This window comes from Perna viridis, chromosome 2, assembly GCF_037379345.1.
Source record: "Perna viridis isolate PV_CMFRI_1.1 ecotype Kerala chromosome 2, ASM3737934v1, whole genome shotgun sequence".
Classification (NCBI taxonomy): Eukaryota; Metazoa; Mollusca; class Bivalvia; order Mytilida; family Mytilidae; genus Perna; species Perna viridis.
Window position 1 is genome coordinate 67,619,125 of NC_142446.1, and position 137,704 is coordinate 67,756,828.

Here is a 137,704-nt window from a genome sequence, read left to right on the forward strand (position 1 = left end):
AGTACCATTAAAGTTTTGTTTTTTGAAATGGCATTGCAGGTACCATAGATGTTTACCTACATAATAAATCAAGGATGTCAATACATTTACACTGTATGCAATCTAAGTTGGATATTCAAATCCGTTCTATATTGATATTCAATATATAACCCGGAATGTCAAACGAACAGAAAAAAAGAAAACGTTTGATTTTCATTTGATATTCATTTAGAGTTTCTTAGAATTATCCAGAAATTATTTTTTTTACCGTTTTATATTAAGTTTGATATTTTAAATGTCGAATATCGAACGTCGAATATCAAACGTCATAAACGTACTTGATTTCGGTATCTTAATACTGTAATTGTACCTTACCGGTGCAAATGGTCCATGTTCCTAGTTTTTGTGGAGGCCGAGTTGCTCATTTACTTTTGTTACTTTGTATATATTAATTTAGTTACTTTATGTTCTTTGTTGTGTTTGTCTGTTTTCCAAGTCTGGTCTTTGTCCCTGGATTGCATTCTTTTGATTTCCGCCAGAATCTTGGTTCACTTGATTACTCTTCGATATAAAAAAAAACGAAAAAAAAAAAAAACAGTAGGGTTTAAAATACAAAATGTTAGTCACTTTTGGTATTCATACAATGAAAACCATCCGGTAATGTATTTAAGCTTATATAGTTGGCAGTTTTGAAATTTGAATTGCCCTTCAATAAATTTCTTCGAGTTATCTCACTTTAAACAAAACAGAAACCACATCTATTTTTCTTCTGATTTTAATCCAGTTTATATAAACTATATTGCTATTTTATATTTAATATGACTAACCCAATGATATAAGGACATAACGGATTAAAGGAACAAATTTGTACGAGGTATATTGTTTTGGTTAGAGATCAATGTTTACAAATACAAGAAAAAAAATGCTTTATTTACCAATTAAGGTGGCTTTATAGTCAGAGCAATTACAAACAATCATTCATAACATAAAAAAGAACACATTAATAAACAGAAATTAACTGGTTGGGTTCATTGACATTTTATTTGTTACATATAATATGCATACATATACAACACAGGGATTGAACTGAGGAGTTACATAAATATTAATATGAAATTGCCAGGGGCACACCACGTTCTCATTATAGAGGAGACAACCATATCAGTTTAATAATGAAATATCTATTTTATTAAAGACAGCATTCAGACGGTTTATTAAGTTTATGGATGCCATCAGTGTCTTCATTACTTAAGTACCATATAAATGTATTCTGTATTGAAAGAGTAATAACATTTTTTTTTATAATTCTAATCTAAAATATTTAGAAGAGGATTTCTCTCCAGTTCTAGAGATTTACATTTGAGGAGAAAATATATGTCATCCTCCACCTCTTCATTGTATAAGTTACATATTCTCTTTTCGGCTTTCAATCCGATATACCGACCCTCTTCAATATTCAGATGATGTGTACCAATGCAATATCTTGTAAACAACTGTTGCTGGCGTTTGTTTCCAATATCATAATACTTTCAAATTTGAAGTACGTTATTTATTATTTTAATGAGGATTGTTTCTATTATCATTATTTATAGTATTATACCGCATATTAGCATGCTCCCAGTTTTTAGCGGAGTTGGAGTTGCTAATTTGCTTTTTTTTTTACTTTGGATGTATTGTTTGGTTACTTGTTGTTCTTTGTTGTGTGTGTCTGTTTTCCATGTTTGGTCTTTGTCTCTGGATTGCTTTCTGTTGTTTTCCGCTTGAACATTGGTTCCCTTGATAACTCTAAGACAATCATGGCTGCAAATTAGAAGCTTACAGAAGATATGTTTACCACTTGTAATATTGGTGCAATTGTAAAAAGTCAGTTTGGAACCTCTAGTCACTATCCGAAAGAATTGCTCCTTGTTAAGTTATTTTGATTGCGATAGGGACATGTCGGGTCACTTAAATTCCATGAAGCTTGTTCCTGGACAAAATCAGAATAAATGTGACACGCAAACAGAGGGCCAACTAATCGCTAGACGAGCCGGCTTGTTCGAAAAATTAACCATTTGTCCCAAGCTCAGATATAACTTTGGGATCTTTTGGAGGTCAAGGACAACATGCCAGCTTCCAGGTTATAAGGGTAAACGGAAACCCACTAGAACAGTCATCAGTGCAATGACTTGTGGAATTTGGTGCATAAAGACACAGATTGTTCAAGGAGGGTCAGGTATGAAGTTCCAGAAGTCATAGTTGAGAAACATAAAAAGAATGAAATGTCAAAATTTTGTCAATGATCTTTGTCCTTTGCTACTGCATAATTATAATTATATTAGGCCAAAACAAAATATCCTAGGATAGATTCTCATCCCCTCCCCACCCAATTATATTACCCTGCCCCTAAAAATAACTTTGTTTTTTTTTTGCCATATTTAGGTCAAATTCTTTCAAATTAAAAGCATTTTCAGTGGTCTGGTCGATAAAGATTTTCTTTCAAACGGGCCGTTTTTAGCATTTATTACAAGTACATGAATTTATGATTTTAATGGACCGTTTATAACATTCTAATTTAAATCCTGTTACAAATGTATTGTTCTTAATGGGCCATCTCTAGCTTCAATGGGCATATGATCCCTGCCTTTTTCAATCACTGCATTTGTCTCTAAAATTCATAACAAAATTACAAAAATAACATATATGCCGCCACCTCTAGTAATTTTGAAAAATGTTGGATGAGTAAATATAATGTTTTATTATGGCCTTATAGTGTTACAAATTTTACATTGTTTTGATGTTGCCAGAATAGGGCCTGCTTCAATTGAAAATTGTTGGTTCTCTGATTTTTTTCAATTCTTCGTTGCAGTATGCAAGACTTTACCTTTGTAGTATGATTTCGGCTCCTACTATTGAAATTCAAGCAATGGATTACATTTGCCATGTATTTGAGTGGGGTGATGCCCATCATTATTAAATCAAACTAAATTTGGCAGGGTAAGTTCGATCTTAAAACAGGTCAAATATTCTCATAATGAAATACATGCAATATTTGCCATATGACATTATTATTACAATCTGCTTTGCAGGGATATACCGAAAGTAAGACAAATAGCTGTATTTCAAATATTAGAATAGATGAAAACGAAATCGTTGATATATTAAAGATTTTAAAACCCAAACAAAGCACCGAGAAAAGATGACTTCAAGGTGGTTTTGCCAGACATTTATGTGTATTAGACTGAGTTAGACAGTATCACAGACAGTTTTATTTGTGAGGTACATTTTTTTATTTTAATACTACTGATCATAAAATTCTTATTAATTGATATATCTATTACTCGATGCTTGATCATAAAAATATAATAGTTTCACCAGATTTGGTGGTTATTGAGATATCAATTTGCAACTGGTTAATTATTAATTCACCTTAAACAAAAGTAGACTTATAATATGTACATTTACTTAGTACCAAAATTTTTGCAGCGGCGTAAGAAATATGGCTACACACAAGTCACTTCTTAAATGCAAATATGTTTGCAAAAGCTCAATGATTTCTGTCTTAACATAACACCACGATGCAAGGTATATATTTATTTTTTTTTCAGGATATTCTAGAATGTTCCTCAGAGTGTACCACAGCAGCCTACTTTATAGCTGATCTGATCAGAAAGAAAGAATATCGTTTAGCTAGATCCTTTAATCTCAGTTTCCGCTATATAGATGACGTATTATCTTTAAACAATCCTAATTTCGGGGATTTGATACATTGCATCTAACTCAAAGATCTTGATTAAAGGATACTACAGACACTGTGAGGTCAGCCTCATATCTTGACCTACACTTAGAGATCGATGGTAAAGGAAAACTATTGACCAAACTTTACGACAAACGTGACGACTTTCATTCAGAACTGTCAACTTTTCTTTCACCTGTGGCAGCATCCCTTCAGCACCTGCGTATGGAGTATTCATATCACAAGTCATACGTTATGACAGAGCTTGTCGAAACTACGTTGACTTTTTTGTATCGCGCTAGACTTCTAACAAATAGACTTCTGGAACAGGGTTACGTTGCTGAAAACTGATTTGTTCAGCATGTCATAGTTTTTCTTTCCTCTTTCGTCTACCCCGGACTTTTTATGAACAAATCGGCGAGTGTTTCTAGAAAAGCAGAGGACACTTACCCTACCGGTGCACCTGGTCCATGCTCCCAGTTTTTAGTGAAGTCCCAGTTGCTCATTTGCTTTTTTTACTTCGTAAGTATGATTTTAGTTACTTTATGGTCTTTGTTGTGTATTTCTGTTTTCCATGTCTGGTCTTTATCCCTGGATTACATTACCTTGGTTCCCTTGATAACTTTTTCACTGGAGTCTACGTTGCCTATTTACTTTTGTTACTTTGTATTATTTTGGTTATTTATGTTCTTTGTTATGAATGTTTGATTTCCATTTCTGGTCTTTCTCCCAGGATTACATTGTTTTGATTTTCCAATTGAAATTATATACTCTATTACTCTTCTACCCGTTGAGTCATCGGAACAACATAGTGTATCATTGTAGAAGTTATTTCTAGATACTTTGTTCCTTGTATTCTAGTATTCCTGTGGCATTTGATTGTTCCTTCACAAAGTTCAAGACAAACGAATACAGTCTTATGTATTATGTTAATGTGCCATGTGAACGTCATTGCTTTTTATCTTGGCATTTGAACGAAGGCCATGTTTTCTCATATATTTTATAGTATTTTTTATCTAACCTTTTGGATCTGTTTTTATTGGCACTTTTTTTTAATAAATTTGGTGTGCTTATCTGTTGCCTTTTGGATTTTAAACAAGCTTACAGAAAAAAGCGAGTAATCTTTCGGGGTAGTTAAAACTTGTTGTCTTTTGTCCTCTATTTTATGGTGATTGTACTCTATATCGATCTAAAGAGTTAAATCCACACTTCTTGTCAAAGTTTGAAAACCTATAGGATTTTGAAGTAATTGAAAAAAAAATGCTGTCTGACCCTTGCAGTTCATTTTAAAAGAGTAATCAAGGGAACAAAGATTCTAGCGGAAATAAAAAGAAATGCAATCCAAGGATAAAGACAAGACTGGAAAGGAAAAACAGACAGACATAAAAAAAAAATAACAAAAATGAAATAACAAAAAAATAATACGCACAAAGTAAATAAACAACTCATATGATCTGACTCTACTAAACAAACCGGGAGCAGGGACCAGGTGTACCGATGGGGTAATCATCCTCTACCTTTCTAAGAACAGCCGCTGAGTTGCTCATAAAATGTCAAGTCCGGGGACAGTGACAAAATCGGCTCTCATGGTACAGATAGATACACTTCAACGATCCACGAGTTTCTAAATTTTATAGTGATGACTTTGATCTTGAAGCAACATAATGTATGAATTCTAATATGCAGGTGCTTAGGGAATGTTGCAACAGATGAAAAAAAAAGTTGACAATACATTATGAGATGTCATCGCTTTTGTCGTATAGTTTGATTATGCGTTTTCTCTTTCCATCGATCTATAAATGTAGGCAAGATAAGAGATAATATTGTTTGCAGTGTCATTAATCTCAAGCTCTAGGTGGATGTGATGTATATGTCCCGAAACTAGGACAATACGTCATCTATAGAGCGAAAACTGAGATAAATGGATCTCGTTAAACGATGTTTAATCTTTTGGATCAAATCAAATATATATATAAAGTCAGCCTCATAGGAGTGAAGAACGCGGAGGACTATTTGTTACTAGTGGAATGCCGATCGTCTGTTGAAAGACACGTTCACAACCCTGGATCCAAATATTTTATCGATAAAAAAATACAACGCTTTGACAACATATGATTTGTAATCGTTTTGTACAATATATGGAAACTCTCTACTAATTATTCCATATTTATATCAAGGTGTTCCGTCTCCTTTGGAGTAACAAAGATGTAAAATAACCGGGGAGCACGGGATTTCGACTGTGTATGGGGCTGAAGTATTAACATACATTTAATAAAAAAAACTGATTTGAAATAAGATGTATCAAGGCATATCTACAAAGCTGTCTTAAAGGCAAATACTAAATATTTGTACGAACTGAATCTTCTACAAATGTTCATTTTAAGTATTTCATAGTATATCTTCTTCAACATGTAACTTCAAGTATAAAATTCTGAGAAAAATGCAGGCTCATGTTTTATTCGCTTAGTGAGGAAACGCAATAATTAAAAGGGAAGTTATTTTAAATAATTAAAAAAAAAAAAGAAAACTGAGATAATATTCAAAGTACACAAATATTTAAAACGTTTCAAGTGTTGAGTGTTCTTTTACAAGATCTTGAAACGCAACCTCAACAAGATGCAGGTAAATACATATCAGTATTTGGGAACTATTGTGTCTTGTGGTGCAGTTCTTGGCTGTACTGTGTTTTCAGTCCTATGAAAAGAAACTCAGAATTAATAAGACAGTCAAAGGTAAAGGCGAAAAAACATAATCCTGATTAAACCTTATAGGTCTTTTTAAGAGACAAGACATTTTTGAACATTGAATATTTACTAAATACTGTGTTGCAGAAAAAATCGTGGAATGACCATATTAAGCTCCAACTTACTTGCAACAGTTTTGACACATTGCTGATACACATCCAATGAACATCACTAAACCGAAGAATCCACCTATTGCTATTCCAACTATTTTACTACAATGGATAATCAAAAATAGAATTATACTTTTGTATTGGATGCCTTTGAAAAACAAAATACATGAATTCAATATGTTCAATTGAGTCCGGATTGTCCATACCTATTTCATGTCTCTGAGTGTTTGTCATTTTGTCATTTGATTTGTATGCTTTTTTTTTTGTGTGTGTGGATGCTTTTGGTTTTGTTTTGTTCGTTAATCATTGATATTTGAAACAAGCTTTAGATAAGGTTACATTTGATCTGACTATATGACTACTATAACATGGGCGATCCTATCCATACCGTTTGTTTCTTATACAGTTTACCATATAATGTACGTGTCAATTAGCAATCGTACTAGCTTGACAAATTAAACACAGTCAACATTACCGTTAATGTTTTTCATGAACTTTGATCGAACCTTTTTTCTTTCGTAAAGAGTATCTGATCATAAAAGGGTTAGTTGATTATGAAATGATATTACTTAAGGGAACTAAGACTTGAGTAAAAAGGAGGATTGTGAAATATAAAATTGGGAAGAACAGAAGCATTGCAGTTCATTCCAAAATAACTGAAACATTTCAAGGTTTAGATACTCATAGACGAAGGGGACTTTAAATGATAAGAGTTAATTTGACCACATTGTGGGCCAGTGATTTATTTCGTAATATATATAATACAAGATGCGTCGAAAGATATATTTGAATCAGCTTTTGAATAAACTAATTACTATTATCTAAAAATTAAAGGTTGCACTCTAATTTTCAACTCCATGAGAATTAATCCTCAAAGTAAACGCTTTGGATTCTTTAAGGAATGTTTTTTTTAGTTTTATTTACGTGCATTATAAAAATTTCTGATATTTCGGACAGACCAATAAATAAAATATTCCTTAGAAGAAGATCACTGTTACTGTTTAAAACGTAAAAACCACATAAATTAAATTTTAACACTCTCGTTAGAATTTGACTAAAATTCTTAATTAGGCAAAATGTAAAAATGCATGTTGTGTACATATAATATGGACAAATTCGCGAATGGATAGGCGGTTAGATGGGCAGACTGACACTATTTTTGGTTTGTATGTAAAATAAAACTACAGTTATTATATCATACCCCACACCTAGCCCAGAAGAAATACTGTTAGTATATTCATTATATTCAACATATCTCATGCATTTATCCGATGAATGGCAGACATATCCGTCAGGGCAACATCCTCCATAAAAATCATTGCAACAAAAGTAGTCAGGTTTGCAGTCAGTTTTTGAATAGCACGATGCAGATACTGTAAATGTACAAACAAATTGAAAATAAATTCAATACGTCTTACGTCGAACGTTGTTTGAAACAAAACTGTTGGATCAAAATTAAAATTCACCAAGAAACAAATAACACAAGCGCATTCTTCCATGGGTGTAAACGATTAAGTATTCTGACCAAAACATGCATGACCGCAAACAATTCTAATTACTGTTTAACAATAAAAGTATCATTACAAGTAAAGCAAAATAGCATAAATCGCAGATGTCATGACGATGTTTGCAAAATTAAAAGAATACAAGAATAAATCAGTAGGAACAACTCAACCAAAATAACCAAAATTAATTCTTGTTGTTATTGCTTTTTATTAAATTTATCGAAGTCAATGGCTTTTTTAAAAGTCCAATCTGTTAATCTATAACTAAGTTTCCCATCTTTTTAAACTTCGGTTTTCCCACATAGAAATAAAACTTCACCCTATCTTTGTCCTTTGTTATGATTAAATTTATTTATTTTTACTTTCAGGCTAGAGTAAATCGCCTCTGTATGGAAATATGAATCGATCGAAAGAGGACTCTCATCAGTTAGTGTTTTCTCTTGTTTTACAGTATCAGGCAAAAATGGCCCTTTTGGTTTAATGTTGTCAGTTTATAAACAAAGTGATACGAGGCTTTGTAGGACTTTGAGCAAAGAGTAATCAAGAGAACCAAGGTTATAGCGGTAATCAAAAGAATGTAATCCAGGGACAAAGACCAGACATGGAAAACAGACATACACAACAAAGAACATAAAGTAACTAAAATCATACATACAAAGTAAAAAAAGTAAATGAGCAATCCGGACTCCACTAAAAACTGGGAGCATGGACCAGGTGCACCGGTAGGGTAAGCGTCCTCTGCTTTTCTAGAAACACCCGCCGAGTTGCTCATAAAAAGTCTAGTCCGGGGTAGACAAACGAGGAAAGGAAAACTATGACCCGTTGAATAAATCTGTTTTCATGGTGCTGATGGATACACCATAACGATCCACGAGTTCATGATGACGACCATAAAACTTCTGTAGTGATGACTTTAAACTTGTAGCAACATAACCCTGTTCCAGAAGCCTATTTGTTAGAGTTCTAGCGCGATATAAAAAGTCTGCGTAGTTTCGGCAAGCTCTGACATAACGTATTAGTTGTGATATGAGCACTCCATACGCAGGAGCTGAAAGGATGTTGCCACAGATCAAAGGAAAGTTGACAATTCAGAATGAAAAGTCATCACGTTTGTCGTAAAGTTTGGTCAATAGTTTTCCTTTACTATCGATTTCTAAGTGTAGGCCAAAATATGAGGCTGGCTTCACAGTGTCTGTAGTATCCTTTATCTAAAGTTCTTTTGGTACTGATTTAATATGCTGAAAGAGTAATCAAGGGAACCAAGATAATAGCGGTAATCAAAAGAATGTAATCCAGGGACAAAGACCAGACATGGAAAACAGACATACACAATAAAGAACATAAAGTAACTAAAATCATACATAAAAAGTAACAAAAGCAAATGAGCAACTCGGACTCCACTAAAAACTGGGAGCATGGACCAGATGCACCGGTAGGGTAAGCGTCCTCTGCTTTTCTACACCCGCCGAGTTGCTCATAAAAAGTCAAGTCCGGGGTAGACAAACGAGGAAAGGAAAACTATGACCCGTTGAATAAATCTGTTTTCATGGTGCTGATGGATACACCATAACGATCCACGAGTTCATGATGACGACCATAAAACTTCTGTAGTGATGATTTTAATCTTGTAGCAACATAACCCTGTTCCAGAAGCCTATTTGTTAGAGTTCTAGCGCGATACAAAAAGTCCGCGTAGTTTTGACAAGCTCTGACATAACGTATGAGTTGTGATATGAGCACTCCATACGCAAGTGATGAAGGGATGTTGCCACAGATGAAAGGAAAGTTGACAATTCAGAATGAAAAATCATTACGTTTGTCGTGAAGTTTGGTCAATAGTTTTCCTTTAAAATCGATCTCTAAGTGTAGGTCACGATGTGAGGCTGACTTAACAGTGTCTGTAGTATCCTTTATCTCAAGGTATTTGGGGTAGATGCGATTTATCAAATCCCCGAAAGTAGGATTGTTTAACAATAATACGTCCTCTATATAGCGGAAACTGAATTTAAAAGATCTAGCTAAATGATGTTCTTTCTTTCGGATCAGATCAGCTATAAAGTCAGCCTCATACGAGAGAGATAGGTCAGCAAGTTAAGGAGCACAATTTGTACCCATTGGAATGCAGATCGTTTGTTGAAAAACGCGTCCCCCACACTGGACAAATATGTTGTCCATAAAAATTTCAAAAATTTGGAAAACATCTTCTGTATATTTGGAAGACTATTTGAGAAATCTCTTATAAGAACTATATATTTGTACCTAGTTGTTCCATTTTTTTTTTTTTAGAAAAACGATATATAATGCTTTTTTTGAGTCAGGAATTTAACTAAGTATGGGAAATATAAGTATAAAGTGTTGAAAATTCATAGGTTTTAATGCTATTATATTCTGATAATAACCTTAGCTTTTTGTTTAACACTTCCTCATTTGTTGTTTAATTTTCCAAATATGATTTATGCATATTGATTTTGGTATATTGCATACGTTTCAAAAAATTGTAAAAAAGTGTCAAATATCATGCCATATAGTATCCGGAACAAATATTTATAAAAATTGATTAGATCATTCCTGCACTTAACTTGAAGATAAATTTAGAGAAATTAAATTATATATATCGGTTATACGGCAGTGTCTAAGTTTGAATATTGCTCACCTTTTTCCTACAAGGTAAACCAGTACTTAAGTTCGCCCATTCGTTTTGAAAATGTTTTCCCGTAGCATTAGCTTGCTCAGACTGATAACATACTTTCAATTTGATGTCATCATATTTGTAGTATTACTAGACAACGCTGTAAGGAATACAGGTCTGGCCCTGGGAATACCTCACTGTAGTTATGTTGTTGCATATGTCTTATATTTTTTTCAATACTATCGTCTATCATTCTGAATACAATTTTGTTAAGGACAAAAAAAATTAGAAATGACTGCCAAACTGTTTAAATTTAAAGTTATAAACACTTTCAGAAGAATTATGACTCCAGTATGAACTTTTACTACTACATGAACATGTTGAAATATATAAAATAACCCACTAAGTTTTTTATCTAGAAAAAACACAATTTTACTTGTAAAATTTCATTTATCATATCAACCTAGCTAATATTACTTATTCTGTTTTATCATTATCTGTTCTCGAAAAAAGATGTTTGAATAAATAATCTTCAAAGCTATTAATTTGTCAGAAGGTAACTAAGCATTGGTACTTGCAAGTGTTGCTACCTGTCGTTGAAATATTTTAAATTATTGTCACAGACGGCTATCTGACGAAATAAATGGATTGTCACTATGAGCTACAAATATGTCTACATATATATTAAATTTAAGATTGTTTCTAAGGTGTTAAACATAGACCCTTGGAAAGACCCCTTACCTGCATAAATAACGAGCATCAAAGCAAGTTATCTATGGTGGTCCAAAAAAGTTATGCATTAGATTATTTATATTGTTTATTCAATGGTTAAAGGAACAATTTGTGACCTTGATTATAGACCATTGCCAATTGTTTTAAATGTGGTACTTTTTAAAGAATTGCGTTCAAAATCAAACTGACAATATAAACACAAGTTACAAATCATCATAGCAAAAATATAGCAACAAATAAAATATAAAACGAAACACAGAAAAGCAAAACAAAACACATAGCGACATTAATCAATAATATATTGGGGCTGTTACAATACTCTTTAATTAGGTTTTCATTTTTTAAATAAAACACAACAGTTAAGAGGTTGTGTCGTAGAGAAATCAAAACAAAAACAAACAAATCAAAATAACGAAAACAAAACAAAGTACAATAAAAAAACGAAAACATGACAAAATCAAACAAACAAACAAACAAACAAACAAACAAACAAAACTTAGCAGAACAAAACAGGAATGAACATGTCCAAACAGAAAAGGAACAAATGACTAGTTTTGTGTGCATTAATATAGTTGATTTAGCCAAACAAAATAATAATAAGAAATGTTCAATCAAGGTAACACAAATTCGAGCAGAAATCAAAAGTATATATTCGAAGTATAAAGACTAGACAGGAACAATAAACAACACAGAACAAAGAACAGGAAATAACCAAAATAACACGTAAAAGAAATTAAAGTAAATGAGCTACCTGGATTCTACTTACATTTGGGAGTATGAATAGGGTGCATCGGTAAGTTTCCTCTGCTTTTTCTAAACACAGACGATAAAATATCATATCCATGATAGACGAAGAGAAAAGGAAAACTATGCCACGGTTAACAAATCAGGGTATCATGATGCTGCTGGAAACACTATTATGATCAACGACAAAACGTCATCTATATAGTGAAAACTGCTTTCAAAAGACCAGGGTAAATAATGTTCGTTCCTTCTTTTGAATAAGATCAGCCATAAAGTACCTCATACGAGTGAAGGATATGTCAGAGAGTTGGTTCCAATTAGAATGCCGACCGTCTGTTGAAGATCACGTTTACCACAATAAACCAATATGTTGTCGATATAAAAATCTAGTCATTTTTACACAATCTTCGGTACATCTAGGAGACGATATAGAATCGTTTTTCACAAATGTGAAGGCTCTTTACCAAGTACTACATATTTATATCTAGGTATTTCGTCTCTTTTGGCGTAACAACGATGTATAATGTTAGAATTTCAACTGTGTATGGGGAATAGTATTACAAAGGGTTAAAGCCATCGTTATTTATGCTTTTATATTCTGATAAAGATAATCTAGCATTATCGGTTTCCAGCAGATTTTACAGGATCAACATTGACATAATACCCCTTCAGGAGTAACAAGTGTCAAGGTTAGACCATTTTTGAAAGCTATAAAGTTATAAAAGTTAAAATTTTTGGAAGAGGTTAAGTGGTACATTTTGCAGATCCAGCTATCAAATTTGTTTGTATTGATTCTGTAAAGGTTTGTGAATCCAACGAGATACATATATCAGGCCCCGTGAATGGTTTTAGTTGTATTTCTGGTTCTTGACAAGTTCATGTATTATAGTGATGACTGCTATATATTTCACAATTACTTGTAGGTTCATCGCAAGAAATGATATATAAGTGATATCACGGTGTTAATACCGCATAAACAGAATGCTCACTGTACCGATGTGAATTGCTGATTGCCCCTCAATTATTATTATTATCTATTAAAAATTTATTTGCGTTACTTTAAGCGTCGTCTGTTCCTGATTTTAAAACCCGACAGCCCCGGGATATTAAAGAACGATGAGTTCTGAAAGGGGTGCGATACGGGGTATGCGATACAGAGTAAATGATAATGGTTGTGATACATACCGACAAAAAGAACCAACATTGGGATATACAAGATACTAAATATGTGATATATGGATGAAGTAAATGAAATATAATTAATTCAATTAATATATTATTTCGTGGAATTTGATAAATTCTGCAAACAGGAAATCGTTTTTTTTCTCTATCCAAACCATTTTTGAGATTCATGATCGATGAACACTAACAGATCAGTCAGCGATCTGTAAAAAAAAACAATGACCAGTTAATATTCAGTACGTGTTCCTGATTGAATCGTACATTTTACCAGTTTGTAGAATGATTTGTTTCGTTGTTTTGTTTAAACAATTAAAATATAAACTTTTAAATAAAGCATTTTACATTTCGTTCCTGTATAAGCTTTTGTAAATAAAATGTAAAAATTGAACTCAATATTGTAGTGTAGACTGAAATTAACAATAATTCAAATTATATAAATTCCAATGAAAAAAAAAATGAAATGAACCGATTATTCAGTCATGTTACTGAATAATGTTTTTATCTTTTTCTCTCTCTCTCGACAAGACATCCATGTCTTTTAATTTTTAATATTAAACCGTCGTTTTGGTAAGGGTATGGCGAGGACTCCCCTTAATTACATTGTTTTGTCTGTTGTATGGCTGGAGGGAAATCTCAATACAACACATCGTGAAAGCAAAATTTGACCTTCTTATGTAAAGAAACGTCTTAAATATCAATACACATTTTTGTCTGGACCCGTGACATCGTGTTACGATCTTTTGGCATTGTTTCTTGATTTTTTCCTGGCTATTGATCAAGTTTAGTGCAGTCGTCGCGCGTAATTCAAATTTTGAAATTCGTATTGTCATTTTGCTTCAACTTAGTGACGCCTGCCACGCCAGAAAAATATTTACAGCTATAAGTTAGTTACCGTCTATCGATGCCACAAACAGCTGTGCAAATCGGTTCAGGGACTGTTTTAAACATCAAATTACGACGACGTAAGAATAAGAACGATCAAAATATATCTTTTTGGAGACAACAAACGAATGAGGTGATTGGCTATGCATCAACTTTTGCAAGTCTAAATATTCTACAGTCTTACGTTGTAAGGAGAACTTTAGAAATGTCTGATATGTCTTATAGGCTAAACTTCCTTATGAATTAGGCCTGGTAATATACATGAACGTATTTAGTTCAGCAAAATTATAAAGAAATCATTTGTATCATATTTGTTTTGGTTGAACAATTAAAACGAGCAAGTTCTTTTCAAACCTGTAACAGTGTATCTTTAAGTGAAATTGCATACACAAGTGGGCATCTGAGACATGAGTTTCAGATATTATATCATGGGTATTGAAACAGATTTTAGTCAACAAAAATATTAAAACAGTAGTTCGAACTAACAACAAATTGAAATCAGTAAGAACGAGTCAAGGTCAAAGAGGTGTACATGCAACTTTAAGAACTATGATTTCGATGTAAGTCATCGTATATCATGGTGAGTTCATAATCACTATAAAGACTTATTTACACAATGTCTCGATGTAAAACTATCTTCTAAAGTATGCATTGATAATTAAAATAACATAGATATCAATGTTGTTTTAAATTAAGAAATAACGTAAATGCGACAAACAAGAAATCTCGTAACAATGTGTATTATATATTATGCTTTTGTTTTTGTTTTTTTTTTTTTTGTTATCTTGTATCTTTGCTTTCATGGTATTCGGTTTTTAGTTTGTTTGTTTGTTTGTTGTTTTTATCAAATTTGTTATCTAAGTAAATGCGCTTTTATAAATATCTTTATTTTTTGGCAAAAAGTCAGTTAACACCACCCGTATTTAATCAATAAAGAACCATTTTTGCCCGAATTAAAAAATTTTGATGAGTACGTTGGATTTATGTATTTAAGGTTTAAAGAATAAACAGAATTCGTGCAACAATTTTCTCACACACTTATTGTCAACTTTTCTTCGATAACTATCCATTTCATCAATCAGTCAACGATCAAGCCTGAAGTAAACCCGTTCAAAGTATGTGATATAGCTTAATTTTGAATTAACAATTATTTCCTAAAGATAACTCCAAATCGTTTATAACTGATTGATCTCATAAATACTCACAACTGGTAAAAGCTATTTGAAATATGATCCATGATAAGACTTCCATTTCTTTTCCTATAAGTTCATCTATGTTTAATTTGAAAATACCTTACAGCCGAAATACGCCCTATAATTATCTAGTCTTCACAAATTTTCGGCAAGTGATCAGTAATCAGACAAAAATCGTTTAAATGGACTACACAATATATTTTTAGACATAATCGATTATCAAGCCCACTAAACAATTGAATATGTTTGGATTTCAATCGTATATGCATTCCTGGGTCTGTGATTTTTATTTACTTATCAAATTGTAGGTACCATCTAACAAGATGTTCCAACGTTTCCTGCTTTTATTTACTATTCCCTATGACACAAGTACAACACCAGAGACAAAAACCAACAACTAGAAGAAGCATAAAAAGGCCAGACTTGATTAATGTAAATATAACTTTTTTTCACTAGATTTTTATCTTCTTACAGTTTATTATTTTTCCTAATTGTCATTGCACTGTTCAAAAGGCATAGTTCAAACGCAAATCAAATTAAAGTGAATTTACCCCATTCAAATTTGTCAATTTATTATATACTTGAATATACATTTTGATTTTATTTATATATTAAGGACTGTCACGGTTATATCAAATCAGATATAAATAAAATACTCAAAGAGAACGGAGACATTAGCAACAATCAACATATAGAAATTAAAAAAAAACACGGCTAAAAACAATACTCGAAGGAATTAGACCTGTTAATGTGATGTCTAGTATCCAAAACAAGTACAGTCGAACTTCACTCGCTCGAACGCAGATGTCTCTAACACTCAGAATTTCTCGGACATGATAAAAAAAATCGAAACTGTTTCCTATATAATCAATAGAAATAACCTTGGATTCCTCGAACTTCGATTTCTCAAACACTCGAACTGACTATTTGGTCCAATTGGTAATAAATCTTAGAGAATAACCCTCACTTACTCAAACGTGTGAGCATTGTGTCAGCTTTGGTAATAAAAGGTGTGAAACACTGGAACACTATCATTAATCCAAATGTCATTTAACATAATTACAGGTTATACTAAGTCCTCACTAATTAAGTAGATTTTACAACTGGTAAAAGTTATTTGAAATATAATCCAAGATAAGACTTCCATTTCTTTTCCTTATTAGTTCATCTTTCATGTTTAATTTGGAAATACCTTATAGTCGAAATACGCCCTATAGTCATACAACATAGGGTTGATTGGCATAATAAAGACTCAAAGAAAATTGCTTGTGGATGAAAACAAATTATTGACCAAGGAACTTGAACTCTGAATGTTTTTTTAAAGCAAACACAGCATTTTTAATGTCCACAAATCAACATAACCTGCCGAAAAAGAATGAAAAATGTCAAAGAACTAATGAAAACTTCATAGAAAGTAAGCAATAAAGTTGAACTCGGACCGACAACGAAAGGAATCCTGAAAATACGACCATCATTTCCCAAACTCCCGATAACACGAACACATTTTAATGGTCCAGTGGATGTCGAGCTACCGAAGTTTGACTGTAGTACAGTTATATCAAAAATAGTCTAATTGATTTTTTTCTGTGTAATTAAACAAAATTATTATCTTTTATTTCTTTTAGAAATTTTAATTTTTTATAAGTCTTATAGGCTGTTACGACGACAACTACATATTATTTTTTTCCTTTGTGTATAAGTTAAGTGCATATAAATCAATTTATTATATAACATAAAAGAAAGTTGTTTAAACACCTTTTTCTGACATTGATTTTACATGTAAGGTTATCAAACAGTTCCTTAACTTACCAACAATTTATGAACAAAAATCAATGGGGGAAGCCAAACAAGTTCTACTCACAGTACGCTAAGATGAGAAACGAAATTGTTGTTTACTTCAGGGCCACATTTCATTCATATTTTGGCTACTGTGATCTTGTTACGCGTTGGCTGACTGATTTGTATTTATGTGTAGTAAAAGAATGGTTTTTTACACGTCAGTATTGTACCCATAGAGCCTGCAGTTGAGGTTGGTATATTATATGAACACACGAAGGAAGATATCGCGCGAGACTAGTGTGATATTCATTTTTGAGAGTGGTGATCTAGCATACCACCCACAACTGTAGCAGAATGCGTTACATTATACTGAATTTCATTAAATGCGTGTTTAGATAATTACAATGAACGATTTGGTTCAAACTGTTAAAACAATTTTACGCCTCTTTTCACACTTATTGTGGCTTCTTTGTGCCATTATTAATCAAAATTACTGATAATTTCTTCATCGACATTTTGTTTTTAATTTTTGACAAATTACATGTATCGTCTGATGTTTTTGTTTCAGAGCTTGTTCTAACTACGCAGACTTTTTGTATCGCGCTAGTCTTCTTACAATTAGGCCTCTGGAACAGAGTTATGTTGAGCTACAAGATTGACGTCATCACTACAGAAGTTTTATGGTTCATATTTTCTTTACCTCTTTCGTCCACCCGGGACTTGACTTTTTATGAGCAACTCGGCGGGTGTGTCTAGAAAAGCAGAGGACGCTTATCTTACCAGTGCACCTGTACTATGCATTTTAAGTGGAATGCGAGTTACTCAATCACTTATATTACTTTGTTTGTATTATTTTTGTTTTTTTTTTTATGTTCTTTGTTGTGTGTGTCTATTTTCCATGTCTGGTCATATGTCCCTGAATTACATTTTATTGTTGTCCGGAATCTAGGTTCCTTTGATTACTCTTTGAAAAATCATAAGTTTTAATGTTGTTGTATTCTAGTAATAATCTTGAATTGAGGATTTTCTGAAGATCTTTGGAATTTTGTAGGATCCACATTGAATTAATACCACAGCGGTAGTAACAAGTGTTCTGTGTAGCGCTGCTTGTTTGGATTCTTGTTATTTACAATCATCGTCTTTTGTAGAGAGACTAAAAGATGACAGCACAGTTTTATAATTTTTCACTATCTCTTCCTTGTAGAGTATGGTAGCACTATAATTTTTATAATTGCTATTATTTTCTACGTCTACTGTGATAATAAACATTAGATGTAATACGTTTTGCTGACAAAAACAATGTTGTATTGGACTTTGTCTGCTTGTACGACAACATATTTACATGTATGTATAATTGACAATGTTTTTGCTACATCAGGATCTTTGAAAACTGATGTAGGTTTTACACTCATTGACCTAATTACAAATTAGTTTTAAAGGTACAATTCGAATTTTTGGAGCGTGGTTCACGGTATTTTGGACATTTAGAAAGGAACTTACGGGGAGATTCCCTTTCGATAATGTTTAAATATCCCGCAATGACGTGACCGGAGATGCCATATTTAAATGGAGAGTTTTTGCAAGGATAACTTTGAAGTCCGCATTCTCAAAGTCCTGCATTAGGTTTTTATAATTGAAAAATTTGGATTGAATAGATGAAATATAGTAATATGAAATAATTGAAATTGATCTGTCTTCGAAATACACAAACATAATTTCGATATGCAAGGAGTAACCTCTCATCAGCAGCATTAAAATCAAATATGTAGGAAAATATCATAGTGTAGTTTGATTATAGCAGGGGAAAACAGTTCTAGCTTTGACAAAAACAAATTGAACTTAATTGTTATGGTACATAAAATAGTTAAGTACCCAAAAGTAAAGTTACCTTTCACTGTGATCAGCAGTTTCCATGTAAACAGGTAAAATAATAAATAAAATTGTTTGCTATAGTCATATCGGAAAAATACAAATTTTGTTTTAACTCTCACAAGACAAAGTGATATTAAAACTTCAGATTTGACATAAAAACTTATTTAAGTGATTGATCACCAAAACATCTAGCAAAAGTAAAAAAAAAACATAAAAAACAGAGACAACAGACTATTAGCTTGATTTTAGTGCTTAAAAGATTTCGATCTATATCATTCTGAATCTGACGGAAAACGTAATATGCGCTAGTTAGACTTAGCTATTTATTAGATCATTACGTTAGTAAGTTCAGATATGTTAACTAATGAAAAGCAATCATGCAGAAAGCATCTTCTTTATGCGGTATTTTTTCATTGCATTGGAATTATTCGTATATATAGAGTTATCTTTGGCAAAAAAATATTACTAGAATAGGTATATTAAAAGATACATCTGTGAGGCAAATGCATGATGCTGTATTTTCCTTGTAAAGGTAAAGAATGAGGGGACAAAGCTTATAGTACAATGTACGAAAAATATTTCAAGAATGATGACTGTATTGACCACGCACAAAATGTAACTAAGACAAAAAAATAATGTGTACTTAGATGCTCGTTTTATATTGTTCAGTCATATTTTGATCATCTCAACAATTAATAATGTTCATTAAAAACTTAATTTGTCTAACTAAACAATGTGTTGTTGTAGACATTCTGAAAACCTTAAACCATAGTTAGTGTTGACTTTGACATAAAATATCTAATTCAACATTTTTGCATCGAAGTGGACAAAATATAGCTACATAAAATGTTTTAGATAGAACCATATTGTCTACCTTAACGTAACAAACTGTTGACGTTTACATTTTTTTGTCTAAATCAACCTAAAAACCGTTTACGTATACATTGTATGACAAACTCGACCAGGAAAGTGTTGACATGACCAATTATTGTCTAATTAAACAAAATAATTGTTTAGGTCGACAGTGAAGGCTGGCGCAACATTTTGATGGTTGCGGTAGACAATATGTATTTCTCATAGACAGATCAGACATTTCTTGAGACACATAGTGTCTGTATCAGTCATGAAATGACCGAATTACCATATCAGTCATTATTTTTGTCTAGCAGTGAGAGTAACCTTTAGAACTAAAATTCTACCGGAAACCAAATAAATGTAATCCAGGGATAAGCTGAGACAAGGAAAACAGACACATACACAACAAAGAACATGAAACAACTAAAGCAACACGTAAAAAGAAACAGAAGTAAATGGGCAACTCGGACTCCACTAAAAAACTTGGAGCATAAACCAGGGGCACCGGTATGGTAAGCGTCCTCTGCTTTTCTAGAAACACCCCCAGTGTTGCTCATAGTCCAGGGTAGAATGAAGGGGGGAACTATGACACGATGAACAAATCGGTTCTCATTTCAGTTTAGTTTATGGGTGAATATCAACGCATCGAAAGAATATGGACTTTCTGAAGTACAGTGACTGAAACCGCTTTATTTCAAATTCAGGAATGGATAATGTACCGTAGCATTTATTTCATGAACACTGACAAACACTTATCGTCTAGGAAGTTTGACATTGCATGTGGCAATGAGCTACGTGATTACACAAACGGCGATTGTGAATTTCCTGAGCTTGACGCAGAAAAAAAAATACAAAGAGATTTTATAACACACACATATATACCATTCCTATTAATATTGCGTATTCGGGTATGCTGTACATGTGTCTCAAGGAGTAACTTACGTATCATCAGCGGCATCAGAATAAAACTGCATTCACAGTCTCAGTGTTTTAGCGGGTTTTTTTTATTTTATATTACTGAGAATGTTGATGAGTAGTCTAAGATATAAATCGAACAGAATTTATCTGAATCACGTAAAAAAACAATGTCTGCTGAAAAAATGTGGATTTAGATTATGTCGCTTTTTATGTTCAATACTTACATTTTAGTTCTTTACTGTGTTATGCAAGTGGAATATAGGGGTGTACATACAACTCTAGCCAAAGAGAGAGAGAGAGTCCACTCGAACTATTGTGAGAATATGTTTAGTGTTAGATTTTCGGTTATGGTACATGTATATTAACATGAACTATAGGCAGACTGCCTTTTATTTGTACAAGAAAATACAAGATTTTTAAATATTGGTTTACATTGCTAAATACCTAAGAAAGCTGTATAAAATTGTTATATACTTGTATTATATGTTAATAAATAAGTAATTTCATATTGGCCCTGTTATAGGTTTGAGGTCTATCACATTGGTCACTATTTTATCTTGCAAATGGCATCTATACTTATCTTGTTTGTATTATTTAACCGCTCTACTAACCCTCCCAAGCACAATCCACCACACTTCAAAACCACGATAACTTTATTGTTGATCTTATCGGGAATGACATGATCAAATATGAATAATGAATTGCCATAATACTTCTTGGTGATTTTAATGGCTGAGTGTGCTGTGAAAAACGGTTTTATCAAGACAATAATATTAAAGCTGCATTAGCTGTCAAATTCGTAAATTTTTTTTCTGTTGAAATATACCTTAACTTTGAATTATTTCTACTAATTCGTACTTTTCCTGTATAATTTCATTTGATATCCACACATAAAATGCATTAAAATACATGAAATGGTTGTCTATATATTCATTTTCTTGCAAGACAAAATATCGACTTAGATAACTTCGTATGCATGTGACTTCTGGTGACATAAATCCGCGCATGTACTGTAAGGGTCGCTTCTTTAGTAACAAATCTGGTTGCAAAGCAAAAGTAAGGAAGACCGACGGACTCAAGCCGTAAAAGAAAAAAGTTCGAATATAACGCAAGGATCCCTTTGAAATTTACGTATTGTGATATAATGTGGCTCAATTATGGTCATTATTCATTTGTAAACTAATGAAGGAAGAGATGAAATGAAATGAAAACAAAACACGTGCTTACCTGTGTATCCCTTATTGTTCTTTTTTTTATCATGGTTAAAGTATTTTTAATTCACGTGTATGTCCTGTCGGCAATCTTCGGGAGTAGTGGCGAAAAATAATTCGATCAGAGCTATCGATCTTTTCTGATAAAAAAACGTTTTTCTCACAATATTCTGTAGGTATTATCGACATTGGCTGCTTCAATTGCAATACTACAAACTTATTTCATTGAATCAGCGAAATTCAGTAGAATCAAAACTGAACAAATTTGACAGCTAATGCAGCTTTAATCAATCATGTGACAGTTATATAGCTATCAGTGCGTTCGTCAAAGAATAGTTTTAAGGTCAAAAGATAATTGATACAAGGCAGTACCACTGATACGTGTATTGGAAACCAACTAAGAATTCTATATAAATTGCAGCATTTGCAGGTCTGACTTTATTCAGGACGTGTAGCCCTTCATAAACTACGCCTTGACCTTGACCATTGATCTCAGGGTCAAATGATTAATTGATTTTAAAAGCCATTTTTTGCCTGGGTCATAACTTTTTTTTATCTTTTGACACAGGCATAGGCTTGTCATATTTGGTATGTCGATAGATCATATTAAGATGATCTGTCGCATACCAAAGTTGGTAACCTTTGACCATTGACCTCAAGGTCAGATAACTGATTTTTAAGCCAATTTCTTGTCCGGACAATATCCTTTTAGTTTTGCATACTTGGTATGTCAATAGATCATATGAAGATAATATGTTGCATACTTAAGTTGTTGACCTTTGACCTTGACCATTGACCTCAATGTCAAATAATTGATTGTTTAAGCCAATTTCTTGTCCGGGTCATAACTTTTTTTCACATAGTCTTGTGATTTGGTATGCAAGTAGATCATATTATGTGGGCACTGTACTAAATTTGGTGACTTTGACCTTTGACCTCAAGGTCAAATAATAGAATTATAAGACAAATTCTTGTTCGGCTCATAATTTTTCGTTTTTTTTACAAGGGCTTTTGTTATTTGGTAAGTAGGTAAATGTAACAAAGTTGGTTGTCTCCGACCTCATGGTTGAAAAATTTATTTTTTAAAGCCAATTTCTTGCCTGTGCTTTAACTTTTTCATCTTTTGACATAGGTCTTTGGTGTCTAGTTTTAGATTATATCATGTAAGGATAATGTGTCGCTTGTTTGATTTTTAATTTTAGAAGGTGTCATTGTTTCTAACGTTTTATTTAAATGGCATAAAATTTCATGATAAGAATATCTACAACAAAATAACGGGTGTCAAAAGAGTAAGAAGGGGAATATTTTTTTCTTAATCAGCTTAAGAGGGGGTATACATTTTTCTGTATGCATTGGCCAGAGATAAGGAGCCTCCCCCATCCGATAATCGGTAAAATGATAAGTCCCTTATGCGAAAAAAATTCAAATTCTAAATTGCCTTTTGAACACAGAGCTGTAGTTTTTTTGTACTTTGTATAAATACGTGCTGGTTGCAAAGTTCAGAATTCTTCATATTTACTATATTGGATGCATGGAATTTGGAATATATCGCTTCATGCAGTTTTCCAATGCTATCTTAATGCTGCTGGAAATATTTTACTATTAAGGATGCGTATATATTATCTTGACAATAAACCATGATCGGCATTTCCAGGGACGGGTGGATGACCTAGGCGACGATAAAAACTTTTCAAAAAGTTACATTGTGTATGTTAAAACAAAGGGGTGGGTTCAAAACCTATAGCTGGATCCACTGGACCCACCATTTGCCTTTATCATGCATTTATCGTATATGTCCCCTCCTAAATTTACTTCAATAAATTACAGGGTCCGTTGTTTGTATATACTAATGTTGTCATATACTTTCATAATATTTCATAACGTCTATCAAGCCCTTGTGTGCGTCTCATATTCGGAATATGTTCATGTCTGTACCGTCATTTGATTAATTTCTTACATTCTTTTCTCAACTTCCGGATGGCAGCTTTGTTGAAGAAAAGGGCTGTTGCTGAATTTAGCCAAGTTATACAAGTAAGAAGGCTGTTTTCTGTACATCAATATCTGTTAGGGATCAATTAATTTGTCTGCCAAGAATCCTTGTATACAAGGATTGTTAAGAATCCTTGTATACAAGGATTGTTAACAATCCTTGTATAAAAAATTGGTACAAAGATTGTGTATAACTATAAGGATTGTAAAAAAAGGGTTGTTAATGTTTCCTTGTATGTATTATTACATGTACATATACACATGTCAGAGTTGAAAATTATAGCCCACCTGACAGCCCGAGACTGCCTGTTTTACAATCCGGTGGTCAAATATTAAATTTCAACAGCCTGGTGATCAGGCTATTTTTACAGATGATTGGGATTACGCTTTTCTGTTTTTGTAACGAGTTCTCAGTATAACCTCATTCATAACTGTTCTGATCTCTGCAAGGAGTATGATAAACCCTTGTATTTGTCAAATCAAATCCCTTTGGCTGATTTTTTATTTAATCAATCAATAGCGATTGTGACGCTTATAAAACAAAAATATTGACAGAAAGGGAAAAAATGAATTTGTTTTGTTGTTAAATTAGTAAAAGTTGTATCTTCACATGTATATGAACCTACAACATGTACGTTGGTATGTCATTTCTACCGGAATTAGAACCTTTCTACAGTTCTACCGTGGGAACAGAAAATATACCGCTTTCTGAACTGTAAAAAAATATCTAGAAACACCGGTATTCAAACCCCAAAATTTGTGTTTCAATCTCATTCCTTTGATTATTTAATGAGGCATAAATTTGACAAAAGGTGTTAATTGCTGTCTAAACAGGTAAGGAAATGTTTTATGACAAGTAAATATTCTCTGTGGAGCAATCAGCTGATCAGTGTTATTGATGATGATTGGCAATTAGTAAAAATGGATCCCGATTGAACACATCCACATTTCATGTACAACCAACCATTTCCTATAGATTAATTTAATTTGTTAATTACTGTCAATTTTACAGTAGAGCCTCGTGTGTAAACAAATTTTAAAATTACCATTCTTGATTCAAAATGTCAGTTATCTCCGATCCCTTATAATTCTTATTTTACATTTTCTGTAATTTCAACAGTACAGTATATTTCCCAGGTTTCGTTTGCAATAAGTAAAGAAAATGATACTCCTGTAGAATTGTGATGGTTTTGGAGATTTTGTATCAGCATTATTGAATATTTGCTACATTTCCCCAAATATTTAACCTCATGGTATGCAGTTAATGAAAAAAATAGGCTTTCACTTCAATTTCCATTGGACATGGTATAGCCGTAATATCGTGAAAATATATTGCTAACAAATATGGTACATTATTTTGAAAATAACTTGTGACAAGAGAATCAATACTCAGCATAGATTATGACAAAACAAACTTCTAGTATGAGGTTGTCCATAAACATTACACAAAATTTACTTGTTTTGCTAGAAGAAAAAAAAACACTGATTAAAAACCTCCAGTTTTCAAACCAAATCTCCAACTGAAAAATGACTAATCTCCAGTTTTGAAGGAACCACTTTATCACATGTAACAGTCTTTACGACAATATTTTTTACTTCCCTCCCCAAAAAAGCGACCTTGATCCGAAGGAAAAGAATAAATTGTATGATCAGTCTTAGCCAAAACGATTAATTGTTCCAAGCTTTAAAAAGAGTTTTGAATGGTTAATTTGCGACGACTTGCATGGAAAGTTATATTTTCAACTATGCCATTCAGCTGTCTAGAAAAGTCTGAGGATAATTATCGACAGTGACTGAGTTTAAGTGAAGTAACAATAAATGAAATCGAAGTTTAATTTTTATTTACTTAAAGCACAACTTTTCAGATTGCATGCTGAATTAAGTTGTAGACCAAAAATCCACCCCCTAAAAATGAAATGCTCTTTAAAGTCACCTGTAGTGTCTCAATTATATATGCACTTGTTGCGGTGTGTTTTCGTCAAGTGACAAACCATAAGTCATACATAATACATTAGAATCTGAAAAGGAATTTTATTGCCTAAATTTTCAGGGCTGGTAAATTTTAATCACGATAGGTAACTTTTTGATGTAGCCAGCCCTCGGGTCTGGTAGATATTTTCTGTGAGTTTCCTACCCTGCACATGACATGATGTTGAATAAAACACTCTAGCTTAACAGCACTTAACTTGGAATTGTATTTGGTATCCAGTCTTCTATACATATAGGAACTTTGTTTCAAGTTTCATAGTTTCACACTAACAAATGTAAGTGCTTGTTGCACATATAGTTTATGTGCTTTTAAGCTAAATTCATAATTTCTTTTGCAAATGCATGCATGTACAGTGTACATACATCTGTAATATTTTCACTAGGTATGGGTATTGTTGTTTTAGGAAGAACCCAGGCCTGTCAAAAAGTTAAAGCTCATACAAAAACCCCTTCCGCAAGAAGTACATTTAGATCTAACCAGTGCGGCTTCATCTCAAGAAGCTCTTAGTAGCTTGCTACAGTTTGAGAGGAGGATTTCACAAGTTGGAGAAAATGCTGTAACTATTGTTAGACAGCTAATAGATCATTATCACAGGGAGAAGGAATCACTAGTGAGATGGAAAATTGCTAATGTCCTGGGTTTATTGTCCAAACATCCACAATGTGCTGCTGATGCTGTAGTTGAAGAAATATTGTCACTACTTAAAACTGAAAGTATGTGTGTTTATATAGGTAGATGTAAATAATCATGCAATATTTTTATCAGTATTTGAGTATGCCTTAGCAGAATGCTCTTGATCTACTATTTTGCTTGAATGGTTGGTGATGTTATAGATATAAATTTCTGCAATTTAAATTCAAGACCTAATCTAGAGGGAGAAATGAGCAAAAACTTCTCCTTGTTTGTGCACCACTTCTCCAATCTTTGAAAGGGTGAAGTTTTTGTAATATATTACAGAGACAAAAATGTCAATATTGTTATAGAGTAATCAAGGGAACCAGGATTCTAGTTGAAATCAAATTGTGCAATTAAATATATTTTTTGAAAGAAACGAAAAACAAAAAACACCAAAAGACACATTGACCTCCTACTAATTATAAATTTTATCAATGACCATTTTTACTGTTGCCCTAAGTACTGTGAAAACTGATAATACAGCTTAACATCTTTGTATTAGCATGCTGGTTTATCACATACAAGATTGGGTATATTATCAGTCAGTACTGGTCATGCATCAGAAGCTCAAGAAAATTAACTCCTCTGCCAGATATCATTCCAAAATCTCTCAGGCCTGTTAAGCCATATTTGGGCATCAAATTGAAATAATTAAAATAGGAAATGGATACTATTCTTAGTAAAAGTATGTATATATATTACTTATATACATTTATAACATGACTGAAGTGAGAATTTTGGGTAACCAGATTAGGTTTCTTTAATACTAGAATAGATTTTTCTCTTTTACAACTACGTTTTCATGCTATGCTAAAAAAATGTTTAATTTTTAGAGTCTCACAAAGTGATTGGACAGTTGATTCTAAGTCTACAGACAGTTGGGTTATCTGCCCCTGATAATAAGGAACTCCATTCAAAAATAGTACAGATTATCAGAGAGGTACATTTTATGTATGATGTAGGGTAATAACAAAGTTAGTAAACTGATAAAATCTAAGTAATAGTCAAACAGAAAGTATACAACTGTATTGTTTTGAAATTACCAATATATCATTTTTTGTAATCACACACAAATTATTTTGTCTTTTGAGTTTGCTCATTTTGCTATAAATAAATAGTTTCTCTCTTTTCCAGTTTTATATCTATTCAGATTGCATAAAGTAAGATAAAGGTGTCAGCATTTGTTTTAATCTATTTTTATTTTTATCTTGACAAAAACAGCAGGATTGGAATTGAATACTCACCTTGTCTGTCTGTTAATATATTGTATCTTGTCAGCCAAACTCTTAAACAATTCAGTGGACTTTGATGAAACTTTTTACAAATATACAGACTCTCATGTTGATGTGTTGAAATAAGATAATCAGTTCTGCTAACAGAGGAAACTTACTCACACATGTTGATAATATTCATCTACCTTTGTAGTAAATTACACTTTTGATCAACACACAGATTATAAACTTAATGTAATAAATCTAGGTTCAGTGTGTTTTTTGTACTATACATACAGGGGTGGCCATTTGAATAGGAAGAGACCTTGGTCAAACATTCTACTGTAGTCTTGGAATGCATAAAATATCTGCCACAAGATGTTAAACCACAATCTATCAATTAAATAATCACTCTCTGCCTTATTTTCTTTGCAGCATTCTAAAGATGTCAACCATGTGGTGAGATGCAGCTGTTTACAAGCTGTTGGATCTCTAGGATCACCTGATATTTTTTCTAAAGATAGTGACCAATCAGAAGACAATGTTACAGTTCAGGCTTTTATTCTCTCCTTCACAGAAGATCAGGATCCAAGAGTTAGGTCCAGTGCTTTCAGGGCTGTGGTAGGTGTAATAAGATACAATGCTTGTGATAACTCCTGAATAATTTTGGAAGCTATTGGATTTTAACCTCTGTAAATTCTTTAGACATTGCTAGGCTAGTCACTTATTTTTTTTTTGTAAAATGTTAATATACCTGTAAGAAGTAAGTGGTTTTTATGTGTTTGATTCATTGGCATTACTTTTACTTATAAGGAACTTATATTAATGAAAAAAAATCCCAGATTTGTCTGTTTCTGAATGATGTAAGGCAATCTAACTTGTTTTTTATCCCATGTATTTTGAAATTTTATTACGAAGGATTTTTTTAATAATTTAGTAAGGTTGCTATTTTTTTACTTTTGGATATAAATCAAAGTTTGTGAGACCAGCCACCTGTGGTATTAAATTCATGTATAGAAAAAAGAACATATGTTGAACACAACAAATGCCCCAGTATATAACCTATAAATAGTAAATACTTAGGATCACTAAAAGGTCTTCCAACAAGTGTAAACACACCTTAAAGTAAGCTATTGACGGGCCTGAAAGGCTATGAAAACCTTTTGAGGACTCCTTTAAATCCAAAAATTTATTTTGAAGTCTAGTTACAAACAATATGTCTTTGGTTTTATATGAGATATAACAAAAAATGGTCTCGTCACACATTTGATATTTTCTTTATTTTTGGCAACAATTTCTTATATTTTTAGCAACAGCTTCACCAGAGAGGTCAGACAATTGACCTTTCAGTGTATCAGTCTGCTTGTAATGCCTTGACAGATGACTATGAAGACGTTAGGACAGCTGCTGTAAAGTTGGTGTGGATTCTTAGTCATCTGTATCCTGAAAGGTACAGTACAATTCCGGGAGAATGTGTAAATTCCACTCTGTGCAGTGGTAGACAATAATCATGATGTTTAAAATCATCTGTACTTTACAGGAAATATTTGTTTACATTTAGTGGGAAATTAAAAAAAATGTAGCTTGCAATTCCAACTGTGGTCAATTCACAAAATACACATGTTTGAATGTTCAGGTTTTTACCAACAGCCATTTGTTAATATAAACAGCGGCTTTGTTATTTTTCCATTTCCAATGGGCCAACTTCTGGAAACAATATAAATGTTAATACTGCAAATGTTTTATAATGTGGTACCATCCATTATTATTGATGGATAGGAATATATCAATTGCTCACTCATAGTTTTAGATGAAGATTACATATATATAAATGTATGTGTAATAAAATGATTGATTTATGTTTCTATATTAGTTGTTGTTTTTTTTTGACAGTTTAATCCCAGTTCCAAAATCAGATGACAAGAATCGCCTGGTGGATGATGGTTTTGCTAAGATTTGTGATATGATGAATGACATCTCAGTTAAAGTCAGAGTAGAGGCAGCAACATTGCTGGTATGTACTGTCATAGTAGGTCAAAGTTCAAGGACATATAACTGTAAAGGCTTGGATCTGCAGGGGATTTTCTTTATTAGTTCATAGAACAAACCAAGCAAGGTAAAACAATGCAGTGTGTGACCAAAATCCAAAATAATAAAAACCATAAGAGGTCACTTAAAAGTCCTCAACAAGAGCAAAAAGTCACTTTTTAGCCAGCTCTGAAAGGCCCCAACAGCAAAAATAAAAAAAATCTAAATAATGCTTAGAGGGTTGTGTTCTCCCATTAAAAATTGCAATAAATACAGAATAATCTTCAGATTTACATATTTTTCAAAGGAATAACATATAAATTGATGTCATTGGTTGTTAATGAACACTCATTAAATTTAATCAACAATCAACAAACATTTTTTAGGGATCTTTACATCAAGTCAGCCCACAGTTTCTTGAACAAACACTGGATAAAAAGTTGATGTCAAATATGAGGGTATGTATATATATACTGTAAAAATGGTCATTTGTTTGGAATTAAATATTTGGCAGTGTTAGCAGACATTATTTTTTTAAAAATGGAATTCTGCTTATTTTATGTAGGATTGTGCTGGTACAACTCTTGTTTTTAAAGCGTTTTCAATACTTCCAGTTACAGATTTCTGTTTTTGTCAGTCAAGTGAAATTATATATAATTGATAATGCAAAAATGTGTTTAGGGATTTTAAAAAATTTTTGGGTACAATATTTGTTTTTATGGAAGAAAGTTTTTAATAAGCAGTGGAATTTTTCTCACCGAAGATGGTGTATCATATGCTTATTTCTGTTTCAATGATAAGGAAAAGAAGAGTGCCCATGAGAGAGCAAAGGACCAATATGCCTCTGGTGAATGGTCTTCAGGACAAAAATGGGCTGATGATGCCCCAAAAGATGAAGTGAATCCTGAATCAGTTACTCTTATGAACATGGGAGCTTGTGGAGCATTTGTTCATGGAACTGAAGATGAATTTTTAGGTAATGTTTGATATCCAGAGACAAAATATAGCTCAGAATATCTTATTTGGTCAAACCTGCCTAAATTACTTCACGTTTTAAGCAGTATTACAAATGTATATCTAAATATAGTATTTAGATATTCTGGTAAAGATAATTCTAGGTAAAGTGAATACACATATGTAAAAGAAGACTTTTTTTATGCAATAATAACAGATGGTTTTAAAATTGTTCTATTATTTAGCAGTAATAAAGTTAATTTTCAGGCTTTTGAAGAATTTAGTCTTTGTGGTTTTTAGCTTTCCTAGTTTTGTTGGTCTTTTTTTATTTTTGCAACACAATATTAATTCAAACAACATACCTTTAAAAAAAAACCTGTCGAAACCAAACTCTGTTTGGTTGACCAAGGATCAAAACACTTTAAAATTGATGTAAAGGAACTTTAAAAGGTGTTAGATTTTGAAAATTTAAACCAACTAAATCTGCTTTATAAGAACACTGAAAATGTGCAAAAAATCTTGGATTATGTACTACAATTTGTAGAATTAGAATTACCGGTAAATGAAAAATAAATTTAATTTGATGAAGCTGTACTTTTTTGCACTTTAGAGGTTAGAAATGCAGCTTTAGATTCCCTATGTGAGTTAGCAGCCCAGTCTCGTGAGTTTGCCATTTTGTCACAGGACAGTATTATTGACATGTTTAATGATGAGATAGAAAGTGTCCGACTAAATGCTATTAACAGTTTACGTAAACTCAGTAATCATGTAACTGTACGAGAAGATCAGCTGGAGATAATACTTGGAGTTCTACAGGTAAATTAAAGAAAGTAATGCATTCTTTATTCATATCAAAATGCTTGGGAATGCTAAGGGCTTTATTCCAGCCTATGGAAGGGTTTTTGAGTGACTCTGCTCTTACAATGCTATTGAGAATTTCACGCTGAACTAAAGGCATTATACATGTACTAAACATAATTATCATTTCTTGCAATATATTGACATAGATTAAATACTTAGCAATTACTGCTGTAGAATTTGCCTTTGGTAATTTTCCTCATTTGAAAGCTAGGATTTTTCACCTGAAGCTATAATTATCAATTGAATTGTTGTATATAAATCTTCATCATAAGTAACCTTTTCCTGGCAAAAACATGGCAAATCTGAAATAAAGTAGTAACAGGTTGATTGGTCGTAAGATTTGGGTTACTTGCCTTTATATTGCATAGCGGATTAGAACTAGTTCATAAACTGCACTCTAGTTTGTGACCAAACAGGAAAGTATGTATAGGAAAAAAGTGTTTAAAAATTTCTCAGTGTGAATGGGTTAAAAATAATTTCAGTGGTAGATCTGGGATTTGATGCTAGAGGAAAAAAAATTCTTAATTACTATGTATTATATCTACAAAATAAAAAAAATGTTGTTGATACATGTATTGCATTGTATTGATAACTAAATGTGGTACTAGAATTGATTTAGCTTTTCCATTTTTTTCCCTTTTCAAACCCTGCTAGGAGGCGCCCTTGCCAAGTCTTAGCATAAAATCATTCATAAATACTAGTAAAAAAATAGTATTAAGGATTCAAAAGGAATAATTGCTTTTAAATTATACTAACATTGCATGCTTTTGCTGATTAATTTTAAAACTGTATGTTATGATATTTTTAGGATTTCTCACCAGTATCACGAGAAGCATTGAGAGACATGTTATGTGAGGTTAAAGTCTCCACCAAAGAAAGTCTCAATGCTTGTATTATAGGGTTACTGGATAACCTCAGGAGATATCCTCAAGATAAACAATCAATTTGGAAGTAGGTTTTGGTATTTAATTAAATCTTTTTGTGTGCCTCCATAAACGACTTTCGCATTCACTTCCATACCTGAAAGAGTAATCAAGGGAACCAAGGTTATAGCGGTAATCAAAAGAATGTAATCCAGGGACAAAGACCAGACATGGAAAACAGACATTCACAACAAAGAACATAAAGTAACTAAAATCATACATACAAAGTAACAAAAGTAAATGAGCAACTCGGACTCCACTAAAAACTGGAAGCATGGACCAGGTGCACCGGTAGGGTAAAAGTTCTTCATTTATATCAAGGTCTAATGGAGTCAACAGACATAAAATCAGAGACTTTGCAATATTAATAGAAAGCAAGGAAACAAAAACTTCAGTCGATCATTATGAAGAATTTTTAAATGACACATATATTAAAAGAGTATTTCAGTTACTTCCATCGTTGGACATATATTTCCATATTACTTATGTGGAATTGGCAAGATTTGCATATTTAAGGTTATTCAAGGTTAATAAGTTCAGTTTTTTTATGACAGTTAAAGAAGCAAATGAAAGTCTGGATTGGAAATTTGATGACAAGTTTGTGTAACCATTACAGATTGTATTGATTCTCTTCACTGTCCATTTTTCTGTTGATAATAGATGTATGAAGTTCTTGGGGAAGAGACATCCTCATTTGACATTACCACTGGTTCCCGTTCTACTGTGCCTTCACCCCTACTTTGATACACCAGAACCAGATATGGATGATCCAGCTTGTATCCTTTAAAAGTATCTCTGATGACTTGTGTAATGCTTGCAAAAATTTAATTTGATTGGAATCAGATTTTCGTTACCCCTCCCCTCATTTCAGTTTGTCTGCTAAAAAAAAAACGGGGGAGTGGCTCAGATGTCTTTTGTATATAAATATGCAAAGGAGTCTTCCTATTTGAAAAACTTATATTTTCATTAAATATTAAGGTCAGAATCCTGTATTAGTGAATACATTCATACATTCCTTTGTGAAATCTTCACAGTCATATTTATTTTTTGCTACAAATCCTTAAGACCGAACAAATTCTTAAATAACAAAAATAAGTTATGAGAGAATTGCGTATATGACAAAACCTCAACAAAAGTTTATGCTTCATCAACAATATAATAAAAGTTAATGCTTCATCAAACACAAAATGAAGGATAATGCTGACAATGCTTGGTCAAAAACACTAACTACTGTATAGTTGGTCAATTTAGTGGGGTGCTTATGTTGGTGTATTTTAGTGCTCTGTCTGAAAATGCCAAATCAAATTGTGCCAAATACAGGTTTTGTGCTTAAGTACTTAGTGCATGACTTATCATCTGTTGAAGTTAGGAATGCCAAAATTGTTTGTATACCTTTTTGCCTCAAAATCATCAAATTTTATGCCTGCCAAAATGGCCTGCTTTATGGTCTAAGGCACTTACTGACAGGTCTCACTATGAACAAACAATATGTTGTCAACTTAAGACTGGAGACAAAAACAAACAAAACAGAAGAATCTAACAATCATCAAAGGAACACGTCATACATTTTTTTTTATATTTAAAAATAACTGTTTGTTCATGAAATAACCAAATTTATTTATTTATCAGCTTTAATCTGCCAATACCACTACTTTTAATGGATCAATTTTAATGTGGAACTGAACTACATGTATTACTCCCAATAATTAAACTTAATTGTAATAAGATATAAGTGTATTGTTAATGGTGTTTAATGCTGCTGCCAGTTGTCCTACGATGATGACCATGTTTGAGGATTATACCTGGCAACATTACACTTACCTACGGGAAAGTTTACCTGACTTGGTTCCTGAATTACAGGTAAGTTTGTCTGGCAACATTACACTTACCTACGAGAAAGATTGGCTGATTTAGTACCTGAATTACAGGTAAGTTTGTCCAGCAATATTACACTTATCTGCAGGAAAGTTTACCTGATTTAGTTCCTGAATTACAAGTAAGTTTGTCTGGAAACATTACACTTATCTACAGGAAAGTTTACCTGATTTGGTTCTTGAATTACAGGTAAGTTTATCTTGCAACATTACAGTAACCTACAGGTAAGTTAACCTTGCAACATTATAATTACCTACAGCAAATTTTGCCTGGACTGGCACCTTAATTAGAGTTAAGTTTACCAGGTAACAATATTCTAACCTTCAGGAAAGTTTGCCTGATGTGGTACCTGAATTACAGGTAAGTTTACCCGGCAACATTACACTCATTTTCAGGAAAGTTTGCTTGATCTTGCACATAGCTACAATAATGATACCTGAATAACATGTATGTTTCCCCGTCATTTTTACACTAACCTTCAAAAATTTTTCGCTAAATTCGTACCCAATTTCCAGGTAAGTTTACTAGGCAACATTACACTTATCTACAGGGCATTTTGCATTATCTATGTATATTTATTTTATATTAGTCCTGATTTGAGAGATTTTGAACTGATATAGTTTCCATTACTAAATTTGGAGTTATAGATATTAATGAAAGTACCTCAAAATGAAAGAAGATATTAGAAAAAATGACAGAGTTTACAATAGTATATTTATAGGAAAAATAAAAAAAATTGACACAATGTGATTTATTTAAGAACTGTTCTATTTTGGTCAGAAACAATGTCAGAAGTTAGAGACTAGTCCTTGTAGTAGTGCCTCCAGCTTTATACAACAAATCTCTCACCAAGTAGAGAATATCTGCTCCATGGAGAATCACACAGCACAACAGATGTTACAGGTTATTGTAAAGTAGGTAGATTTTATTGATTCCTTATTTCAATATATTTCTATATGTTTGTCTTATCATTGTATTGACAAGTATCGTTGCATAGCAGCTTTTAGATGTATTCCATGCGGCACAAGAAATGCAAACCATTTTTTGTGATTACTTATTTTGGTTTGTTTAATAAAGACCAAATGTTAGCAATGTCCTAATGTCACTGGCAGATCCAGAGAATGAGCTAAGGGGGCCTACTAGGGGCCTGAAAAAAATTCTTGATACACATTGTAATGCACGCATTTACACAAAAAAATGAGCTATTGTCATATTTGCAGTTTGATAAGGGGGAAAGGGGTCTGGGTCCCCTATGGATCCACCTATGATTGTACATGCTCTGAAACAAGAATGGATTAAAATCATTCTGTCATAAGTGAAGTATTTTGGAAATGACATGTGTAGTAAAGAAGTGATTGTTTGACCATAAAATGCACATAAACAGCATGTTATTATGTACATTATCAACTTAGTCAATTGTTAGTACAAACAGGTCTGTCCCTCATAAGCAAAGCCTAAAACCATATTAATCTTGTACATTAAGTTTCAACTAAATAAATTGAGAATTCTGCTAACTGCTCAATAATATAATTTCATGTAGAGAAAATCAGGTTATAGTGTGGTAAATGTTGGTCGAGTGGTGGTTGGGGAAATTATTTTTCTAACACTTTTCTCAGTAACTACTAATAGCAACCCCTTGATATTTGGTATCCAGCATTAAGTGTGGGTCCTATACGGTGGGATCCAATTTTAGGCCCGTCGAACATCTACTTCCTGACAAAAATTCAACAAAAGTTGGACCATTTGTTAAAGGAGAGGAAATGATTTGCAGTAAAAGAGTCAATGACATCAATTTATGAATGTTAATTTAGGAAAAACACTAGACTTTAAGTACTTTTTTTCAGAGACCTTCAGAACATATCATCACTAGACAATAAAAATGCAGCTTCAGCAGAATGTATAGGAAACTTTCTACAGGGTCAGCTGCTTTTAACACAGGTATTGATACCTAACACTAATAGTATGTTAGTCCAAAGTAATAACCAAAAAAATTGTTTTGGGTTGCATCATTACTGAAAAAAAGTTCAGTTGGTCCAATTTTTTATTTCCTTATTGTTTTACTTTATTAGTCCCCTACTGGTGACTTTCCACAAAGTGGACTTAGGTTTGCCTTCTGTCCTTCCATCTGTCTGTCTGTCTGTCTGGCTGATCAGTTTTCCACACTTTTTTTTATCATGATTGCATACAGTGGAATCTCGGATTAGTCAAAATCTTGGATAACTTGAACTAATTACAAAGTCCCAGCAAAACTCCCCTTACTCCAATACAATTTTACCTTGGATGACTCGAACTCGGATGAATGGAAACCTCAGATAATTTGAGGTAATCAGTCAGTCCCCTCGATAGGACTGCGAGGTTAATTAATATTACCCTGATGTCTCGAAGTCAACTAATTAGTTGAAAACTGATTGCTTTGTTACAAAACATGATCGTAGTGTGTTTTAACAGCGATTAGCGTGGTTTTTTAAATTAATTTGTTGACACTTTTTGTGGCTTTATTTGTGTATTTAATTATTTTCAAATCGCGTATGTAGTGAAAAGAAACGAATTTTATTAATTACACGTCGAAATTCACACTAACATTGATATCGGATATTTTGATATTTTGATATAATTTTTAAAAAAAAATACAGAAGAATTATAATGGTATGTGACTATTTAATGAAACATAAACAGACAAAAGAAAGTGTATTTCAACAACTACTTTCGTTTCGCTAGTGAATTTGAAATTTTATCGTAATAATGTAAAGCACACGGTTCGACAATATTCCTGATTGTGAGTCAAACAGCATGTGATGAACTTTGACATTTTCAATGTAGAAAAAATAAATAGGAAAATTTCACTAAAACTTTTGGTGCCGTTCAGTATTTCAAACATGATATACAACATACAAGAAAAAATGTCTTCCAATATGAAACACACGACATTACGAAACACGGTGTAAAGTGAAGTACATGTACATGTACAAGCACAACAAATGATGTAAATGCAGAAACAATCATTGACCAAACTACTAGTATTTCCGGTTTATCCTCAACCTCGGATTACTTGAACCTTGGATAACTCCAACATTTTTGCAAGATCCATTCGACTTTGACTTAACGAGATTGGACTATATTCATTTGAGTTCAGATATTGTTCTTGTCTGTTGAATTTTTTCTGAGTTATGGCCCTTAGACTTTGAAAGTTAATGCAGATTTGAAATTTTTAACAAATTCTGTATAAAGTTTGTATTCTGTTTTCTTCAGCAGAAATTTCATCAAGTATCTTCTGTCATTTTATGACCACAGTAAAGTCAGAAAACAACTTTTGTTAGTCTCGTTCTATATTTGTTACCATATGATGTCTATATAGGCTCACTAATATTGTTCACAATGATCTACTTCAACAACGTTTTGACATTTTCTAACCGTTTTTTTTTTTCATTTTGAGTTTGATTCCATTGTTGAGATCATGTAAAATTATTAACTTGTAATACCACTATAACTTGATGAATTAGACTTTTGGTTGCAATATAAACTTCCGGTATGTGATTCCTGTATAAATGGGGTCATACCTGGCTCGACAACACCGTCCGACTTCTGGTCAGGTCAGGGGTGGGGAAAAAATTGATGTATCGTCCAACTTGAAGGCAAAAATTATTTCTCAGCAAAACAGTTGTTCACAATAGTTCTTTGTTTATGAACTAAAGTACAGATTTCAATGCAAACTTATCTAGCCTTCTTGACCATGTGGTATATTACTTTTAACAATGTATTACATAAAGCTTTAAAACTGAATTTTTAACACTGTAGTACCCTTTTTCACGTGAAGTTTTAATACTGTTAAAATTGTTACAGCTAATGACCAAACAGAAAGCTTCCAGTAGTAACATCACAGATAACCATACACTGAGCGCTATTGATAAGGTAATATGAATATAAATAATAGAAGTTTTCAGTGTAGGAGAAATCCTAAACATTTTTGATGCTGAAATGTACAGAGACGTGATATTTTTCAGATTAAAAATTTTAAATGTGATTTTTCAAATTTTGCCATTAGGTTTCTTTTTTAACTGTATATTTACTTCAAATTTTGTCAATATCTGATTTTTGTTTTGGCTTCTAAAATCATGTCTGTATACATGGGGCAGATGAAAGTTTTAGGTTGGAGGATTTGTAAAAAAAACTACAGCCAATGAGGGGCATACTTGTTTTCGACACTTAATCAAAAAACAAAATCAGGATAGGGGTCATGCTGGGCTTCGCCAATGTCACAATTTGCAATTTTTTATTTCATCTGGCGACAAAAATAGCCAGTTGGCGATTTTCTTGGCGCCTAGGTTTTGTATATTAAAATTGACAGGAAGTTTATCAGCTACAGATATTCTCTCTAAATTTGTGTTGACGACTGGACTGACAATATCCTCATGGGAGGTGTCAATCAAATGTAAATATACTATTGAGCCAGTCAAAAGTCTCATCATCTGGTCAAAGGTAAACACAATTAAGGCCATGTGCACATGGCTACACACAAGTTTCACAGCCTTATTTAACCATGTAATACATTCAGAAACAGACTTACCTAATAACAGAATAAATTAAATTCAATTAACGATGATTATCCCATCAGGAACTGTCTAAATACTTCGAAATGAAAGAATTGATAAAAGAAAATAGATGACATTTGTTTACACTTTTGCCATGTGACTTTTTAGCGGGAAAATCGGTAAACAAATAGAATGGGGATTCCCAAAATCTAATTAAGGAAATCCTATTCAGATATTAAGATAATTAAGCAGGGACACAATTAATGGTTCATGGTACAAACTGTAGTTTGATAGAAATTTTATCACTTGAAAAAAAGAATCAAGTTTGTTAAAAACAATAAAAAAAAGTAAATTATACTGTATTAGAAAAATTAGACCATAAAGGACAAAGGTGAACATGTTTTAAAATCAGGGATTGTATGAGAATAGTAATATAGTCTTTGATAGAAGTAAAATACCTGTTTCTGGAGTAGTAATATTTTATGCATATGAAAGTACATGCATCAAGAGTGAATCTTGGGTACATGTATGTCATGAATGGAGAGGTTATTTTGATGAATTGACAAAGATAATTCATCAGTGACTTTAATACTGTCTTTTTTTTTAAAAAGTATAATTTTTTTTGGCACCCTTTGGCTCTAATTTCTGAAAACTGGCTACAAAAAATGGCAGCTGGCGATTTTTCTGGCGACAGAATTTGGAAGCTAGAGCAGCAGGATTTTACATACTTCTTGTCAGCTCCATCTTGTTGCAGCTTAAAGACTTATCAAACATTTTGATAGTTGATAAGTGACAACTTAATTTACATACTGCACATGTACAGAACCAAATGAAGGAATTAGTACATGCATTCAATATAAATATGAAGACATTTTATTTTTAATTATTATTGTTAAGTTAAAAACGTTTTATTATACCACTGCTCAAGAAGACGGTTATATATTGGAATCACTTCATCAGTCTGTCATTCCGTCAACTAGTCCGTCCAAATTTTGTTGCAGTTATCTCAGCTCCCAATGGATAATTTATTTCAAATTTGTCATGCAGCTTTTTATAAATAGGGTGATTTTGAGTGCTGTTCTATTTCAGCTTCCCGTACCAGTGTGGGTATATCTAACATGACAATGTGTACACCTTCATGTTCTGAATTTATTGTATTTTTCAATTGTAGTATCTGATCATTTCACGAAATACCGTAGTTGCATAAAGCTAAAATCCAAATTTGTTTTATCACTAAGTTACATTCTTCATCAAATAGAACATAAACATGAATACTTTGTTTTAGATTTTGGAGTTGACAAAGAAATGTCAGTATACATACTTAGGTCTTAGCGTAACAGAAATCGGTCTGATAAAACAAACAGAACTAAAGGCTGTCACTTTAAAAGTCCTGATACAGCTGAAAACCAAACAGTCATTAGAAACTCAACAGGATATCAGAAAGTACTACCTCAAGTTTATCAAAGATCTCAAAAGGTTTGATTTAATATCTTTAAAAGGAAATTCAGAATCTAACACTGCCGAGACAGCAAAACATAGAAGTCTTATCCATGGCTGTCTAAAATTTCATAGTCTCACAATTTTTAGCGGTATTTTAGTCTTTTTCTCACTTTTTCATTTTGTGATTAGTACTCTAATTCACAACACCCTGCTTGCCGAAATTCCTTTGATTTACAAGACAAGATTAATCATTTTATTGTGACATCAAGTGACAACTTTGAAAACATGTAAAAAAAAATGTCCTAAAAACTTTTTTAATGGAATCATCAATTCCATAATAATGCATGTCCAGTTACAGTACCTGAACTGATCTGTGCAACAAAAATTGTTATCTGTCATCGATCTCTAATCAGTTTCCAAACAATCATCCGGCAAACTGATTCATTAAACAGGTGATCACATCATGTGACCACAGAGCGTTCAATTTTACACATATTTACATAACACAATAGATTTAAACATCAATTTATACTTTTATTTTACATTTGTTTAATTTTTTACATCATTTTACATAACAAAACTGGGATCAGATCAGCCAACGGTCATTGGTTATCGATCCGTCAGCAATCAATCAGTCAGCAGTCATCGATCCCTCAAGTCGTGCAGATTGTTCAAGGACTATAAAACAAAACTATTCAATGTCAATAATTCTCTTTATCTGTTTGTAGCTACATGTCATCGAGTAGTCAATGTCATCCTGATGCTTTTTCATCTTACATGTTCTCAAACATTGATGACCTTGACACCAATGGTATCCCAGAATTCATCATAAGTCTCCAACATGGAGTCTCCATGATCAAGGCATCAGCTTTCCCTATTGCTAATCGAATCAGAAAGATCACTGCAATAATTAACGAGCCTACCGGGCCTACAGACAAGCCATTGAAATTCACAGCAGGACTAACATTGGGAGTTCCAGTAGATATAATGTTTGAAAATGTTCAGTGTACCAGAAATATTAGAATTAAGGTATATTCAATAAAAAAAAGTAGATTTATGAACTACATGTAGTTCTGTACAATAGAACTGTCTGTTCAACTTAGGGACAAAAAAATGCTTTTCAAGACAAGTAGATGGAAAGTATATAAATATACTTGACCTGACACTAGTCTGGAAAACTCTAGTTTTGAAAAAACATTGAAATTTATTTTTTCTCTTTAAATGGATTGAAAGACAAAAAACACCAAATGGAGTAACTTGTCGTACATAAGAAACTTTATTTTGCAATGTTTATTTGTAAGCCGCTAAATGTTTTTGTTTTTTTTCTTGCTCTGAAAATTAAATGAATTTATTTTTAAACAATGTGATCCTATTAATTTTTAAATACTTTGAAATTCCTTGAATAAAAAAATAGTTTTTGTCATATTTAAGTTACAATTTTTGTAGCTCCAAAGAACATGTGCATAGTAAAAACAACTTCTTTTTCAAGATTATGTGATTTTACATTTCTTATCAGATGTTTAAAAAAAAAAAAACATGTAAGGCAGTAAGATTATTGTGTATTTGTTTTGTGTTGATGTGTTTACACATTTTGTCAACATGATTTTGCAGATAAAATATGCAGATCAGACTGTTCAACTGTTTACACCCAAACCAAGTGATTTTCACAAACTAGGTCCACTACGACACAGATTGGTATCTCATGTTATACTATCTCATTCTTATTGGACAGGTAATTATTTATACATGTAATCCCTTCACCAACAATGTAGTCCTTTGACCTGTAACACTGCATATACTGTAATTTTAGGAATTTCATGCAAAGAGAAGCAGCTCATATCCCAGACAGATTCTGCTGCCAATTTCCTCCGCAGACCTATGACCGCTTTCTGATTTACTATGTATCACTGCTTTACAGGATGTGAAAATTATAGGGCATAAGCACTACTCATTACAAATCCATAAAGTTCTGTTCTCAACCCCACCCTCTTTTTTGCAAATAGTACAGTTAATCAGAAACAAGTGTGGCAGAGGAGATAAGCTTCGAAATACCCAATATACCCTCTGGATGGGAGATTGATTAGCTGCCTCCTCTTGAGTAGGAAGAGTTGTAAGTTTTATTTTCTTTGAAAATAAATCAATTTTAACCTTAGTAAATATCTGAAATGAATTAAATAACAAATAAATGTACTAAAAAAATAACCAAGTTGTTGCTAAAGTTCAAATAGACTGCTTATAATTCATTCTTACTTAATAATGCAGTGAACCAGTCTTTCTGTTTTTTTTGAGTTACTCCCCTTTGCATAGAATGTCTAAGAACCAGTAACTGGAAAGATTGTTACAAAGGAATTTAGAAACACTTACATTCACTAATCCATCAGTGGCTAATTATCTTAATAAGAACAATATAGAATCATTTTTTGAAAAAAAAAAACATTGTGTACTGTCAGATCATTTAAATATTTCTAGTAAAGTAGCAATGAGCTATGAAACTTGACAAAGTTGAAACTACTTTTCAGTACAACTGAGGAATGGCTGCAGTTCTTACTTAAAAAGTTTGTTTTTCTTTCCTTTTTTTTCATGGTTGCATCTGGAAGTTACATTTTCCATATATGACTCCTGTACTATTAGATAGGTACTCTATACTAAGCAGAACTTGTTAATTAGTGGTTTTCTGATCAAACTTATTTAAAACAATATCTGGTTTGTAATACCTTTCTAATACCCTACACAAGGAAATATTTTTTACATGAAATTCATGTTAATCGAACTTCACATGAAATTTATGTGAACTTCACATGAAGCTAACATAATTTTTACATGAAATTCACTTAACACTAATTTCATGTGAACAATTTGTGTGAATTTCACATGAAGGCTCAATTCTCCCACGAAGTCTGTCACAAAGTTTATTTGCTTAATTTGCATGAAAATCATGTGAAATTTTGCCTGTGTATAGTGGGAAATTTTTGTAGTATGCTAATTTTGGTGCGTATTAACGGTCATTCTAAAAACACCAAAATAAATTCTACAAAATATTTTCTCTGGGTTTAAGTACTAAGCTCACCTCTTATCATCCACCAAATTAAGAAACACCCAATTTTTTCGCATACCTTTTTGCTTCAAAATCCCCAAATTTTACACCCACCATACAGTAGTACATGAGTATAATCATTAAGAGGAAAAAAAAAACATTATGGCCTCATACTTGTTACAATACATTAAGTTTAAACATTTAGTCCGTTGTTTTGCCATGTTGTCTAGAAGAATCTGTGGTGGATCCAGAGGGAGGGGATGGAGGGGGTTGGCGCCTCCTTTTATTGGGAAACCTGTCATTTCATGTATAAAATTGATAAAAATGGCAAATAACATTCTGGCACCCCCTCCTTTTTCTGAGGAACCCCTGCTGGCACTCCTTCTTTTATAAGTGTCTGAATCTGCCCCTGAAAATGGAGCTCATTATTTTAGTAGTATAAATGTCATTGAATGAATTGAATGTTAATGCAAATTGAATCCTTACTTTATTATCTCTAGTGTTTTTGTTTCCACATAAAAAAGGTTGTAGTTGATTAGTGCTTTTCATTTTTTTTACAGAGCCAGCTAATGTACAGATTTGTGTTGCCATAGAAACAGACTCATCATCTCAGCCAATAAAAGACAAGTCACATGACAGTACAAAACAGACAATAGATTTAAGTAAAACTGTACAGATATATGTGTCACCTAAACAGGTGAAACGATGATGGTAAAAGTGTGTCTAAAAATGGTAACAAGTCATGTGATCTAGATAAGTCACATGACAATAAAAAACAGACAAGCTGTACATTTATTTGTAGCAGGTCAAGTGAAATGGAAACAAGTCATGTGATCTATTCTACATCAAATGTAACCATGGAAACTCAATGTCTATGGATTGATGTCATACTGTTTGTCCAAAAATATTTGGTACAGATAACATGAAGATAAAATGATGTTCATCATTATCATTAAAGTATTTGTAAATATGATCCAGATGTTATTTATAGTTCACTGTATAAAACCATGAAAACAGCCCTGAAACCTGTCTAAACTGAACCCCTGATAAACAGAAGCTTTATGTTATGGAAATATAAAAAGGATAGGATGATATGAAAATGTATCAGTACTTCTATTCACCAAAATTCTGGTTAAATAGGAAAAAATGAAAAAGAATTCCTTTATTGCATGTAGCTTTGAAAAAAATAAATTATGAGAACCATGTAAATGTACACAGTATTAATAAGCAATACACAACAAAGACATAGGGAAACAAACAGTGCATGACAATCAAATCAACTTTTCAACATCATCATCATGATCTTTGTTGTTATATTTTTGACTCAGTCCATAACTATATACTAATGGTATTGTAAACACTGTGAATATAACACTGAAGTAAGTCCACAATAAACCTCTGTTTTCTGTATAAAGATAGACATCTAGACATCCACATAAAGCTGGAATAGAAAAAAAAAACATTTATTTACATCATAGCATCTTGGCAACTACATAAAGTTACAATAAAAAATAACATTAGATACCTTAGACTGAGGGGGATAATTAGTAGATGGTTGCACATGTGCGGATCCAAGGGCGGGCATGCAGGGCATCCATCCCCTTAAAATTGGGGAAATTTTTTTTACATGAAATCTTGATATCACAAATTCTACCCTACCCCTCCCATATTTTGTTGCCTAGCTTCTCCCATACTCCCTATCTGAAATCTTAGGTCTGCCCCTGTTGTCATTAATCCTACCTGAAAATCACTATGAATCACTGGAGCTTTCCTCCGAACGATTATTAATTTGGTCGCTATATATACGTCGCTACCTTGTTTCAAATTCTCATGCAGTGAGTTATCATGTCCAATTACAGTGGCGGATCTAGATGGGGGGTCCCTCTCAGAAAAAAAAAATTGGTGAAAAATTGTGTGTGTTAGATCATGAAAAACACTTACTTCGTGATCCTCATCGGTGATCCTGTCGAAAAATGTTTTTGCTCTCCCCCCCCCTCCCCCCTTTACATAAAACTCTGGATCTGTCACTGATTTATACCAGCGTCGGTAAGCTTATATGTTACATAATGTCCATAGACTTACCACAAAGAAGAAGAACAAAGATGGTGACTCTTTTCAGGCTGTGAAGTCTTTTAGTCCCACTAATTCTATGTACAAAGCACACAACAAACAGCACCATTAGGAAAGCAGCTATACCCAGGAGCCATCCAATATAGCGTGTTATGGTAATTAATTTATTTACTATAACTGAAATTAAAAACAGTATGTACATGTAAATCTTTTACAGGAGCTCTTTGTTTTGGTGGTGAACCGAGTTCGATTCTTAAGCTACATTGTAAATTCATTGACTGGAGAAGGTCGTTCGATCATTTTAAGTTACATGTCATATACATGTGCAAGTACCTATAAATAAATGTTCATACTCTACCCAGAGGTGGATCCTGGAGTGTTCAAAATTAAAGAATAAATTGAAAGAAGACGTGCCTTAACTAGGGATCCTCTGGTTTCGCCACAACTAACTGAGAATAGGTTTTACTTTATTTATTCTTCACGATTTTAATGAAATAATATTTTTTTCCTTCTCATAATGTAAAAGAAAGCGAACTTTAGCTTACTCCCGTAGTTTAGACTTTATAAAAAGCAGTTCATTTGGAATTAACCAATTCGCGTTCATAATATACTCAGTGTGCTTTTTTCATATACAGTACTCTGATTTTCGCTTGAGTCTGATTGATGAGGTGTTAAAATATTATGAAATACAATAGTCAGAAAAAGTAATTTTGAGAACTATCAGAGGTTAACTTTAAAAGGCTGCCCGGCTTTAGACGTCTATGGATGTTCGTTATACATTGAATACATCATCCTAGAGTGGAATAAAATTCCAATTCTGTGGTGTAAATGGACGTTGGAACGGCGCGTCGGGCTGAGGAGGAGTGTTTATTTTGCCTTAGTAGTGACTGAAAGCTGTGATCTATGTTATCAATAAAGTAATTGAAGCCACAGTAAATATTGTAGTATATCTATATTAGACAGATATTAGCATAACGTGTATTTCAAGGAATACTAAACTAGTTTACATGTGACTAAAAATCTATAAATGTTTAAAATTAGCCTATACGCCAGTCAGAACAGCATGACTGGAAATCAAATGAGACCTCAGAAAGTCATGTTATTCAATATCACAGTGCATCACATGCTAATGAAGTTGAAAAAAAATTAAAATGATGCAAAGATGTTCACTTGCATTAATGATGACCATTATTGTTTACTTTCTGGACTTTAAACAGTGTGTCTGCATTAGAATCATTATACATGTACATGTACTGGTATATGTACCCATTGAGTTACTTCCAAAAGATATGGAATATCCACCAATGAGACAAAAAAGCCACAATAAAAAGTCGTATTAAAACGTGCCAGGAATGTTTTCTTGCACTTGTCTACTACATGGTATGTTTTTTCAGTATGATTTGTTTAGAACAGGGTAATTGCAAAGAACTGTGCTTTCAGTACAGTCATGTACAACTCTTTCTAATTTAAATTTGCAATTCTATTTTTTTTTGGCAAATCGCCAAAGTTGATTCCAATAGGAAATTCAATAATTTAATTGTAAAACCAGTGTTCCAATTGGCCAATGCCCACTTCCAATTGTAAAAATATTGCCCTTCGTATTTTTTTCCCACTTGGAATATGTAATTCCAATTGGATTAATCATTTCCTATATGGGAAGAAAAAAATCCCAAGGGAAGAATTTTTTTCTCCCATGAGAAGTTTATTCACTTCCAATGCGAAAAACAGTGAGAAAATTGGAAACAGGAAATGAGATAACACAGTGGGGGATTCAGAGGAGTAACAGGTGGTTGCATCGCCCTTTTAGTAAAAATTGTCATTTTCAATGATAAAATTGACAAAAATTGGCAAACAATGTCCTAGAACTCCTTTTTTCTGAGGAATCCCGGCTTGCACCCCTCTTTCCAAAATGTCTGGATCCACCCCTGTACCAACACTATCAAACAGTGAATTAAAAACAAGACAACCAAAGGCGGTCCATTGATCTTCCTTGAAAGATGAGAAAGTACAATTAGTAACATCAACTGAAAGCGCGCCACATGATATAACGCAACTTATCAACCTTTGATGGCACAATATTGGAACTTTAAGAGCTTTCGAGACAATCATTAGCTTTGTTGAGTAACAGATGATATGCCATCTTGATAAACATATAAATGGACATCATGTAGAAAGAAAAAAAAACAGAAAGAACTACAGTACATGTACCAAAGAACAGAAGGGAATTTTCTACATGTATTTAAGGTTCAACATACAAAATAATTACAGTCGTGGTCATGTATGTCGTCTTAGTTTAAAAATATAAATTTTTAAAATGTACTCAGTTCAATCATATAAAACAGTCCAAGTAGTTGAAAATGTCTCTGATCTTATTTCAAAACTATAAATCAACGGCAACTTACTTGTATTTGTATAGACAGTACTAGTAGTGTTTAAATTATTATATTCCAGTGTAAAATTTCCATTTGTGCTATAGTAATATTTATGAGATTTCCAATACTGGTATTCTGTAAGAAATGTCAAACTACGGAAAACGACGATCCCCACACAGCTAAGGAATACAACGGCGGCACATTCCAGCTTTGCCATTTCGACACAGTGACCCTCTACTACTGACTATAGGGTAGTTGACTAGCTTTATATATACTATAACCGACGGTGAGATCTTGTTGTAATATATCTGGCAGGTGAACTGTTCGTCTTAATGAGGATATTCAACCTTTTTGTTTTTTTATGATTATTAATTTACGATAAAATGTTTAACATGTTTTTTAAAATTGAATAATTTATCTGTCATTTTTTACAACACCTGGTTTACTTAAAGTCAGGTCAGGTTCAGTCCTGTGCGTATTGTCATACTGTCTTTTGATGACTGTTTAGTTACCAGAGTGACCTTGTCAAGTCGAATCTTGTGTATAAATCTTGACTTTTGGTGAACGGACCTGATTAAGTTGAAACCTATGTTTAATCATACCCCCGCTTTTGCAGTAGGTAAAGAGTGATCATGGTGGCCGTTTGTCCCTCTGCAATTATTTCTTCAGAGTTTTCTCGGCAACTTCTTATCACAGCAATTTGATATTTTGACTGAAACTCTACATTGATGTGCCACGTCGTGTGATACGGTTTCAGATTGAAGTAACGTCCAATTTTGTTTGACCATGGGGAGCGGGGCCCTAATATCCTCTTGCGAGCTTTCGTCAAACGTTTCTGGTTTATGTTTTGAAAGTTAGTTACTGGTTTTACAATGTACAGTTAAACCTAGATAAGTCGAACCCTGTTCAAGTAATACCGGAAGGCTTTAAAACGGACACGTTTGTATTCTTCATATGGGTTTTAAACTTTTTTTACAATAAACAATTATTACATATTTATTTGCAAAATAACAAAAGAAATCACACACAAGTTAATATTACTTATGTGGTCTCTCCAACAATACACTAGGACTACCACAACACAATTAAGAGAAGCAATAAAAAAAAAAAAAAACTGCGAGAAAACCTCACTAAGGAATATCCCCGCTCCCACCTCGGTAACCTTACGGTCATATCGAACAGGAAGTTCAAGTCGTATCTGTCTTAAAATGATATACCAATATACAGTGTCAAAATATCAAGTGATGGTGCTCAGTAATTGCAGAGAAACTTGTGGACGAGCATGCACCAAGATCACTATATACTCAGACCGATTTGAAGACTTCCGTAGAGATACTTTACTGTTTTGTTTATCTGGAATGATACATAATACCTAAAAACTGAAAAGTTTATTAAAAATATCTTTTTTTCTAAAGCATCTTCCATATAAACCTCTCTGACTCAGCATTTTATTCAATTAAACATGACCTTTTACATGTGAAGATACAAAATTCATTTTAAATTCATGAATGACAACCTTCATAGAAGGAAAGATTTGTGTCAGAATGACATATGACACTTATAATTTCATATTTCATATTAATCAGGTTAAAAAGTAAATGTATGCTATACAAATGTATGATTACTAAGCGAAATATATGGGACAAAGACATGTTATTTCACCTTCACGCTTTCATTGCACTTTCAACCATTCACCTCGTGTTAAGTACAACCGTTACATACAGATACGCCCAGGTCCTTTTTAGGGCCTTGCAAGATAAGATATAGCGGTTCATGGCACAGGCACTTATATAGGTATAGGATATATTTTTAACTTTAATTTTTTTTTACAAAAAAAGAAAAAGAAAGAAAATTTAATAAACGGTTGAAACGATGTATTTCCGAATTTTTTGTAGAAAAAAATTAAAAAGTTCTGGACCCAAATGCCTGCGGTTCATGGACTCTAGGGTTTGTGCAAAAGGTGTGGCAAAAACATAAAAAAAAATCATCATAGATGTTTACTTAACAAAGTGTTACTTTAAAAAAAACAACAAGATTATGTTGCAACAAGACGAAAGTGATCTCTTCAGAAGTTTTATGGTAGACACCATAAAGTCACTGATCGTTAGAGGGTGGCAAGATACATGCAACACCAACAGATTTGTTCACAACATTGTCATTATTTCTCCGCTTTCATCTAAACCCTGGTTTGTACGCGGGCAGAATGCGGCTATCTAAAAAAAACAAGTATTTGTCGTTCCCTCAAGATACTACGTTGTTTCCTCAACTCCCACAAGATGTTATGCCGTTTCCACAAGATAGTATGTCGTTCCAACAAGATAATAAGTCGTTCCCTCAAGATACACTGTAGTTCCAACAAGATGCTATTTCGTTCCCACAAGAAATCGATCTTGTTGACATACGATATTACCTAACTTGATGACTATCTGATGACATATTATATTAAAGGAACGACATATGATCTTGAGTGAATGACATAACATCTGGAGGGAATGACATAATATCTTGAGTGACAACATAAGTTTCTTCTGAGGACAACAGCCGTTTTAGGGAACGATATTAATATTTAGAAGGAACGACATACACGTAAAATATTTTTCACATGGCCTTATTCTGCCACCGTAGATTTGATATGAAACGAGCATGTCGGATATTTCTAGAACAGCAGAGGACACTACCAGAACATAAGATCAATTCTTCCTGTTTACACTGTCCGAATTTGTTAGTATTCCATTGTTTGTTTTGTTGACTGTGCTCGATCCCCGATTTGCATGTTTGGATATCCTGTGGAGAACCTAGTTCTGATCATATTGTTTTTCTATTAATTACCAGCTAGGGGTGGATCCAGTCACTTTGAAAAGGAAGGATGGCAGCCGGGGTATTTGCCATTTTGCTTCAAATGACAAATTTTCAAATAAAAGGGGGTGTGAATGCCTTGTACCCCTTCTGGGTCCGCCACTGATTTCTTTGATTTGGATCTTATGAAATGGAACGTCCAACGTAAACAAGACAGACATAATATTACATAGTGTGTCACCTTTACGTGTGCTCTGTCCTTTCAATCATTGACCTCGACTGAATATGTAGTTATAATAATCATATTAATTTTGTACTGACCTACGTAAGGAACGCCGTAAAGCCCTTAACAGATAACTAATTACCACAGAGGTCAAGGAACTATCTGCTGGGGCAACTACACATAGATTTTAAGCTTTTAACTTCCTCAGAGGTGTTGGTCAGATTTATTTTCGGTTTGTTACGAAACCTAAATATGAAATTGCAGTTTCTTGAATTTGTTTTTCCTTTGTAGTGATTTTGATTAACTTTTTTTGGGCAATCAATGGAAGAAGATCAAATATCACTTAATACACAAACATTTATATGAACAATGAAGAATCAAATGCGGATCCAAGTGGGGCACCCCTTATGAATTTGCACGCATAAAACAGTGTTAAATAAAGTCATTTATCATACTAGTCATCAGGAAATTGTTAATTAATGCATTTTTTATTGTATAACCCGCATGCTTAACTTTTTCAGAATACAATATTTTTAAATCAAGTAAATAGAAAGCAATGAATGTCAAACAGAAATATATTTAAATATTTGTTGGTTTAATAATGTCTATTGGTAATGCATCATGTTCGCTGTTTTCACCGGAACTTCTCAGTTCTCAAAAATAGAAATATTGTATTTTGTTACTATGAAATAATTCTTAAAATCAATTAAATATGACCTCTTTCGCTTCAACAACTTATTCTGTCATGTACCAGACCATTTACAATATAAATGTAATAGTCTTAAGAATTGAAACAATTTCGCAACTACGCAATAGTCCACTCGATTGCGGTGTGGCCCATACAAAAAGCTCGAAGATCATTAACATCATGTGTAAAGCCGATTATTTTAATAACTAAGGGGGGTTTTAATGTCCTTGACTGCCCTGTCGGGTCTCGCACGGACGGATTAATGATGTGCACTGTGAATATGTGAAACGCCAAATTAACATATATTCAAACAATAATACCGATCTTTAAATAATCGAAGATAGGTTGAATTAATTTGAAGATACCAAGTTCAATTTATTAAAGATAGGTGCAATTTAATTCAAGCAATCTTTAATTCATTTGGTGATATAGGTACTGTAATCAAATTCTAACCTAGGTCTAATTCATTTGAAGAAATATTCAATTCCGATTATTTGTACCTCGGAACATTTAATTTGATGATGTAATCCATTATGATTTATATCTAACTTCAAAGGAACTGAAGATAGGTTCAATTCAGTTACAGATAGATATTATTCTTTTCAAAATATGTTAATTTGGTTCCATATATATATATAATTATTTATATAATTTGAAATATATTTCATTTTTGCAATTCAAAATATGTCAGTTCTTTATTTTACATTCCAGATTTTTTTCATAGCATTTTAAGCAGGGGTGGGAGCAAGAGTAAAAAAATTATAGCACATTGTCATATTGTATGTAAGATAGCAACCATTTGATTCTCTTGGGGGGAGGGGGGAGGATTTTTTTCCCTTGAGCAAAAATAACTTGTAATTTTTTCCAGGGCCAATCAAAAACAAATAACTTTTTTTCACCATCTATAGAAAACAATTATTTTGTCATCTCACTACTGCAAAGCACTTTTCACAAAGACAAACATCTCCAGTGATTAGGTTGCTGCCTAAACAAGCCATGGAAATGGCCCAAACAATTCTGTGAAACGAGAAAAGTATTGATTTACTACGTGTCACTCCGCTAGTTTACAAATAAACCTTCAACACAATAGCGTCTATAATATAATATGTATTATAATAACGAGAATAGATCGCGTAGTGCTTTTTCTGTGAAACATAATGTGAAGTACTCTGAAGTAGAACAAAGCCCACGTATTCTCGTTGTTTAAATAAAAGGGGTCATAAATTTATACTTAATTTCGGTTGCATTTCTTACACACTGTGACAATTCATTTCTTTATAAATAAGATAGCGTGCGTCTGAGAGAGTGTTCTTAGAAAAGTGCTATTGTAAACAAAGTTAAATCCGCCTAAATATTGTCCGTATTGTATATAAATAGCATAAATATAAAAATACAAAATTAGATTAATAAAAGATATAGTGTATAACATTTTATGTCAACTTGAATGCTAATATATATATATAGTAAATGGTCTGTGAACACAACTCACTACCTGATCAGGTGAATACCTGTGACGTATAATTTTTTTTTTACCGACAGTAACAAAGATCTTGAACATTGTGCTATAGACACACGTTGTGTGTTGATCTTGAATACTGAACTATAAAAATAGAAAAATATTTACAAATACTGTTATAAGAAACTATACAAAATGGGAAGAACTTAATGTTTTTTGTTAATTCCGTGTGGGTGTAAAAAACGGACTTCTTTTATCCAAAATCCCTCCCGCTTCACTCTCTGTAGATCGGTCCAGATCGTGTTTTGTTCCACGATGAAGATTTTCATTTTGTTGAAATCATCGAGGCAGTGGTTAGGTAATCTAAAGTGTTGACTCACTGGGAGTAAAGGCTTTTTTGTTAGGTCGCTCCTGTGTCCGTTCAAGCGCTTGTGAAAAGGCTGTTTAGATTCACCAACATATTGAAGGCCACAAATGGGACAGTGGAGCAAATATATTACATTAGCACGCTTGCAGTGCACGTTGCAAAATATTTTGTAGCGTTTCCCCGTGACTTTGCTGGTGAATGATGACGAGTGGTGCATTTGGTTGCAACATTTACACCTTTTGTCACCACAGGAGCGACTCTCGCCTGGAGTCAAGTTGGGCTTAGATATTTCAGCCCTCACAAGTAGACTACGCAAACTGTCTGGCTGTCTGAAAGCAATCATAGGTGGTTCGGGAAAAACTTTGGATAATGTTGAGTTTCTCTCGACAGAGGCCCAGTGCTCACGAATGGTGTTGTGGCTGTTTTTAAGGCAGGGGTGGTATGTTAGAACACAAGGGGTTCTTTTACATTTTTTTCTTTGCCTTATATTGTAGCAGACTACTTCTTGGGATATTGTGAATTTTTTGGAACCCTTCTTTGATGGTCTTGTATCTATATCCCCTTCTTCTTAAATTGTTCTTCAGTTGACCTAGACTTTTCTTTAAGGATTCGTCATTTGAACAAATGCGTCTTAGCCTAAGAGATTGACTGAATGGTATACTCTTAGTCAGGTGAGATGGATGACAGCTCTTAGGCATAAGATATTGATGCGTGTCAGTTGGTATAGAGTATAGGTCCGTGGAGAGCTCTCCCCCCGATAAGGTGCTGGGGGTATCGAGGAACGAGATGCTAGTAGCAGATGTTTCGTGAGTGAACTTAATTGAAAGATGTTGACTGTTGGCACGAGCGATAAAATTGTTTAGTTCTTCTTCGTCATGTGTCCACTTCATATCCACGTCGTCAATAAACCTATACCAGGACAGAGGCTTTTCTATAGAGGATTCAAGTTGTTCTTTTTCAAATTTTCCCATGAAAATGTTGGCATAAGACGGAGCCATTTTGGTACCCATAGCTGTGCCATTTATTTGTAAGTAATGGTCTCCATTAAAAGTAAAATTGTTCTTTTTTAAAACCATTGTGAGCAAAGTGACTAGGCAGTCAGTAGGTGGAACTTTGACCTCCCGAGAGTCCCATACCTCTCTGCAAGCCTCGACACCATCAGAGTGAAGAATGTTGGTATAGAGAGATGTAACGTCCATAGTGACCAGAGTGGTGTTTGAATCCCCTTCCACCAAACACCACTCTGGTCGCAATGGTATTGTTTTTGAAGTTCATAATTCCAAAATTAACCAACATATTGACTCATTCACATGAACAGGTCATTTTGTTATTGTGTCAGACCATATATATACATGTATATATGAATGATATATTTATTTATACTGCCCAATTTGGTTTTTATCCTCACTGGAAGAACATATGATTTCATTTCTTAGAAAGAATATTTAAGTTTCGTCTTTATAAAAATCAGATGTGATTCGTGCATGTCAAAAACCAACCAAACTCAGTTTTATTTCTTGTTCAGAAACCGTTATAGATCACATAACCAGTCTAGTTAATTCATTTTGGGGTTGCGCTTTTGAGATAATATTCATATAGATTGTACATAAAATTAACACTTTGCAAGAGTTATCGTTCTTGATTTTGGTTTGATTTGGTTGATTTTAGTGGGAAGTTAAAGTGTAGTTTCCTTAAAAGTACAGATCTAAATACAGAAAGGACTATCGTTACATGACAATATAGCTTATGTAGACCAAAAAGCATCGTCAGATCCATGGGTTTTTTCTATAATACCATGAATCACCTTATAATAGACAGTGTCTGAATTTTATATTGACTGGTACTTGTACATGTAGATAATCTTTCTTTCAATTGTTTTCCCATGAAACATTAAAATTGCTGATTAAGAGAACGTATACACAACCCACGCTTTAAAACAAGACACAAGTACTCGGCTAAATTACTTTTATAAATTAGCTGACTTTATAAATATTGTATACTGACTCTTACTTAGAAAATTTAGATTTGATCCAAGTTTGAATATAAAAAATACCACTCATATCCGGTACAGTATTTCAAGACTAATCTCTCGCAGCTTTAAGGAAGATTTAAATCCAAAAATTAGTTGTATACAAGAGGTTCTACCATGTGTAATGACAAAGTAAAAGGGGAAATAACCATATACATTTATCATATATGAAACATTACAGATGAGCAATACTTTAATATAATGCTTAATTTTTTCGTCTTTAAGTAGTACCCTACCTAAAAATTATGCAAATTCTGTAATATGTGTTACACTCCATAAAAGTCACAGTTTTACTTTCGTTATTTGTTTGCTTTAAAGGTCTAAATGATGAAATTATACTAATTCATTCCATACCGTCTGCTTGAAGGAGATAATTCACACAGAAAATCCAATGGTTTCTACTGTATTTGAGCGTCATTTACAGAGTTATCTCCACTTATTTTGAATTCTACAGTACATTCTATATAATTCATATCTCTTATGAACAAGGGTCCTATGAAAATCAACATGTCATTTTCTGTTTACTTAAGTATATTAAGATATCAAAAATAAAAGATATGTAGGTTTTCCAACCATGTATCACTTTTTGCATGATTCTTAACCAAAGTGCTACTTAAAGTTAGGGTGGGTTGGAGATGGCGAGGGAGATGGTTATATAGATGTATGACGCAAACTAACTCATAAATTTTAATGTTGCTATATTCATATTGGCTGTGTGAGTTATCAATATTTATATTTCGTTTTTTTGTTTTTGTTTTTGTTTTTGTTTTTTGTTTTTTTATGTTTCCTGTTTGTTGGTTTTGTTTACGCCTGTTAGTGTCTACTTTCTTGATATTCTTACTGCACTCAACCTCACTATAATCATACGTGTATATATAGTTTGTTGACTTTATTTTTGCATTTATAATATACATACGTACATGTAACTATTTTCTTTATGTGTAAATATGTTCTATCTATATATGTTCATATAATCCCAATATTGCGGAAACAGCTAATAAAATGAATGAATACATATCACCTTCCACATAAAAAGCATGATTTATTTTCTTTTCTCCAGTAATTCGTCAATCCCTTCCCCCATTTCCCAGAAAAAAAATTTTCCCAATAAAAATCCACATCCCTCAGAAAATCAAATGGTTGCTGCTATTACTTTGTATGCACTATTTTTGTTGATTAATGTTCTTTGTTGTGTATATATGTCTGTTTTCCATGTCTGGTCTACATTCTTTTGATTTCCGCAAGAATCTTGGTTCCCTTGATTACAATTTATGTTTGTTTGTTTGTTTGTTTGTTGGGGTTTAACGCCCGAGCAGCAATATTTCAGCTATATTCAGGCGATGAACATGAAGTGGATGATAAAATGAACATGAAATGAAGATGAAATGAACAGTGGGATGGGACACAAGGACAATGGGGTCGACAAATTTTGATTGCCACTGGAAATAGGGAGAAGTCGGTAGGGTCGGGCAATTTAGCTTCCTGTGGCGGAGCCCTATGGTTCCTACTCCGGGAGAATACCACAGTAGGGTTTTTTTTACCGTGCAAGGAACGTGGCGTCTTTCTCAACACGGTGCACCACTATGGTTTGCGTTCAGGTTTTCCGTATTATAGCCTGACAACCCCAGCATGTAACACGCCAGGGGTACCCTATTCCACCACCTGGGGCACACAACCCAGTTGCTCTGTGGGCAGAGCGCTCAGACCCGGCCAGGATTCTGAGCACTATTTAGTCGCCTTTTACGACAAGCTTAGTGCTGCTGCAGGCCTATTCTTTTGACACCCGGACCTGCACGGGCTGATTACTATTTAAAAGGAACATGTCATTTCTATGAAGCTATTATCTATTTTTAAAAAAAAAGCTATTTTTAGAACAAATGGGAAATGAATATATATAGTTACATTCATTTTTATTTTCGGTTTGATAGAAGAGATATTAAAAATGAAGCCGACAAGCAGTGAAATTTGTAGTGAGAATACATGCAAGTATACTTGTCCACTTGCAGAATCATGTGAAAATGATTACGAAGCGTGCTTGTCATGCAAATCTGATCTTGAAGAAGCTAATCACTTTATTTTGAATTTTTGTTCGAGAACAACTTTACTTGTATCAATTGTGATTTCTATGTGTATTAATATCACCATTATTTCTGTGATAGTTTATTGTCTACTAAAACCTTACCCTCCAAAGAACGAGGGCTATAGTGCAGTATTGGAATTGAAGGATTCGTTATACCTACCATGTGAGAAGGATTCGACAAAGTACTGCTCTCAGGAATCTCAAAGTTTTGCGAACTTGTTTACTCTAGTAAGTGTATTAACACAATATGAAGTAATGCTAAGTTTGGATTTTTATAACACGGACAGATTCAAAAACTTTAAAAAGGAGGGGTGACAGCCGGGGTTTCTCAGAAAAGGGGGACTAGGACATTATTTAAAGATTTAACTTAGTACACGATTTATGTATTTTTATATAGCCTAGCTGGTCGAGTGGACTAGGGCGCTGGACTTTGTGCAGGCGGTGTTGCCATAGATGTCACAGCGGTACGAGTTCGAGTCCCGCGGAGGGAACGACCAAAAATTTGCATCGCAAATTTAACAGTTCTAACATCGTTGGGAATTTTTCAGACCTATATATATATATATATATATATATATATATATATATATATATATATATATATGTAGTAAATGTATTATCCAAATAAAAAGTAGGAGGATCGAAGTCAGAAGAAATTTACTTGTCTCGCTTGTTTATAGATGAGATCAGTTCTAACCTCATATGGATCCGGAATTGTCGTCGGCTCTTGGACAGTTCTAAAAGTGTCATAGAACAGTTCTAGAGTCGCCAGCTCCTACGACAGTTCTACTAGCAGAACCGATTCTACGAGAACAGTTCTACTGCCAGAGCCAGCTCCTACGACAGTTCTACTAGCAGAACCGATTCTACGAGAACAGTTCTACCGCTAGAGCCAGCTCCTACGACAATTCTACTAGCAGAACCGATTCTACGAGAACAGTTCTACTGCTAGAGCCAGCTCTTCTGGTAGTTCTGGCAGGGCTGGCTGTACGCAGCCGGCTCTGCTAGAACTGTCAGAAGAGCTGACCCTAAAACTGTCTGAGAACTGTTATAACTTTGTCATATATATATATATATATATATATATATATATATATATATATGTTTTTCTGACAGTTCTAGGACAGTCTCATCTGTAGGCACGGTATCAAAATTTGGATCAAGGGAAGAAATTAAATTTTGAAAAAAAAAGGACAATTATTACTACCCTTACTGCCAGACTTTTTCTATGCCTCGATTAGTTCTGGAATGTAAGCGTGTGTGTGGTACACTAACAGCAAAAAATAAAGCCTTGCACTGTAAACAATTACTTTGAAATTTTACTTGCAGTTGTTGTCAGAATATGAAGGTAGACCGAACCGCAGTACTTACGAGGAAGAGAAGGATGAAAACCGTCCAGTTTTAAAACAGAGGTTTTCTGAGATGTACTTCGTCAATAAACCAAATTCTACAGGTACGCTTGAAAGCGGTATTGGCAGAGTAGTGCAGTTCGTATAGCCTTCTTTTAAAAAAATGTGAGAGTAGAAAATAGGTGTTGGGGATGGACTTTTGGGGGTGGAGAAACATTACTTAATTCTTATCGGTACTAAATGCAATAAAAGAAACGGGGATAGATTTTTTGTAAGTTTTGTATGATGATATTTATGTTGCCCATTAATTACAAGGCTAGTTATTGTTCTTAGTAAAATTTAATAATTTTCATTCTTGTGTTTTTTAGGAGAAAGACTGTCACTACATGCAGCAAAATACTCATATAACAGACAGATAGATAAAAAGCATATTGAAGTGCCAGCAAATGGATCGTATATCGTGTTTGTGTCGATTGAGCACTGTTTCCGGTCAAGCGGAAACACCCTGAAACGAGTAACGGCAAATGTCGTACGCAATTTTCAAGGAATAAAATCCATAATTTACCAACAGTCCATTAAGCCTCTAAAAGGAGAAGGGTTCCTGGCCTATGTTCCTGTTAAAGGTTTCTTTCCAATACGGTTACAACAATATGATAAACTGTCGTTGGAAATGCAAGAAACTGGGAGTTTGTATAGCATGAAAGTAGGCAACGTTTTTGGGTTACAGGAGGTGGTCAAGGATAATTTAGGATGGCGGTGAAAACAAGCACGATTGACAAAATCTGGATGTTGGGTTCCATTCCATTTCCTAGTACTGAGTCACGTAAAGTTTAATTTCGCTTAAAACGAGGAACCATTATAGGGTTCGGAATAGCGACCACATCAACGATACAGTCGGTTGTTTACTTCATAACATACGATCTACCTTTACAAGTGTCCTTTGTAAAGATGTCGGTGAACTTTTAATAAAATTTATCCAAAGTAACTATACTTAATGTATTTAATGACTTTCAAGACTAGCATATAACTCATATTGTTTCGTGTTAGGTCTGTACCATACATATCAGTCATGTACATGTACTTGTATTACATTATTATATAATAAACTAAAATACATTTGTTATCTTAACACAAGTTTTTAATTCTGAAATTGCTGAGATTTAATGTCATTTCCACTATACAGTAGGTTTGCCCTTTTGGTACGAATCACAGGGCTACAATTCTTTCACCATCAGATATGCAGCCCAACTAGTATTTCGTGTTTATATAATGTTGAATGTAAATGCCCATGGAACCGTGATTTTGAATTTTGACAATCGGAACACCTCAGACTTTCTTGTTACATAAAAGAAAAACCTCGAAGGCACTAGGCGGATGGATCTGTCCGGAATTTGACCGATCCTATTTTAAAATTATAGTTAAACTGGTTGATTTTTTTTTCTGTTACTTTTTTTTTATTATCTCCTCCCTTCGCGCCAGAATTCTTGGAAGGGTTGTTGTTCTTTATTTCTAGTGATATCCAACTAAAATTTTTAGCGCCACCTGATGGATAGAACTACTTTGATTCGCGTATGTCTACAATTCCAGCAAATTTTACAAGAAGAAATTCCCCTTTCTGTTTCCGAAGTTATTTTTCAGTGTAGTGGAAATGGCCGAGTAGTCCCGATTGGAATTTTGAATTTGAATTTGAATATATCTATTGATTGGGCTGCAGATTTTATTCTGTGATTGAATAACTTACTGCATGGTAATGAAGATAATGCTTTGCGAAATATTTAGCATTAAAAAACATTTACACTTAAAATGAGATGAATTCTTTCAATCAAAACAACTGGTTACCAGGAACCAAATTAAACTGGCAATGGCTATACATAGATATTGGGGCCTGATAATGTATATGACCTATATAGTAAATTGTAACGAGCACCTGTGGTTGAATCGGAAACTGGGTAATATTACACAAATTCAATGCTAACCGGTCAATTCATCTTTGAATGTAAACTTCCCGTTCTCATACTAGCAAAAATACACATAGATATGTGTATGATACATGTATGTATTTAAAAGAGGTATATTTTAACGATCTTTGTGTCGCTTATGCTATTGAATAGGAATTTCCAGATTAAACAACTGGCAATGAATATCTATAGGTATCGGGGCCCTGCTAATGTACATGACCTATATAGTCTTGTGACGAGCCCCTGTGCCTGAATCGGGAAATGGGTAATCATGTTTAATGTTAATTAACCGATCATTTCATGTAAACTTCCCGTTCTCATACAAGTTACAGACCACCAATTCAACCAATGAGCATTTGGAACGTACGTTAAAAATAGTCCTACGCAGAAAATACCCCTGTTCCTCATAGTGCTGTGAAAAAAAAATCTCATCTCATTTAAAAAATTTAAACAGTTTCTGAAAGGAAAAACATTTCTGTACATTTTATAGGTGCATTTTGCTTCTTGTGATGTGAAGCCTAATCTCCATAATGATTTCTAAATATACCCCTATCTTGTAAAAACACTGGGATTTCCCATGCTATTTATAGACACTTCACTTCCGGTGACCAGTACTGCACTACAAGTCTGCTAACCCCACATGCCATTCTGAGGATTGTGAGCTGACATATGTAGAATCATGCTGATATATAGTCCTGTGCAGGTTAAAGTTAAGGTAAAGTCCAGAGAAGCCATTGAATATTGTGATATTAGCATATAAACCTATGGGAAGTGGAATTAGTGGTTTCTAGCCTACAAGCATGAAACACACGTGTATAATAATTAAGAGGTTCATTTTTTCTCATACGAAGCTAGAACTATGACGCTATGACGGTGAACACGGCACAGATCTGCAACATAACGTGGAGTGGAAATATATAATTATGCAAATCATATGCAAATATAAATTACTAAAATTACGAGTGCAAGAAGTAGCTAACAATACTACCGACTTGTTAAACTGTATTTGCACCTGTTATGGTCTCCTGCTCATACATGTATATTGCAAGAAAAAAACGAGGGAACGACCAAATGATTTATAGAAAGTCAGTAGTTTTTTTTCAAATATATTTTTAGAAATATCTCGGCCATCCAAATTTGAAAATAAATGCGTAAACTAAACAGAACTGAACATGGACCAAGATACTAGTATAACGTTTGTCTTTTCTGATTCGACCTAGTATACAAAAGTTAAGCGTGCGAACTAGGACAACTATCTAATAAATTGAATGAAATTTCTGTTCAAACCGACAACAATTAATATAAACCTTTCTCTAAAACTCAGGCAGATATCCTCAGCGACTTCTCCGCAATATCATTTTGATTATATAGGTCATCAACAAAGAAAACACACACACACACACACACACACACACACACACACACACACACACACACACACACACACACACACACACACACGGACTTCTGTCCCAGTTTTTCCTCAGCTGTCGGGAATGTAGGTGAATCATTACATTTTATTTCTTATTACCTTCTGGTTCTTATTTGAATTACTAGACTATGTATTTTGAATGGTACGGATAGCACTTTGAATTGAAGGTATATAAGAAGGTAAAACGCTTGTAAATTGATAGATTTTAATGATTTAACACGAACGCATGTGGACACATTTAAAAGAATTATTTCATATAAAAAAGAAATCTAACAAATCCAGGCATTTTAGTCATTGCACAGAAACTGTTCATTTTTAAGCACCTTTAGTGACGAGAATATTTTGCATATACATTTTTATAAGTTACTATTATATTTATTAGTTTATTAGTTCGATTATCAACGAAATGAACAAAACATAGTTCATGTACCACTTGCAGTCTTAAATTAATGTATAGAATAACATGCTTTCTGGGCCAAATCGTCAAGGATTTTTAGTTTAACAATAGATGACGCTATAGCTGAAGAAATTTCTCCGAAAAAAATGATTTAATCTCAGGCATGTCTTTATCGCACTATACCCTTGAGAAGACGGATATAAGGTTAGGCCAATTAAAAACATAAAAAGAAACTGTAAATACAAAGAAATTCTGTATTCCGATATTGTAATATATCTTATCATATTTTTATAAATAGAACACCTTCTCTAAATAAATTCGACCCAGATTGATAAATAAGAAGTAGTAATTTTCTGAAAATACATTCATAGTCATTCAAGTAATTTATAGAATTACACAAGCGTATTTGCAAAAAAATATCATAAAGATTTAAATAATGTTAAAAATAAATAAAATGCGAGACTTCGGATCGATAGAGCTGCAGCTGTCGACATGTTTGTAAACATAACCTATTTTCAGTTTAAACATTGATTTTTGTGACGTTTTCTGTATCGATCTAATAATAGATTATGAAAATAGTAGTTAATATCAGGGTTGCCTGGGAATTTTAGAGCCAAAACGATGTCGCCCTGCATTAATATTATTTGATGATCTGTGTGTTGCATTGTAAAGGAGTTTTATTACAGCTTAGTTCGGATCTTCTACATTTTTACCAACCCATCGAAAATGGAAAGCGGAGAAAAAATGGACTCTGACAGTCCGTCAGACAATATGCTAATTAGCAATTCATCCAGTATGACAACAAATAATAGGGTGGACAAATATACACAGAGGCTCAACAATGTATTCAAAGTGTCCCTTGTTGTCAATATTTTCTTACTGTGTACACTAATTTTCTTATTCATATTTAAAACGTTTGGGAAAAGCGATGACGATGAAGCAAAGGCTGATTATGTTAATATAAAAATGCCGGATTCAGGGGTATGTTTTCCATGCGACTATCTTGGTCCCGATGTTAGAAAGGAGGATACATTGTATGACCACATACAGACCACGGAAAATGGGCAGAAATTGTGCTGTATCACTAGTCTCCCAGATATAACCACCCTCATGAGAAAGGTTTGCAGCTTTTATCAAATACAAGAATATCTCATGCATTTCTAGCTTGTTACAGGTGCAGAGATTTAATACTTTTATAGGCGGACGCATCTAATTTTGCAAACAAACTCTCCTTTAAACTGCTTGGTAATTAAGGTTTTAACTGCACTATACCAAAATACATATGGGTTAGCAAAAACCGTGCAGTATACTTTTATAGTATTGCATACATCAAATGCAATGAAAGCGTTATTTAAAATAAATTTCTCATATCATTATTTCTGAATGCACCATTTATAAGATTAGTATAATATTTAGGCCAACGACACTTTGAAACTTTTCAATGTTGTGGATTTAAAAATACTTAAAACTATTTTTCGAAAACAAAATGGAAAGCGAAAATGAAAGTAAAAATACAGTATTGCAGTTTCATATGACAGTTGAAAATTTCTTTTAATTACAGGTCGTGGAAAGGCAATTTCCCCCTGGTGAACACGATTACAGTAAGTTTTTGAGTATTGAGTTCCCTTATTTCTAAAAAAAAACTTATACCCTCTATGTGGATTAGGTTTCACCAATAATAAATTAGAGTTATTCCCCCTTCCACTGATAAACTATAGGTCTTTGCCCCATAGGCTTCTTTAGTATACCTTAAATTTTCATGATTTTTTAAAAAATAAATAAGGAGTTTCAATCTAACTTTTAACTATGTTTTTCAATTAAGGAAATGTCAAAAATAATTTTTAGGTCCATTTTAGAAAAAAGGCACGAAATTTGATACACCAGGACAGGTCAAACTAAAAATAGACTTTTTCTACTTTCAGTTTTATTTTGAGTTCATAAAATAGACCCCTTTTCTGAAACATTATTTTTCATGAAAATACTGTTTTTCATCAAAAACAAGTTTATTGTGTCATAGCTTGATATTTACCCTGTACTTTTTAGGAAAAATTATAGCCATTTGCCAAGAAACAAAAACAGGAAAAGGCAAAAAAGAAGCGCACTATAGGTTACAGACCACCAATTCAACCAATGAGCATTTGGGACGTACGCAAAAATAGTCCTACGCAGAAATTACCCCTGTTCCTCATAGTGCTGTGAAAAAGTTCTCATCTTATTTAAAAAATTTAAACAGTTTCTTAAAGGAAAAACATTTCTGTACATTTTATAGGTGCATTTTGCTTCTTGTGATGTGAAGCCTAATCTCCATAATGATTTTTAAATATACCCCTATCTTGTGAAAACACTGGGATTTCCCATGCTATTTATAGACCCTTCACTTCCGGTGACCAGTACTGCACTGCAAGTCTGCTAACCCCACATGCCATTCTGAGGATTGTGAGCTGACATATGTAGAATCATGCTGATATATAGTCCTCTGCAGGTTAAAGTTAAGGTAAAGTCCAGAGAAGCCATTGAATATTGTGAAATTAGCATAGAAGCCTATGGAAAGTGGAATTAGTGGTTTTTAGCCTATATTTTTTAGCCTCCATGTTCTGACGTACACCTGCTCAGGAATATGTAATATAAGACTGATACCTATAGATTTAGACCATTTTTCTAAACGGAGATATAATCAAACACAAAATCAAACTTGAATTTTCTAAATCATGAACTTTTGTTGAAAGTCCTATCATTGCGTTCACAATCTGGCAGGTTTATATTTCGACAATTGATTCTTACCGCTACCCAAACTCACACTCTTAGTAGAAAAACTTCCATGAATGCCTGTTATTCGCAAATTATATAAATCTTATGTATCTTATATATTATAAATTTTATAGACTGCAACATTATTTGAATTCTTGTAGCTGAAGACTCTCGTGTGAAACATTCTATAAAATGGTGGCGAGAGAGACCACACTCTATACACATGTACCACGACACCACAGGTTAGTAAGCATATAAGAAAATTTAGTTACTGACTTCAAGTGCATAGAACTTGACTGTGTGATTAAGGATGTTCGACGGTCCATTTAAGAATAAGAAGGAGTTCAAAGGGTATTTTTTTTTAGATCTTCTATGCTACAATATAAAATAAGAAAAATGATGGGTCAGTGAGCTCGTTTTGGGAAAAGGATTTCTCTAGATTTTCAACAGGTTTTGTCTCAGTGTGTTTTATCTATTAAAATATTGAAGAAATAACAAGGATTTCATTAAAACTTCAGAAATTACATTTTAAGGTTTGGGGTCTCTGGGTGAAAATCTTAAAAAATTCGTAAAATCATGTATGTACATTGTACCTCAAATAATTTTGATAAGTTGTGTCCAACTGCTTGCTTTAAATTGACCCTTTATTTGAAAATAAAATTCTTACTCGTGTCCTAATTCGTTTCTAACATTAGAATGATATTTTGATGTTTGTAATAGTTCCATGACCAACTAAATTTTGAATAGGACAGAATGGGCACTTCATCAGGGTCATCGCTCTTTTAAGTGTTGCTTAATCCCTTCAGCACATGCGTATGGAGTTTTCATATCACAACTCATATTATAAGCCAGAGCTTGCCGTAACTACGCAGATTTTTTGTACCGCGCTAGACTTCTTACAATTAGGCTTCTGGACTATGGGGTTTGTGGCTAGAAGATTGAAGTCATCACTACAAAAAATTTATGGTCGTCATCATGATCTCTTGGATCGTTATCAATCTGCACCATGAGAGCCGATTTGTTCAACATGTCTTAGTTTTCCTTTTCTCTTCTGTCAATCCCGGACTTGACTTTTTATGAGCAGCTCCGTGGGTGTTTCTAGAAAAGCAGAGAACACTTACTCTACCGGTACACCTGGTCTATGCTCTCATTTTGTACTGGAGTCCGAGTTTCCGATTTACTTTTGTTGCTTTGTACTTTTTTGGTTATTTTATGTTCTTTATTGTGTGTGTGTGTCTGTTTTCCATGTCTGGTCTTTGTCACTGGATTACATTCTTTTGATTTCCTCTAGAATCTTAGATCTCTTGATTACTCGCTCTTAAAACTAGGTTAATTTTTTCAGCAAACAACTTGACGTGGACATTACGTGAAGACGGACTTGGAACTGCCTTTTCCAATGGAATATTCGTAAAAGACAACAGATTTGTTGTGCCAAGAAATGAATATGGTGATTCCGCTCTTTATTTTGTTTATGCTGCAGTGACATTTGACTTTGCAGACGAGAGTTATTTGAAAGTAGTTCCGACGGTGTATCATAACATTACCCGCCGTCATCCGAACTTGCCCAAAACTGGTGAAATTTCCATGCTTATGAGCAAATATGGTGGCTCGTCAGAATCTGAACGTATTCACACCAGTTTTCTCTGTGGAACATTTAAACTACAAAGTGGATATGAGATAGGGTCGTACGTTGACTCTTTCCAGTATGTCAAAAAATCTACATACGCTAGTTATTTTGGTATGTTCAGGTTGTGATCGAAGGCTAAGAAACCACCAGTGACAAAGAATCTATTTGACTTCAAATGACTATTTTGGTTTTTACTGAGATGAAATGGCTTTTACTAAATATGTTGTTTTTTTATTTTTGTTTATTTCCAGTTATTGTATTTCATTCATGAATCAACAGTGTAATTGCTTTGATTTTTTTTCTATTCGAAGTATGATTACGACTTGGTCTACACAAAAATGGCTATATATGGCCATGGTTTAGATTATTCATAGAAATTATGATAAAAATGGTGAATTTATAAATATCGAACTATAATCATAATTGTATAGACAAGGAAACGGTGTCAGGCATTTGGTGCATTTTTTGTACATTTGTGTCACACATTTTGTATAAATCATGGGGGATGTCATTCCTGTTTTTATTATTGTTTAATGTGTTTTATGACCGTCTTTAATGATTTATATTTTAGAACCAGTATTTCATGATGTTCGGTTTTTGTATTAGAACCACTATTTACATATTTACCGTAATTTTATTGAAGTTTTGAATGTTGTCTTATAAAGTTTTTTTATTCATATTTTATTACTTCAAAATATATATTATAAATTAATTGTGTCGTAAAGAACGATCCTATCACCCTTATTTACAATGTATACAATAAGTACGGGCATTCAGAAGTTGACAATATTTTTTAGTACTTTACCCATAAAGTGTTGCTTGTTTCTATACTATAAGAAATCTTATGGTAGACTTTGGGATATAGCAATATCTTTTTGTTATAATAAGTAAACTTTTCACATTTTGCAGTGTGATAATTCAGCTTAAGTGTTGGAATAACTTGGTGCATACGTTCGAATTTTAATTTTATATAATTAACTTTTATAGACAAATCGAGATAAAGTTCTCAAACAAAGGATATGTTACATATCTGTAAATTTTTTAATCACAAACAGCAATCAAAATGAGACAAGAATCGCTGTCTTGTTGCTTTGTATTATAGATCTGCTAGATCTTTAAATGCATTTTCTTAACAAATCTTACTTTCTGAACGTTGGTAGTGGTAATTGTGAAAAAAAAAAACAATAATTCCTGAAACCAAACCTGATAGTATATATTGTGCTTGTAGGTCATATGATTTTGACAATGCGGCAAACTTGTGAGGTCGTATAAATTCAAATTCAATTTTTTTTTATTAATTCAATCATGGTTCCTCATGGGCTAATCCTTTCGGTGGTGGTCAAAACAAAAAAAAAATCTCCAGCGCCGATTCCCAAAAGGGATTATCTCAGGGGTCATTTACATTCAATGTTAATATCCATCGTTAGAATCATTGCATACAATGTATATAGACCAATAAGACATGCCGTAATTTAAGTGCATAAATCTATGTCTACCATTTGGTTATATGTATTTTCTGTCCCCATTAGACATCGAGGGACAGTGCTTAAGGATATGCATGTTATCAGTCAAAACATTGTATTTCTGTTCATGTGCCCCACAGATCAACAATACGTGAAATACCTTTATTTTTATTTTCGGAGATCATACATGTAGTTGGGCAGATCGAAAAATATCTATAATGGTACCAAGCTCCACGCAGTGGAAGTCATTCGTTTCCTCTCTTACTTACCGCTGGAGACAGGCCTTTCGAAATTCTCATACAAAATGTGAATCAAACATCAGATTAATCGGAACTACGCGGTCATTTCAGCTACACTATCATATAACTTTTGTGTAACGAGAAAGCCTGAGGCGTTCCGATTTACATCGGATAAAGTCGCGTAAAATCATTCACTTTTTTCTGAGTCAGCAAGATTCTTGCATTGACTGCAGCGTCTAATGGCAAATGTATGGGTCCTTTGCAGAAGTGAATTTTGATGGGTAACTTTTACTATAATTAGCCAGTGGTTCTGTATTACATTCTAACATGTACCACCGGAAAGGGTTTGATTGATTATAGGGATTGTGGCCCAATGACACAGGGGCGTTGCACCATCACATTAGTACGGGCAGTTAACTAAAAGAGGGAGGGGCAGTATACAGAAACCCAATTGTTAATAGATATTTTTGGTACGGCAATTGCTGTACCAGCCATTACGCCCCCCCCCCCCAAAAAAAAAACAAACAAACAAACAAAACAAAACAAAACAAACAACTTTATTTAAAATACATGTATTGCTACTTTAAGTAGGGATTGTTTAGCATTCTTAAACGTATAAATATAACCGTTTTATTTTTGTTATGAATATAGATTGCATAGTATGGATAGTTTCTTATATTTTCTAAATACAGATAACGTAGTCGGATATTAATCTTTCTTGTGACTTCCTATTTATAGCGAATAGATTTTAATTTCTGTAGGCTTGTCTTTTAATGCCTAGAAAAATATTTTGAAACATTTCTGGAAGTAGAATTTACATGTTTCACGTTAATTTTTATACAATGTAACTTGTCATAAATAGCGGGAGGTTAATAGTGATCAAACTGTCCGTCCATCCCTATTCTCGTGAATCCGCAACTCCTATAAAACTAAAATTTGATGAAACTTTAACACATTATATCATTGGTCATTTCCCATTTTTTTTTTTTTTTTATAGTTTATAGGGGTGGGAGCGGGGGTATCAACAAGTGAGCTTTCTCCATTTTTTTAGTTTAATTGAAAGGAACTATTGTTCGAAACATAATTTTGTTTGGTATTTTATACTACATGTACATGTATGTCAGATATTGTATGGCTTTCAATTTTTTTCTTACATTTTCATTGTAATGTCTTGGTGTGCTTTATTCATATATGTATCAGTTTGTATATACGATTCTACTCATGTTTTTTGTTTGATATCGTTTCTTGTTAATACATACTATCAAATGTGCTCTAAGGAGGTTAAAACATTGTTACTGTTGGCTGATGATCTTCATACATTGTATATGGTGCGTCTTATGTTTTAACTTGTTTTGTTGACCATTTTTTATTCACATATTAGTTAGATGTAATTTGTTTGATCTTGTAACTGATTTAAAAAGAAAAATATAATCTGACCCTTTTCTTACATCGTAATTCTCCTCAAATTCATGTTAAATTCGATTTCTTGAAATCATTGATTTTTAAGAAACGCTTATCAGTTTGACCTACATTTGTGAATGTACTAATAACTTGTTTTACGAAAGTGATTACTTTTAAAGTGGTTACATAATAACACACTTAGATTATACGGTCTTCACCTACTGAAAGTAGGTGTTTCAAAAAGCTTTGAGTTTTCTGAGATTTTGTTGGTTGGCATGGTTGAACAAAGGTTAGGGAAAATTATCTAATGGTATGCATAGTGTTGTCAGTTTTGTTTTTTGAGTTTACATAGGTGTTAATCTAAAAATATTCGAAAGCGGTCGAGATCTCCCTCTCAAAATTTTCTCAAAACTGGAAATTTGAGGACTTATTTAATTTTAGTCGCGAAATATCGGGAGACTCCGGCGAAAAGCGGGAGATTTAACACTTATGAGTTTTATCAGCTCGAGTAACTGTTACATGTATTGTAAAAAATATTTTACTGGTTAATTGAAAATTATTGTTTTGTTTCAGTTGTTTTTTTTAATAAAAATATAAATTCTTGATCCATCCCTGTTCGCTTCATTTGCCCTCATATCAGGTATACATTGTTCAAACGTATAAAATTCAGACGCTGCCTATGGTAAGGTGATTCATGATGTAGAAAAACCCACGGAATTTTATCTCAAAAGCGCAACACCCAAAGAAAAACTAAGACCGATTGTATTGTCAAGAGCTGTTTCTGAACAAGAAATAAAAGTGAATTTGGTGGGTTTTTGACATGATGCATGAATCACCTACTGTCTGATTTTTATAAAGACTGATACTTATGATTAGAACATACAATAAAGCGTATGTAAACGGAACCCCCTTTGGGCTTTAAAGTTTGTTCGATTAGACACATATGTGTTCACTTAACCAAGGTTCAAAATACATTTTCAGGAGGTTAACCTATGTTATGGGACACAACTCTTACAAATCATTGGAACGTTTATATTCAGCATGCTACATCAATCTCATATAAGCATCAAGGTAACTTGGACAGATTTCATTCTGTTTCAAATGAAAGCTTGATAAGCTTTGGTGAAATTTAATATGATACAAGCATATCACTGATTTCAAGATTTATGTCTCTTACCATATGTTTACCTACTAAAATACTGATATAGAGGAACGTTTTAGGCAGTTTTCGGATTTTTCATGATTCGGTTAAGACAGGTTTTACTGTATGGATATTATAAGGATTCTTTTCAATTGATAGTAAGATTAAGGGATATAAGCGACTTCGGGTCGGTTAACTGTAGCTGAATTATATTGCAGCGTAAACCGACCCAAAGTCGTTTATATCTCATATTCTAACCAGCAATTGAAAACAATTCTTACATTCTAATTCTAAAAAAAAAAAACAGAAAACAGAAAACAACGATAAAATCACAATATATTGTTTTTATTAAATGAAATCAACTTCTTTTTCAATGCGGATAAAAAAATGTAATTTATATGCACGCTTTTAGTGTATTAGGATATTTCTGATTTTGGGGTGTGGCTAAAATACCAAGTTAGGTTATACGAAATGGACAATGTTGCTCCATAACGCTGAACTATTCAGAATTTCACAAAAGTCAAAATGTATGGTATAATGAAAGGGTGAAAGAATCTCAAACAAATGCATGTACAGGTATTTAAACAATTTAAAAAGTAACCGAGAAAAAGTTTATAAGGCAAACCAAAAAATGATAATTATAATAAAAAAAATACAAAAAATACAAAAATACAAAAAATAAAAATGAAAAAAAATAAATAAATAAATGATACAAATAATAATAATAATAATAATAAAATGCTTTCCTACATTCCCTGTTATAGTGCCTACCTTAAACATTTTATTGCACAATCACCGTAAAACCAAGATTGCTTTACCATTAACGCAGAGTAAAAAAAAATAATAAAATAATAAAATATATTTCCCTACCTACCTACCCTATTTTTTCTTGCTGTTTTGGCAATAGTACATGTATGACAAAACGACTTGTACAAAAGACGAAACAAAAATGAACAATGCAATTCAAATCAGGTTAGATAATAAAAGCACATAAGACGCCCTCTTCCGCATTGTTCAGTAATTCTTGGAAAGAAATAATATAGAAAAGCAAAAAAAAAAACAAAAACAAAAACAAAAAACAAAAACAAACGAACAAAACAAAACAAAACAAAAACAAAAACAAAAAAACAAAAAACAAAACCATTTTTGATAAAAATAAATAGAATTAATATAAATCTTTCAAGAAGTTTATCGTAATAATGTGGGTACCAGATATATATAGACAGACAGACAGCAATATTTGTCAACCGTGATAACATACATTGTATCCGTCGAAGATAATGAACAGAGAATAAACGGAAACCATAAACAGACTCGAACAGCACAAAAAAAAATCATCTTAATTTTCGGATGTCTCAAGGCAAGAATTTCCTGTCTTTGTTAATCTTGTGTGATTTTTAAATTTGGTTTTACATTTTTAGGTTTAGTGTCAAGTCCATGTTGATAATGTCCGGTATGTTTGTTGATTCATATAATAGTCTATTTTAACAGATTTCCATGTGCGATGAATTCTTAGGTAAAGGCTTATAGACTGCTGTTGTGTTTCTATTTTGTTTCACAGTTTGATAGGCTTGTTGTCTCATTCTCCGTTTCCACTCTCTGTTCTGATATTATTTGAATACGAACATGGTGGGGGGGGATAAAAAAAAAACCAAGAACCTCCAACAAATGCAATGACTAAAATACGCCACTCCAAAAATATAGCAAAAAGGGGGTCCAAGATACATATATAATATCTTACATTTTTTTAAGGTATTTTTTTACGAAGGGATGTTTTGCTTTTAAATGATCTTGGACAAGGGCAAAATTTCGTGAAACCGCGGAGTCACGTGACGAGACTTACATACCCTATACCAAAATAAAATATTATGATGATCGAAATTTGATGTACCAAACACATAAGACACTTATCATAGCAGTATTAGCTGAATTGACCGCTATTTCTGTCCCATACTACATGTATGAATCGTTCGGAAGTTGACAGATATCGTTATGTAGAGAATGTCAGGTCAGTAATTCCAGTAACTCACTGCACATGCATGGATGTTTATTTTAAAAAAAATCTAGACCTTAAATATAGTGGTTGATAAAGTTCTTCCTGTTAAATGGACATTTTAAAGGTTAATATGTAATAAATCATATCCTTTTTTCTTTCGTTAGATGGAAGATTAATCAAGGGAACCAACTGAAGGTTCTCGAGGAAAACAGAAGAATGTAATCCAGACACAAAGACCAGATATGGAAAACAGACATACAAAAACAAAGAACATAAAGTAGCTTAAATAATACATACAAAGTAACAAAAGCAAATGAGTAACTCGGACTCCAATAAAAAAAACTGGGAGCATGGGCCAGGTGCACCGATAGGGTAAATCTTTGCTTATCTAAAAACACCCGCCGAGTTGCTCATAAAAAGTCAAGTCCGGGGTAGACGAAAGAGGAAAGGAAAACTATGAACCGTTGAACACATCAGTTTTCATGGCACAGAGAGATACACCGTAACGATACAAGAGTTCTTGATGAAGACCATGGATCGAAAGACATTTTCTTCCATCATTTTTCAATATTGCCTAGTAAGCAAAAAAATAAAATAAAATAAAATAAATAAAAAATAATAATAAAAAAAAAAAAAATAAAGTTGGTGATTAACATGGCATATTTCACAGTTTGTTTTCTTACATGCTCAAAATGTTATTCTAGTTATCAAATTTTCCTACAGGCATTTTGATTTTTTTTTAAATTGAGGTCAAATATTGGCTTCTTTTTTTGTCTTTAAAAAAGCCTGTGTTTTTTTATAATTAATACGGAAAACAAAACTTCATAATGGAAAAGGTAATTTTAATCCATTATTTCTCTGTTTAAGAGACCCAATATAGTTATTTGAATAAATTATTATGGGAATTTTTTTCAAGTCTTACGAAGTAATTAATTATACATGGCTCACTCTCAGATTACAAATGCTTTAGTCATGGACAATCATAATTTTCTTTCCTAAATACACACATGAAGAATTCCTTGTTGAATCAATACAGACATTGGTTACATACTGTCCATTATTATTACAATGATTTTTTAAAAATGAGAATTCCCTACGCATCATTTTGGAAATCCCTCTTTTACAACTACTTTCCTTTCCCGTTCGTTTAGTACAGAACAAAAATAGCTACCCTAAACAAGGAACTAAATTAGTAAGATCCTCTTGGTAATTTGAGATTACAGCATATCGATATATAACTTAGTAGGAGAGATATGATTTCTATATTGTTCGTAAACATGAAGTCAGAAAATGTTCTCCGTAAAATTCTAATTGCAACAGTTGCTGCAAATATCTTAATGTTTTTCGGGTTGGTCGGCCTCATTATCTACAACCAGAGACACCAGAATAGTGAAACCCAGAATAAAGCAGGGCTAGTATCTCAGAGTTTTCGTTTACCAGAAAATGCTGGTGTTTGTTCTGCTTGTGACTATCTCGGACCTAATATTAAATCCAATGATACTTTGTTCAGTAGCATACATTCGGTGGGTGGGAAAAAGGTTTGTTGTATGGACAAACCGGAATTCTTACCGAAACTTATGAGAATGGTAAGTAGAAAATGTTGTATTTAATTTGGATAATATAATTGGCTGTAAGGGGATGATCATTTGATTCTTTCCACTATATGAAGTTTATCTGGACTGAAGTCAGAAAATTTATTTAATTTCTAGGAGCTATATGTTTGCCAAATATTTATTTTCGACTTTTTCAAGACCAGTACATTTATTTCCAAAAAACTGCCGGCCCCACCACAGAATCAAATCAAATGGTCTTCCCCTTATTTCTAATTAATGATACTATTCTAAATCATATTCGATCCTGTTTTCATTCTAAATGACACGATCCCGAAAATATTGTTCACTGGCGGTGGCATCGTCGTCATGAACTGGTTACATTATTATAACATGACTCATTTAGAACAGAGTTCGCATAGAATTTGAGCGAATCGAACATTCACATGCCATGTTTACATGAAAATCGTGAAATTCAATTATATGGATATCAAATTACATTAATTATTATGTTTAGTTCAACTGAATCTAAATGAAGCAGAAAAGAGTTTGTCGATATAAATAACTTCTTATTTCAGAATCATAAATTTGCTGAATGCCCGTTTGTTACATTATGTTTACATAATAACACATACTATATATTTTCCTTAACCTTTGTTTTTACTATTAATGTTTCGTTATAGATCATAATGACAGAAGAAGAAAGAAAATCAGGTAAGACATGCATATATAAAATGGATCAAGCGGATAAAAAAATCATAATATAAACTATACGACGAAAGCTGATTGTACAGGCTATTTTTAACATTTGGAAAATACAATTTTAAAAACCAATTGTTTATATTCATTCATAACTTCCTGTTTTCGGAAACTTAGTTTTAGAAAGCAACTACGGGCCACTACGAGTAGATGTTACAATTTAAAGATTCAATATTTCTTCGGACTGCCATTACGTGAGAACTATAAAATATCATTCAAACCATAAGATGAATGTATTGTCTAAGAATTTCACATGTTTGACTAGGTCATTATGTTTCTACTAGGAAGAGACAATTATTTATTCGATCGTGCATTAGCAAACTCGACATGCTTCCATGCTTTCACTTACTTTCGCTAAAACAATTACCGCACCGGAACAGTTACTGTAACAATTTCCGCTTATCCATTTCGGAACGATGAGTCTTTTGATTATTCCTCTTTAGTTTTAATGTTTTTAGCTTTTTTTTCGACGCAGTCGGTATGGTTTCACTTTTTACCCTTTGAACTTAAAGACGCTCTTCCATGGAAATGCTAGTCACCTGATCGCAATTCTATTTCTGGATTGCCCAAATACCGATAACTTAGTGGCGTTCGAAAAAAAAATGTATACAAAATTATAAGTAAAAAGAACAAATTTTACTGCGTCGGCTATATTTTTTTTAAAAGTTGTCAGTCGACCCCTTGTAAGAATTGTTGTCATGGAAAGGGGAAAAACGACGTTTTTTTTTTTTTACAGTTTTCAGCCATGACCTTGAAAATTATGATAGAAAAAAACTTTCAGTTGCTGAAATGATTCTTATGATAAGTCTTCTTGAGTCAAAATTGTTGGACAACTTCTTGTTAAATTTATTGCCTTTGAAAGGCAAAATTTAACCAGGTGAGCGATTTAGGCTCCTGGGAGCCTGTTCTTTACATATGTATTCTTGTCGTACATACAACAGCAACATTTAAAGTTAAAGTTTGTGTCAAATCTCATCTCTGGCGCTATGTCATTTTACTAGCATAACATGTTGGATTTAATATACAAGTATCCAAATAGTTTAAGTTATTTCAGTATGGGGAGATCAGTTCAGTCTTGTAATTTTCGTTTTTTATATTTGCTTTTCATTGATTTTTTCAATATTTTTCTCTTTTCAGATTCAATGTCTCTACAGGATATTTATAGAGATCTTAATTGGTGGCGAAGCCGACCAAACTCAGTTCACGCTAATCTAGACTTAGAAAAAATAAAAGGTGAGAAAATATTCCATCTACATTTTTTAAGTACACATCAATGTTTTAGTACGTACATATGAGATCAGTACTAACCTCTCAGGGTAACTGTCAGTTCTATTACCAGAGTTAGCTCTTCTGACAGTTCTAGCAGGACTGACTTTACGAGAACAGTTATACATGTACTAGTAGAACCTGCTCTGCTAGAACTGTCTGAAGAGCTGGCTGGCTCTGGAACTGTTAGAGCATTGTTCTCAATTTGTCATAGAACTGTTCTTCTGACAGTCCTAGGACAGTTTTGGGAAAGGTTAACTGATGTCATCTGTACTGTTCGATCTTGTAGAGAATTATGTAGCCTTTTTGACAAACTTTGTATAGTCGGAGCTACTAAGAGGGTAAAAGGAGCGGAGCGATCCCATGTGTGATTGATGAGAATCGTACCTAGGCATCTGTAGTTAATTTAACAATGTTTTGTAGTGTTAACAATCTTAAAATGCTTGAATCGATTCGAATAAAAAGTAGACAAATTAAATATCGAAAATCAAAAATTGCCTAGAAATTTAATTTATTGGACAATTAATCCTTTAATAGCTGATCTTTTGATCTTGAACTTGATAATTTCATTTCATGAAAATAATATGGAAGTTATCTGATTAAACACAATGAATTTACTTCTAAGTGTTTTAAAGTACATGTAAATACATTTTTTGGATCTATGTCTTATTTAAAATTCTTAGGCAAAAAAAGTCTTGTTTCCTGCTACCAGCAAGATAAAAAGTAGGGAAATTATTTTTATTGAGTTAATGGGAAAACAATCTAGACTCAAATGGTGCTTGAGACAAAATGGCGATATAATGTTTAGGGTGGGCGCAAATAAACTAGGATAGGTAGGGTGGCAGGAAACAGACATTTTATCTATTTTGGAGCCTAAGACGATGTTTGTGTGATTTAAAACTTGCAACGGAGAGTCAAAGGACCTTTTCGGTACCTCATTGAAAGGAATAGTACATGTATTGCCTCACCTATAACATATGAAAAAACACGTTTCCTACTCACATGATTTATACAAAGTGGATCTGTTCTCACCTCTCTTCAGAACTTTCATAGAACGTCAGGATTATTTCTGATAATTCTGTGCCAGAGTGATTTATATTAATTCAACACCCATGACTGGTCTACCTCATGTCAATTTTAGGCTAGAACAATTAATGACAATTCTACTACAGTCAATTAGTTTTGAACAATTCTTACTCATATCGCAGTCTTCTCATTAGAACGAGAGGTTAAACACACAAAGACTACTTCAGTGTTAATCTGTTACTACCAAATGTATGTTGGTGGTAATTTTTTTTTCATGTCGATATATAATTTCATTCCCAAAATTTGAGCAGGACAAATACGGTCAGGAAGGCACACATTTTTTGAAGCTACAAAAGTCCAAGCCGATTTTTTTTACAAATCGACGACAAGATTTTGCCATCGTCAAATAAAACCACAACCATCCTATTAAAAAAAAAAATCAGAAATCTGATACTATGAAAGAATCGATTTCCCGATGAGCCGTGTCAAAATTTATGTCATAAAAGGGGATCCAGGCTATCATTGGCCTATTTTTATCAAAAACTTGCCAAAATTGAACAGACTTTTCCATAAAATAGTTTTTTTCTATCCTCGGACCACTCCCGTTTTTTTAAATACGCCTTTGTGAATGGTAACAATTCTTTGTTGCAAATGCATAAAATCTGACAACTGTCTGAACGATGCTCTTCTGTGACGTTTTATCCGAGAACGATATCTTGCTATCTATGTAAGAATGATGAATAACAATCGAACTACATGTATCCTTTCCCAAGACCGAATTGTGACAATTTGTTTGCATTTAAATTTTCAACTGACCTGGCCTCAGCACTGTGAAAACAGTGGGGGAAATAAAATCTTAACAATACAGAGAACTATCGTACATGACTTCAGCCATATATTTAGCATCTTTACACAGATAAAACGACTTTTTTGGCCAAAAAGGCAATTCTGAAAAAAAAGATCAAATACATGAAGTGTCTGTTTTTTAAGTACTGAACACGAGTATTTAAAAAAAAAGTTGGAAGTGCTTTCAGTTTTCGACTTTTTTAAAAAGTATGTTTAAAGCATTGCCTTTAAGCGCATTCGAGTTTTTGTTTGAAGGAGAGTTCAATATTCAGTTTTTTTCCTTAACTAATGTACTATACAATGTGTCGTAAACGTCGAAACTTAATATTAACTTATGGTTTCAGAAAACAAGTTTGTTTGGCGAACAGACAACGACCCTCTTGGAGTAGCATTCAGCAATGGCATAGAAATAAATAAAGAAAGTAACAGCATAGTTGTCCCAGGTCCACAGAGAAAACGCTATTTTGTTTACGTTGCAATAACGTACGACTTCGGAGATATTGACACTGTCCCAGTTTTTTACCACAATGTTACGAAAAGTCATCCGTTGTTACCAAAAACAATCGAAACTTTGTTGATGTCCAAGTATGGTGGATCGTCCGAATCGGACCGGAAGTATACCAGCTTCCTGTGTGGAAATTTTGAAATTCAGGGAGATTTCAATATAAAGACTGAAGTATCGAACTATGACTTTGTGTCATTGTCAAAATATTCTAGCTACTTTGGAATGTTTCAACTTTGACACACCAAAGTAAAGGGATATTAACATAGTCACAAACATCAAAACGTTCGAAGTTACACTTTGACAATTGTTAAATCTCAAAGGTTTTGTGAGTGTCTATTTTTATTCCCTACAAACAGACGGACACTAACCAAAAGTAGTGATAATGGGCCAAAGAGAAGACATGCATCCAATTTGGATATTTGGTCGAAGGTCAATATGAAGATGAAAAGTGCTGCAATAAAAGACGGTCCTGTTGTTTTTACTTGACTGTAGTGTCAAGGGTGTATAATGTTTTGTGTGGTTAGACTCGGTAACATAATGTTATGGTTGCTAATAAAATGATTCTTTAATCCAACAACCCTTGTTCATATTTATGTTGTGTTAGTACGTTTTTGTATATCCATTATGTTATGAAATTTTGTGTCAGAGTTTAAATGACAACACGTGGTTTGAAAACAACAATGTTCAAGCCGGCTATGCTATAGAACTACCAGGACAGCTGGCTCTAGGAATGTCCTAGATCTGTTTTAAGTCAAGAACTGTTCTTCTGACAGTTCTAGGATAGTTTTGTTAGAGGTTATCCCATCTGTACTCTATCTTTGAAACCATTTTTGGTTGTACTACCACATGTTCACTAGAGTTGACGAACCGACGAAGTTTTAAGGTAATGAAAACTAGTAACAATTCGAAAGTGAAGAAATAGTCATAAGGCCTCCAAAGTTTGAATATAAAGGGTCGATTTATTTATATCTGGTCGGTAAACAGATCCGAAACTGATAAAATCGGAATATTCTTTACACTACATGTTCTTTGTATTTCTAAACGAACCGTACACTCGATGTTTCTACTTCTCAACACTTAACTATTTTTTAAAGGTGCGGAAAATATTTTTGATCGCAAAATATATCAGCTAAAATCTCCTTAAGAAGACGACGATTTATATATTTTTCATTTACTATTAAACAATGAAATATTCTTTACCCACGGTTTATGCTATAAAACTCCAGACTACTTTGATTATTCAAGATCATAAACTCCTGAGTTTCATCAGAGACATTCATTATACATATGTATTATTTATCTCTCAAGCTGGTATTATTTACTGTAAGCTGGAACATGAATGTAAAAAGCAGTCATACACTTAGCTAATCTGCTTGTCGGTAACCGTGTCTGCAATCGTAGTCATCCTATGTACGGGAAAATCAAGGGAACCAGGATTCGGAAGGAAATCAAAAGAATATAATCTTTGATGCGATGTGTCCATGTTAGTATGTAAAGTTTTATGTTGAAGATAATATTAGGTATATACTAATATTTTTGTGTTGATTTTTATTTATCTTGTTTATATCTTGCTTCTCAATTATTTGTTACATGGTTTGTAAGAGTAATCAAGGAAACCAAGATTATAGCGGTAATCAAAAGAATGTAATCCAGGGACAAAGACCAGACATGGAAAACAGACATACACAACAAAGTACATAAAGTAACTAAAATCATACATACAAAGTAACAAAAGTAAATGAGCAACTCGGACTCCACTAAAAACTGGGAGCATGGACCAGGTGCACCGGTAGGATAAGCGTTCTCTGCTTTTCTAGAGACACCCGCCGAGTTGCTCATAAAAAGTCAAGTATGGGGTAGACAAACGAGGAAAGGAAAACTATGACCCGTTGAATAAATCAGTTTTCATGGTGCTGATGGATACACGATAACGATCCACGAGTTCATGATGACGACCATAAAACTTCTGTAGTGATGACTTAAAAAAAGTTGCAATATTGTAAATTTCGTCACATGACTCCCTTGGTTCATGATAATGGGTCTTTGGAGATTTGTCATTAATAAAGCGTTGAGTTCAATATTAAAAGCAAAATCAGTTTTCGTGTAAAACTACATATAAACATGACTAATATCTGTATCTACTTGATAAAAATGTACAGAAAAACATAAAACAGAAGATTTTGCATTGTTATGCAGCGTTTTTAGATCCCGGAAGTAAACAATTTAATGCTAATCGGTCTTTGGATTCCGATGAGAAAGATGAAACTAGAACGAAACTTACAAACCCTATAGAGGACAAAGCCCTAACAAGGGTTATTAGTGGGGATTTAACATTTGAAAATTAAATCGCTGAAAGAATGATTGATTTCATGAAGTAAAGATAGAGGTTCACTGACTTCTTGACTGGATTGGTCACCATATGGATGCCTTTTAACTGGAGTAATATGGATAACTGGGTTCCCGATTGAAACACAATATGCTCAAAGGTTGTTTCCAAGATAACCTATATAAATTTTGATATGGCATCAAAGCTTTGGAACGTTGTTATTAAACACAGTCAATTTGTTTTTATCTGAAAATACGTGTCTGTTAATGATAAAACAAATAATGAAATCAAAAGCGCAAACTGCGGTATGCTTTCTTTAATAGTCGAGTGTTTTACAGATGAACAACAATAGACCAGAGGAACAAATCAAAACACAACAAATAAAAATATATACAAATCGACTTAAAGAAAAATCCCTCAAAATTCTATAATTGTTTTTATCATACTATATGCCTTTACATACTTTACACTACTTTAATAGATCCATTGCAAAGTTGGACTTCCAGCATCAGTCTTAACTCGTTCTGAACTCGCCCGTGTCTTAAATAATCTTGACACCTGAAAAGCTTGTCCTGATAAAGGAGTTACTTTCTATGTAGCGTCCTCCATACTTCCTTCCGACGCGAACATACACAACATCATTTCTCGTCAGATTTAAAGGTGTAGCCGTTGTTACCTGATTTCTATCGAAGTGGTTTCCGGAGTCTGGCCATCCAATATCCTTTACAACCCCATTGTGAATTAGTTCTGTGTTAGCCCATGACTTATCATATACTCCAGTTGAGACATGGAAAAGATACAAACCTTCAGATGGCGCTTTGAACTTTCCGTTGGTTACGTCGTACCCGTTTCCAATATTGAGATCAACAACATCGTACAATATTTGTTTGTATTTGATATTGGAATGAGTACTCATATCGTGACTGCGGTATGCATAGAAAGCCACCGGCCGGAGTTTGGTTTTCAGTTCTACAAATAGAAAAAAAAAAAAAATAAAAGTTTTGTTTCACCACTCATTCTGTCTAAAACAGGCGACATGCAGTCATTATCTTTAATGTTAATCGAACTAATTATACAGATCAATCACCAATTAAAAAACCGTGGTAGAACATGCAGGCAATCAAGGTCAGATGGAAGTCATATCCAAAGTAAATTAAATATCCTTAAATCTGGAAGAATCATATATATTGAATGGAAACATTAAACGCTAAGGAATGCTGTGACAATACGTACCTTCAAGGTCATTCTGAACAGTACCAAGTGTATTGTTACACCATGTAGCTATCTCGTTCTTTGACACTTGGAATCGTTTTTCGATCGTCTCCTGTACTAGATTTTCCAATGCTTTCTTGACACCTGCATTAACTTTTTTGTCAATCAAGATGGCCAGCTGTTTATTTAGCTCTGAGATATCCAGCGTTGCCTTTAACGGTGCATCAAGTTTTGTCAAAAGTGGAACATCTAAAGCATCGGGTTCTGGAATGTCCACAGAGCTTTGACCGAGGACTGAATATGGCAATAAAACAAAGAAAGGCAGCGCCAGGTTGACTCTAGTTGAAACTCGTGATGTCATTTCCAACCTTAAATAGAATGTTTTAACAGATAAATAAAACTGCAAAATATTTTAATAGCCAAAAGAAATAAGATAATTGAACTATTCTATATATGTAATATGATATTTTGAGGTTTAAGCGAAATTTGAAATAAAACTCTAAAGTCAATGGACAACATGCAAAAATTTGAAAGAAACACACAGAAAAGCAACCCGTACTAAATATTGAGCATTGACTAAGTGCACTATATGTTAGGGACATTCTGCTTTACAAAGACACCTATTGTCATTTCCGGTATTTTACGCCAGTACAAAAGTTGGCCAACCTGAAAAAAAAAATCTGTCAATATGCTAAATATCAATATACCACATCGTTCAACACTCACATTAAAGAATATGAAACAACTTAGTTAACATGGACATAGAAAGCATCCCAGAATCTACAAATAACAAAAAAAAAGTTAGAGCAAATAGAGCAAAGATCAGGTGCACCGGTAGGGTAATCACCCTCAACTTTTATAGCATAGTTGTTGTTTTGTATAACCTTTATAGTTTTCAGAAGTATGAGCCAAACAATTAAGTTGTATTTAAAACAAAAGATAATTGCTTACACAGTACAAGTGTTTGTCATATTGAATATAAAAATCGAATGTAGTCTACATTACTACATTACAATATTATTAAGGAAATACAACCTAAATTCTAATCACACCCCCCCCCCCCCCAAAAAAAAAAAAAAAAAAAAATTCAAGTTTTATCTGTCTTATTAATTTTTATCTAATCTGCAAGCACTGTGGATCACTAGCTGTATTTTTGTAATTAATGTATTTTGTAACTCATTGATAGAACCTTTCAAGATGTATAAGATTTCTTAACCGAATTGATATTTGTATTCCAAAGATAAATGGTTGTCTTGTACAAAATACGTTATCAAGACGTTGTTTTTATTAAATAGTTAAGAGGTTGTCCATGGACGACCAAGATAACACGCTTCATACATAAGATAATATGAGTAAAGCACAGTCTACAGTCGAACCCACAGTTATACATTTTTCTTAAGTTTGTAAAATCATTGAAAAAAGGGATGCTAGCTGAAAGGGACGAATTAAAATGAATAAACGGTTGTCCATTAAAAGAAAAAGTCTGCGTATCAGATCTAGATACAGAAAATATTATTTGTTTGTTTTTGAATTGCACATTGTAATTTTAAATCAGTTTAAAGACTAAATATACTTTTAATTCACATCCCTGACCAATTTCTGCGGACCTGTCTGATACTATTCCGATTTGACTTATCCTGGTCCCCGAAATTACATTCCAGGTATTAGCTATTAGCAATATACTATTGTATATGTGTAACATACTGAATATTGCGATCTGGAACCAACCTAGGTTTGACTGAACGTCTATCGTAAGACTCGCATTCTATGCTCGGTATTACAAACTAATGTTTATAAAATAGCAGGAATAAAATTAATTCATAAAAAATGCTACAAATGGTTACCGTCAATATATCAACCACAGTTCGAGATAAAGTAGACTACAGAAACAGCCTACTCTGCATCTTTTTAATCTACACCTCGAATTTGACAATAGTGGTCATATCAGCACTAAGATTTATGCTAAAAGAGACAATTTCAATTTTAGTAACTTAAATTTTCCTTATCTGTGCAGCAATATCCCTTCATTTTCTGTATATGGTATTATTTTTCAATTGATTCTCTCCGCTAGAGCAAGTACTTACTACTCTGATTGAACGCCATGAATATCTAAGTAACACACTCCTTAATCGGAGGTATGAGGAAATGCCTCTGCTACCAAATTCTTTTTCATATATCAGTCCTTGGTTGAAAAATACTCAGTTTCTTCTAAAACAATAAATATTGATTATTTTTTGTAAATTTTTCTTTGTGCTGATGTGACCGCTGATTTACCGATTATGACACTAACATTCAAATACTTTTTAATCCCCACTAGAATAGTCACGCCGCAATGGAAGAGAGAGGCTTAGCGCCCTGTAAAACCCAGATTTAACCCATCATTTCGTTTGAAGTGCATGTACCAAATCAGGACCATTGTGGTACCAGTTGCTCCGTTGGTGTAATATCTATTTTGCCAGATTTATTCTGGACTTGACTTGATTATGAAACGGATAAGTATTCGGTAATTTTATTGTTACTCTTATTTACAAGTAAGTAAAATGTAAGGCTGCTTTTCAAGACTATATAGATGACGTATTATCTTTAAACAATCCTAATTTCGGGGAATTGATACATCGCATCTACCCAAAAGAACTTGAGATAAAGGAAACTACAGACACTGTGAAGTCAATCTCATATCTTGACCTACACTTAGAAATCGATGGTAGAGGAAAACTATTGACAAAGCTAAACTTTACGACAAACGTGACAACTTTTCATTCAGAATTGTCAACTTTCCTTTCATCTGTGGCAACATCCCTTCGGCCCCTGCGTATGGAGTGTTCATATCACAACTCATATGTTATGCCAGAGCTTGCCGAAACTACGCATATTTTTTGTATCGTGCTAGAACTCTAACAAAATAGGCTTCTGGAACAGGGTTATGTTGCTATAAGATTGAAGTCATCACTACAGAAGTTTTATGGTCGTCATCATGAACACGTGGATCGTTATCGTGTATCCATCAGCACCATGAAAACTGATTTATTCAACGGGTCATAGTTTTCCTTTCCCCGTTTGTCTACCCGGACTTGACTTTTTATGAGCAACTCGGTGGGTGTTTCTAGAAAAGCACAGGACGCTTACCCTACCGGTGCACATGGTCCATGCTCCCAGTTTTTAGTGGAGTCCGAGTTGCTCATTTACTTTTGTTACTTTGTATGTATGATTTTAGTTACTTTATGTTCTTTGTTGTGTATGTCTGTTTTCGATGTCTGGTCTTTCTCCCTGAATTACATTCTTTTGATTACCGCTATAACCTTGGTTCCCTTGATTACTCTTACTATTACTACAAAAATGCATTTAATTACAAATTATATGGTGAACAGAGATTTATAAGTGCTTACCTTTATCGAGCCAACTATAGACTAGAAGGAGATTGAATAGCTGTTCATTAAACTAATGCATCGTTATGTTTTGTTATTACCAATGCGCATGCCAGTAGGTAAAGTTTTGATGCACTCAAAATTAAAATAAAAAATCAAAACATAGGTGTCTCTTTAAATCAACATGATTTGTAGGAATTTAAAGTGCTTTGATAGTCAGAAATTCTGATGTTTATTAAAATGACTCAGATTTTTAAAAGTGCTAATTGTGACTTTGGAGACTTGAATACATAACAACTTGAAAAAAAAACATAAAGACTTCTGAAAATTCTTGCATTAAAAGGACTAAAGAGTTATTTCAAGTTAACTCAAAATTAAGATATTCTGTTCATTTTGTACTTTCTGGCCAGTATCCGGTCATATTTTGTACTATGTTTTGATTTATTTTACATTATTACTACCAAATACTTCTGGGCAATATTCACAGCCTAAAGACAGTTAACCTTCTAAAAACAAACTCTATTTAGTAAAAGGTTTAAATGGATTGACAAAAAGGAGATACTTTGTAACTTGAATAATTATTTTATATAAATTTCCTACTAAGTCATGTTTCAAAACAATACTACTTGAACATTCACTGAATTCACTCATTTATTTTTTACTTCAAAGCCATTTTCCCTTCCTTTTTTGTGCATTTTAGTGATCGTAAAAATATACAGCCATTTGCCAGTCTCATTTAGATAAACGACATTAATGTCTATAATGTACACTATTAACGGACAGATGTGATTTATTCTATCCTCACAAAAACCTGTCTTAAAAGTTCTACTGCCAGAGGAACAGTTTCAAGAAAGATCCAGAACAGTTCCAAGACAGTTCTAGAGCCAGTTATTAATGACATTTCTAGCAGAGCTGTTCTTGTAAAGTTGGCTCTAGTAGAAACAGTTCTCATAGTGCTGACTCTAGTCGAACTGTTCTTGTAGATATGGCTATGATATATTTGTAGTGGGCGTAATGTTAAGGGTAAATAAGGATATTGATTTAAGTTGTTTCAGTTTACTATTAATTCTATCCTAATGATAGCAGTCAAATTGCAAGAAAAATACATAACTAGTAAGCGGTTTTCGTCCGATTATCAATTTATTACTTTTCATTCTTCGTTTCAGGGTTTTCAAACTTTTTTTTTTAGAGTAAAAGCACTATCAAAAGTTACAAATTATAGGTTTAAATGCATTAGTTATTTTCCATCTAATTTATATTTGTAGGTTTTCGAGGGAAAATAAAGTGCTTCCATCAAAAACACCTAAAATTTCTCTTTATGTGAAATATGGTTGCAAATTATATATGTAATTTTATATATTTACATTTTCTACAGTTGTGCCAAGAAAAGAATCAATATCTTTTACAGTTTAAACATGTAGCACTTATTATTACTTTTCATGTCAACAGTATGCTAACAAACTGATAGATAAACAAAACAAGGAGTGAATACTTACTCTTCATTCCTATGTTAGAATTTTGCAAACAGCATAAGAGTTATCAAACTTGCAAGAAGTAACAGAATCGGTCTAAATGAATTCATTTTTCATCCAATTTTGAGGTTTCCGAAAAAAGTATAGACTGTCACTCAGGAAATGCTATTTTCTTTTTTTTTAAATTTCATATTTCAAGGATTTTTAGACTGATATCACATTTTTGCATCCGTCAGCTATAATTACATTTACTGTTCATATCATAAAATGCGCTTATCTCATTGGATAATCGGCTTCGTATAAAGTATCACGAGTCGATGAAACAAATATTCGATTTATTCATATAAGCCACGCCTGATATTAAGTGAACTGTTTTTTCTATGTATTTCTAAATCAAAAAGAAATTAAAGAAGAGACACATATAAAATGTAATTTTAAGAATTGAATGTTTTATTTGTGATGTTTCACTTCTTAAATGAGAACTGCTATATACTGCAAATGTATGTTTAAAGTTTGTAATTTTCTAAATTTTTTATGATTTTTTGAATTCTTAGGTATGAAAAGTTGAAATTAAAGATTCAAGTTTTGGGTAAAAGTGCAAGTCATTTAAAAAAATCCCAAATCGTTGCCATGTAATCAACAAATCTGATAACTCTACTATCGCCCACAATATCCGTGTAAGCCAAAGAAGTGGAGTAAGTTCAGACAATATCGAAAAGTTTTGAATATAATTCACTGAATTAATAGACAAAGTTTATAAGGTGTGTTTTATTTTGACGAAATACGAGAAATGCATCTGGAGACAGCCCTACGTCTTCTATCAATTATCTGAAGTAGAAGCAGTTTGACCATAATCTTTAAATATCTTGCTGTTTTAAAATTGATTTTAAAGCAATATTGAAACACTGGGATCTTGTTTTTAAACAAATTGAAAGATTGTCATAGATATTGCATACCGGGAAGTTTCAATGTATAGGCCTGCATTGTTTTTGCTATTAACAGTGTTTTACATGCACTTCTAAACATTGCTGTTGGTTTGTTTAAAGTGTGTTAAGTACTTCTTTTTAAGGGGATATTTTACGTTAACATGTAACCGTTACGTAAGATTATGAATAATTAATGGGACATACAGTTACAACATGCGTTAATGATAAATCAAAGTTTTTGAGCTAGAACAACTGTCACCAAAAAGTTGTTCGTAGAGAACTGAATGGTTATTTTATATTCGAAGATTACAAATTTGAATGAAAATAAGTATGGTAAAATATATCTTGATAAATCTGGAACTTATTACTTAACAAAATAAGACTTGACCTATATCGTAAAAAGGCGGTAACAAAATCATTTATTTGAAAAAAAATGTTATTGAAAAAAAAAATACTTGTTTTACACAATGCAAAGACAACAAAAAAGAAATTTACGATATTAATATTTGTTAGAAATGGGGACATTGAATCTAGTATAAAGAACTTGCATTATACATCTCTTGAATATCATATAAATTCAATATGACATATACCGTTTCCCATTCCCCATACCCAATAGAAACTTTCCCATTCTCAACAAAATCGTAGTATTACAAATATGTACATAATTAATTTTGCACTTATAATTATCTTTTTTTATTTCTTGATCATTTAAACTACAATATTCAAATTAAATTATATGTAGCAATGTCTTTAATCCAGCATCCTCAGTATTCCCTTTCAAAACTGCCACTCTTAATTAGTCATCCTCTTATACAGGTCTACTAAAAAGATAGTGTTCACTTGTATATTTAAATTGATGACCTGGAATGTCCAACCAAATCAATGAGACACCTGAATACGATACTATTGCTTGTTTATTATAGTGAAATTCACAATAGTTTGAAAAACAAATCAGCTTGTTTTTAAATGATCTCTCCTAGTGTAAATTTTAGTTATTGTATTTTTTATGAATATTTATTTTAAAATGCTTATTTACAATTTGTGTAATACCTGCACTCCATGGTATATCAAGCAATTGTCAATAACAGCAACGCGTGTGTACGTGAGAAAAACAATTGTGAAGTTGCCCTGCAGTTTTAGGTATCAGCTAAACCGGATGTAGCTCGGTAATCAGTTGTGTCATGCAATGAAATTCCACATGAAAAAAGAAAAGTTGAGGTTCTTGCGCATCTTTCTCCGCTGTTCCGCTGCCTGTTTATGAACTATTCAGTCTTGTTAGAAATAGTGCCGATCATATCTTTTTTAAATCAAAGCGATGCTTATCTTAGATAAGAAACCAATCAAAATTTGAAATCTGTGCTGTCAGTTTCGTTAGTTTGGTGAGAATGCGAATGTCAAAGGTTTGTGTCAAATATTCTCGACATTAGGGATTTAGTACAAATCGTGAATGTTAATGAAATATAGCTGGGAGTCCTCGTAATGGTATAAAAAAGAATTCAAGAGTGTTGAATCTGACGGTGCTTGTTTATATAGGCAGTGCCTACTTAAAAACGGGGAAACTAGCTATTTTTACTCCTCTCACACCCAGGGAATTTATCAAAGTAAAGCATAATTCAGTTTTTAATATTTGAAAACATATACTACTTATTTTTTGAATTTCAATTCGTCTTTGAAATATTTTGGCACTTTAACAAACCGTGCATAATATTAATTATATACACAGATCCAAATTTACAAAACAAAAAGGTATTGTTCAATCAGAAAATATCAATAATAACGGGATCTAAATTTCATGCATCATTGAAGTTTGAAGCAAAACAAAATGAGAACATGGTCTAGTGCTTTGTGAGGATTACAATTTGTGGATGTAAATATTTAAAAAATAAGTAATATTGAGGATGATATATGACAAATTTTATATATGCAGAATTAATATGACAACATTCCTATCGTAAAACATTAAACAATGTGCAATAAATACAATAATAACAATAATATTGTTCGTACAATAAATGGTATTCTTTCTTTATGCGTGTGAACAATGACTCTACATATTTTTCGACATGGTTTAACCTTGACGATATCTAATATTTCCCTCATTTTGCAATAATATTTTGAGCTATTTACTATATCAAAACTTCTTTTGTTCACGCTGTAGACTTACTTACGGGGAGATATCCCTCGGTTTAAGAATGCTATTTTTCATATAGCTGACTTGGCCGAGTGGTCTTTAGCGTTTGGCTTAGTTTCCATAAATGTCTGAGCAGAAAAGGGGTTCGAATCCCACTAAGAGAGCGATCAAAGAGAAAAAAAACGAAGACGTTTATAGATCTGAAATAAGCAGAGTTGGCCGTCAAGAAGACGGTTTTTTTACTGAAACCAAATACTTCCTATTTTATGATCTTTAAGTGGTAAGGACAATCAGATCAAACTATAATATGTGAATAAAAGAACCAATACAATAAAATATCCGGAAGGTGGCAAAACTGACAGGTACTAATTATTTTCTGCGGTTTCAGGTCATCATGAAACCTACCACCCATTCAATTCAAATCAGATTAAAAGTAACGAGTGTATAGATGGCGCAGATGGATACACCGTAACGATCCACGAGTTCATGATGACGACCATAAAACTTTTGTAGTGATGACTTCAATCTTTTAGCAACATAACCCTGCTTCAGAAGCCTATTTGTTAGAATTCTAGCGCGATATAAAAAATCTGCGTAATCTCGGCAAGCTCTAGCATAACGTATGAGTTGTGATATGAACACTCCATACCCTGGTGCTGAATGGATCTTACCCAGATGAAAGGAAAGTTGACAATTCTGAATGAAAAGTGTCATCTCGTTTGTCGTAAAGTTTGGTAATAGTTTTCCTTTACCATCGATTTCTAAGTGAAGGTCAATATATGAGACTGACTTCACAGTGTCTGTAGTATCATTTATCTCAAGTTCTTTGGGGTAGATGTGATATATCAAATCCCCAAAATTAGGATTGTTAAAAGATAATGCGTCATCTATATAGCGGAAACTGAGATAAAAGGATCTAACTAAACGGTATTCTTTCTTTCGGATCAGATCAGCTATAAAATCAGCCTAACAAGAGCGAAGGAATAAGTCAGCAAGTAGAGGAGCACAATTTGTTCCTGTTGGAATGCCGACCGTTTGTTGTAAAAGCGACCACGACACTGGGCAAATGTGTTGTCGATTAAAACTTCCAGCATTTTGTAAACATACTCTTCTGTATATTTGGAAGATGATTTGGAATTATTTCTTACAAAGTATGAGGAATCTCTACCAAGAACTAAATATTTGTATCAAGGTGTACAATCTTTACGACGTAACCAGAATGACTATATTTGAGTGGAGAGGTTTTGCAAAAACAGTCAGGTGGTTTTGCCCAGAAGTCCTCAATCTCGAGGTTCTGCAATAGCCTTTTATAATTGAAAATTTTGGATGCAACGGTTGTAGTATAGGAATATGAAATTATTGGTATGGATTTGTCTTTGAAATATGGGTGGAAGAAACGATCGTTTTTCTTCATCTTGACTTTTCACACAAACTGGTTTAAAGAGTCTGTGGAAACCGGAATCTAAAATGATGGCAACAAGTCGGTATATTGATAATGTAGTGTCAGAAACAGGAGTGTCAAGATTTGTTTTGATGCCATTGCATCCGTAAGGTATTGCAGTACAGACGAACACAACAAAGAACAGGCAATAACCAAAATAATACATACAAAGTAACATAAGTTAATGAGCAACTCGGAATCCACTAAAATCTGGGAGCATGGAACAGGTGCACCATAAAAGTCAAGTCCAGGGTAGAATAAAGAAAAAAAGGAAAACTAAGACACATTGAACAAATCAGTTTTTATGTTGCAGATTGATGAACTGCAACGATCCACCAGTTCATGATAACGGCAATGAAATTTCTGTAGTGATGACTTCAATCTTGTAGTGACATTACCCTGTTCCAGAAGCCTTATTGTAGAAGTCTTGGGCGATACATCAAGTTTGCGTAGTTGACTCTTATATCTGTAAGCCAACATAATAAAAATCCGGCATTGCGTTTCGAACTAGTGCAAAGCAGGGTCTATTCGACTGGTCAATTGTTCTTGTCCTTAAATGCATGAATCAAAATTACCAATATTATTATATATTAGTATTGTAAATGTCGATATGCTGTACACGTGTTTCAAAGAATATTATATCATCAGCAGCATTATAATCAAACATATAAGAAGAATCTATAGGCCTGGAAATTAAAATGTTTGATTTTATGATTAAACATATATTGTTATACAGCCTTGAAAACTTGGACATTGAAAGTAATGATGTAATTGAACAAATCCCTTTGAAATTTTGTAAGATAATACGTGGGGTTACTACAAATTATATGGTATATGGAGAGCTTGCAGGATTTTCTCTGCAGTTCTTGTTAAATTATGTATGATTTCGTTTTGGGCAAGGCTGTTTCAAAATGAGAGCAAATTATGTAATTCTCTTTATCGACTGATGCTTAAGATGCATAACACTAAAGCGAATGGATTTAATACATGAAATATATATGCAATGATATAGGTATAAGTGGAAGGTGTAGGGGCATTAAACAATGCATATTGCCTAAATTTTCAACATTGTTGTTATAAACTAAAAGTTATTCAAAACATACTAAAATATAAGGAAAAATGATAGTGGCATTAGTTCATTGTTATGACGTCATAATGGTGGCACAAATTATGTCAATTAGCAAAAACTGCTAAATTTTATTGTTTTTGCGGACAAAGTTGTTAAAATGTCGATTATAGATTTCCAAATGAATGTAGTCACTAAGCATTTGCTAAATTAGGGAAACATGTGTCATAAAGTTTCTATTTTCCTTGTCTTGTCTTTATTATTGGATTAAATTGTTTTATGTATCGTTCAAACCCTGCCCCCCCCCCCTTGATTTCTCATTTTGATCAGAATCAAAAGTTTGTTTTCTACTTTAACATAATGAAAAATAGTCAACTTGAAAATTTCCTTAAATCTCCCGTGAATTATTTTTACTTTAAATTCGTTTTAATATAATTTTGAAAACAAAAAATAAGTAAATTTAACCAGTCAAGAATTCCTTTTCTCATTTTCAGCGCCAGCATATTCGGTGGACACTTAAACCAGACATGTATATTTATCGGTAATCTGTACTTTGTGACCTTTGATTTTGTTGACGTATATTTTTCTATACCTCGCGCATGGCACTATATTCGAAAAGATCTGTCAAAATATTGGGTTTTTGTGACGTCATCTTCTCTTTTTCATTAAAACTGCATAACGAAGCAAAGGTACAAGAATTCTTGCACTACAAAAGTAGTTCAATGATTTAGTGTAAATTCAAATGATTGAAATGTAGTAATTGGATTACCGATAAACAGAATAATAGTTACTTTCGATTTATATACTGACAATTTTTCGTAGAATACATCCACTCGTGCTCGTCCAAATATTCCACATGATGTTGGCAGTATTTCAATCGTAAGTAACTATTATTCTATATATGTATTATTTTATATACCTTATACAACCGTGATATAAGAAAAATAGTTGTCCGCTCTGGTGTCTCTCTTGAAAATTGCAATGATATTAGGAAATAGACAAATAGAAAAAGATTTAATTGCTTGAATTTCTTGTGAAACATACTTTAAAAACTTATATCTTTCTTTGAAAGTATTCGACACATTACCTCCATCTACCACGCGTTCTTATTTTTACCTGCAAATGACTTAAAACGTGTCTTGGCAAGGCATTAGCCTTGTAAAAATCAAAGTTCACTCGAGCTATATGAGGTCCAACTCCTGAATGTAGTCATCACAATTTATTAAATCGGCACTAATAAATGGAGAATTTTGTCTCTAGTTATTGATTTAGTGCCTTGGCGCTTTGAAGCCTTCATACATTTCGAGGGAAGTTGATCTTAAGTGATTATTTTCTCATTGGTCACTGATTAAAAATTGAGGCATGCGATTGAAATAATAACAAACACATTATTTAAATCAGCCGATATAAGCTTCACTACTCGATCAAAGCAGGCATTAATTTTCCAACTTTTTTTGCTTTGCTTTTACCCTAGTCTCGGTCAGTTTCAAGATAGTAATGTATACATAATTAAAATTTTTCTTGTGAATCTATTTATTTCTTGTATTTTGGTATAGATTCTAAAGCAATGTTGAAACATAAGTATCACATTATTTTAGCTTCTGCCCTAGTCCCAATCAGTTTCAAGACTGTAATGTGTCTATAAATGATATTTTGCATATGAATCTATTCATTTCTTGTATTTTAGTTTTGATTTTAAAGTAATATTAGAACATGAGTATCACGTGTTTGTCAGAGGTATCATTAACTGAAAAGGAGTAGGTCTGATTAAAAGGTAATTCTGTCTAAAAATCAAACTTTCACTGAAGAGACTTTATGACGTTTATCAAACTCTCTTATGTACACTTCCGTCGAATCCATTTGTTTATGGGAAAGAGTAATCAAGGGAACCAAGGTTATAGCGGTAATCAAAAGAATGCAATCCAGGGACAAAGACCAGACATGGAAAATAGACATACACAACAAAGAACATAAAGTAACTAAAATCATACATACAAAATAACAAAAGCAAATGAGCATCTCGGACTCCACTAAAAACTAGGAACATGGACCAGGTGCACCGGTAAGATAAGCGTTCTCTGCTTTTCTAGAAACACCTACCAAGCTGCTAATAAAAAGTCAAGTCCGGGGTAGACAAGCGAGGAAAGGTAAACTATGACCCGTTGAATATAGGAATCTGTAAAAAATGCTGACCGCAAAATCTTGCGCAGTATGTGGCTCTTTTAACATGCATGTTCACAATCAAGCTCCATATATTTTGTATATGATTGTCAATAACAACTCATATGCTAATATCTTAAGTGAAAATAAGTGCGGCCACCACTTTCGTTTCACACAAAATCCTTCATAAAATTGCAGAAATGTTAAAATTATGTAAATTTTGCATTTGTTTTGCTATAGTAAGCATTGCACTTGGGTAGTTACGTATTTCGTATGGAGATGTAGTTCGTTTTGTTCCTATAGTATAATGAAAAAAAATAGAAAGAAAAATCAGATTCTTGCCCGAATTAAGAAATTATTTGACCAACATATTCTATTGGCCATATTTTGACACTCTGACACCGTTGAAATAATAGCCAGGTAAAGGTAAATATAAATATTACCACGTAGTCAGATAGCTATTTATAATAATTGAATTGAGGTAAAGGAGTAGTAGAATGTTCATAGTTCAAAAGCTCTTAAACAAGTTTAACTTTACTAAAAATGTAAAACACCAATATAATATTCGTGGTACACAAATATTAATACGTACGACCGGCTTAAAAAATATAAATATTTTCGATAATACGTTTGACATATTCAAGTAAAATTTTGGCCTTACGTAAGTTTATTGCTTCGTGATATCAAAGTCATGATAAAATTCTAAAATTTCAATCAGAAATTAATAATGGCGTATGTTTTATTCCTTACCTTAATCTAATTTTGTAAATTCCGTATATGTTCCCACTATTTCCAAGTTATCTACTACGCTTACAGCTTGATAATTAGTAAAAACGTAATGCACTGGAGGAGAGGACATGCTTACCCTTCTGGAGCACCTGATGTCAATCCCATTAATTCCTTGGATTGCATATTATTTATACTTTAGTTCTTTTGTTTTTTGTTTCCCTTATTTTAAGCTTTTATACGTATTTTTTTAGGTTCGTTACATTGTTTATGTAGCTCTGTTGCATGTGTTCAAGTTTAGGCCATGTCTTTTTTATTTTGACGTTTTTGAATAATCCCACTGCTGACCCTTCGGTATATTTTGCCGATATTTTCTACGAAAAATGGCTCAAGATGTATAAGAATATGTTTCTAGGAAAGCAGAGGACTCGTACCCTACCGGTGCACCTGGTCCACGCTCGCAGTGTTTAGTGGAATATCGAGTTTGATTGTTTGTTTTCCATGTCTTGAATACATTCTTTTGATTCCCCTAGAATCTCGGTTCTCTTTATTACTCGTTTTCTAATGTACAAAACGTTTTTTCAATGACAAAAGTCTGACAAAATTTCACTGACCCTCTTCAAATTTCCAGGTTTTCCAATTACACGTCGAGAGTTACCTGAGATCCATATTATCATTATTGAACCATCTTGTTCTGGTACAGATCGATCTAGGATCCTCGAAATGATATGTTAATCATATACAATAATGAAAGTTGAAGTAGTAGAATTTGGAATAGCCAAAGAATCAGTCGTTTATTGGTCCTAACAGGGGCTGTGGCACGAATACGTCCCGAATAACGGTAAGATTTTTAGGCAAAATAATATCGAAGTTTGACATTCGACTTTCAAAGTTGTTGATATTTTGGAGACTATTTTCACATTCCTGAGACACGGAAATCAACCACTTGTCCACGAAAATGTAAATGACACACGTAACCTCAAAATAGTTTGTGTCATTTGGCATTTTTTAATATCAACAAAACATAAAATTGTATAATACTAGGAAATCGTTTTTGTTTTTTTCTTCATATAGCACCATAACAACATGATTTATTTAAGGCACTAAAGAAGGTCATTTGTTGACTGAAAATTTTGCTCATTATATATTTTATTATAGTATATCAACATCTTTATCGGTATCGTTGTACAATCTTTTAGACTTATATATATATGATGGTGTAACTCTTCTCCTCTGACACTACCTGACCAATTGGAACCAAACGTAGTGTGAATGATCCTTGGGGGTATTCTGCATAGATGTCATGTGAGGATTTTTTATCCGTAGAAAAACATGGCGGCCGTTACTAAAAAAAAAAAGAACATAGGGGTCTGACAGCAGTTTTTCGCATATATCTGCAAAACCGTAAGGTTTAGCCAACATCCTGACATGACTAAAAAACATTCAGCATGATAAGATTAATCTGTGGTCAAATTTTCATTTTAATCTGTTAAACTATGTTGGAGTTATTGCCCTTTTTCGATGTTTTTTTTAGCTATTTTAATGTTATTTCTATGAAATTTTTTCCCCTCTGACACTACCTAACCGATTGGAACCAAACTTAGTATGAATGTTCTTTGTGGTATCTAGCATAGAACTGATGTGGGAATTTTTGATCCATCTAAAAAACATGTATTCAAAAGCCGTTAAGTTTAGCCAAATTCTGACAGGGTATATGTGTTAAGAATGATGAGATCTATATCTGGTCAAATTTTTGTTTTAAACATTTAAGCCATGTTGGGGTTGTTGTTCTTTTTTGATGTTTTTTTTTTTGTATTTTTAATATTATGTTTTTTTTTCAAAAATGTTTTCCTCTGACACTACTTGACAAATTAGAACCAAATTTGGTATGAATATTCCTTAGGATATTGGGCATAGAACTGTTGTAGGGATTTATGATCCGGGAAAATATGGATGCTTTTATAAAAAAAAACATAATGGTCAATCAGAATTTTTTTCATATATAATCAAAACTGTTAGGTTTAGGAAAAAACTTTCATTTGCTGAAGTGGTCCTTATTATAAGGCCCACACAAGTCTCAAAGGAAACAAAGTTTTCTGTTGACACTATGTAAGAGTTATTGCCCTTCAGAAAAGTGCAAAATGACGTGTTATTATTTTTTTTTACAGTTTTCAGCCAATATCTTGAAAACTTTAATAGATAGAATGAAACTTTCAATTAACGAAAAGTTCCTTATGATAAGTCCTACCAAAGTCATCTTGAAGTCAAAATTTCTTGTTAGTGTTATTGCCTTTGAAAAGCAAAAAAATAACCATGTGGACAATTGAGGCTCCTAAACCAGTTTAAAATTGAAGACATGGTAGGGCTAATAATACTAAAAAGATTTGACGTGTAAAATCCATAGGTGTCTGTATTAGTCCATGTGCTGGGAGGGTCCACCGTGCACCCCTAACTCATCAACTTCATGGTGATTTTTAGGTACCTTTATACCTCCCATTACCGAATTAATTTGTCACCAAAGAATATTCTCGGATTCTTTTTCAGTATATGCTTATATTTGTACCCCACAAGGTTAAAAAGCCAGGATTTTTGTAACTCAATTGTTTGAGCGTCTTAGCCTTCCTGGGATAGCATGTATGAACAAACTAAGATATCATCGTACTGTCCGGTGTCTCAGCTTTACAATGATATCAAGAAAGTTGCGGTAACACTAAGGGTTTTTGCGGTAAAATGTAATCCTACCCCACCGAAAAATCGTATTTTTCAATGTCAAAACCCCTAGAGTATTAATGCTTCAGTAAAAAATGGCTTATTTAGTATTTTCTGTTTAGTACAATTTATACTTCCGGGTTTCTTTTGATGAATTTTGGAGGTTATCGTTGTCAAATGGGATTTTCGATTTTTCGGTCAAAAGTCATATTAATGCGACTCTACAAGTTATTACTCAACTAAAATGCCTCAAATGTGCAATCATTCGATAGATAATTTAATTTTATACATAAATGAACCACGAAAAACTAATTTTCAAGAACGAATTTTAACAAAATGTTTAAAGTATTACCCCTACCCCTAGAAAACTGGTCTCAGTATCAAACAGAATTCTCATTCACAGCATACTGACATTGTAAATCTCATATTTAAGCATTAGTAATTACGATAATGATGTCCCTAACATATCTGATCAATTCAGGCGCTTATATTTTTCTTTTGGGGTGATATTACTATAAGATCGGAAAAATGGGAATTTTCAGAATTTTAGAATTTTCTACTATATCACCCAATATTGTCTTTTTTCAGAATACTGCAGTTTAAACAAGCTTTTGTGTGATACGGTTCATTAATATAATATCTTAGCTTCAAAATGAGTCCAAGTAATAAATATTTGAACTTTTTCAAGTCTAGTTAGTTGGAAAATTGCCATCCCTACCCATGATAAAAGATGCCTCAACATTAACTAAAATGTTAAAAAAGTTTGGCATATAAATGGTGTACAATAGACATGTTGTGTTCTAGTATTTTAATTATCGATGTATTCAACATACCTGCCCATTTCAGGTGCATATTTTCCAGTTTCAATATGACAATAATGAGTTTTTTTTATAAAAAGGGGAATTTTCGGATTCTCATATTTTATTCCATTTCGCCTGTAAATTGGCAATGTTTTTGAAGTACGCTACTTCAAACAAACGTTTGTACATACAAACACGTCTATGTAGCATCTAAGCCTTCTAATGAGCAAAGGCATCTCATACTTTAACGTATTCCAAGCCATAAAGGAGAAAAAATTGTACCCAATACCCACTAAAATTTCCGTGAAAAACCCAGAATTCATATGTGGTAGATTAGCATTTTTTAAATGGTGTCGGATACATGTATGCCAATCATTCATCGTAGTTGCTTCTTTGAAACCTTATATGTATAAAAATCATGATAGCAAACAAAATCAAATCATGTAAAAACTGATATTCTAAACAACAATTATACAATTTACGTGCTAAAATGCCTGATAATCTGTTTTATTCTTAAATTTCCCTTTTTGTAATATTTTGTCGTCTTCGGGACAATAAAAGCATTATTCTGCTTGACAATGTGATTGATACAAGAAGAACTCCATAATAAATGCCAGACAGACATTGCTTACAGTTCGTGTATGCTATAAACGATCATTTTCTTTCACTTGGGGGGGCAGATTTTAGTGGGTAGGGGTACCATTATTTCGCCCAAAAGGCCTAGAGGTATAAAAAGAATGCTTCAGTTTATTTTTTGGTACCTGAAAATCATATTTTGATTGATGAGTACGTGGGGATGGGTGCACGGGGGGGGGGGGGGGTTCTCAGCCCATGTACTATATTTAAATAAGTCTGGAATGGTTTTTAAACGAGGGCATGTGCCCATATGAAAAGTCACATCGGCAGCTACTTGGGGATTTTGACTGAAAATATACTTTCAGTGCTTTATTTAGGCAGTTTTGTAGAGTTAAGCAATTTGAGGTTAAATCGTAATATCAAACCTTAAACATGTTCACGAAATTCTGCCCAGTTATCACAGAGTACAATAATATTAAAAGATTAACCAGATAGATAAACTGTACATAGAATGTCCATTTTATTTAAGTTTATTACCCCAAGCCCCTTATGCAATCATTCATCTTTAAATGTTGTTTTTCATGATCTTGCAAAAAGAATTGAGTATTATTACATCATTTAGGTGGAATGGCGGTATTTCATCTGTTTATCTTTAGATCATATCTGATCAAATTCATAACTTCCTTTTAAAATAAATCAGTGACTTTTAATTGATTTCAGAACATAGGTTGTTAACAATCCTTGTAACTTAAAAACACATCAAATTAATCAAAGTTAAATCATTAATAATAGAAAGATGCTTTTAAGCGATTATTCCTGTAAAAAAAATCTGAAACGAATATAACCAAAACTTAGTTTTTTTTCATTTGGGCCTTTAGCATATAAAGATATAGCAAATGTAAACTGAAAAAGCATTGTATGTTCTGTGGACTGTTCTGCACTACGAAGCACCTTACCATAGACTGATATATAAGTATTTAAATATAAGAAATTGTCATGAAATCTTTTGTCTTTCATTTGCATCTATCTCAATACATAATGATACGTCCTTCCCTTGGCTACATGATTAGCAGGTTTTTACCAGTGTCCTTTACAACAGTAAAACATTTACATAATATTGTTCACGAATGACAATATGAATTAAAACACACGGAGACACATTTTCAAATATTTTTCTAGAATAAAAATAACAATCGTGTCATAAACAAGATGTATGGATACCAGGCAAAGTAAAATAAAAAAAAGGAAATATTTAAGGAAGTTAACAGGTTAAATTATAGTAATAGCTTTAGGAAAAACGCTGAAACAGTAAATACTACTATGTCTAACCGAGAGGCATTGACGTTATTTAACTTTTTTTCGGCAATGAAGTCATTCAAATTGATTATGAGTTAAATCATAATATGTTTTATCTTTTTTGACATTATCCAAAACAAAGTCATTACTTATATTTTTTTGGATTGTATTTGTTTTCTCATTCAAATTATGTTTCAACGTAGACACTATTAAGAGCAAATTATAAACTTATGTTATGCTCTTTGAAAAGCAGATTTATTTATGTATATTCTAACCAGAACAAAACGTAATTTAAGTATGTTTCAATTCTAACAAATAGGGTTCTGAAACAGGGTTATGTTACTACAAGATTGAAGTCATCACTACAGAAGTTTTATGGTCGTCATCATATCTGGTCTTTGTCCCTGGATTACATTCTTTGTTTAATAAGGGTAATTATATGGACTTGAGATTCATTTGTTAAACCAAGTTTTATTATTGTATTTTCTAAAAATAAAAATAAAAAAAAAACACAATTACATTTTTGTAATTGTTCCAAAACATAGTCCTTCTGTAACAAAGATTTTTATGGTTAGAAAGTAAACCTACATGTTTCAGGCAAATTAAAAATTAAATACTTGTCAATTTCAAGAGGGTTAAATGTTTTAAGTAGCACTCCATTTAACATTCAGACACTGCTTATAGTAAATATGATTCATGGTCTAGAAAAACTCACCGAACAAACAATGATTTAACGGTCCTCGGACGCCTAATTGTTAGGTAACATTACCCATTTAAATTGCATCTCCCAAGCGCCTGTAACTAATTCTAAATAGGAAAGAAAAAAACATTGTTAGGTTTTTGACATGCATGAATCATCTCCAATCGAACTTTTAATAAGACTGCTACTTAACTGAATTATTGTATTTTGATATTTTGAAAGAAATTTGATATTACATCAGTTAATGTGTTCATATTTACGAGGATGAATGATCCGGCCAGCGAATGCTTTAATTTTGTTTAGCCTATCTGGCCGAATGATCTAGGTGCAACATAGATGTCATAACGGTACGAGTTCGCGTTCCACAGAGGAACAACAAAAAATCTGCTTTGCAAAGTGTACAATTCTTACCTCGATTTTTTAAGATATCCTTACGTAATCCTGTATTAATTTTTATCCGAAATTGAAAGGATTCGTTGTCAAAACAAAATATTGTGCATAATGCAATTTTGATCATAGAAAACAGTAAAAAATAAGAAAATAGTATAAATTAATCTTTGCCCTTTACAGTATTGATTTTACATTTAAATCACGCATCCGATGTAGCAGTGTAATGCATAGATTCGTCACAGTCTGAATCGTTTATGTATTCATTATACGTTGGGCGAAAAAATCCTGATAACCCTGTTGATTATTTCGTAGATGATGTCAACATTTTCGCAGGTATATATTTATATAGTACCCCGCGCAAATTAATACGTTTACAGTATAAAGAGACTTGTGTGAACAATTTTTGACAACATTCATTTGTTTTAGACGGTCTTTACGTGGTATATATCTAACACGTACATGTACAATCCACCTTTAGTTTAAATACAATACAACTTTCCTCTTTCGTCTACCCTGGACTTGACTTTTGATGCGAAACTCAGCTGGTGATTCTAGATTCTAGAAGAGCACATGACGCTTACTCTAACGGAGCACTTGGTTCATGCTCCCAGTTTTTAGTGAGTCCGAGTTGCTCATTTGCTTTTATTACTTTGTATGTATGATGTTAGTTACTTTATGTTCTTTGTTGTGTTTGTCTGTTTTCCATGTCTGGTCTCTGTCCCTGGATTACATTCTTTTGACTACGCTATAACCGTGGTTCCCTTGATTACTCTTTATAAAAAGTGTAATTTAGATATACTTCAAACAAGATGAGGGTTTTTCACATTCTTTCGTCATCTACTTTTAAACAGCATATGCAATCAAATGCATCAATGTTAAGATGTGAGTTCTTCATTTTAAGCGTTTATTATGTCTCTTTTGTTATTTCCATGTCTGTTTTCCATGTCTGGTCTTTGTCCCCGGATTACATACTATTGATTACGATTATTAGCATTGTTATTTCCATCAAGTCCTTGAATTGACATTGAGAGGTGGCATTCTTTGCATTCGTTCATCGTTCGATTTTTTTCAAACGTTTTGTTGACAGTATACGTAATTTCTATACTTTAAGCAGATTTTGTTCATAATTCATTACAATCAATGTTTTAATGTTTGAAATATCAATTATACGTACATGTACATATGGTTCCGTTTTGTATTGACGTGAAGTGAATTTAGTAGTGCGGTCCCATTATCTTGTGCCACTGCATTTATTTTCAGATTTAACATTTCATCAGATGTTTATTTTAGATTTGTCTTTACAGTAATTACGTCAAAAATAAGGTTGGTTTCTTCTTTTCTTCTTAATTTATTTTTTTTAAGAATTAGAGATCTTTGTTTAATTGTTCGTTTGACACTAAATTTTTTTGGGTTGTTTTGAACAGCGTCCACGGTATTTTATTTGTTTCTGGACACTGCAACTTTTAAATTAAAGTAATGCGCTAGAGTTGTTAATTTTGTTTCGAGTTGGGAACTTTGATTTCAAAGCACGTCTTTAAGATTGATACTTTGTTTTATTTGATTTTAAGTTCACTTATTAACTTTCCTAATCGTGTTCTTTTCTAGCTTATCTATATTGTGGTTCCTTATCCAAGGAGTTTTATTTATTTTGAGTTTATTCTTAGTTGGAGAAAGATTTTGCTCTCCAATTCTTTGACCTTTAGTTCCAAAAGCTTGTTCCCAGATTCTCTTGATCTGTGCAATGTTGTTTTTTTTAATTTTGATAGCTCTATTTTCATACATCTAAATTAGTTTTTTCGAAATCAACGCCTGAATATCCATTGGTCTTGGGATAATTATTAACTGTTTCCGGCAAAATTATGCAAGACACATAGCATTTGACAGTACTTGTACGGGGAAAACTTTATGTGAGGGATGGGGAATGAAAGGTGGGTAGTAAGAATGAGGATTAAAATAGTGCATGAGGATTGGGAATTTTAATGGGGAGGATGGGGAAATTAGTTTTTAAAGTATCTACAGATATGAAAAAATGTATCAAGTTTGATTAAAAATAGCAGTTGAAATGTTATATAAAATGTATGATTTACTTTTATAAATATTTGATGAGAAAAAGGGATTCGTTAAGGAGATGGGAATCTAATCTACGGGAAATGTGGAATTTGTAACGGGAAATAGGGAATGGGGGGATGGTATATGGTGTACATTGGAAGTTTATTCTATTCAAGGGCCGTGGTTTCATCGGTTTTTTTTAAATATCATCATTAATATATTAATTACAGTTTTCTTGCAGTTTAGAAAGGAAACAAATGATTTCATTCATGTTAATGAATCAATGTTAAAACTATACTTAATAAACTTGCCCAAATATTTCTATTGATATAAGAGACTTTTGTCCCTTTTGAATTAACACACTTAAAACGAATAACAGTTTAAAAAAAACTTATTAGAATGTTTTTCACCTCATCAACTTCATGGTGATTTTCAGGTACCCGCATACTTCCCATTTACGAATCTTTTTTGTGCCAAATAAAAAAAGCTGAAGCATTCTTTTTTTCCTATTTTTTATACATCGTTGAGGCAAAAATTTAATTTTGAGGTTTTCTGATTTTTCGAACTTATTCTTTCTACAAAACGAAGTAAACTGACATGTATGTATCATCATGTAGCCAAATGCCTCTTGTCAAAATACCTGCCTGCAATTAGAAGATATGTTGGAAACATCGATAATTTAACTAATAGTATCCAACATGTCTACTGTACACCGTTTATATATCAAAAATTAACATTTAGTTCATATTAAGGTATTTTTTCAGAGGTAGGGTGGCAATTATTCACCTTGAAAAAGTCCAAACATTTATTACTTGGGTTCATGTGGAAGTTAAGACACTGTATTAATGTACCATATTATATAAATCTTGTTTAAACCATAGTATTAAGAAAAAATAACGGGTGATATAGGAGAAATTCTGAAATTCTGAAAAATTACATTTTTTGTGCGATTTTATAGTAATTGTCACCCAAAAGGAACACATAAGCGCCTGTTTGATCAGAAATGTTTGATACATTCTTATCTTAATTATGAATGCCTAAAATATGAGTTCTACAGTATCAGTATGCTCTGAATAAGATTTCTGTCTTGTACTGAGACCAGTTTTCTAGGGGTAGGGGTATTATTTTCTAACATTTTTGTTGGAAATTCTTTATTGGAAATTAGTTTTTAGTGGTTAATTGAAATAGACAATTAAATTATCTTTCGAATGACACAAAATTTGAGACGTTTCATTTGAGCAATAACTTGTAGAGTCGAATTTATGTGACTTTTTACGGAAAAAATTAAAAATCTCATTTTTTGCATTTTTGGAATAATTCTGATATCGAAAAGTGCCAAATTCTTTAATAGAATCCCAGTAGTGTTAATTGTGATAATACTAAACAAAAAATTCCAAATAAACCATTTTGTACTGAAACATAAATACTGTAGGTGTTATGACATGGGAAAATCTGTCAATTAACGCGATCTTCCGGTGGGGTAAAGGTACATGTGTTACCGGCAATTTGTTCAGTTCGCTTACAGATGATATCCCAGGAAGACAGACGCTCAAACATTTAAGTCATAAAAATCTTCGCCTTTTTTGACCCAGAGGTACAAATATAGACTTATACTGAAAAAGAATCCGAGAATATTCTTTGGCTACAAATTGAGTCGGTAATGGAAGGTATAAAAGTAACTAAAAATCTCCATGAAGTTGATGAATATGTGTGTGTGTGTGGGGGGGGGGGGGGGGGTGGGGGGTGCACGGTGGATCGTCCTAGTCCATGGACTATACTGTATTTTCACGTAAACGGATTTTTCAAAATGTTTTCTTTTTACAGGAAACAATGCCTCGCATAGTTATACGATGTATGCTGTGTATGACATGTTATCTAGCTGCATATTTGTCACATTTAGCCCTTGTGCAGCACTCAAGACCACTAAATAGAAAAACACTTAGTTCAGAAGCTATAAAAGGCTACCTTGAAGAGAAGGAAGGCAATATCATATAAGTTTCCATGTTATCATTTGCCTAACCTATGGAAATTGCGAATTGATTATGCAAAGATTTTCATTTTCATGGGGAAATTCAGCAATATATTTCGGGGGAAATTTGTTCAAGAATAGATTATACCTTCGACTTTCAAATATGATATTTAGTACTGAATAACAAGGAAGGCCCATTTGACTAAAAAGCAAACGGAATAGATACAACTTAAGACTCTTGATTGAAAAGTTATTGTATATTTTTCCTGACAAAACAAATATCTTAAATATTATACAAACACAACATTATCAGACAATTCGTCATGATTCTGGTCCTAAATGGAGATTCACAATTATTGCAAGAACATGAACTAAATGACAATAGTTGGAAGATAACTGTTGATGGAATATACCATAAGAAGGGTTCACAGTTATTATTGTAAGTAAACACAAAAGCCAAAACAAAGTGAAAAGTAAGTAAAAACAAAATAAAAAAAACCCCAAAATATTAATGAATAATAAATCTAACGAAAAACAAACAAACAAACAAACAGAAACAAACAAAACAAAACAAAACAAAGCAAAACAAATACAAAAACAAAAACAAACAAAACAAACAAACAAAAGAAAAATAAAAAAGAATTGTTGGTGTCTTTATACTTCACGACAAAAATAAAAGGCAACTTATATAGAAGAGAAAATGAAGTTATTTTTGCTTTTTACAGTTTTCCAGAAAGGTATTAACGGAAGTAGGGAATAGTTGTTCTGTGTTGCTTTGATAATATCAGCTGCTGGTTATGTCTGTGTCATTTATAATGACTATTCTGCAATGAATAGTGTACTAACAGTTCTGTTGGTAATGATTGGTAAGTAAAATTCGATTTTGATATTTCAGGATATTTCTAAATCTACTCCAAAACAGATAGGCTAAAACATTTCCGTCCACCTCGTCTATGCGGTTAGTATAATTATGCTGACATCTTCATGCCAACTATGCCACATGGAACACGTCGGTTTTCATGGTGTAAATGGACACACCGTAACGGTTTTAGAGTGCATGATGACTGAATGATTTACATTGATCTGAAATTTAGTTAATAAAAAAAACCTAACTATATTGGTTGGACAAAACTAGTGCCAGACTGCCCTGTATATGATATATTTAAACAAGATTGAGAATAGATTTAACAACAATCATACCCAAAATATTACATATAATAAAGTGCAATATTCACGTCTTTATATTTTTGTTTATGTAATACAGATACATTGAACATTTTCGCACGAATGGCTATGTACTGCTCTTGAATGGTATTAATTTCCCTTTTACATCATATACAGTTCCTCTGTTTTCAATTGTCTCCGTCTCCATTCCCTTTAGAAAAATCTCCATTCCCCATATAATAACTAAATATTATCACGAGTGCGAAAAAGTGCCTAGATTTACCCAGTGTGCGAGTGAGCGTTCTTGGCATATTGAGCGATCATATTTGGGTTATTCACGATAGCAAATTGATAGCATGTGTATCCTATTTATTATATAAATTGTCTTGATAATTCATTGATACTTTCATCATGAACGTTAAATTCTGTGATTGGCGGATGTAAATCAAAGTTGTGGAATTTTACCAGGAGAAAGTCCGAGAGCGATATTACCGAATTAATATCACAGTGTGAATTATAGAAATTTATTATCCTGAGAACATGCGATAGAACACTATTATCGATGTAATAACAATCTAAAGTCCAAGATGCTGCAGCATTTTCTGTTGAACTACATATCTACTGAACCTCAAAGCAAGTACACAATGAATTTGTCTAGATTACTGAAAAATAAATACTTAGGTTTCATAAGACAAGATCAGAAAACCTATTGAATTATTGACATTAAAGTACGCCTTTTCAGAAACCTTACAACATTAAACTATTAAAGTGGTCATAACAATAAAAACCTCACTGGTATTAAGTTAAAATATGACAATACCTATGTACAATTTAATTCATTTTTAAATGTTTATAGATAAACCAGTATACCTGATGGAGATTATGAGAGCAATCGGCTGGCTTTTGTGCATATCATCTAGTCTCATGATGTCTATGCTAGTTTGGTTTGAAACTAGAATGCCTGAAAACAGGTTTACTGAATTCAAATTCTGTGTGTTAGTTTTACTGACAATAAATGGTAGGTAAGGAATGTATAATTAATGTTATGTTAGTTATCTCACAGCAGCAGAATGTAGGTTCTAATGCATACTGATGAAACACATTTGCAACAAACTGAAATGCAATATTCAAAGGTTAGTATTTTTGCATTTAGATGTTTATTTTCGAAAAGACCTGTATTATTTTGGTTATTTTATGTTCTTTGTAGTGGGTGTCTTTTTTCCATGTATGGTCTTTGTCCCTGGATTGCATTCTTTTGATTTGCACTAGAAATATTGGTTCCCTTGCTTACTCTTTCTCCTGATAGCCTTGTAAAAGTGTAAATCAATATTTGTTTCTTTTAACCTTGTACACCATACTTCGAAATGAAATGCTGAAATAAGGTCTGCTTGATTTCCTACACAAAACATGGCCTATAAGATTTACAAATCTAGAGTTAAGAAGATGAAAATATTACATATGAAAAATCAAACTGGTTCTAGCAGAAGTTCTCCGGTTGTTATATATGCAACTTCTAGTCGACCACATTTTTGTCCATGTTGGAGGACATGTTCCAGATCATTGGAATACCTAGGGGATAAAAGTATGAAACCTGTTTGTTACTAAAGGTAATACAAGACAAAAAAGAGAGAAATGCTTCAATGTCAGTTTCCACTGTAAAAAAAAACTGATAACCTTTATCATAATTTCAAGATCGCGTACATTCGATTTACCCAAATGAACTTTACATTAAAGACAAAACTAGTATAGCTCCTTACGCGGCATACCTGTGGCCCTTTTCACAAAAATAAAAGTTATATATAGATTATGCTGGACGTTTTAAATCTAAACTTTATGACAAGCGTGGTGTTTTTGATCTTCTATTATACATTTCCCCCGTTTTTAGAAGCAATAGATCAACATTTTCGACCAATTGAGTTTCATATCGGATCCACTATTCTCATGGCTACGATGTGTATCTTCGCTTTCTTTGTATAGGAAAGCCATTGTCAAGTGAGTTTCTAAATCAGGGGTTAAATAGTTGATATCGAAGATTTTTTTCTGATAAGAACAGTATTAAAGAGATTTAGTTGAAGGCGACGTTATTTCCTTTATATATTTAAGGCCCAGTTAAATGGAACTATGTAGTGTTATTGTTATTTTCTATAATACTTGACAATCTCTTATTACAGGAAACTTTGTCTTTACCGATGTGGTCATTTGTACAGACAATACTGGTATCTTCTTAAAAAAGTGGATCTGCATTGTTTGTTTTACTTTCCATGTCTCTACTACGGATGTTATGAGTCCTTTTTGCGAAACACGATTAAGTTGCCCGATGCAAAGTTTGACGACATACTTATAAATGATGTTTATATCAGTCTTGAAGATCTGTGTTATCGGCAAAGAAGATACGATGACATTCTCGAACAATTGTGGCATGTTTTTACAAAATAGACGTTCATATGATCTATCTTCATAATGCATTTATTTGTACATTTTTTAAAGGTTTGTGTTCATTGTGATAGTAAGAAATATAAATTTGTATATTATTTCATTTATCCATAAAAAAGCTAACTAGCAATGTTTCAATTTCCTGCTTTCATAGATTGCATATGGCATCGAACGCACTTATACATAACTGTATACACATTATCAAAGAAAAAGCGCTTATCTCTTGATGAGCAACATGTGTTTTGGTTTTGAAAATCCTTTTATGATAACGATCACATTTTCATAAAAATACCATTCCATCTTATTTTTTACATTTGATCACGATTCTGAAAGCCACAATTCTGTATTTATTTTGTTTTAATTGATCGTTGGTTACTCCCCATTGAATTGTATATGAACAGATTCCGTTTGACATTCATGCAAACCCTGAACAAGTTTAGAAAATCGTTTGCATACATCAATAAAAACAGTAATAATTATTCACATCATACGGCACATTACAGCCCAAAATGAACTGCATTTTTAAATCATTCACACATATAGTTAACAGTATTTTGAAAGTATTCCATCCTTTATTTAACTAACTGATCTTGCGAAGAAACTATATTAGACGAATTTACCTTTACCAGTATTTAGAATTTTCAAAAATGGCATGCTAGTTTTTCATTACTAGATAGTGATATTCTTGAAACACTCTCCTATGGTATTTATATTTTACAACTATAAAATACAATCCGTATTTGTCATATTGTCAGATTTTAATGAACACAATAAATTCCTCAGTGTTTGGACCAGCTGAAGCCTGCCCTGTGGTGTGGGGTTTTTTAGTCCTTCATTGAAGACCCCTTGTGTCCTTATGCTGAACTTTCATCCCAGTTGAGTTGTTAGTCTCTTTGACTTATCCATGCCATCCATCCCTGTTATAGTGTTTGATTTTTAAATTGTTTTTTTTTACTTTCCCATACTAGGCGGTAGGGTGGGTTGGGGTGGTTGAGGTCTTATAAATCTAGTTTAACCCACTGCAGATTTTACGCGCTTGTCCTCACTCAGGAAATATTGGTCATCAGTGTGTCTTTATATCTTTATATTACTTTTTAGTTTGAACTGAAATTGCCATCATTCTGTTACCGTGAATTTTATCAATTTTTTGTCGGACTTCCCGAAGCTTACTAAAAGGTGTGTTTACACTTATTGAAGACTTTTTGATGACCTCTGTAAATATGCTTTATTCTGTATTTAGGGAATACGCTGTTAACTTGTAACTATATTCTTTCTTTATCTATTGGCACTAAACATAGAAATACTAATTTACACAAAACTTAATGTCAGAAGAAAATACGATAATAAAAATAATTATGTTGAGTGTTCAATGAAAGTAAACATAAAATTCCATTAAAAACATGCAACAACAATGAAAACTTTTGAGAAGAGGAAAGTGAAACAGGATTGTCTACCTGAATTGTAGTAGTAAGATGATTGAAAAAAGAAAAAAAAGCTATCTGGCTAGTATGACGGCTGAATTAATTAGGCGAATAAGTTTGACCCTGGACTGTGAAGGTCATGAGATTTGCTCTTGAGAGTCAAAATTAATTTTTGTGGTGTGACTCATGATCTTCCATAACTACATCTTTACAATATATCATCATTGTTCCTCATGATGGTTTCCAACATATTATTATACATGTGTGTTTAAATATATACAGGTTTATTTCGTAATTCATCAAGTTAGTCTAATATAAGTAAAGCCTCGTTCCCTTTTATCAACTTGTTCAAATCACGTATCAATTAGTTATTTAAAACTATACATAACACATTACCAAGTAATTGCTCACGAGAAGTAAAATGTACGTGTATAAGTAATACGATAGGAAAAAACATTTACAAATAACAAAACTTGGTTTTAAAAAAAAATTGGATAATCAGATAATCCAAAATGAAGCATAGCAGATTATATAATGAAGTAAGTTTCCCTTATTTCTAATTTCATTCCACACTTTACATAAAGAACAATTTATGCATTGCTATATATTTGAAGCAGACAGCACGTTTTTTAGATAAATAACTTGTTACAAATGGACATCAATTCCACTATGTACAGAGAGCTGTTGCAAACTTGACAATGTTCGATGTGTTACATAGCTTTACATTTGCAACGTAGATGTTATTTGTGACCAGAAACATTTGTTACTGGTTTAGTATTTATACGAACATAACCTTTTTTTCGGTGTTCAGTATCGTCAAATGAGGAATTGAGACCTTATGTCATTTCATAACCATTCCTGCATGTTATTTAGAATTTTCTCAATCTTATTATCAAGGGAGGATGACCAAACCAAATTCCAGGGTTCTACTTTTTATTGCCAGGCTCGATCACCGAACAGGTAGTAAAGAATGCCCTCACATATAGTGCAAGAGGTACATTAGTAATTGATGACAGAATTATCCTTCTGATCATCAGTAATACTATATTGTACCTTTGTAATAGTAAATTTAAACGCATATATGAAATAGTTGAGCTGAATCTGTACTAGTAGTTCAGTTATCATCAGAGTTCAGATAAACATCAAAACCATCATGTCCGTTCAGATATTTAATTAAGAGTGTTCAAACTAACGAATTTACTTTTTTAATGTGTCAATAAGTCACAGATTATAATTAAACTTATAATTGTTGTAGTCAAATTCTGTTAATTTGTGGAATGAAATACAACGTTGAGGTGTGAAATGTGAATTTGTTTTCGATAAATCTACGGGCATAGCAAATCGTTTAACCCAATAGTTATTGCTTAAGACAAGTGACATAATCCTTAAGTATGCAGATAATCCTTGAGAAAATCTTTGACTTAAAAATAAAACCATACATACAGTTTCTTCGGTAAAAAAATGCATTGTTTTGTAATAAAATCAAGCTTACTAGATATTATCAGAGGTGTAGTGTTGCTCTTTCAAATGGCTATATGGTTGACTTCCTTTGTATGGTATGACGTCAGAATCAGTGAAAACAGAAAATGTGATTCTATGAAGAGTGTATTGGTTGTTCTATTGAAGATGAGTGGTAAGCTTAAACTTTAATTTTAATTTTACAGATTACGTAGGTGGCACTTTTTTTTTAAAATGTTATACAAACTGTCTAAAATTCAAATTTTATGTTTTATAAAATAAAGGTAATTAAACAATAAAAATGTTTTAAAAGCGATTTTTAAATGTTCTGCTGAAAATGTTTTATCAAACTACCAATAAACTCTAAATAAAATATTTCGAAAAACCTTGGATATCACGTTAACCCTGAACAGGTTGAGGCAAATTGTTTGTGTACATAAATGAAAACATTAGTTCTTTTTGCACATTATACCATTCATAACCTCCCAAAATCAACTGCATTTCAACGCACACAGTGAACAGAATTTTGAAAGTGTTTCATCGCATATTAAGCTAATTGATTTGCAAAACAATTTATAGTAACGCAAATTAACCTTTACTAGTATTTTCAATGTAGCATGGACATTTTCTCATTCCTAAATGGTGATAGTCATAAAACACCCTGCTATAGTATTTATATTTCACAACTTGTCCGTTTTGTTCGTATTTATTATAGAGTTTCAGATTTTCATGAACTGTTATCGTTCAGTTACCGTGGACTTAATTACCTTTGGGTCCGGGGCCTTCCAGAACTTACTTAACGGTGTGTCTAGAAGAATTTTCTATTTATACATTTCATCTTATCCGTTCTTTTTCTATTGACACTAGATCGAAACATAGGTATACACATTACACAGTACTTTTTTACTCCAAATCATTAAAAAAGCATAATAATATGAATTATCACGCGAAGAGATCAGTTAAACTATTATATAAAATTCCATTCAAAAACATGTGAGGACAATGTAACAATGCAATAACAGTATACAGTGCTTTAAATGGTAGACTTCTCGTCTAATTAAGTGTAGACAATGGAACTATCTGATGGATGACAGTTAATTTATTAAAATTCTGTTTACAAGGCCAAATATGCAGGAAGGTCTATATTTTTGTATTATAAATAGTATATTCACCTAGTTGATTATTGTTTAGTGGATTCTGTTTCGTTGTAGGCCTGCGATTTACTCCTCATAGTCGAAGGTAATTGTTGTTATGTGCATCACGGTCTTCCTTAACAATATACTAACAATATATCATGATTGTTCTTCATATTGGTATCCGGCACGTTATCATACATTTGTCTTTAAAGATATGCAGGTTTATTTCGTAATTATTAATGTTAAATATATAATGTAAAGCCTCATTGTGATTTATCAACTAATTCAAATCATTTAATAATTAGTTATTCAAAATTGTACATAACATATTATTCAAGTGTTTGTACAAAAGAAGTAACATGTCGGTTAATGTAATTTTTGGTGTACACTTAAAATAAAAATAAAAAAGAAACAAGTTATAAGTTAATAGTTTTGAAATAGAGAGCACTTTTTGAGAAAAAGTTTTTTTTTAATAAAAGAAACTTTTAGTTTTTTAGAGAATTATTTGTTACAAATTGAAATCAACCGACTATGAACAGAGAGCTGTATCAAACTGGACTATGCTCGACGTGTTCCATATCTTTGCTTTGCTATGCACGTAGTATTAGTGACCAGGAAGGTATGTATCGAATGACTGGTTACTGGTATAGTATTAATTTTGATCATACAAATTTGTTTTTGGTGTTCACCATCGTCAATAGAGGAATTGAGACCTTTAATAATCATCCCTGAATGTTCATTATAATTGTCACAATGCAGATTTCAATGGGGGTTGATCAAAACAAACTCCAGGGTTCTGTATTTTATTATCAGGATCACTGAACTTGTAGTAAATAATACTCTCAAAATGTTCCTCTTGTTCGATAGTTTTTAAATAATCTCAGAAATGTCATTCCGATCATCAGTAATACTGTATTGTACCTACGTAATAGTAAAGTTGCATACAGATATAAAATAGTTGAGAAATTATCAGGGTTCAGGTAAACACCCAGAATTTACGTTTTTATGTGTCAATCAGTCACAACTTCTAATTAAACTTACAATTGTTGTAGTAAAATTACTGTTAATATTAAGAATACAATACAACGTTGCAGTGTGAAGTGTAAATCTATTTTCGATACATCTACAAATGATCTGTAGGCATTTGAAATATTGCAAATCGTTTAACCCAATTGCATTTGTACTGAATGTATTTTTTGTAGTGAGTTCAAGTTTACTCTATGTTATCAGAGGAATGGGTGTGCTCTTTCAAATTGCCTCAGCATTATGTTTGAGTATATTTATATTGTATGATGGCAGAATCACAACCAGAAACTTTACTTATATGAAGAATGTGTTGGTTGTCCTGTTGACGATTAGTGGTAAGCCTTTCATTTTACAGATTACGTAGGAGGCACCATTTTAAAGAGTAATTAAGGGAACCAAGGTTATAGCAGTAATCAAAAGAATGTAATCCAGGGACAAAGACCAGACATGGAAAACAGTCACACACGACAAAGAACATCAGTAAATAAAATCATACATACAAAGTAACAAAAGTAAATGAGCAACTCGGACTCCACTAAAAACTTGGAGCATGGACCAGGTGCACCGGTAGGGTAAGCGTCCTCTGCTTTTCTAGAAACACCCGCCGAGTTGTTCATAAAAAGTCAAGTCCGGGGTAGACAAACGAGGGAAGGAAAACTATGACCCGTTGAATAAGTCAGTTTTCATGGCGCTGATGGATACACCATAACGATCCACTAGTTCATGATGACGACTATAAAACTTCTGTAGTGATGACTTCAATCTTGTAAAATGTATAAACTGTTTAATGTAAGTTTATATATATACATATATTATAAATAATGAATATTAAACGAAAATGCCACAACAATTTCAGTAGCTTTTCTTATATACTCACACGCTATGTTAATTTGGTTTTGTTAGTCAAGTTATGTCATGAATGCATCATGATGCATTTGATGGTTAACGTTCTAACGGTGCTGGTATGTAACTGTTTAGAAATGTTAGCGAACAAAAAATCAACGGTTGATATTGTTACTTTCTTGACTGGTATGGTGCTTAAGTTTCTAAACTTTCAAGCAGTTTTCCTCTGTCATACCTGTTCTTTTTCACTGGACATAATCTTACAAGTAGGAAGAACTACTCATCTACTCATCAAAGGTAAAAATAAGCCCCTGAATGACTTCTTCGTAAATCTTTTGCTGTTTCGAAAAAATATGTTGTTCTTAGGTACAAATCCACATATTTTTATAAGACATCAGAGAAGGGCAAAGTGTGCTACACAGAAAAACAAGTTTGTGATATGCTTGATTTTCTCATCGATGACATATTTGTCACATTTGGAGGAGCTATAATTCAACAACAAGTTGGCATTTCAATGGGTACTTACTGTGCTCCTCTAATAGCCGATTAGTTTTAATATTCGTTTGATCTTGCAAAGAATGAAAATATAAAAGATGCTAAATCCTTTAACTTTACATACAGATATATTGATGATGTATTGTCCATCAACAACCGTTCTTTTGGTAAATGATTATTGTTTTTTTTTGGACATACATCTCAAATTTGACAACAGTGGTCACCTCAGCACTAAAATTATGATACAAGAGACGATTTTACTTTTAATATCATAAATTGTCCTTACCTGTGCAGTAATATCCCTTCATCTCCTGCATATCGTGTTTGTATATCACAATTTATTCGCGACGATAGAGCAAGTACTAACTACTTTGATTTCTTTGAACGCTCTAAATATTTGCGCAACAGACTCCTGAATCAGGTTATTAGGAAATGCGTCTCAAAAGGTCTCTTACCAATTTTTCTTTTAAATATCAATTCTTGGTTGAATAATACTCAGTATCTTTTAAAATAATGAGTAATTTCTTTTTTGTTTTTTTGTACGTCCTGATGTGACTGCTAATTTATCTATTATAACGCAATAACATGTAAATACTATTCAATCACCACTGGTATATTCACGCCGCAATGGAAGAGGGAGGTTTAGCGCGCTGTAAAACATAGATTTAACCAAGCATTTCGTTTGAAATGCCTGTACCAAGTCAGGATCATTGCGGTACAAGCTGTTCCGTAGGTGGTATATCTATTTTGCCAGATTTATTTTGGATTTGACTTGTTTATGAATCGGATTAGTTTTCAGTAAAAAATTGTTGTTATCCTTATTTCTATGCTTCCTCTTTCTCAAAACAGGCTCTTATTTAATAGTATAAACTAACAGTTCCGGAAGTAGATTTGCTTACCATACAGTTGTCTACTTCGTATCGTATTTATAAATTGATGTTTGTTATATCCTAGCAGACCATCGGAATTTCTGTTTTATTTTGACAGGTGTTTTAGTCTGCATTGACTTGTACATTGAGGCCAGCACTATCTTTTGGAAATATTTCTGTGCTTTATTACATCTGGTCTCTATTGCTATAACATTGTGCTATACAGAACAAAGGATGAATCAAGAGTAATTTGTATGATTTAAAAAAGAATAAATGATAAATTATATATATATCGTTAAAAGGAATATTTTACAAAATAAAAATACTTTAAAAATGCCAAAGAATTAACACAAGTAAAACTTTTTGTTTATATTCGACTTATCACATCTTATGTACTATAAAATTTTGTGTCAGTCTGATAAACTTGATTTTTCATGGCAAAAATTATATGATTTGTGTTAAAGAGTTTTAACTTCTGTTACATTTATTGTCAGCAAAATCATGTGATACGGTTTGGAATTTACCAATCCAATGTACTGGATTCCTAAACTCCACATGAATCCATACAAATAACGTTTCATAGCTGGATCTGCAAAATGTACCACCAAACCTCCTTCAAAACATTTCACGTCTATACTTACAGCTGTCAAAGAGGGTCTGCTGTCCTACCACAACACTTGTTACTCCCGTAGTGGTATTAATTCAATGTGGATCCTGAAAAAAATCGAAAGATCTTTTGGAGACAATCAGTTCAAGACTATTATAAGAATATAATAGCATTTACACCTATGTTTTTTCAACAATGTGTACTTCTACTGCCCATACTCAGTTAAAATCCCGACTTGAAAACATTATTCATCGTTGTTTTTTTTTCAAAAAAGATAGTACACCTAGATAGAAATATATAGTTCTTGGTAGAGATTCCTCATACTTTGTAAAAAAAACTACTTCCAAATCATCTTTCGAATATACAGAAGAAGATGTTTACAAAATGCTGGAATTTTTAATCGACAACATATTTGTTCAGTGTGGTGAACGCGTTTTTCAACAAACGGTCAGCATTCTAATGGAAACCAATTGTGCTCCTCTAATTGCTGACCTATTCCTTTACTCTTATGAGGCTGAATTTATAGCTGATCTGATCCGAAAGACAGAATATCGTTAGGCTAGATCACTTAATCTCAGTTTCCGCTATATAGTAGACGTATTATCTTTAAACGATCATGATATCGGGAATTTGATACATCGCATTTACCCCCAAAGAACTTGAGATAAAGGATATGACAGATACTGTGAGGTCAGCCTCATGTCTTGACCTACACTTAGAAATCGACCAGAAAGAAAAACTATCGACCATACTTTACGACAAACGTGATGACTTTTCATTCTGAATTTTTAACTTTCCTTTCATCGGTGGCATCATCCCTTCAGCAATTGGAGTGTTCATAGCACAATTCATACGTTGTGTCAGAGGTTGTCGAAATTCCACAGACTTTTTGTATAGAATAGGCTTCTGGAACTGAGTTATGTTGCTATAAGATTGAAGGCATCACTACAGACGTTGTATGGTCGTCATCAAGAACTTGTGGTAACGGTGTATCAATCTGCTTCATGAAAACTGATTTGTTCAACGTATCATAGTTTTCCTTGCCTCTTTCGTCTACCCCGGACTTGACTTTTTATGAACAACTTAGTGTTTTTTTCTAGAAAAAAAAAACAGAGGACGCGTACCCTACCGGTGCACCTTGTCGACGCTCGCAGGTTTTAGTGGAGTCCGAGTTGCTCATTTGCTTTTGTTACTTTGTATGTATGATTTTAGTTACTTTATGTTCTTTGTTGTGTATGTCTGTTTTTCATGTCTGGTTTTTGTCCCTGGATTACATTCTTTTGATTACCGCTACATCGTTGGTTCCCTTGATTACTCTTATGAACAATTGAAAGCAAAAACAAAGGCAATAATAAACACGGTAGCTTTTTTACTCATTTTTTTTAATTTCATTTCATTAATGAAATTGTTTACGCGAATGTATTGCGGTTTCCAACTGTTTTCATTTGTAATACGTTTTTTGTTTTACTTTTTATTTTGAATATCGCCGAGAATTTATCAGTTCGGTAATTTGGATATGTTACTGTTTAGAAAAGTGAACGCGTCAAAACAACAATGGTAATCATAGTAACTTTCTTATGATACGGTGCTTCAGTTTCAAATATAACAAGCGGTGACCATGCATGTTCTTAATCTTTTACTGGACATAACCTCGATTGGATTTAAAAATGCCTTACCCTTCAAGAGTAAAGAAGTTTTTTCTATGCATATTATTTTTCCTATACGCTAAAAAGAAAAAAAAATTACAGGAATTTGACCTTTTTAAATGCGGTTGCCTAATTCGTATCTATATATTGATACATTGTTAGTGAATCCTACATATAATTTAAAGTTATGTTTTATTTTTAGTCTTCTTTGATATTTACTTTAGTAATGAGACAAGCTGTTCATCATGGTAACATTCCCGTGCTTTGTTATATCTATCCTCCATTGGTATGACATTGTGATGTAGAGAGCAAAGAATGAGACTGGACTAAATTGTTTGATTTACATATTAGAGATGTGTATTAAAATAAATGTAAGGAGCGTTAAAAATATTTACCAATAATCTTATATCAGACGTTACATGCTTGAGGATTGGATAAAAAAAAATGTCCATCATCTCATAAACCAAATTTTGTAATGTGACTATGACGTCATCAACATCAAACAGATATTTAAGTGTTAAAGTGGAAGTATTACTGAGTATTTGTACGGTTCACGTCTAATGCATTCTGGCTTTAAGTAGCTGTCTTTGTAAGAATCATGCAAAATTTGGAAAATGTGATACACCCCAAAAAAGACTACATTCTGGCTTTAATACTTCATTTTCATCTATACTCGGTAAACAACAATTCAAAAACAACAGTGGTTAATTATATTTACATGTATTTACCTGTTTTACTTGAATGTATAACTAATGAAATACAATAAAACTACCAGTTTATACCATTTGTCAAACATTTGTTTAACACATTCGCAATAGTTTAACAAGTTTCTAAAATATGTTCTGTTTAACAGACTGTGGTGTTTATCAGCAAAAAGGGAGAATGTAAATTTTTGGTCGTTCCCTCCGCGGGACTCGAACGCGACAGTTCTAACATCGTTGGGAATTTTTCAGACCTTTCTATACGTTTACATATCTTCCCTGTATCAATTTGATCCGGTGGAGCAGTGTAGCAAATAGAGTCGTCACATTCTGAGACGTTTGTCAAATATTGATTTGTTGTGACATGCATCATTAATTTGATCCTCTATCCTACATGTTACCATCTAAATGAACTGTCCCGTACTACCATACATCGTGTACTAAGTTACAGCCCTAGATTAATCCGACGAGGAGAAATGACCCGGCCAGCGAAAGCTATATTTTTATATTGCCTAGGTTGCCGAGTGGTCTAGGGCGCTGGAATTTGTGCAGGCGGTGTTGCCATGTCACAGCGGTACGAGTCCCGCGGAGGGAACGACCAAAAATTTGCATCGCAAATTTGACAGTTCTAACATCGTTGGGAATTTTTCAGACCTTTCTCTATATATATATCCCGTTCTAAAACTTGTACGTCTTTCAAATAATTTTGACACCTGAAAAGCTTGTTCTGATTAATTGGTTACTTTCTATATAGCGTCCGCCATTACTATCTCCAATACGAACATACACAACATCATTTCCTTTCAGGTTCAACGGTGTGGCTGTTGTAACGTGATTTCTATCGTTGTGATCTCCGGAATCTGGCCATCCAATGTCCTTTATTTTTCCATTGTGAATTAGTTCTATAGTAGCCCATGATCTATTGATGACACCAGTTGATGCATGAAAAAGATACAAACCTTCTAATGGCGCTTTGAACTTTCCGCTTGTTACGTTATAACCGCTTCCGATATTGAGATCAACAACATCGTACATAATTTGTTTATGTTTGATTGAAGAACTTGTTGTTATTCCTGAACTGCGGTACGCATAGAAAGCCACTGGCTTGAATTTGCTTTCAAGTTGTTCTAAAAATAGAAAAAAAAACAATAATTGCTTTGTTTCATAAATCATGTCGAAGTTCATGTAATAAGCACGGCCCTTGCCAACCATAACAGATTTGCAAACATTCGTAATGCAGGTTCTTATTACACCGGTGTTTATACAGATGTTCTCATTTCATTACCAATCATATCCATACTTCCACTGGGTGTAATTCCACTAATACCACCACAAACTGTCACAGAATAATATGTATTGAATTGATACATTACAAAGCTAATAAAAAATATGACAATACCTTCAAGCTTATTCTGAAGAGTACCAAGTGTATTGTTATTCCATGCAACTATCTCGCCCTGTGTCACTTGGATTCGTTTTTCAATCGTCTTATGGACCAGATTTTCCAATGCTTTCTTGACACCAGCATTCACTTTTTTGTCGATCAAAGCGGTCAGCTGTTTATTCAGCTCTGAGATGTCCAATGTTGCCTTTAACGGTGCGTCAAGTTTTGATAGAAGAGGAATATCTAAATCTTCGGTATCGTCAATGTCAAAGCGGTTTTGACACATGACCAAATCTTGGATTGCAAGCAGGATGTGCAGCACCAGTAAAACTCTGTTTGAAACTCGTAAAATCATCATGTAACTTTAAGATAAAACATTAACAGATAAATAAAAAAGTTTTAGAAGGTAAGTTGATAAGTGTACTATTATTTATTATTTTTTTTACAGTAAATGCTCGGAAGACAAACTAAAATCCGATTAAAAGAACCAAAAGAAAAATAAAGAAACAACAATGTAACCTGTACCAAAACATAAAGCATTGATCAAGTCCATAAGTACATAGACAAACATTTTTAACGTGAAATTCATGTTAATCGGGCTTCCCATGAAATTCACGTGTATGCTCGATTCACTTGAATTTCACGTGAATTTTGTCACAAAGTTAATATGCGCTATTCAGGTGAAATGATGTGAAATTCGTGACATGAACATAAAATATCGGTTAGGAAATGCAAAGAATTCAATATCATAGAAAAAAATATATGGGAAATCATTGAAAAGTTTTTTTTTTAAATTTAAGGAATATATCCGGCACACACGATTTTATTTTCAACTAAAATGCATTTTTACTTACATAGTGACTACGTAACTATCATAATAAAATAAAACAAATGTAGTTGATATACAACATCATGTGCATGATGCACCATTTCTTATATATAAATAATGTAATTACAGCAATAGAAACTCTCTTTATACATGATAATTATACGCCTTTATTTACAATGTGTGCTTATTCTAATAGAGAAAAGAACGGGTGTTATCTATCTTATTTATTTTTTCTAATTAACAAGCATGGTGGTTCCTTCTTGTGCGGATAAATATTGTACGTTAACTTGATTGAAAGAACCTTTCAAGGAGGATGAAATTTCTCATACTGACATGAACATGAATTTGCGCACGAAAAATGTCTTAAACCTGATAATAGCTTGTACTGCGTTTTATCAAATAGTTAATTTTGATTTTTTCTGTCATTAGGAAAATAATAACTTAAAACGTTTACATATCTTGTGATGCACTTGATTTTCGTTATACAAACAAACTTATCTCACATGAACAATCTGTTGATGCTTGATATGGGTTCGTGTTTCGATATTTTGTGGTTTTAGGGATTTCTTGTACATAAGTACATTCTTGGATTTGGATTTTTCTTGTTTGATAAAAAAAACCCAAATACAACAAAAAAAAAACAGAAAAAATGAAACATCGTGTTAAAGTACATATTTTCGTCTGAAGTAACTCCGTGATGCACATGTAGTAACTATACAAGAAATATTGATGATCATTTCATGTATTTGCATTTATTTCCATTAAACAATCTACATTAAACCAAGACTGATATGTTTTTGAAATAAAAAAAAAACCTTTAGCACATATTTTTATTATATTGTACGATTTATATCAAACCTTTTTTTCTTCTAATTTGATATAAAGGTCAAAGGGTCAAGCAAATGTCAAATGTAAGATTGAGTATTGACATTTTTACCTTTTTGAATCAAAATCGACATTTTTATTGCAATATTTGCAATGGAAACTTTTTTTTTCTGACTTACCATATCATTTTTGATGTAAACAATATATACCACAGCGTAATATAAATAAGGTAATCTTGAACATATATTTAGTTATGTCTTACCTGAGTCGAGCAAACTGCAAAATAAACCAACTTTAATCATCGACACTGCAAATGCGCCGTAATTTTTCTAATCGTCATCGCGCATGCCAACTGGTCAAATTATGTTTTGACGCACTACAAGTTTCTTACACTCACAGAATTTTTATTTCATTCTGATTGATTTCCTTTTACCCTTGATAATACGATATTCTAGTTGATTAGCAGAGGCAATTTTTATATGATTTCCAATCTGCTTAAAAAATGCACAATTAAAAATATCAGAAAAAGGTTGTTTATTATTTGTGGTAATGTTAATAGGAAATATCGTCTAAACAAAAACAAACAAACAAACAAACAAACATGCAAAACAAAAAAGACCAACAAAGAAACAAAAGCAATATAGGTTTAATGACTGTGTCACTTGTTGCAATTATTTAAATAATATTTTATTTCTTTCTGAAATGATAATTACTCTAGAATTTTCCTTCTGGTGGCTATTCTTTGAAAATATATCATGTATATTTAAATTCTAAATAGCATCAAGATCGGTTTATCCAAATTTCATTTTAAAGAATGTAAATAAAATTATGGATTATAATTTTTTTTAAACACTTCATAAGTTCTGAAATACTCAAAAACATTTAGCTATCTATTTTTATTTTTCTCTTGCTGGTGGCTGGAAACAAGACTGTTAATAATGAGGCATGAAATGTACTTATTTCCTGTTGCGCAATCTGAAATTCTTTAGTTTTCAATTTAATCGATGTATATATTTAACTATACTAGACATACTATATTTTGGGTATCGTTACTCAAACCCCAACCAACATTCATTATGCAAAGGGGTGTTATATAGACACATGTGTGTCTGTCCTTCCTTTACACAGAAGGGTGACCATCTTTTATCTGTTACTCCGCCTACATCTTTGAATGGGATTTAATGAATCTTTCACAGGATCTTAATTGCAAATTCTCATATTACACCTTTTATTTATGACTGATCCAAATCAATTCGTAGGTTGTCTAAAACAAATAACTGTGTTTGTCGTTTATTCATATGAGAACAGGAGTATACATCCCCTATCTTCAACTCCTCCTATATCACAGAAAGGAAAAGTAAAATGTCCAAATTTTATTACATTATTATCATTGTGGACGTCCTATTTTAGATTTCGATCCAGAGTTCGAAAGGTTCATGCATGTTATCGATTGGGAGGTATGGTATCAATTAAGTGAGCAAAGCTCACATATTATCTTGTCTTAGATACACACACAAAATGTAATTCATGAGGTAATTTGAAAGAATTCGTGTTAGAGCTTATTACTGATTAGTTGCTATTTCGTAGTAATCTTATATCGCGACTATTGAAATATATTTAGATTGAACTTTTATCGTTTAACTGTCACGGTAGTTTAAAATTTTTACATAATCAAATTGAATTTTATGTTTTTAAATCCCTGAACTTTAAAGTAAGATTTTCAAATGAATATCAGTTCAAAAAATATCCCAATCTTCCCTATTTAAAATCACCACACCGCTTTATCCAAATCGCTATCTCAATTTCCCATCCCACATATATCTATACACCTTCATGACACTGTAATAGTAATAGCTTACTTATGCCATTGCTCTCTGTTACATTTGAGTCCAATTAAAAAGTTAATAAGAGCTATTTGTATATAGTCTACATAAGTCGAAAAATAGTTATCCGACTCGTCTAATGGCTGAATTATTTGGGGTAATCGGTTTGTCTCTGGATTGTCATAAAATAGACTAGGACCCACTCCATGAATGCGAAGGTATCGTTTGTGATGTAACTCATGGTCCCCTTAACTGTATATTAATGATTGATCATGATTGTCTTTCATATTGATATGCGACACTTGATAATACATTTGTATTTAAAGATATACAGGTTCATTTCGTAATACTTTAATTTAAATATCTAATATAAATCTTTATTGTGTTTTATCAACTAATTCAAATCATTTATTAATTAGTTATTCGAAACTATATAAAAGATATTATTCAAGTGTCTGTATACAAGAGGTAACATGTCGGTTAATGTAAGTAATTCTATATGAAAGACTTTAACACATAATACTAACAAAACTTGTTTTAAAATAGTGGATGACGTATGTTTGAAAAATGGCATATCCAAAGTAAAGCATAACAGATTCTATAATCCAGTAAGCCTCCGTTATTACTAATTTTCGTGTACACTTTAAATAAAGAGCAACTTTTGCATTGCAATTCTTAAACTGTCCGCACATTTTGTGATAAAGTTCTTTTTTATAAATGTAATGTTTATTTTTTTAGATAAATAATTTGTGACAAATTGACATCAATTGACTATGTACAGAGAACTGTTACAAACTGGACTATGCTCGACGTGTTACATAGCTTTACAATGCTATGCTGATGGTATTTGGGGACTGGAAGGTTTGTATTGAATGACTGGTTACTGGTATAGTTAATTTCGAACATACAATTTTTTTTTCGGTTTTCATCATCGTCAAAGGAGGAATTGAAACCTTTCATTATTTCATAACTATGCCTGAATGCTATTTATAATTGCCACTACGTAAGATTTCTAGGGAGGAGTTAATCAAAACAAACTCTCATTCCGATCATCAGTAATACTAAAGTGTACCTTAGTAAAAGTCAAGTTGAATGCAGTTATAAGATAGTTGAGTTGACTCAATACTAGTAGTTCAGTTATTATCAAAGTTCATGTAAACATTAAAACTATAATGTCTGCTCAAATACATTAATGTTAAAGTGTTAAAACAAACTAATTTACTTTTTTTATGTGAAAATCAGTCGCAAATTCTAAATAAATTTACGATTGTAGTAAAATTACTTAAAGTAAATTTTTGGAATGAAATACAACGTTGAAGTGTGATTTTATTTTCGATACATCTACGAGCATTTGAAATATCGCAAAATTTTAACCCAATTGCTTCCGCTTGACACAAGATACGTAATCCTGAAGTATGACGATAATCCTTTAGAAAATATTTGACTTCAGTATACGAGAAAAAATGGCGAATAAATGTTTTATTCTTCAGTCTAACAATGTTAAATGTATCTTTTGTAGTGAAATCAAGTTTACTCTATGTTATTAGAGTTGTGGGATTGCTCTTTCAAATAGTTTCAGCACTATGGTTGACCAGATTTGTATGGTATGACGTCAGAATCTGCGAAAACAGTAACTTTAATTATATGAAGAGTGTATTGCTTATCCTATTGACGATTAGTGGTAAGCTTAAACTTTTATTATAATTATAAACAAGGCACAATTTGGAACAGTTGTATACAGTATTTAAAGTTGGTTTATTTTCTTTTTGAAAATTATTGAAAATGAAACGAATATGCCACAACAATCTCGGTAGTTTTTATAACATACTCATATGCTATGTTTATTTCATTTTGTTAGTCGAGGTTTCTGCGCATATGTCATGTATGTATTTCAAAGGCGCTGGTAGGTAACTGTTTAGAAATATCAACGAACAAAAAATGAACGGTCGTCATCGTAACCTTCTTGACCGGTATGGTGCTTTAGTTTCAAAAATTTCAAGCAGTTTCTATCTATCATACCTAGTTTTCCTCTTTCACTGAACATAATCTTACAAGTAGCAATAACAACTCACCTTTCAGAAGTAATCAGTTTAACTACTTATTTACTATATTTACTCTGTTATTTTAAAAAATTTAAAAGTGTAAATACACATGATGCGAATTAGATTTTTTACCATGCAGTTGTCTACTTGAATGTTGAATTATATATCGACGTTTGATTTCTCCTGAAAGACTATTGAAAGTTATTTTTGACAGGTGTTTTAGTGTTCATTGATTTGTACATTTCCGATGAGGCCAGTACTGTCTCTTGGAAACATTTCGGCGCTTTATTACATCTGTTCTCTATTGGTTTGACATTGTGCTATAAAGAACGAAGGATGAAGCTGGACTAAGTTGTCTGCTTTACATGCTATAAATGTGTGTCAAAATAAATGTAAAAATCGTTAAATATAAACAAATACATACCAAAATACCAATACTTTTAAAATGGAAAAGAAATAACGCAGGTTAAACTTATTCTTTATATTCAACCTATAGATGTACTATAAGATCCGATGTCTGCCTGCTAAACTTGATTTTTCATGGCGAAAATCACATGATTTGTTCCAAAATGTCTGTTAAATATAGCGTCAGGAAAATCATCAAGCCTAGTATGTTTATTTTGATACACATGTACAAACAAATTCCCATACGTTCAGAGGACGCTTACCCTACCGGTTCACCTGGTTCATGCTCCGAGTTTTTAGTGGAGTCCAAGTTGCTCATTTGCTTTTGTAACTTTGTACATATGAATTTAGTTACTTTATGTTCTTTGTTGTATATGTCTGTTTGTCCCTGGATAACATTTTTTTATTACCGCTATAACATTGGTTCCCTTTATTACCCTTTCAAATTGTAACGCCCGATTTTTTCATAAAAATAAAATACCACAGCATTATTGGTTGCTAAGGAAAAGACGTGGTTGCCATGGTGTTCCTAAGAAAAATTACTCTTTTAAGGCATAGTTAAAATAGATGAAATTTGTTATCCTGGAAAAAATGCAGAGAAATTAATGGTTGCTGAGGAGAAAAACGTGCTGCTAGTGTATTATGAAGGGTCATATAAGGCTTTCAGATAACAAATTTGAATACCACAGGTACTATTTAACATAATAATGATGAACAAAAAAAACAAAAAAACAAAAAAACAAAAAACAAACAATAGTTATATGTTGTGCTCATGATATTGTAACCATGAAGAAACATAAACATAACAATCTTGACTTCTTTAACTTTCTAAACAAAGACTTGTGATATGAAAATCATCATTATATAAGAGGGGCCAAATACCAGCCTTACCGTACATTGGTTTTATCTTTCAAGTCAAAAGCACCTGTGATCAACTTCCACTTTGGTGTTATTGTTATGCTGCATTACTTAATATCAACTGCATTTCCTTTCTCTTTCCTGTCTTTGTAACTGGAATAAAAAATCACATAATTTATTAATTTGGATGCATCATCAGATATGCCAAAAACTCAAATTCAAAGTTACATGCAGCTGTTTTAAACAAGTAAGAAAAAAGGGACTATGTTTTATGGTCGTCCATGTTTTGACATACACCCGCTCAAGAGTGGCAATGCAAGACTGACTTCTACAATATTATGAAATGGAAATCAAAATAAGCAAGATTCGAACGGTTACCAAGGAGAACATTATTCACGGACGACTAACAGACAAAAAATGGACATACACAGCAAAGAACGAAATAAAAAAAAATAACACGCACATAGAAATGAAACGTCAGCAAAATGAGTAAAACAGACTGCACCACAAATATATCAAAGTATGAACATAGACACGTTATATAAAGTTTCAACACCACATTATAACATACAGTGGATTGATGCTTAAAACAACGGAGTCGTTGAGAAATGAGTTTGTTACAATGTAAGTTCATTCATCAATCTACCTGTGTTGTGTGCTTCTGTTTTCCCTGTCTAGTCTTTATCCCTGGATTACATTCTTTTGATCTTCGCATGACTTTATCACCACTATCAGTATTTCCATTAAGTTTACTTTAGAATATAGTGAGGTATCATTTAGATATTTTAAGATAATATAGGATAGCATTGATCTTTATTTAGATAGTTGTTTGACATTTATTCGTACTTGCCGGTGGTAAAAAAAGACCTTGGACTACTACGGGAGATTGTTACAGGATGAAACATAATAAAATGTAATTATTCAACAACAACAACCAATAAAAATGATATACTATATTAGGGTATCGTAAAAAGAACAGTTTGTGTGTACATGTATTAGGCTTCTTGAACAATTGCGAGGCTTTTACTTCCTGTACCGAGTATATTACTTAATATACTATCATTCTGCAATAGTGCTGCGATAAAATTGTGTTTTTATAAAACTTTTCATTCATAGATAACCAATTTATAGTTCAACTAATATATTTCATATTGAAACATCGATTACATGGTGAAACAACGGCTTTTTAGTAATCTAAGAGAATTAAGGGCGTTGCATAAATATGCAGGCAAAAATGTACATATACACAAAATACAGCACAGTTGTATTCGATACCTTTATTTGTACATGTATATGAAGACGATGCTTTCAGAATACAATGTTGTACACAAAGAAGCAAGTTACACAAGATGCATGCATGGACAATATGTACAATAGATAAAGGTCACCAAATGATTATATGATTAATCACATTTACGTGTCAGTTGATAAAAGTCAGTTTTGTTTATTTCCACTAGATTTTGAGAGCTATTTACATATTTTAGATAGGTAGCAATACAAAGCGGAAATGTTAATTTGCTGTTAACAAGTTTTACACAGGTTCGAATATTGATCAGGTGCAATTATTTTTAAACTAATTTCAGTAATTAACGATGTATTTGAAATTGTAAAACAAACGAACTATGTTTAAAGGCAAATTGCCTCACAAAGGCATAGTTACACATACGAAGAATTAAACTGCACATTAAATGCTTTTTTTCTTAAACAGTCTAGGCTTTATATGTACCAAAATATTTCCAATAAATGCTTTGTATCACATAAATTAGTTATGCCCAATTTGTTTATATTGTACTACTTTACTGTGATAATGAATTTTAAAATCAGATAATCAGTACAGCATGGATATAAAATGATAAAGGACTTGCCGACGTTTAAAATATTAAATAATTAAATATTCTGTGGTGTAACAATAATCAAGGGAAGCAAGATTCTAGCGGAAATCAAAAGAATGTAATCCAGGGACAAAGACCAGACATGAAAAACAGACAAACTCAACAAAAACAACAGATCAAGAGCAAACCCGGACTCTACAATAAAACTGGAGCATGAACCATGTGTACCTACAGACAACTGATGTCATTAACTTTAGGCTCAAATGCTTATTTAAATGTTAATCGGAGCTTCTACCTTATATTTAACCTAAAGAAGATTACATATCACCTAAATGCTGCATGTATACAGTAGTAACTCTAAAATATCACATGAAGTTCAAAACCTTTGCAGTGCGTCACTGGGTTCTGGAAGTCAATGAGCTCAATAGAGAATTCCCACACGTTTGTAAAAAAGTGGGCCCATTTACAGAAGTCATAAAAAAGATAATTTTATTCAATAAGGTACAACGACAATCCATGCTCAAACATAATAATTGTAAATTTCTCCTAAAAACAATTTACATTTTGTAGATTTTATACGTAGTTTGTCCACAGTGACATAACATGTTGGCACTGCAATTTGTATAGGATTATATTTGCGTATGTTCTAAAAAAAACTGTTTGGTTGAATAAATGGTGCGAAACCTAAAACATAAAAACGAAAATATAATAATAAAATATATATTATGGATTTTGATATCAATTACACATGTTTCAAGGAGTAAACTGACATCAGCAGCATAACAGTAAATCGAAATTATATAAATTGTTCAAAAATTGATATTGGAATATAATAAAGTAAAGGACTTTTTTTTTATTACTGATAGCCTGTACACAGGGGATTTTATCATTATGATAATCTAATGCTAGTTAATTTCTCTCATCTTACCAAATGTTAAAAACGTGCATGTGACATACATGTGTCATCGATCCGCCAATGATTAAATTTTTGAAAGCAGTTTCAGTTGTGTAATAATTTTCTAGTTTTTTTAAAAGTTTACATAAACGAAGCCGTCCTTTCATTTAGCAGATTTTCAAATCGTGTTGTTCCTTTTCTGATCCTAAAAGTATTATTTCAGCTGACATGTTGCAGGTCAAATTGATTTCTCGTTGTGAACTTCTGCTTTGAATAACCGATTTCTTTATACACTTAATATTGCTTCAGTATGACTGTTTGTATTCATATTGGGTTTTTACATTCAGAATCTTCAGTCATGTTTCACATCAGCGTTATATAAGTGTTACAAGAACTTGGGATCATATGATCAACTGTGTGTATACCTAGAAAAGGCAGGTGACGCTTACCTTTCCGGCGCAATAAGTCAGGAGTCCCAACTTTAATTAGATTTGGAATGTTCCTATATCAATTATTTTGTATGTAAACGGTTGATTTTTTTCTTTTTAATTTTAAGTTGAAACTTGCAGTTAACAATATTGAAACTGCGACACACTCTTCAATATAAGAAATTGAAAACTATAAATCCGTATTATCCTCTTTGGTCACTTTACAAGAGACGCGAGCATTATGATTTTTTGTCAATGCATTAGAATTAGAACCTCCACAAGGTACCATACAAACAATGCTTCACAGATGAGTACATCACGAAACCTTTTTCAGGACTATAAACGTTCGTGCTTAGAGCTGAAAAAGAATATCTTCAATCAAACCACATCGCTTGTTACTCTCTTAGTGGTATCAAATCAATGCATCCTGAGATATTAGAAATATATAGATACAAAAATATCAAGACCTACAATGTTATACTACTATTACCAATTTATTGCATACGAGGCATAAAAGCATTAAACAAAGTTGTTACTCTGATAAAGATAAACACTAATTTCCAAATAATAATGCCATCGTATGTATAGGCGTGGTAAACGGTCGGTGTTCTGTGGGCTTACTTTATTCAAAAGACGTAACAGACGATGTTTTGTATAAACATAACTCGGGGAATGTAAACATGACATCTGACCCAAAGAACTTGAAACAAAGAACACGTCAGCCTCATTCATATCTTGATCTACTCTAATAGGTCGATTAAAAGGGACAACTAATGACTAAACTATACAACAAACGAGATAAAATCTAATGTCGTATGCATTTTAATTTTGCTGACCGTTTTTTTTTATCGAAATATAATTTATAAAGCACATTTCAACTGCCCTTAATATATTCATTCGTAAAGGATACAATTCTCAAATCGTTGTCTATTCTTTTAACATTGTTTTCACAAATACAGATATTCGACCCCTAATTGCCATCCTACGAAAAAATCTTTTTTAGTATTGCACTATTTCAAATTACCAATTTAGTACTTGACGTTACTACTCCAAATCAAGTCCACTGAAACTGTAGTGACCGGATATTTTTAAGGTTGTAATTTTGATGGTATTGTCATTCTTTAAGTGAGTATTTCAGTAAGTATGAGGGAGTGGTAAAGACTTTATAAAACGAGATCAACACCATGTGACTGTCCTCAGTCTGGAGATGTTGGTCTTAAATGTGTCTCCGTGTCGTTATTTGGATTTTTAACCTATATTGAAGAATTGATGAAGTATCATCGTTATGTTACCATGGATTTTGTTACTTTTGTTTTTAGGTCTTTCAGGGTTTACCAAAAGGTTTGTTTACTGTTTTACTATTCTTATAAAGGTTAAATATTTCATATCATCAATCATAAATCCTGTATTTTTTTGTTGAAATTTTGTGCAGTTCTTTTACAAAGTAATATCAAATTTGTCACATCACATAAATAAAACTATATATTAGTTTACCGCTATTTAACTGCATGTTTCTTTGATCAATAAAACCTATATATAAAGCATATAATCAAAATAGCCACGTATTACTATATAGGTTATAGTTTATTTCGTTTTACTTGACGTGGCCTGGCTTTCGATGATCTGCATGTTTGTAAAAAGGCATTTGCCGACTTTTTAATTACTGCTTTCAAGATTCACATCACTTCCCTTTAATCAAGATAGGGGATAACTTGTGTATTTGAACCATATGTGTATTAAGGCCAAATAAACTAAATGGTATGTACGAATTTATGAATTCAACAAAGTTATTCTTGGTCCTCTAAATCTGTTTCGATAGAGCATGCTATTTGTCTATATGAGTTAGACACAACCTCTAACCGGGCATCGGACTAACACATTGTTCATACATTTGTTTAGTCTTTGCAAAATAGACGATAGCCTGAAAGGAGCTAGAAAGGATAGGTAAGAGGTTGTCCATTAAAAAACAATTATGCGTACCGGATCAAAAAAACTAAATAACTTCTTTTAATATCGTATCTTTGTTTATTGACTGCTTAAAACACTTCCAAGACCAATTGCTGCGGATAATTTGATACCTATTCCAATTGGTTGGACGTAAATTCTTAGCATTGCATGCGATGCTTAATATGTATATTTGTTTATATTAAACAACCTAAGACACTTGGTTGACGGATTGATTATGGTTTAAGGTCTTTTGAAAGATATATCATGCAATGCAGGACAAGCACGATTTACCAACCGAAAAATCCCTGCTTTGAACTTGTCCGATAGGTTGAGCAAGATTTTTATTGTGCTAGCTCACTGATGCAACAACACGCAGATGATCCCACTTGGACACATAATTATAACTCCGAGCACACCTGTCGTCACGTTTTCATCCCCTTTAGTACCGTGTCTAGGCGGAGAGGCTGTGACTTCATATTTTAAAGGAAACTTCAGCCGTTGTTGAATAGTACAACAAAATGAATATTTGGATATCAGTTTAATGTTTTAATTTTATGTATACTTTAGTTTTTCTTGATTTCTCGAATAAAGAGCGATCACAAAATCATGAAGCTATAACCAAGAACAATTAACATGGTAAGGTCAAATGTGTTTATTCATTTATCAAAGTAATTCCTTTTCTCCTTTAATAGTTTGATAAAAGAGCAAATCGCATGATCATTCAGATATGAAAATAAATTTAGAAAATCCTATTGTGTCATGAATATTGCTAACTTACGATGAAAATTGCTCATTCATGTTTTTTTTCTAAAATAATACCATCACATTCGAAATTTCTACTATGCATTGAAAAGATTAACACCAATTCTACACTATTTCTGATAGGTAAAGTATTAATTCTGTTGTTAAACTATTTTCAGAGTTAATGATTTACAGTATTGTGAAAAACAGCTTGTAGCCGTTTAGTATTTATTCTAGATTATTATAGTTTTGCTTTACTAAACTGTATAATCTTTACTATACTCGAAGTGATTGCTTTAAAAGGCATGAAAACAATGAATTCAAAAATTATTCAAGGAGGAAAATAACTTACTTGGTCGAAAGAAAGAATATATAAAAAAATAAAAACGATCTTAATTATTTATTTTCTTATCGATTCGTGTCTAAATTAGGATTTGATCACTTTTCAAAACGTTAATGTGAGAATATTATCGCTCGTGGTGTACCAATATTCATGGATATAGTTGGTGGGCTTATGCACAAATTTAAAAATCCAAGTATATTACCGGTATACCATCTATTTAGTGATATTGACCTTCGACACTCTTGTTTTTTTTTGCTGTGGCATACGTACTTCTTATGTTTACCAGCTTGTTTAAGCTCAATTGATCAACAAAATGCCCTTGGATATTTATCAAAGATTGATGTGTTTCACTTAGAACAAATGTGTGTAAGTTTTTCCATTTTTATTGTGCAAATTAGACAAAAAATGTCAAAAAGCAAAGGGCAACACTTTCGAGTTTGTCTTTTTTGTTTTTGTTTTTCCTTTTTTGTTTTTTCTAAAAGGAAATTTATGAATTCAAGAATCCACGAACCAACAATGAAACCACAGCAATTAATACCCACTTATCGAACTATTTTTCTTAAGTATCTGTTTTTGTCTATTGGAAGTTAAAAGTATTAAAAATGAAAATACTTACACAAATATGTTCTGAGTGATACACATCAATCTTTGATATATATGCAAGGTCATTCATTTAGTCAACTGAGTTTGAACAAGCTGGTAAACACCCATCAGATGTAAGTATGTCACAGAAAAAACAAGAGTGTCGAAAATCAATATCAATTAATCGATGGTCTACAGTTAATATTTGTTGGATTTTTAAATTCGCGCATACACCGACCTACGAAATCCAAAAAAAAAAAAAAAAAAAAAAAAAAAAACGAAATTGGCACACCACAAGCAATAATATTTTTACACTAACGTTTTAAAAAGTGTTCAAATCGAAATTTAGACTCGAATTAATAAGAAAATAAATCACTGAGAACTTTTTTTTTGGTTTTTTTGTTTTGGTTTACGTTATTCTTAATTCGATTGTTTTTAATTCCTTTTAAGCCATCAACTGAGTGTAGAGTACAAATTATAGAGTCTAGTAATACAAAATTCTTAAAGAAATTTATAATATATTGCGTTGCAGCTTGTGCAAAAATCAATAAAATCTTGAACTCTGAAAAGTGTTTGAGAACAGAAATAATACGTTACCTATCAGAAATAAGTCTAGAATGGTGTACCTGATTGTTACTAATCATCGGAATAACGCCAAAAATCTTCTTTTTTATATATAATTCAACGCCAATAATGATTTGATATTCAAATTTCCATTATTACACATAATTTGCTGAAAAAGTAATTTTATCTCGTATTCAGCTGAATTACTACTTAATTTTATAAAAGTTTCAATTATTTTCACGGTACAGGTTAAGCGTAAAACGAGAAATATTTCTCAAAAACTCTGCGACCTGGTAATACCTGCTCTATTTTAAAAGACATTCGCACCACAGGAAATGATTGAGAGAGATGTTTAGTAATGATAAATTGATTTGTTGTGTATTTTAATGAAATAATCGATATGAAGTTCATGTATTCATAAGTTGATACTGATGGAACAAAAAGTCGAATTACAATGCTAAAATGATGTGTTATTTCTAACAGTTTTTTTACGCACTGCCGAATTCTAACTGAGACTAATATGAAATTATTTCTCTGACGTGAACTGAGTGTAATAATTTGTGCTAATTACTTCGGTTTACGTTCAAGTCATACAGGAACCGAGCAGAATACTTTCAACTGAAAATTATTCGGATCTTTAAAAATATAATTAAAATATTTAGATTCTTAAATCATCAAAACTCTATAATTATAATATTGTGGAATTGGAGTTAAAGTGTAATTTTTTGCAATTTTTTCAATAAGGGTTAAATCGATATAGATAGTCGAAAAAAAAAGGAATTGCGCAAGGTATTACAATGCAAAGAAAAGCCATAACAGAGATATTAGATTTTTTCTATCGAATAGAGTATCGGTTTCGTCCGTCATCGTTAGAATATTTTGAAAATACTTCATTTAAAAATAAATGAAATTAAATATACATTTATGAAAAAAAATATAAACGAAAAAGATTAAATGAATAATCATTGAATAATTAAAAATTATTTTGAACGGAACAGGAAAAAAGTTTGTGAATACAATAAAGTGTAGAAAAAGAGTAACCAAGGTTCTAGTAGGGATCAAAAGAAGGTAATACAGGGACAAAGCAAAGACCAGACATGGAAACAGACAAACACAACATAGAACATAAAGTAACTAAAATGATACATACAAAGTAACAAAAGCAAATGACTCCACTAAAAACTAAAAGCATAGACCTGATGCATCGTTACGGTCCTTTGCTTTTCTAGAAACACCCACCGAATTGTTCATGAAAGGTCAAATCCGGGGTAGACGAAAAAGGAAAGGAAAGGAAAATTACAATACGCTGAACAAATCCGTTTTCATGGTGCAGATGGATACACCGTATCGATCCACGACGCCATGACGACGACCATAAAACTTCTGTAGTGATGACGTTGATCTTGTAGCAATATGAATTTGTCTAGCGCGATTCAAAACGTCTTCATAGTTACGGCACGTTCTGGCATTACGTATGAGTTGTGATATGAAAATTCCATACGCTGCAGGTGCTGAAGGGATGTTGCCACAGATGAAAGGAAATTTTGCAATTCTGAATGAAAAGTCATCACTTTTGTTGTAAAGTTTGGTCAATAGTTTTACTTTGCCACTGATCTCTAATTGTAGGTCAAGATATGAGGCTGACTTCACAGTGTCTGTAGTATCCCTTTTCTCTAGGTCTTTGGGGTAGATGCGATGTATAAAGTCCCCGAAACTAGGATTGTTTAACAATAGTACGTCATATATA

The 137,704-nt window shown here is 32.7% G+C and overlaps 10 protein-coding genes and 1 long non-coding RNA gene across 21 annotated transcripts; 7 read left to right on the forward strand and 4 right to left on the reverse strand.

Moving 5' to 3' along the window:
• Window positions 1-6,135: 6,135 nt before the first annotated feature.
• Window positions 6,136-15,569, reverse strand: LOC148626615 (uncharacterized). 2 transcript variants are annotated; one of them, XM_088570753.1, is made up of 4 exons: window positions 15,428-15,569; window positions 7,750-7,921; window positions 6,564-6,650; window positions 6,136-6,388 (listed from the first exon to the last, which is right to left on the reverse strand). In XM_088570753.1, the coding sequence occupies exons 1-4, from the start codon at window positions 15,471-15,473 to the stop codon at window positions 6,328-6,330; spliced, it is 366 nt and encodes a 121-aa protein (XP_088426879.1). In that variant the 5' UTR covers window positions 15,474-15,569; the 3' UTR covers window positions 6,136-6,327. The 2 variants fall into 2 exon arrangements, with proteins under 2 accessions (XP_088426879.1, XP_088426880.1); XM_088570754.1 differs by lacking the exon at window positions 15,428-15,569 and adding an exon at window positions 12,181-12,430.
• A 1,697-nt stretch (window positions 15,570-17,266) lies between these two features.
• Window positions 17,267-21,345, forward strand: LOC148626616 (uncharacterized). The gene is made up of 2 exons (XR_015920120.1): window positions 17,267-17,444; window positions 20,540-21,345. It is a non-coding gene; the product is annotated as an uncharacterized LOC148626616 (long non-coding RNA).
• A 2,669-nt stretch (window positions 21,346-24,014) lies between these two features.
• Window positions 24,015-44,532, forward strand: LOC148626617 (integrator complex subunit 4-like). Of its 2 annotated transcripts, XM_088570756.1 has the most exons (20): window positions 24,015-24,081; window positions 26,433-26,742; window positions 27,538-27,644; window positions 28,351-28,536; window positions 29,226-29,365; window positions 29,809-29,929; window positions 30,330-30,401; window positions 30,745-30,919; window positions 31,508-31,713; window positions 32,567-32,709; window positions 33,342-33,457; window positions 34,408-34,541; window positions 35,337-35,470; window positions 36,401-36,494; window positions 38,397-38,465; window positions 40,371-40,561; window positions 41,254-41,554; window positions 42,137-42,257; window positions 42,529-42,635; window positions 44,120-44,155. In XM_088570756.1, exons 1-19 carry the CDS (start codon window positions 24,028-24,030, stop codon window positions 42,603-42,605), a joined length of 2,751 nt encoding a protein of 916 aa, XP_088426882.1. In that variant the 5' UTR covers window positions 24,015-24,027; the 3' UTR covers window positions 42,606-42,635; window positions 44,120-44,155. The 2 variants fall into 2 exon arrangements, with proteins under 2 accessions (XP_088426882.1, XP_088426881.1); XM_088570755.1 differs by lacking the exon at window positions 42,529-42,635 and having other exon boundaries at window positions 44,120-44,532.
• A 174-nt stretch (window positions 44,533-44,706) lies between these two features.
• Window positions 44,707-48,235, reverse strand: LOC148626618 (uncharacterized). The gene is made up of 3 exons (XM_088570757.1): window positions 48,032-48,235; window positions 45,642-45,806; window positions 44,707-45,000 (listed from the first exon to the last, which is right to left on the reverse strand). The coding sequence occupies exons 1-3, from the start codon at window positions 48,216-48,218 to the stop codon at window positions 44,831-44,833; spliced, it is 522 nt and encodes a 173-aa protein (XP_088426883.1). The 5' UTR covers window positions 48,219-48,235; the 3' UTR covers window positions 44,707-44,830.
• A 9,233-nt stretch (window positions 48,236-57,468) lies between these two features.
• Window positions 57,469-60,123, forward strand: LOC148626619 (uncharacterized). The gene is made up of 3 exons (XM_088570759.1): window positions 57,469-57,868; window positions 58,970-59,093; window positions 59,358-60,123. Exons 1-3 carry the CDS (start codon window positions 57,503-57,505, stop codon window positions 59,747-59,749), a joined length of 882 nt encoding a protein of 293 aa, XP_088426885.1. The 5' UTR covers window positions 57,469-57,502; the 3' UTR covers window positions 59,750-60,123.
• Window positions 60,124-63,250: 3,127 nt separating this feature from the next.
• On the forward strand, window positions 63,251-67,830 carry LOC148626620 (uncharacterized). Its single transcript, XM_088570760.1, has 4 exons — window positions 63,251-63,895; window positions 64,338-64,377; window positions 65,686-65,766; window positions 66,867-67,830. The coding sequence occupies exons 1-4, from the start codon at window positions 63,503-63,505 to the stop codon at window positions 67,277-67,279; spliced, it is 927 nt and encodes a 308-aa protein (XP_088426886.1). The 5' UTR covers window positions 63,251-63,502; the 3' UTR covers window positions 67,280-67,830.
• Window positions 67,831-74,573: 6,743 nt separating this feature from the next.
• On the forward strand, window positions 74,574-79,920 carry LOC148626621 (uncharacterized). Its single transcript, XM_088570761.1, has 4 exons — window positions 74,574-74,977; window positions 75,625-75,655; window positions 76,838-76,933; window positions 79,183-79,920. Exons 1-4 carry the CDS (start codon window positions 74,645-74,647, stop codon window positions 79,578-79,580), a joined length of 858 nt encoding a protein of 285 aa, XP_088426887.1. The 5' UTR covers window positions 74,574-74,644; the 3' UTR covers window positions 79,581-79,920.
• A 2,050-nt stretch (window positions 79,921-81,970) lies between these two features.
• On the reverse strand, window positions 81,971-86,363 carry LOC148626622 (uncharacterized). 4 transcript variants are annotated; one of them, XM_088570774.1, is made up of 5 exons: window positions 86,268-86,349; window positions 84,966-85,089; window positions 83,608-83,661; window positions 82,903-83,249; window positions 81,971-82,638 (listed from the first exon to the last, which is right to left on the reverse strand). In XM_088570774.1, coding segments are annotated over exons 3-5 (777 nt in total). In that variant the 5' UTR covers window positions 83,610-83,661; window positions 84,966-85,089; window positions 86,268-86,349; the 3' UTR covers window positions 81,971-82,210. The 4 variants fall into 4 exon arrangements, with proteins under 4 accessions (XP_088426900.1, XP_088426901.1, XP_088426903.1 ...); XM_088570775.1 differs by lacking the exon at window positions 84,966-85,089 and having other exon boundaries at window positions 86,268-86,358; XM_088570777.1 differs by lacking the exon at window positions 83,608-83,661 and having other exon boundaries at window positions 86,268-86,356.
• A 25,704-nt stretch (window positions 86,364-112,067) lies between these two features.
• Window positions 112,068-120,236, forward strand: LOC148626623 (uncharacterized). Of its 5 annotated transcripts, XM_088570781.1 has the most exons (6): window positions 112,068-112,217; window positions 113,247-113,311; window positions 114,348-114,375; window positions 114,762-114,891; window positions 115,475-115,633; window positions 116,763-117,615. In XM_088570781.1, the coding sequence occupies exons 4-6, from the start codon at window positions 114,804-114,806 to the stop codon at window positions 116,909-116,911; spliced, it is 396 nt and encodes a 131-aa protein (XP_088426907.1). In that variant the 5' UTR covers window positions 112,068-112,217; window positions 113,247-113,311; window positions 114,348-114,375; window positions 114,762-114,803; the 3' UTR covers window positions 116,912-117,615. The 5 variants fall into 5 exon arrangements, with proteins under 5 accessions (XP_088426907.1, XP_088426906.1, XP_088426909.1 ...); XM_088570780.1 differs by lacking the exon at window positions 112,068-112,217 and having other exon boundaries at window positions 112,295-113,311; XM_088570783.1 differs by lacking the exons at window positions 112,068-112,217; window positions 113,247-113,311; window positions 116,763-117,615 and adding an exon at window positions 119,983-120,236 and having other exon boundaries at window positions 113,938-114,375.
• Window positions 120,237-120,388: 152 nt separating this feature from the next.
• Window positions 120,389-123,904, reverse strand: LOC148626624 (uncharacterized). Its single transcript, XM_088570778.1, has 3 exons — window positions 123,760-123,904; window positions 121,859-122,205; window positions 120,389-121,586 (listed from the first exon to the last, which is right to left on the reverse strand). The coding sequence occupies exons 2-3, from the start codon at window positions 122,199-122,201 to the stop codon at window positions 121,156-121,158; spliced, it is 774 nt and encodes a 257-aa protein (XP_088426904.1). The 5' UTR covers window positions 122,202-122,205; window positions 123,760-123,904; the 3' UTR covers window positions 120,389-121,155.
• A 1,807-nt stretch (window positions 123,905-125,711) lies between these two features.
• On the forward strand, window positions 125,712-128,277 carry LOC148626625 (uncharacterized). Of its 2 annotated transcripts, none has more exons than XM_088570786.1 (4): window positions 125,712-125,805; window positions 126,059-126,181; window positions 126,840-127,001; window positions 127,577-128,277. In XM_088570786.1, the coding sequence occupies exons 2-4, from the start codon at window positions 126,094-126,096 to the stop codon at window positions 127,711-127,713; spliced, it is 387 nt and encodes a 128-aa protein (XP_088426912.1). In that variant the 5' UTR covers window positions 125,712-125,805; window positions 126,059-126,093; the 3' UTR covers window positions 127,714-128,277. The 2 variants fall into 2 exon arrangements, with proteins under 2 accessions (XP_088426912.1, XP_088426911.1); XM_088570785.1 differs by lacking the exon at window positions 125,712-125,805 and adding an exon at window positions 125,834-125,928.
• Window positions 128,278-137,704: the final 9,427 nt, after the last annotated feature.

Bases quoted from the DNA above. Each gene is read 5' to 3' on its own strand.
- LOC148626615 (XM_088570753.1), bottom strand. From the start codon at position 15,473: ATGGAAGTCTTATCATGGATCATATTTCAAATAGCTTTTACCAGTT. The intron at 6,651-7,749 runs GTATGATATAAT...TATCCATTGTAG, and splicing joins TCTTCTGGGCTAGGTGTGGG to TAAAATAGTTGGAATAGCAA. The intron at 6,389-6,563 runs GTAAGTTGGAGC...TTCTTTTCATAG, and splicing joins ATGTGTCAAAACTGTTGCAA to GACTGAAAACACAGTACAGC.
- LOC148626617 (XM_088570755.1), top strand. From the start codon at position 24,028: ATGGCAGCTTTGTTGAAGAAAAGGGCTGTTGCTGAATTTAGCCAAGTT. The intron at 27,645-28,350 runs GTACATTTTATG...TTTTCTTTGCAG, and splicing joins TAGTACAGATTATCAGAGAG to CATTCTAAAGATGTCAACCA. The intron at 30,402-30,744 runs GTATGTATATAT...TTCAATGATAAG, and splicing joins AGTTGATGTCAAATATGAGG to GAAAAGAAGAGTGCCCATGA.
- LOC148626618 (XM_088570757.1), bottom strand. From the start codon at position 48,218: ATGGCAAAGCTGGAATGTGCCGCCGTTGTATTCCTTAGCTGTGTGGGG. The intron at 45,807-48,031 runs GTAAGTTGCCGT...TTTTAATTTCAG, and splicing joins TACTGTCTATACAAATACAA to TTATAGTAAATAAATTAATT. The intron at 45,001-45,641 runs GTAAGTCTATGG...TTTCTATTCCAG, and splicing joins CTTTGTTCTTCTTCTTTGTG to CTTTATGTGGATGTCTAGAT.
- LOC148626619 (XM_088570759.1), top strand. From the start codon at position 57,503: ATGAAGCCGACAAGCAGTGAAATTTGTAGTGAGAATACATGCAAGTAT. The intron at 57,869-58,969 runs GTAAGTGTATTA...TTTTACTTGCAG, and splicing joins TTGCGAACTTGTTTACTCTA to TTGTTGTCAGAATATGAAGG. The intron at 59,094-59,357 runs GTACGCTTGAAA...TGTGTTTTTTAG, and splicing joins CAATAAACCAAATTCTACAG to GAGAAAGACTGTCACTACAT.
- LOC148626620 (XM_088570760.1), top strand. From the start codon at position 63,503: ATGGAAAGCGGAGAAAAAATGGACTCTGACAGTCCGTCAGACAATATG. The intron at 63,896-64,337 runs GTTTGCAGCTTT...TTTTAATTACAG, and splicing joins TAACCACCCTCATGAGAAAG to GTCGTGGAAAGGCAATTTCC. The intron at 64,378-65,685 runs GTAAGTTTTTGA...GAATTCTTGTAG, and splicing joins CCCTGGTGAACACGATTACA to CTGAAGACTCTCGTGTGAAA.
- LOC148626621 (XM_088570761.1), top strand. From the start codon at position 74,645: ATGATTTCTATATTGTTCGTAAACATGAAGTCAGAAAATGTTCTCCGT. The intron at 74,978-75,624 runs GTAAGTAGAAAA...GTTTCGTTATAG, and splicing joins TACCGAAACTTATGAGAATG to ATCATAATGACAGAAGAAGA. The intron at 75,656-76,837 runs GTAAGACATGCA...TTCTCTTTTCAG, and splicing joins AGAAGAAGAAAGAAAATCAG to ATTCAATGTCTCTACAGGAT.
- LOC148626622 (XM_088570775.1), bottom strand. The intron at 82,639-82,902 runs GTACGTATTGTC...TTCTATTTGTAG, and splicing joins TGTTCAGAATGACCTTGAAG to AACTGAAAACCAAACTCCGG.
- LOC148626623 (XM_088570781.1), top strand. From the start codon at position 114,804: ATGAACAGAGAGCTGTATCAAACTGGACTATGCTCGACGTGTTCCATA. The intron at 114,892-115,474 runs GTATGTATCGAA...TATTTTTTGTAG, and splicing joins TAGTATTAGTGACCAGGAAG to TGAGTTCAAGTTTACTCTAT. The intron at 115,634-116,762 runs GTAAGCCTTTCA...CTTTACATACAG, and splicing joins TGTCCTGTTGACGATTAGTG to ATATATTGATGATGTATTGT.
- LOC148626624 (XM_088570778.1), bottom strand. From the start codon at position 122,201: ATGATGATTTTACGAGTTTCAAACAGAGTTTTACTGGTGCTGCACATC. The intron at 121,587-121,858 runs GTATTGTCATAT...TTCTATTTTTAG, and splicing joins TCTTCAGAATAAGCTTGAAG to AACAACTTGAAAGCAAATTC.
- LOC148626625 (XM_088570786.1), top strand. From the start codon at position 126,094: ATGTACAGAGAACTGTTACAAACTGGACTATGCTCGACGTGTTACATA. The intron at 126,182-126,839 runs GTTTGTATTGAA...TATCTTTTGTAG, and splicing joins TGGTATTTGGGGACTGGAAG to TGAAATCAAGTTTACTCTAT. The intron at 127,002-127,576 runs GTAAGCTTAAAC...TATTTTTGACAG, and splicing joins TATCCTATTGACGATTAGTG to GTGTTTTAGTGTTCATTGAT.